The 144,179-nt window shown below is 45.9% G+C and overlaps 4 protein-coding genes across 4 annotated transcripts; all 4 read left to right on the top strand.

The window, feature by feature from the left end:
• Positions 1-1,718: 1,718 nt before the first annotated feature.
• syde1 (synapse defective Rho GTPase homolog 1) lies at positions 1,719-23,776 on the top strand. Its single transcript, XM_079260870.1, has 14 exons — positions 1,719-1,921; positions 10,808-11,076; positions 11,160-11,616; positions 11,684-12,016; positions 12,315-12,510; positions 12,681-12,844; positions 14,009-14,119; positions 14,217-14,305; positions 15,015-15,152; positions 15,228-15,354; positions 16,069-16,235; positions 22,233-22,473; positions 22,570-22,815; positions 22,921-23,776. Exons 1-14 carry the CDS (start codon positions 1,837-1,839, stop codon positions 23,115-23,117), a joined length of 2,820 nt encoding a protein of 939 aa, XP_079116996.1. The 5' UTR covers positions 1,719-1,836; the 3' UTR covers positions 23,118-23,776.
• Positions 23,777-40,095: 16,319 nt separating this feature from the next.
• On the top strand, positions 40,096-57,937 carry LOC306771486 (rac GTPase-activating protein 1; the record flags this gene model as incomplete). The annotated part of the gene is made up of 15 exons (XM_079260652.1): positions 40,096-40,296; positions 45,069-45,208; positions 45,278-45,350; positions 45,424-45,477; positions 45,776-45,874; positions 47,000-47,198; positions 48,984-49,114; positions 51,738-51,902; positions 54,172-54,267; positions 56,049-56,247; positions 56,340-56,445; positions 56,519-56,651; positions 56,758-56,875; positions 57,077-57,170; positions 57,892-57,937. The coding sequence occupies 15 exons, from the start codon at positions 40,096-40,098 to the stop codon at positions 57,935-57,937; spliced, it is 1,854 nt and encodes a 617-aa protein (XP_079116778.1).
• Positions 57,938-62,543: 4,606 nt separating this feature from the next.
• On the top strand, positions 62,544-117,166 carry jakmip3 (Janus kinase and microtubule interacting protein 3; the record flags this gene model as incomplete). Its single annotated transcript, XM_079261234.1, has 23 exons — positions 62,544-62,678; positions 62,754-62,996; positions 63,630-63,869; positions 75,765-75,959; positions 83,110-83,223; positions 88,764-88,919; positions 89,672-89,809; positions 89,902-89,937; positions 90,103-90,174; positions 91,319-91,423; positions 91,647-91,769; positions 96,266-96,349; positions 96,896-96,958; positions 97,206-97,304; positions 97,382-97,480; positions 98,512-98,565; positions 103,355-103,420; positions 103,821-103,889; positions 111,240-111,317; positions 111,446-111,679; positions 112,172-112,237; positions 112,328-112,387; positions 117,037-117,166. 22 exons carry the CDS (start codon positions 62,544-62,546, stop codon positions 112,376-112,378), a joined length of 2,520 nt encoding a protein of 839 aa, XP_079117360.1. The 3' UTR covers positions 112,379-112,387; positions 117,037-117,166.
• Positions 117,167-125,506: 8,340 nt separating this feature from the next.
• dpysl4 (dihydropyrimidinase like 4) lies at positions 125,507-143,358 on the top strand (the record flags this gene model as incomplete). The annotated part of the gene is made up of 15 exons (XM_079260956.1): positions 125,507-125,794; positions 132,275-132,363; positions 132,461-132,645; positions 132,719-132,883; positions 132,964-133,025; positions 133,292-133,372; positions 133,470-133,538; positions 133,725-133,845; positions 137,464-137,620; positions 137,695-137,836; positions 140,559-140,643; positions 140,749-140,834; positions 141,174-141,353; positions 141,977-142,142; positions 143,267-143,358. The coding sequence occupies 15 exons, from the start codon at positions 125,507-125,509 to the stop codon at positions 143,356-143,358; spliced, it is 1,968 nt and encodes a 655-aa protein (XP_079117082.1).
• Positions 143,359-144,179: the final 821 nt, after the last annotated feature.

The raw sequence follows: 144,179 nt of genomic DNA, 5'->3' as shown, positions 1-144,179 counted from the left end.
CAAGAATTACACCTAAATACTTGTGTTGTTCGACTTTTTGAATAGGTTGACCTTCTATCATGACTTTAGGACAATTATGAAGTTTAAAACTTTTTGTAAAATACATAGAAACAGTTTTTTCGACATTTAAAGTTAGGTAAGAATTTTTCAGCCAGTTTGAAACTTTTCTCATTTCTGTTGTAAGTTTTTGAGCCACCTCCTCCACAGTATCACCATGTGTGTACACTACAGTATCATCAGCATACATTATTATTTTGGCATTACAAATGTTTAGAAGATCATTAATATAGAGTGTGAACAGCAGTGGCCCAAGAATAGAGCCCTGCGGTACACCTATACTGCAGGCTTGCAGTGGAGATGTTACATTATTCACTGTGACACACTGTTGTCTGTCACTGAGATAAGATTGAATCCAGTTAATTGTATTTTCATGAAAACAGAATTTTGACAATTTATTTAGTAATACTAAATGATTCACAGTATCAAAAGCCTTATGCAAATCAAGAAAGACAGCTCCTACCACTCCTCCCCCATCAAGTCTGGTTTTGATCTCTTCTGTTAGGTAGCAGCAGGCAGTCTCTGTTGAGTATTGTTTTCTGAACCCAAATTGGAGTGGGTGTAACATCTCCAGAGAATTAAGGTGGTCCATGAGCTGCTCTGCTGCCACTTTTTCCAGGACTTTTGAGATTGAGGGAAGAATGCTTATTGGCTGATAGTTTGAGACCTGGAGCTTGTCTCCTGACTTGTATATAGGCTTGATTATAGCTGTTTTCAATACTGTGGGAAAGGTGCTCTCAGTTATAGATTGGTTAATTATTTTAGTTAAAACTGGTGTAAGAGTTTTTTTTTATGTTCTTTTAAAAAAGACTGTATCTATACCAAAGATATCCTTAGTTTTACTGCTATTAAGCATTGATTAGCATTTTAAAACATTGCTCTCATTGACAGTATGCAGTTTTAAAAAAGACTCATCATATTGAAATTTAGAGACAAAACTTACTTGAGGAAATGAGCCTGCCAAATCCAGTGCACAATTAAGAAAATATCGATTAAAATACAATGCTAACTCTGCATTATTGTTTAGGACTGATCCATTTACTTTAAGTTGTAAAGACTCAAAACTATGATTTTTCCTACCTGATAGATTGTCCATACTCTTCCATAGTAGCTTGGTATTTCCTTTTGCCTCTTTGATCATGTTCAAGTAGAAATTAGCCTTTGCACTTCTAAGTTGCGTAATGACTTTATTTCGTAAAGATTTGTATGTATAATAGTCTGTATTTAACTTAGATTTAAAGAACCTTTTAAGAGCAAGTTCTCTCTGCTTCATAAGGTCCCGGAGAATGCTATTAAACCAAGGAAGTTGCTTTTTATTGTTTTTCTTAAAATTGAGTTGTGTATATTTATCCACAGTCTGTTTTATTATGCATAACATATTTTTACATGAAAAACTCTGCAAACGGCATGATTAAAGCGGCGATATGTGGGTTTGGGCCCACCAGTCACATTCTGGATCTGAAGTCTGATGTTGGGGCAAGCAGACGGAATGAAACTACAGTTCCCGCGTGCCTCTGCTGCTGTGCTCCCCCTGCAAAGGCTGGAAAGTGGGAGGAAGAGCAGGAGGAGGAGCAGGAGGAGGAGCTGAGGGGGGAGTTTGGGAAAGAATGTGTGGAATTTATTTCCTGTCGCGCAGCTCTCAGAATGAAGGAGGACACAAGGAGTCATGGCCAAGTCTGAGGTTCTCCGTAACATGAAGGAGAAGGAGCGTTGACTCCTGCTGATCTTGCTGGTCTACTGTCAGCTTGCTCCTCCCCAGGAAAGAGGAGGAGGTGCAACATGGCTGAGCCTCTGCTGAAGAGGACCTTTTCCAGACTGAGAGGCAAAGACAGAAGACGCAGGAAGACTGACCCCAAACTGAACGGTGAGGAGCCGACACTCACTTTTTCATCACTTTCAAAAAGTCTGTGAACGCATCGTTCATGTGAATGCTGCAGACCCAACATCCTGTTTTCAATCTCAGCTGCTGAATTCAGACCAGGATGTACAGGAACCGCAAGTCTGATCTGAAATCAGCAACTCGTTTTCTGTCAGCAGTTTCTTGCTTCTTCCCGCTGCTGGTTGGATGCAGACCGAAAACCTCCTGCTCGTCCCGTCAGACAGACTAACTGCAAGACCTACTGAGGACTGACTCAGGACCCAATAGAGAATTATTCAGAACTCACTCAGGACTCACTCAGAAATCGGGACCCCTGAAGAACCCAATAAGGACCCAATTGGGACTGACTCAGAACCCACTCAGAACAGAGTTAGAATCCACCCAGTACTGATTCTGAACCCACTTGGAGCCCACTCAAGACAAAATCAGGTCTGATCCACAACTGACTGAGGACTGACTTTGGACACATTCAAGACTGACTTAAGACCCACTTTGCACTGACTCAGGTCCCACCCAGAACTGATTCAGGACACAATCAGGACTAAAGACTAAGTCAGGACTGGCTCGGGCCTGACTGCAGACATCTTCAGAATGGACTTTGGCCTGAGCCGGGACGCAAGTCAGGACCAACTTTGGATGCAGTCAGGACCGACTTTGGACACAGTCAGGAATGACTTTGGACGCAGTCAGGACCGACTTTGGACACAGTCGGGAATGACTTTGGACACAGTCGGGAATGACTTTGGACACAGTCAGGAATGACTTTGGACACAGTCGGGAATGACTTTGGACACAGTCAGGAATGACTTTGGACACAGTCAGGACCGACTTTGGACGCAGTCAGGAATGACTTTGGACACAGTCAGGAATGACTTTGGACACAGTCGGGAATGACTTTGGACACAGTCGGGAATGACTTTGGACACAGTCAGGACCGACTTTGGACGCAGTCAGGAATGACTTTGGACACAGTCAGGACCGACTTTGGACACAGTCAGGAATGACTTTGGACACAGTCAGGACCGACTTTGGACACAGTCGGGAATGACTTTGGACACAGTCGGGAATGACTTTGGACACAGTCAGGACCGACTTTGGACGCAGTCAGGAATGACTTTGGACACAGTCAGGACCGACTTTGGACACAGTCGGGAATGACTTTGGACAGTCGGGAATGACTTTGGACACAGTCAGGACCGACTTTGGACGCAGTCAGGAATGACTTTGGACACAGTCAGGACCGACTTTGGACACAGTCAGGAATGACTTTGGACACAGTCGGGAATGACTTTGGACACAGTCGGGAATGACTTTGGACACAGTCAGGACCGACTTTGGACACAGTCGGGAATGACTTTGGACACAGTCGGGAATGACTTTGGACACAGTCGGGACCGACTTTGGACACAGTCAGGAATGACTTTGGACACAGTCAGGACCGACTTTGGACACAGTCGGGAATGACTTTGGACGCAGTCGGGAATGACTTTGGACACAGTCAGGAATGACTTTGGACACAGTCAGGAATGACTTTGGACACAGTCGGGAATGACTTTGGACACAGTCAGGACCGACTTTGGACACAGTCAGGAATGACTTTGGACACAGTCAGGAATGACTTTGGACGTGGTCAGGACCGACTTTGGAAGCATTCAGGAATGACTTTGGACGCAGTCAGGACTGACTCAGGTCTGTCTTCCTCCAGTCACGGTACCGAGCGACTCAGGACCATGTTCAGCTGCAGCTGACTGAGTCTTGGTTCAGTCCTGAGTGTTCAGGTGCAACCGAACAAGGCAGCTTAGATCAATTTTCAGTGTAAGGTGGGGGGTTGGGGGGGTCCTGGAGGTATACAGTTGGGGGGGCAGGATTGGTTAGTAGACGTGAGGTGTGTTGGGTGGGTGACGGTGAGGGGGGCGCAGGGATGTCATGACAGTACCTTTGCATGAGGGGGACAGAACTTGAGTGTCTGCAGCCTCAGACATGTACTGTATTGTACATGTTGTGTAATGCTCAGTACTGCTTCATGCAGTCGGAACGTGACCCGGACCATTCACAGTGTTGATGCGGGGTTACTGGTTGAAGACTGCACTGGACACACTGGACTGTATAAGAGATGATTGAAAAGGTCTGCTGGTTGTGACTTTCTCTGTGGAGCAGTTTTCTGTCTGCATCTGTCTGGTTTACAGAACTTCATTCTGTACTATTTCACCTTTTACAAAAAGGTTCTGGTAGAACCAGCCAGTCCTCTTTGAGCCAGTTGTCGTTCGATGGTCCAATAGGAACCAGCTGATTCTGTTTGCGCTAGTTTTGCTTTGACCAGCCGGTCATTTTGAGTCAATCGCATTTGGTTCTGGTCAGCAGGTAACAGTTGGGATTGGCCCGATGGCCGTCCATCAACACAATGGAACTGAAGCAGAACTGACCTGGAAGCAGCTTGAAACCTGGTCATGTTGTTTTCTGCAGCAACTGAAGCATCTCCTCAAACCAGACATCAGCTCCTCCTCATGTGGCTCACAAGAAGGTTATTTTTAGACCAGATCTGTTCTGGATCAGGGCTCAGAGTTTTTCCCTGAGTGTTGTTGATCAACTCTTCTATGCTAACTGTTTTCCCCCTGTTTACGGTTGTTACGCTATCATGTTCCCCGTGTTCCCAGTGTTTCTACTAACCTTTGCTAACAGTTTTCACCTGTTTGTAGTTTGTAATAAGCTATGCTATCAGGTTCTCTGTTTCCAGTGTTTATGCTAACATAAGCTAGCAGCTTATCCCTGTTTACAGTTGTTATTCCAAGCTATGCTATCAGGTTCCTTACGCTTACAGTTTTATTACTAACCTACACTAATAGTTATCCTGTTTACAGTTGTTATACTAACAGTTTTCCTGTATTTACAGTATTTATTCTAAGCTGTGCTACTAGTTACTAGCTACTAGTTACTAATAAGTACTAGCTCATGAGTACTTACACCTGTAAAGTAAAACTATCTGTAGATCCGATGTGTTCATCCACACGCTTACTGCTCAGCTTCCTTGAGACAAACTGGGTCAGTTAAGCACTTCCTGTCATTAAACTTCTGTGTGTGTGTGTGTGTGTGTGTGTGTGTGTGTGTGTGTGTGTGTGTGTGTGTGTGTGTGTGTGTGTGTGTGTGTGTATCCATGTATATGCATGTGTGTATACATGTATATATGTGTATATATGTATATGTGTGTAAAATGTGCACATTTGTATTATGTGTATGTGTTGATATATGTGTGTATGTCCGTGTGTGTGCTTCCTGTTTATCTCTTGCTGTGAGTCTCCATTAGAGAACTTTCCAGACTATCAGAGTTTTCATCATAATGAGTACAGATTGTTTTATATTCAGTTTCCAGTTACCTTCCTACTTTTAAAGATGTTGACTGAGTGTTTATGTAGACCAGTATATATGTAGACCAGTAAATATGTAAACCAGTATATATGTAGACCATTATATATGTAGACCAGTATATATGTAGACCAGTAAATATGTAAACCAGTATATATGTAGACCATTATATATGTAGACCAGTATATATGTAGACCAGTAAATATGTAAAACAGTATATATGTAGACCAGTATATATGTAGACCAGTAAATATGTAAACCAGTATATATGTAGACCATTATATATGTAGACCAGTATATATGTAGATCAGTATATATGTAGACCAGTAAATATGTAGATCAGCATTTATGTAGACCGGTACATATGTAGACCGGTATATATGTAGACCAGTATATATGTAGACCAGTATATATGTAGACCGGTGTATATGTAGATCAGTATTCATGAAGACCGGTTTATATGTAGACCGGTATATATGTAGACCAGTATATATGTAGACCGGTATATATGTAGATCAGTATATATGTAGATCAGTATATATGTAGACCAGGATATATGTAGACCAGTATATATGTAGATCAGTATTTATGTAGACCGGTTTGTATGTAGACCGGTATATATGTAGATCAGTATTTATGTAGACCAGTATATATGTAGACCAGTATATATGTAGATCAGTATTTATGTAGACCGGTTTATATGTAGACTGGTATATATGTAGATCAGTATTTATGTAGACCGGTATATATGTAGACCAGTATATATGTAGACCGGTATATATGTAGATCAGTATTTATGTAGACCGGTTTATATGTAGACCAGTATACATGTAGACCAGTATACATGTAGACCAGTATATATGTAGATCAGTATTTATGTAGACCGGTATATATGTAGATCAGTATTTATGTAGACCAGTATATATGTAGACCGGTATATATGTAGACCGGTATATATGTAGATCAGTATTTATGTAGACTGGTATATATGTAGATCAGTATTTATGTAGACCGGTTTATATGTAGACCGGTATATATGTAGACCAGTATACATGTAGACCGGTATATATGTAGATCAGTATTTATGTAGACCGGTTTATATGTAGACCGGTATATATGTAGATCAGTATTTATGTAGACCAGTATATATGTAGACCGGTATATATGTAGATCGGTATATATGTAGATCAGTATATATGTAGACCGGTATATATCTAGATCAGTATATATGTAGATCAGTATTTATGTAGACCAGTATATATGTAGATCAGTATATATGTAGATCAGTATATATGTAGATCAATATATATTTAGACCGGTACATATGTAGACCGGTATATATGTAGATCAGTATATATGTAGACCGGTACATATGTAGACCGGTATATATGTAGACCAGTATATATGTAGACCAATATATATGTAGACCAGTATATATGTAGACCAGTAAATATGTAGACCAATATATACGTAGACCAGTATATGTGTAGACCAGTACATATGTAGACCGGTACAGATGTAGACCGGTACAGATGTAGACCGGTATATATGTAGACCAGTATATATGTAGACCAGTATATATGTAGACCAGTATATATGTAGACCGGTATATATGTAGATCAGTATTTATGTAGACCAGTTTATATGTAGAGCGGTATATATGTAGATCAGTATATATGTAGACCAGTATATATGTAGACCGGTATATATGTAGACAGGTATATATGTAGATCAGTATTTATGTAGACCGGTTTATATGTAGACCGGTATATATGTAGACCGGTATATATGTAGACCGGTATAAATTTAGAACAGTATTTATGTAGACCGGTATATATATGTAGATCAGTATTTATGTAGACCAGTATATATGTAGACCGGTATATATGTAGATAGGTATATATGTAGATCAGTATTTATGTAGACCGGTTTATATGTAGACCGGTATATATGTAGACCAGTATACATGTAGACCGGTATATATGTAGATCAGTATTTATGTAGACCAGTATATATGTAGATCAGTATATATGTAGATCAGTATATATGTAGACCAGTATATATGTAGATCAGTATATATATGTAGACCAGTATATATGTAGATCAGTATATATGTAGACCGGTATATATGTAGATCAGTATATATGTAGACCGGTATATATGTAGACAGGTATATATGTAGATCAGTATTTATGTAGACCGGTTTATATGTAGACCAGTATATATGTAGACCAGTATATATGTAGACCGGTATATATGTAGACCAGTATATATGTAGACCAGTATATATGTAGACCGGTATATATGTAGACAGGTATATATGTAGATCAGTATTTATGTAGACCGGTTTATATGTAGACCGGTATATATGTAGACCAGTATACATGTAGACCGGTATATATGTAGACCAGTATACATGTAGACCGGTATATATGTAGACCAGTATACATGTAGACCAGTATATATGTAGATCAGTATTTATGTAGACCAGTATATATGTAGACCAGTATATATGTAGACCGGTATATATGTAGACCAGTATACATGTAGACCGGTATATATGTAGACCAGTATACATGTAGACCAGTATATATGTAGATCAGTATTTATGTAGACCAGTATATATGTAGACAGGTATATATGTAGATCAGTATTTATGTAGACCGGTTTATATGTAGACCGGTATATATGTAGACCAGTATACATGTAGACCGGTATATATGTAGACCAGTATACATGTAGACCGGTATATATGTAGACCAGTATACATGTAGACCAGTATATATGTAGATCAGTATTTATGTAGACCAGTATATATGTAGACCAGTATATATGTAGATCAGTATTTATGTAGACCGGTTTATATGTAGACCGGTATATATGTAGACCAGTATACATGTAGACCGGTATATATGTAGACCAGTATACATGTAGACCGGTATATATGTAGATCAGTATTTATGTAGACCAGTATATATGTAGACCGGTATATATGTAGATCAGTATTTATGTAGACCAGTATATATGTAGACCGGTATATATGTAGATCAGTATTTATGTAGACCAGTATATATGTAGACCGGTATATATGTAGATCAGTATTTATGTAGACCAGTATATATGTAGACCGGTATATATGTAGATCAGTATTTATGTAGACCAGTATATATGTAGACCGGTATATATGTAGACCAGTATTTATGTAGACCAGTATATATGTAGACCGGTATATATGTAGACCAGTATTTATGTAGACCAGTATATATGTAGACCAGTATACATGTAGACCGGTATATATGTAGATCAGTATTTATGTAGACCGGTTTATATGTAGACCAGTATATATGTAGATCAGTATTTATGTAGACCTGTATATATGTAGACCGGTATATATGTAGATCAGTATTTATGTAGACCAGTATATATGTAGACCGGTATATATGTAGACCAGTATTTATGTAGACCAGTATTTATGTAGACCAGTATATATGTAGATCAGTATATATGTAGATCAGTATATATGTAGACCGGTATATATGTAGATCAGTATTTATGTAGATCAGTATTTATGTAGACCAGTATATATGTAGATCAGTATTTATGTAGACCAGTATATATGTAGACCGGTATATATGTAGATCAGTATTTATGTAGACCAGTATATATGTAGATCAGTATTTATGTAGACCAGTATATATGTAGACCGGTATATATGTAGATCAGTATTTATGTAGACCAGTATATATGTAGATCAGTATTTATGTAGACCAGTATATATGTAGACCGGTATATATGTAGATCAGTATTTATGTAGACCAGTATATATGTAGATCAGTATTTATGTAGACCGGTTTATATGTACACCAGTATATATGTAGATCAGTATTTATGTAGACCAGTATATATGTAGATCAGTATTTATGTAGACCGGTTTATATGTAGACCAGTATATATGTAGATCAGTATTTATGTAGACCAGTATATATGTAGATCATGATGAGAAATGGGGGCTGCGTGCTGGAGGAGTGGTCAGCATTGTGGCCCCCACAGCAAGAGCTTCGTGTGGTTAGGAGTGAGTTGTTTGTCTCTCTGTGTTGACCCTGCGATGGACGGGTGACCTATCCAGGTGTACCTGCCGCTCGCCCAGTGATTGCTGGATGGGCTCCAGTTTCCCGCGACCCTGAATTGGTCTAAGCGGGTAAGAAAATGGATGGATATTGAATAACCTTGTAGACTTCCTGCAGGCGGATCCCACAGATGGATTAATATGTTCTAAGTCAATAAGTTGTCCATCACACTGGATGAGATGTGATGTTGAAGTCCAGTCTGACTGCAGGGTCTCTTCTACACAGAATGAATAGTGAATAGACACCAGTGTGTTTGCTCCTACATACAGAGACTTCTTTCACATCTGCAGTCACAGCTGTTTATTCAAACACCCAGAATCTCTCCCTCCTCCTCCATCCTCTGGGTTTAGTCACAAACTCCAGTTATGTGAATGTTTCTTTTTAGTTTTTAATAATGGTCAGTTTTATGTCTTTACATGTGTAGCTGCTGGTTATTTCTTTTTCCCTGTTTTGACTTAACATCTCTAACTCTGTTGTATCCTTCTCCCTCTTTTTTTCTTTGCTTCACATTCATTTTCTCTCCTGTTTACTTCTTTGTTTCCCTCCCGACCACTCTTGTCAGGTCCAAGCATACTGATTCAGTCATAAAATTAAGAATAATACTGAACATTTTAAGAAAGGCCTGATATCCACAAAGCTCTTCTTTTGGACAAAACATCCAAGCAGCCGGACCACTGTCCTGCAGCGGGGATGCTGGACAGGACAAAAAAAAAAAAAAAAAAGACTGGGACACTAGTCCTGGACTCAGAACCAGACGTATGAGTTGGGCTCAGGTCCATAATGGTCTTTTGACCAGATCAGTGAGAACCAATCGGGACTGAGATGTCTGTTTCACACAGAGAAACCAACGAATGAGGAGACATTCAGCTGAAAACAGAACATTTATTCATCCAGATCAGGCCTGTGTCACAGGATCCCACACACTGAGCACAGTCCGGAGGCTGTAGGACCACCAGCCATCCAGACTTATTATCTCAACCAGGTTCCGACGCAAAAAAACCAATCCACTTTCTCCATCAGTTCTCTTCCTCCACATAAATATGTTGTTTTTCTCCTCCTGATGTCGTTGTCGAGTATATTTCAGAAAGAAAAGCTGAAATAATTAGTTTTTACCCTCAATAGCAAGCAAAGACCTCTGCATCCGACCCCTCACACAGCAAGGTGACATCACACGGTGACATCACGCGGTGTGACATCACACGGTGACATCACGCGGTGTGACATCACACGGTGACATCACGCGGTGTGACATCACACGGTGACATCACGCGGTGTGACATCTGAGTCACGTTATCTAGTGACAATCAGTGTGACTTCACACTGTGACATCTCAGCAAAAAATCCGGTGATGGATCTACTTTTTCTACCCACGTGTTCTTTCCAGATGTTCCGGTCCAGTGCGACACTGTCCAGATGACTCCATCACCATCGATGATGACTACATTGAGAACAGCGGCCATCCCCACCCACCCATCACCTCCTTGTAACCACATCACCGTTGCTAAGAAACAGCAGTGGGCGAGGCAGGGCATGTCTACCTCGCCCTCCAATCTAAGCTCCGCCCCCTGGCCTTTGAACTGGGACCAACCATCTGGGATAACAAGCCATGATTTCATGGGACAAGCCTGGACTCTGAGACCAGGACAGGACAAGGTACAGGATGATGTTCTGTGTGATCTTTCCTCCTGGTTCTGTCTGATGAATTCTCTTGCTTCCATCTGATCCTGTGTCTCTAGAAGCAGCAATACGGTGACCGCACGCCCCCAGATCTGAACAGCTGTATGTCTGTGAGCTCAACAGCACAGCTGGAGGCCTCCCAGACAGATGGGGGCTCCACTGACAACCCCCTCACCGGCACCAAGCTGTCGGGCCAGCGAGCCTACCTTCAAAGTCTAGATCGCAGCAGCCGAGCATGGGTTCTGTCGGGAAAATCCCCGGCTTCAGATGATGTGTGCGGCCCTCTGGATGACAGCAGCGGCAACATCTGGTACAATCCCATCCCTGAGGAGGAGGATGGCGGAGGTCCACGCAGGGAGGAAGAGGTATGGAGGAGAAAAAACCAAACTGTGGAGGAAGGACCAGTAAGGATGGCGGGGTCGGCACACTCCAGAGCGCAGCTTGTTGGTTGTAGCAGCGACTGGCCGCAGAAGGGTACTAAGCCAAGTGTCAGTCACCTGACCGATGACATCACAGGTAAGACTCTACCTGTTGTCATCCACACTCACAGGGTTCTTCTAGTAATCCTTTATATCTCTGCCAGATTCCCCTTCCTCGGACTCTAGCCCTGCCTCCCAGAAGAAAGGGGGTGGGCCTGGTGGTGTGATTGACAGGCTGAGGTCTCCAGGCACAGTGAGGAGGATCTCTCTAAAAATGAAGAAACTTCCAGAGTTGCGTCGAAAACTCAGCCTACGTTCAGCCTCCCGCGCTCATCGCCAGGGCAACAGCAGAGGGGGTGGAGATGAGGCGAAGGATGCGACATCGTTGTCAATGCTGTCAAATCAGAATGTTATTAGCAAATATCATCTGGACAGCTCCACCCCCCCAAACCGACCGCTGCGACGATCGTCCAGAGGACGCAGCACCAGCAAATCAGGTAAAAAGCTCAGTTCATAAGGAAGCAAAACATCCTTTGACCTCAGCCACTGAGATGAAGGTTTCTGATTGGTGCCAGTATGTCAGGCTCTGACTGGGTTCTGATATCTCTAAGTTTAGGGATCCCATAAAGTTAACCTGATGTTAACCTGGAGTTTCACCGGAAAGTTGATCCAGATGTTACCGTGGGAGCTGACTTCCAAAACATTTAGAAATTAACCTGAAAGCTGAAAACCTGAAGTTAACCTGCTCACCTGACTAAATGCAGCCACACAACCAAAGTCTTAAATGCCTTCCAGGGTATCTCAGTGATGGAGACTCTCCTGAGCTGTTGCCAAGGCAACAGATGCCTCTCCATGCCGCTGCCAAAGAAGCACCATGTGATGTCAGTTCGTTCCGGCTGTACGTAGGCTCGGATCCGCCACGGTGCAGCCAGCGGGTGACCGGGTTACTGACGGTCCACCTGCTGGGCCTGGAAGAGATGAAGAATAGCAGGTAAAAGCCCCAGACCACAGCACCACCCAGAGCCCATCAGAGGAACTGCAGTCCGTCTTACACTAACTTCATCATCCCCGTTTAGAAATAATTGATCAAGCATTTGAGAAAAGTGAATTTCTGTTCTGTAGTGGCTCTGGTCCAGTCTCTGTTCATGTCTCTGGTTCCAGGTCAGATGACAGTAAGGAGGTTTTCTTGGCCATCCAGACTGATGGCATAACGAGAGCAAGGACTGCCCTTCTGACTCTGAGAGGCTCTGCCTTGTCCTTAAATCACACCTTTCATCTGGAGCTGGAGAGGGCTCGGCAACTCCGCATTGTGGTCTTAACACCAGGTACCAAGACCCGGTTCGGGCATTACAAACATTACAGGGGACATAAACCTCTGTCTGAACCTCAGTTCTGAACCAGTTCTGCAGCCGAGTTATCCCCAAAAAAAGAACTAGAATCATGGGTATACCTAGCACAGAACCAGAGTTATCCCCAACACACAGCTTTAGTGGGTCTGAAAGATGGCCACCTGCTAACTGAGGTGAGACAGAGTCTCAGCAGGACTTTCATGACCTGGAGACAACTGGTCCGTCATCTGGTCCAGATGGCGGGGATTTTTTTTTAGGTTCTGGAACAAGGTGGGATGTTTTCCGAAACAAAGGAAATACATTTTCTGACTCAGGCTGGTGTTGAAAAGGTCCTGAAAAATCCACCATAGTGGTTCTGAGCAGGTTTTCAGAGCCCTGGAGCTGGAACCATCAACAGGGTCTTGGCTGCAGCCTGGAGAATGAGATGGGGCTGGATATTGGGTGGGGTTGGACGTCCAACCCCGTCCAATCAACATTTTGATTGAATTAACCCAAACCCTAACCCTAACCCCACACCCATCCAACCCTACCCATTGGACATCCAACCACGCCCATTGGACATCCAACCCCGCCCAATATCCAGCCCCGCCTCATTCCCCAGGCTGCAGCCGGGGGTTATCTGAACCATCTGGACCAGCAGACTTTTTGTGGTTCAGTTTTTCTGTTTCTTCATCTAACTGCAGCCCCTTTAGCTTGTTTTTGTCCAAGCATCCTGAACATGAGCCATTTTTCACAAGAAGATCAGACCTCAAATCCTGCAGTCTGGCTGGAACATATTAAAGTTTTATTCATGACTTACAGACCCTGACTGGTGGACGTCCTTTAAAACAGGGGTGCCCAAGTTCAGTCCTCGGGATCTACCATTCTGAGACTTTTAGATGCAACCCTTGTCCAATACCCCTGAATCAAATAGCTAAATTCCCTCCTCTGCATGTTATCAAGCTCTGCAGCAGCCTGGTAACGAGACATTCATTTGATTCAGGTGTGTTGGACAAGGGTTACTTTAAAATTTGCAGGATTTCAGATCTTGAGGACTGAACCCCTGCTTTAAAATAACTAACAGTGATCAGCAGCAGTGGAGTCATTCATAACTGACCGCTGCTGCAGCCAGTGGATGTACAGGTTTCCTCTCTGTTGCAGCCAGCCCACCGGCTTTAGGGATGGACCAGCAGAGTCAGGTGGTTTCAGGACGACCAACCAGAAACAGGGTTTGCTGCCTGGGTGGAGTCTCCATCCCACCACTCTTCAAAGGTTGGTTGCAGCAAACCTTTAGGTATAATTGTTATTAAATATAAACAGAAAAAGTGATGATGATGGAGGGGTCTTACCATGAATGTTTTGGTCTCAGGGAGTCGCAGCCAGCAGCTGTGTGTGAAGCTGGAGCCAAGAGGACTTCTCTATGTCAAACTATCTCTGCAGGAGAAATGGGACACACAGGTATAGCTGCAACAGCACATTTTTCCACTGATGGGAAAGAACAGTCATGTTACGACCCAAGTCTGTTAGGGTAAATGAGCTGAACAAAAGAAAGAACTGTGGCAAGATGTTGAAATATGGACTGATACAGATTTATCATCGCGTAAGGAGATGAGGTTGATAAAAATGGTAATAAAGGAGTTGAGGTTAACGATGCTGCAAGCAAAAGGAAAACAGAAAAACAGGCCGGCAAAGCCAGATTTGGACAAACAAAAGAGAAGTCATAAAGGTATAATTGTTAACAACCATAAAACAAAACTTATCTGTTAAACCTTAGCTCAAAGCCAAGTAGCTTTAATACTACTGGTGACACACAAAACAATCAGACTAAACAACTGCAAACAAAGGAACTAAACTGGGAAAACAAATCTCCACTATAAATCACACCATAGTCAATATCCAAACACATGAGCAAGCTGAAGGCAGACTACTACTGAGCAAGCAGTTGCTGCTGATTGAAGGGTCCAGGTGTCTTTTATATCTGGCGGTTGGTAGAACCAGCAGTGATTGAAGCATCAGTTACCCAGTGAGAAGGGAGGAGATGAAGGTGTGACTGGTCAGACCAATCCCAACCAGAGGAGAGCAAGCAGAGATTTGAATGAGAAATTGATCGCAGGTGTAGACTATCAGAGAATGGGCAGTCAGTTCTGATGTTTGTTTGCATCTGCAGCCCAATGGGGATGCATCATCACCTGCCAATGTGTTTGGGGTTGAACTGCACCACCTGGTGGATAAAGAAGCATCTATGTCTCCAGTCCCCCTGCTGATCCAGAAAACTGTGGCTGAGATTGAGCGACGAGGACTGAAGGTCAGAAATCACACTGGGTTTGCTCTAGTGTCGTGTTGAGCTAAACTAACGTGATCATGCTAACCTGTGTGTCAGGTGGTGGGTCTGTATAGACTGTGTGGTTCTGCTGCAGTGAAGAAGGAGCTGAGGGATTGGTTTGAGAGGAACAGTGCAGCCGTCTGTTTGTCAGAAGACCTCTACCCCGACATCAACGTCATTACAGGTCAGTTACCAAAGCACAGAACTTGCAGTAGAATCTTTCACCTGATCTTGATTTGGGACATGTTCACACTGCTGTTGTTTGGGCCTGTTTAAGCAGACTATGGTCAGCTTTACAGTGGTCCTTGATATCAGACCTTGGTCTGCTTTGTAATGCAGACCAAAGAAGCGGACTCTGGTCTGTCTGAAAGCCCGGAGTCTTGGTTGGCTTGCCAACGGACTATCCAGCAACCAATTAGAAAGTGATGTGTGCCAACCACGATAAAGTATGACGAAGGTGTGATGCAGTTTAGTGATGCAGATTATTGTCTGGGACTAAAAACAAAGCCATCAACATGGGTTAAAAAAACGTGTGTTCTGCACGGCAGGACCAGTCTTTCACACATCCAGTTTTACCCACCAGAACCCATTTGGATGACCAAACCTGGCCTGTGTATGTAGAACCTGCGACCCAACCCGCGCTTTAACTTGTTATCAAGGACTTGTCCCTATCACTCCTGATCTGTCCTGCCTAAACTGACCTGTCAAAATCTGAAAGAAAGAATTGAGGTGTGGATTTGTACTGGACAGTGTGATAATATGACATTGGTGACTTGATTTGGTAGCTGAGATAAAACTGCAGGGACCTGGACTTAATAATATAGACCTGAACCTGACAACTGAACTTGGATGACTGCTTCTCCTCTTGTCCTGGCTATACACTCTCCTGTGTTCTCAGGTATTCTGAAGGACTACCTGCGGGAGCTGCCGTCTCCGCTCATAACCAGGACTTTGTACCAGGTGGTCCGGAACGCCATGACCATGCAGCCTCCACCTGTGACCCCAGACCCTCAACTGGCCCAGAGCACCGTGAAGCTGCTGTCCTGTCTGCCACCTCCAGAGAGGGTAAGAAGACTCTACTTTCAACCCAGCAGCGGACTCGGTTCTGGTTCTTCATGGCAGTTTGGTGTGTGAGAGACTATAGTTATATAACCAGAACAGTGACTTGGACCTTTCTAGAAATGGTCTAAAAACCTTAAAGAAATAAAACTACATTCTGTCATGATGTCCAGCAGGGGGCGACATGTTACCACCATTGTGTGTTTCATGTTGACATTCAGTAACGTCTCAATAATCAGGACCCACAGTGCTTAACTAGGTACTGGCCCAATTCTACACAACTACTGGTTGTTATTGGTTGTTACATGTATCGGTTACACAAAGGTTTTCCGATACTCACTCTTCTCTCACTCCAGGTGCATTATGGCAGTGGCAGTGCAGTCCATTCAGTAAATTAGATTGGATAGCAGGGGAATAAGTCTTACCTTTTGTATGTTGCATCGTGTAATAAAATGTCCTGTATCGTAGTGTTAAGTGAGGCAACTGAAATAAACATATCACATAGGATTCCACATCCCACTGAATCAAGATAATAGTGATAAATTACATGGCATCTGCACAGTTTTAAGTGTAGGTTTTTCAAGCAATGGTATGTTAGTGTGGCTTTGTTTGTGTACCTATGTTAGCATAGCTTTGCTACTATAGTTTTTCTACAATACCTTTGTGAGTGTATCTTTGCTAGTGTAGTTTTCTTAGCATATTAGCATAGTTCTGTTACCACATTTTTTCTAAAATAGCTTTGATAGTGCAGCTTTGCTTGTGTGAGGTTTTGCTAGCATAGCTTTGTTACAGTAGCTATGTTAACATAGCTTTGTTTCCGTAGCTTTGTTAATTTAGCTTTGCTTTGTGAGTGCCATGTTAGTGTAGCTTTGTTACAATAGCTTTGTTAATGTAGATTTGCTATTCTAGCTTTTTTTTAAAACTTTTTATTTGCATTTTTAAACACATAACTAACAGAATGTGTTACCAGAGACAAGTGACCAAAAAGAGAGAGAAAATAAACAAATAGATATTTAAATTAAATTTTTATATATATATATATATATATATATATATATATATATATATATATATATATATATATATATATATATATATATATATACACACATACATACATACATACATACATATACATACACATACACACCTACATATATATACCTACTTACATACATATACCTGCACGTAATAAAATATAATATATATAACATACATTCTCACAATGTATACAGATGCGCAGTATGCGTACTTGTACACACATCTTTATGTGTAGGAGAAGAAAGAGAAGAAAAAAAAAAGCAAAACAAAGGGATTCACCTCTTGTCAGGGCTCATTTTCCACACTGCGAAGTGATATTAACAACCTGTATAGCTTACATCATCAAGTATTCAATAACCATATGGCATCTCCGGTTATAAATGCCCATTTTCATTTGTAGTGATGCCGTCATTCGTTCCATTATACACACCTGTTTCAACTTTTTTTTCCATTCAATTACAGTTGGTGTTTTAACATTCTTCCAATTCAAAGTTATAATTTTCTTAGCTACCAGTATTAATATATGTCGTTTATATCTTTGGTCAGCATTGAAAAGGTCGACCGGCATTACACCAAGAAGGAAAAACAGAGTATTTGAAGGGATTTCTCTTTTTAAAATGTTTTCAATTTCTTCTTTGATTTTTTTTCCAATACTCAATTATCATTGGGCAGTCCCAAAATATATGTGTATGATCCCGTATTTTGTCGCACTGTCTCCAACACGAAGATGCTGACGGGTTTTTAACAAAATTAGAAATGACCATTGGAGTCTGATTTTTAGCTTCAAATCAAATTCTTTCCTCTGCTGACCAGTGACATCTTTATGACTCTCATTACAAATTTTATCCCACAGTTCGTCCTCTATTATATTATTAGATTCTAATTCCCATTTTTCCTTTATGCTGTAGGTATTCATAACAACATCTGATGAAAGTTTTTTATATAAAAACGAGACATATTTGGACCTCGGAGAATGTTTTTCTATAATTGTAATAAAATATTGCTCTATGTTATTTGGGATTTTGAGAAGTCGCTCTTTTTCCTTATGATTTGTAATGTAACTCCTAATTTGAAGGTAAGATGAAATTGTTCTTAAATTTGTGAGAAGGATTTTAAATGTGTTCCTTCAAACAACTGATTCAAAATAGTGAGGCCTTTAGAGGCCCAACTCTTGAAGCCATGATCCCATGTAGAAGGCAAAAAAATCTAAATTACCCACTATTGGCATAGCTCGAGAGATGGACCCTGTGTCTTTGATCCATTTTTTGACATCCACCCATATTTTTAAACTATGTTTTATCCACTCATTTCCAATTTTCATCTTAACCTGTTTTAAGTCCACAAAGGGAAGGACAGATAATGGTACAACTTTAACTTCACCCTGTTCAATTTGGGTCCATTTTGCATCATCGTCTCCACTGATCCATGTCACAATAGCTGATAGTTGAGCTGCCCAGTAATAATGTTTTACATTTGGCAAAGCCAGACCTCCTTTATTTTTAGGTAAATAAAGAGTCTTCAATTTAATTCTGTGTCTCTTGTGTTGCCAGATAAATTGAGAAATCGATTTGTTTAACATATTAAAAGTAGAAATGGGGACTTTAACAGGCAGCGACTGGAATAAAAACAGGAGACGAGGAAGCAGATTCATCCTCTCAGTCTCAACTCTGCTAAAAAGAGATAAGGGTAAAATGTCCCATCGTACTAGATCACTTGTTATTTGTTTAATTAACTTATTGTAATTTAAATCATAGAGTTTAGTGTTATCAGTGGTTATAGTAATTCCCAGATATTTGAATCCTTGTTTTGACCAGTGAAATGACACTATGTCATCAAGTTGGTCAGGCCACTTTCCCGATATCATCATTGCCTCTGATTTATTTTGGTTTATTTTATATCCAGAGATGTTTCCATAATTTTGCAGACATTCAGACAGAAATGAACCCTGTCTGATCTGGTTTTATTAATTTCTTAATATATTTCTGTACTCTGGCTGCTAAAATAGATGTTGATATTTTATAGTCCATGCACAAAAGACTTATAGGACGATAGCTAGAGCACAGTAGTGGATCTTTTCCATCTTTATATCATACAGTGATGATAGCCTCTGACCATGATCCAGGAGGATTCCCTGAATTCAACACATAATTATATATCTTGCATAATACAGGAGTAAGGTCATTAACAAACACTTTGTAATATTCTCCGGCAAACCCATCAATCCCTGGTGATTTATTGTTCTTCAATTTCACAATGGTATTTTTAATCTCTTTTTCTGTAATTGGTTCTACTAGGAAAGAGGCCTTGTCAGCTGTCAATTTATCCAATTTAATATTTTCAAAAAATTCTCGTATTCTGTCTGTTTTTGAGTTTTGGGATTGACTTTTATACAGTTGTTTAAAATATTTAGCAAAGGTGTCTGCTATTGTTTTGGGGCCAGTTTCTACCTCATTTGAATGAAGTTGTTTAATTTTGGGAATTTTCCGACTGGCCTGCGCTTTCTGTCACTGAAAAGACAATAATCTGCTGGCCTTATTTCCGTATTATAATGTTTCCTACCAATGAACCTAAGGGCACCCTCTGCTTTGTATGTCAGTAACTCATCTAGTTGGTTTCTGTGCTCTTTAAGTCTATCCAGTTCTTCTTGTTTTCCATGTTGTTTGTGCTCAGTTTCTAGTCTTTTGATTTCTGTTTCTAATTCCAATTGTTTTTTAAGTTTGTCCTTTTTTTTAACCGTGATCCTATAGAGATTATTTTTCCCCTTATTGTGGCTTTACCTGCGTCCCATAAAACTGAGGGTGAGACCATTCCATTAACATTCAGAGCGTTCCTTATTTCTTCTCTTGTATTAACATCTGTTAGTAATGAGACATTAGGTCTCCAATATTTCATACATGGCTCTGGTCCCAAGTCTAATGACTGAAATGGTCATTGGTTCAATCACACAGTTTTTAACCCGGTATGTATCTTTTTTGGAAATTAAGAAGTGATCCAGCCGTGAGTAACTGCCGTGCACTTGTGACATGAAGGTGAAGTCTCTCTCATTTGGATGAATGTGACGCCACACATCTATTAACCCTAATTCTGTCATTATGTTTGATAAACTTTTGGACATTCTGGTTTGAGGTTTTGAGGATGATGGTAATTTATCTAATCGATTATTCAGCACACAATTGAAGTCCCTGCCCGTAAGAAGAACACATTCCCTGTTGTCCGCTACCAGGTATGCTAGCTTTTTAAAGAAATGTGGACAGTCTTCGTTTGGTGCGTAAGCATTCAAAATAGTAATTTTAAGTCCAGGAATCATCCCTACAACCATAACATAGCGGCCCTCTGAATCCTGAAACACCTTTTCACAGTTAAACTATGTAGATTTACTAAATAATATAGCTACTCCTCTTTTTTTATGTTTCCCATAAGAGCTGCTATAAACCTGATCCACCCATTCTCGCTTTAATTTTTGGTGCTCAGTTTCTGTAAGGTGTGTTTCTTGAAGTAAGGCTACGGAGCAACACATTTTCTTTAACTGTCCCAGTATCTTTTTCCTTTTGATTGGGTTATTGATTCCCTTAATATTGTAGGTAATGAAATTAAGTAATGCCATCACTGTATGTATATTGTTTCAAGTTACAAAGCCCTGTCCATTCCCTAATACATGTCAACCAAACGAAACATAAATAATATAACTCCAAACATGTAACATTTAACAAATCAGAATTCGCCACTTGTCTCTGATAGAACAAAACAAAAACAATAAACAGAACTTCCACATTTCTAGTCAGACACAGGACAACAAGTGTAACTATGTCTGACCCCCGGTGATAATGGGACAGAGAGTGGTGACCTGGCCTCTCTGTAGTAAATAGCACACAACAATGACCAGTGCTACAAAAGAGTCCATCTTGAGCTTCAGCCGTGCTGGATATAGGCATTTTGCCTGTATGCCGTTTTGTTTTAACTGTTGGATGACTGAGTGAACCTTAGCTCGCTTCTTTTGTAACTCAGGAGAATAATCTTGGTCGAAAAAAATACTCTTGTCCTGAAACATCACCTGTCTTTGGCTCCAAGCTTGCTGTAATACGACGTCTTTCACAGCTGCATCAAGAAACCTCACAATGATAGATCTGGGGGGAGCAGCTGGGTTCGTCGGCCTGGATTGGAGCAAGCGGTGTGCTCGTTCGATTTTAATATCTAGGTTGGGCGGCAGTCTAAGCACTTTGGGCAACAGACCTTTCACTAATGCGACCATATTTCCCTTTTCACTCCCCTCTGGTATTTGGAATATACGAAGATTGTTTCGTCTCAGTCTATTCTGCAGGTCATCACACATCGCAGTGAGTTGTTTATCACGTTGGAGCAGGTAGCGCAGCACCCGACGCTGACATGCCTCCGCTTCTTCCACCCCGCTTACTCTTCCCTCCAGCCCACCAATCCTCTGCTGATGTTCACCAAACTGCCCTTTAATGTTGGTCACACGCTGCTTGGCTTTCGTGGCTACTAGCATTCAAGCTAGCACAATCCAACTTCGATATTTTGTCGCTTACTTCTTTCAAATGTCCATGTTTTCCGGGTCCTTTGTTTCTTGAGGATGAGGTAATCTTGTTTTAATTGTTTTCTGATACGGTAGGCCTTAAATATTTGCAGTTGTCACCTTTTTTAAATTTATTTTCTGATGGAGCTTCGTATCTAACCTGGTGTTTCCACCATGACATCACTGGAAGTCTGCTATTCTAGCTTTGATAGTATGTCTTTGCTTGTGTAGCTTTGTTAGTGTAGCTATGCTAGCAGTGCATATAAGAGAACAAGTTGTGATTTTTCTGCCAGTGGAAATGGTAAAATCAATTGACCAGCCATTAAGTCTAACTTTTCCGATGATATCAAGATTGATTAATACACAATCTTAGCATCACTTGGCAGCTCCCGATCCTCCCTCTGACTGTTTCCATTGTCTTCTTTTTCCAGGCCACGCTCTCTCTCCTGCTTGACCACCTCAGTCTGGTGGCCTCCTTCAGTTCCTCCAACAGAATGACCCACCAGAACCTGGCGGTCTGCTTTGGCCCGGTTCTCCTCACTCCAACACAGGAAGCTTGGAGGGCAGAAAGAGGGATGGCAAAGAGCGTTGGTACTGGAGAGGAGATGGCGAGTGCAGTAGACTTCAAACGGCACATCGAGGCATTGCATTACTTACTGCAGCTGTGGCCAGGTGAGACATTTTCAGCATGAAGCTCCACCCATTCTATGGCACTGCTGTTGCTATGGGAACTACCATGTCTTTCACTTACCACATGTCCCTCCTCAGTGCCGACACAAGTCCCAACTGGTCAACACACCAACAACTCTCCTGCATCCCCCACATTTACCTACAATACCCCTGGAGAGGAGGAAGCGGTGGTGTCCAGGCGAGGGCGTGGTGGCATGACGCGGCTGGAGAGTCCGCCGTCCATCACCAACCGGTACGCGGGAGACTGGACTGTCTGTGGACGGGACCTGCTGTCCAGGCAGGAAGCCGACTATGATGAGGTGGCAGGAAGTGAGAGCAATGAAGGTAAAGACAGAACCAGACTAAGGCTGACCTGGTTCAGAACTCCTGCAGAACAAGAGGTGTGTTTTTGAAGATGGTCCTGACTGATGCTGCTGGTTCTTGTTCCAGGCAGCGGGGATGAAGAGGAGGACGAGGAGGAGGAGAGAAGGAAAGAAGTGTGGTCACCTGGAGGAGGATCTCTCTTTGTGGATGATTTTCTGGATTTTGATGCTCCTTTTAACTGTCGACTTAGTCTAAAAGACTTCGACACCCTGATCCATGATCTGGACAGAGAATTGGCAAAACAGATCAATATCTGCCTGTAGAGGAGCAGGAGGAGAAGGAGGAGGAAAATCTGAGTAGGGTTTGATATTCCACCAGAGCAGCTTTCATCAGTTAACTTTAAAACTATGGCTTGTTACTTTTTCTGCTTCATTTCCACGTCGGAAAGTTTCCTCGTCTGAACATTTTTCCACCGTAAAGTTTTCTGCTGGGAAAGTTCATGTTTGGAATGTTAACCAGCTGAAAGTTTCCTCGTCGGAACATTTCTCCACCGTAAAGTTTTCTGCTGGGAAAGTTCATGTTTGGAATGTTAACCAGCTGAAAGTTTCCCCTTCAGAGTTTTGTTCTCATAAATTTTTGCTCACGCGTGACGGAATGTCATCCTGTCAGAAAGTTTCTCCGTCTAAAATTTTACTTGGAAAAGATTTTTGGAAGGAAGCCATGTAGTGCGCCCAAATCAAAATAAGACATTCACAAAACTTGTGCTACTAAAGACCTATTTAAACCAGGATCAGGAACATAGGAGGACCAAGATTTAGGTCTCCAGGACATTTTGAAAGAGGTTGTCTGCCAATAAAGAAACAAAAAAAACAGTTCTTAACTAAAGGTCAGCCAAGTTTTCATGAAGGACTTTTGTGTTGAATTTGTAAGAACCAGAACTTGATTGATTCTCATATTTGCGTGCGGTTGGAATGGAGTCGGCTTGTGGTAGGACCAGTGTCTGCATGTGATCCTACTGGTTTCTGTGTACTGTTGGGACATGTCTCCGTACCGTAGGGACATGTCTGCGTACGGTAGGGACATGTCTGCTTTCTGTAGGGACATGTCTGCGTACCGTAGGGACATGTCTGCTTTCTGTAGGGACATGTCTGCGTACGGTAGGGACATGTCTGCGTACCGTAGGGACATGTCTGCGTACCGTAGGGACATGTCTGCGTACCGTAGGGACATGTCTGTGTACCGTAGGGACATGTCTGTGTACCGTAGGAACATGTCTGCTTACCGTAGGGACATGTCTGCGTACCGTAGGGACATGTCTGCGTACCGTAGGGACATGTCTGCGTACGGTAGGGACATGTCTGCGTACGGTAGGGACATGTCTGCGTACCGTAGGGACATGTCTGCGTACCGTAGGGACATGTCTGTGTACCGTAGGGACATGTCTGCGTACCGTAGGAACATGTCTGCTTACCGTAGGGACATGTCTGCGTACCGTAGGGACATGTCTGCGTACCGTAGGGACATGTCTGCGTACCGTAGGAACATGTCTGCTTTCTGTAGGGACATGTCTGCGTACGGTAGGGACATGTCTGCTTACCGTAGGGACATGTCTGCTTACCGTAGGGACATGTCTGCTTACCGTAGGGACATGTCTGCGTACCGTAGGAACATGTCTGCTTACCGTAGGGACATGTCTGCGTACCGTAGGGACATGTCTGCGTACCGTAGGAACATGTCTGCTTTCTGTAGGGACATGTCTGCGTACGGTAGGGACATGTCTGCTTACCGTAGGGACATGTCTGCTTACCGTAGGGACATGTCTGCGTACCGTAGGGACATGTCTGCTTACCGTAGGGACATGTCTGCGTACCGTAGGGACATGTCTGTGTACCGTAGGGACATGTCTGCGTACCGTAGGAACATGTCTGCTTTCTGTAGGGACATGTCTGCGTACGGTAGGGACATGTCTGCTTACCGTAGGGACATGTCTGCGTACCGTAGGGACATGTCTGCGTACCGTAGGGACATGTCTGCGTACGGTAGGGACATGTCTGCTTACCGTAGGGACATGTCTGCTTACCGTAGGGACATGTCTGTGTACCGTAGGGACATGTCTGCGTACGGTAGGGACATGTCTGCGTACGGTAGGGACATGTCTGCTTACCGTAGGGACATGTCTGCGTACGGTAGGGACATGTCTGCTTACCGTAGGGACATGTCTGCGTACCGTAGGGACATGTCTGCGTACGGTAGGGACATGTCTGCGTACGGTAGGGACATGTCTGCTTACCGTAGGGACATGTCTGCGTACGGTAGGGACATGTCTGCTTACCGTAGGGACATGTCTGCGTACCGTAGGGACATGTCTGCGTACCGTAGGGACATGTCTGCGTACCGTAGGGACATGTCTGCGTACCGTAGGGACATGTCTGCGTACGGTAGGGACATGTCTGCGTACGGTAGGGACATGTCTGCGTACCGTAGGGACATGTCTGCGTACCGTAGGGACATGTCTGCGTACCGTAGGGACATGTCTGCGTACCGTAGGGACATGTCTGCGTACGGTAGGGACATGTCTGCGTACGGTAGGGACATGTCTGCGTACCGTAGGGACATGTCTGCGTACGGTAGGGACATGTCTGCGTACCGTAGGGACATGTCTGCGTACGGTAGGGACATGTCTGCGTACCGTAGGGACATGTCTGCGTACCGTAGGGACATGTCTGCGTACCGTAGGGACATGTCTGCTTACCGTAGGGACATGTCTGCGTACCGTAGGGACATGTCTGCGTACGGTAGGGACATGTCTGCGTACCGTAGGGACATGTCTGCGTACCGTAGGGACATGTCTGCTTACCGTAGGGACATGTCTGCGTACCGTAGGGACATGTCTGTGTACCGTAGGGACATGTCTGCTTACCGTAGGGACATGTCTGCGTACCGTAGGGACATGCCTGCTTACCGTAGGGACATGTCTGCGTACCGTAGGGACATGTCTGTGTACCGTAGGGACATGCCTGCGTACCGTAGGGACATGTCTGCTTACCGTAGGGACATGTCTGTGTACCGTAGGGACATGCCTGCGTACGGTAGGGACATGTCTGCGTACCGTAGGGACATGTCTGCGTACGGTAGGGACATGTCTGCGTACGGTAGGGACATGTCTGCGTACGGTAGGGACATGCCTGCGTACGGTAGGGACATGTCTGCGTACGGTAGGGACATGTCTGCGTACGGTAGGGACATGTCTGCTTACCGTAGGGACATGTCTGCGTACCGTAGGGACATGTCTGCGTACCGTAGGGACATGTCTGCGTACCGTAGGGACATGTCTGCTTACCGTAGGGACATGCCTGCGTACCGTAGGGACATGTCTGCGTACCGTAGGGACATGTCTGCGTACCGTAGGGACATGTCTGCTTACCGTAGGGACATGTCTGCTTACCGTAGGGACATGTCTGCGTACCGTAGGGACATGTCTGCGTACCGTAGGGACATGTCTGTGTACCGTAGGGACATGTCTGCGTACCGTAGGGACATGTCTGCGTACCGTAGGGACATGTCTGCGTACCGTAGGGACATGTCTGCGTACGGTAGGGACATGCCTGCGTACCGTAGGGACATGTCTGCGTACGGTAGGGACATGTCTGCGTACGGTAGGGACATGTCTGCGTACCGTAGGGACATGTCTGCGTACCGTAGGGACATGCCTGCGTACCGTAGGGACATGTCTGCTTACCGTAGGGACATGTCTGAGTACGGTAGGGACATGTCTGCTTACCGTAGGGACATGTCTGCGTACCGTAGGGACATGTCTGCGTACCGTAGGGACATGTCTGCGTACCGTAGGGACATGTCTGCGTACCGTAGGGACATGTCTGCTTACCGTAGGGACATGTCTGCTTACCGTAGGGACATGTCTGCGTACCGTAGGGACATGTCTGCTTACCGTAGGGACATGTCTGCGTACCGTAGGGACATGTCTGCGTACCGTAGGGACATGTCTGTGTACCGTAGGGACATGCCTGCGTACGGTAGGGACATGTCTGCGTACCGTAGGGACATGTCTGCTTACCGTAGGGACATGTCTGCTTACCGTAGGGACATGTCTGCGTACCGTAGGGACATGTCTGCGTACGGTAGGGACATGCCTGCGTACCGTAGGGACATGTCTGCGTACGGTAGGGACATGTCTGCGTACCGTAGGGACATGTCTGCGTACGGTAGGGACATGTCTGCGTACCGTAGGGACATGTCTGCTTACCGTAGGGACATGTCTGCGTACGGTAGGGACATGCCTGCGTACCGTAGGGACATGTCTGCGTACGGTAGGGACATGCCTGCGTACCGTAGGGACATGTCTGCGTACGGTAGGGACATGTCTGCGTACCGTAGGGACATGTCTGCGTACGGTAGGGACATGTCTGCGTACCGTAGGGACATGTCTGCTTACCGTAGGGACATGCCTGCGTACCGTAGGGACATGCCTGCTTACCGTAGGGACATGTCTGCGTACGGTAGGGACATGTCTGCGTACCGTAGGGACATGTCTGCGTACGGTAGGGACATGTCTGCGTACGGTAGGGACATGTCTGCGTACCGTAGGGACATGCCTGCGTACCGTAGGGACATGTCTGCGTACCGTAGGGACATGTCTGCGTACCGTAGGGACATGTCTCCATACTGTACATTTGGAGTCTGTAATCAGGCACTGACCAATCAGAAAGGAAGACTTGTGCACGTTGGTGCTGCAAGCTGGGCTGCATGCCTACATTATCAGGCGGTGATGCCTTAACTGACCCCATGCAGGCTCAGCGCCAGTTTAAATCCAGTTTTACTTCTATGTTGACGTTCCATGTCCCAGTCATTTGCACAATTAAACCATAGCTTTGGCGAAACATGTTGAAATCTGATTCTCATACTAAGACCTGCAGACTCTTCAGAAACCTGTTGGTTCCAGTTTCCCGGTTTTGCAGCTCATCTGGTTCTGAATGAAGGGAGCTGCAGTGTTTTCAGTATTTTTATGGTACAGAATTTCAGACTGTGTTTGTGGACGGGTTCTGTTGGGCCACGAACATTTTTGACTCGTTTTTGTTCAGTATTACTTTATTTTGCACAGCTTCATTGAGCACTTGTGTTTTTGTTAATGATGTTGATACCATGGAGACAATGTAACCAAAGCTTGCCTTTATGTCTGATTACAGCCAACATAAATAAACATTATTATTGATATTATTATCATTATTATTTATTGATTTTTTTTCATTATTATTATTATTATCTTGGTTAACCACTTTGTTTCCTCATCAGAAGACGTGTTAGTAAGTTTGTATGGTCTTCAAAGTATTCCTTCCACCAACCCACAATGTCCCAAGTTGAGGTCAGCAACTCACACTCTGTACACAGTGTTCACAGAGCACTGCTTCCCCATCCTGAGTCACCGGATGGTGGACCACAATCACCTCAAAGCCGTCCAGAAGTCATTCTCCATGACCTCGCTAAACTCCTCGCATACCTAAGTTTTTGCCTTGGCGACAGCCAAAGCTGCATTGCGCTTCGCTTGTTGATACTTTGTGAGACTCTGGAGGCGCTGTAACAGCTGCCTCCAGAGTCTCACAGGCCAAAAAGGCCCAATAGGACTCCTTCTTCAGCTTGACAGCATCCCTCACTGCAGGTGTCCACCAACGAGTCCTGGAATTACTACTATGACAGACACCAATGACCTTCTGGCCACAGCTACGACTGGCCACCACAACAACAGAGGCACGGAACACAGTCTACTCGGACTCAATGTCCCCCGCCTCACTCGGAACATAGTTGAAGATCTGCTGAAGGTGGGAGCTGAAGCTTTCTCTGACAGGAGACTCTGCCAGACATTCCCAGCAGACCCTCAGAGCACATTTGGATCTGTCAGGGGAGGGGAAGGAGGGCATGCCTCCCAATCACTCCCCTCCAGGTCTCACTGTCATTGCCCACATGAGCATTGAAGTCCCCCAGCAGAACAAGGAAGTCCCAGAAGGAGCACCCTCCAAACCCCCCCTCCAAGGACTCCAGAAAGGGTGGGTACTCTGAACTGCTGTTCGGTGCATAAGCACAAACTCACTCGCTCCCATCAGGACCTGTCCCCCCACTCAAAGGTGGAGGAAAGCTACTATTTTATCCACTTGAGTAAACCCCAACATACAGACACCAAGCTGGGGGCTGATGAGAATGCCTCCACCTGCACTGCGCCTCTCACCATGAGCTACTCCCGAGTAGAAGAAGGTCTAGCCCTTAGGTGAGGACTGACATCAATCAAATGAATTACTCTCTTTGCCTTCTGTTGCAACGTTTCAGAGCTTTTTGTCCTTTATCAAGCAAAGGCAGAGTGTGCATATTCTCTATTTAGTTTTTTTTTTAGTTTTTTTTTTTATCTCCCGTGGGCTCACCATCTGCGGGAGGAGCCGTAGGGGTCGGGTGCAATGTGAGCTGGGCGGCAGCAAGGGGCGGGGACCCTGGCGGTCCGATCCCTGGCTGCAGAAGCTGGCTCTAGGGACGTGGAACGTCACCTCTCTGGTGGGGAAGGAGCCTGAGCTTGTGCGCGAGGTTGAGCGGTTCCGACTAGATATAGTTGGACTCACCTCGACGCATGGCTTGGGCTCTGGAACCAGTACCCTCGATAGGGGCTGGACCTTCTTCCACTCTGGAGTTGCTCATGGTGAGAGGCGCCGAGCAGGCGTGGGCATTCTCATCAGCCCCCAGCTTGGTGCCTGCACGTTGGGGTTTACCCCGGTGGATGAAAGGGTAGTTTCCCTCCGCCTCCGGGTGGGGGGACGGGTCCTGACTGTTGTCTGTGCTTATGCACCAAACAGCAGTTCAGAGTACCCACCCTTCCTGGGGTCCTTGGAGGGAGTGCTGGAGGGTGCTCCTTCTGGGGACTCCATTGTTCTGCTGGGGGACTTCAATGCTCACGTGGGCAATGACAGTGAGACCTGGAGGGGAGTGATTGGGAGGCATGGTCCCCCCCCTCTGAACCCAAATGGTGTTTTGTTATTGGACTTCTGTGCTCGTCATGGATTGTCTATAACGAACACAATGTTCCAGCATAAGAGTGTCCATATGTACACCTGGCATCAGGATTCCCTGGGCCGCAGTTCAATGATCGACTTTGTAGTCGTATCGTCGGACCTGCAGCCACATGCCTTGGACACTCTGGTGAAGAGGGGGGCGGAGCTGTCAACTGATCACCACCTGGTGGTGACTTGGCTCAGATGGTGGGGGAGGAAGCCGGTCAGAGCTGGCAGGCCCAAACGTGTTGTGAGGGTCTGCTGGGAACGTCTGGCCCCTGTCAGAGCGAGCTTCAACTCCCACCTTCAGCAGAGCTTCGAACATGTCCCGGGTGAGGCGGGGGACATTGAGTCCGAATGGGCTGTGTTCCGTGCCTCTATTGCTGAGGCGGCCAACCGGAGCTGTGGCTGCAAGGTCGTTGGTGCCTGTCGTGGCGGTAATCCCAGGACTCGTTGGTGGACACCAGCAGTGAGGGATGCCGTCAAGCTGAAGAAGGAGTCCTATCGGGCCTTCTTGGCCTGTGGGACTCTGGAGGCAGCTGATGGGTACCGGCGGGCTAAGCGGCATGCGGCTTCGGCCGTTGCCGAGGCAAAAACTCGGGCATGGGAGGAGTTCGGCGAGGCCATGGAGAAAGACTTCCGGACGGCTTCGAGGAGATTCTGGTCCACCATCCGGCGGCTCAGGGGGGGGAAGCAGTGCTCCATCAATACTGTGTACAGTGGAGGTGGGGTGCTGCTGACCTCAACTCGGGACGTTGTGGGTCGGTGGAGGGAATACTTCGAAGACCTCCTCAATCCTACCAACACGTCTTCCCATGAGGGAGCAGAGCTGGTGGACTCAGGGGTGGACTCTCCTATCTCTGGGGCTGAAGTCGCTGAGGTGGCTAAAAAGCTCCTTGGCGGCAAGGCCCCGGGGGTGGATGAGATCCGCCCGGAGTTCCTTAAGGCTCTGGATGCTGTGGGGCTGTCCTGGCTGACACGCCTCTGCAGCATCGCGTGGACATCGGGGGCAGTACCGCTGGATTGGCAGACTGGGGTGGTGGTCCCCCTTTTTAAGAAGGGGGACCGGAGGGTGTGTTCCAATTACAGGGGAATCACACTCCTCAGCCTCCCTGGTAAGGTCTATTCAGGGGTCCTGGAGAGGAGGGTCCGCCGGATAGTCGAATCCCGGATTGAGGAGGAGCAGTGTGGTTTTCGTCCTGGTCGCGGACCAGCTCTATACCCTCTCTGGGGTCCTGGGGGGGGCATGGGATTTTGCCCAACCAGTCTACATGTGCTTTGTGGACCTGGAGAAGGCATTCGACCGTGTCCCCCGGGGGCTCCTGTGGGGGGTACTCCGGGAGTATGGGGTACCGGACCCCCTTGTACGAGCTGTCCGGTCCCTGTACAACAGGTGTCAGAGCTTGGCCCGCATTGCCGGTAGTAAGTCGGATTCGTTTCCAGTGAGGGTTGGACTCCGCCAAGGCTGCCCTTTATCACCGATTCTGTTCATAACTTATATGGACAGAATTTCTAGGCGCAGCCGAGGGGTTGAGGGGATCCAACTTGGTGGCCTCAGGATTGGGTCCCTGCTTTTTGCGGATGACGTGGTCCTGTTGGCTTCGTCTGGTCGTGATCTCCAGCTCTCGCTTGAGCGATTCGCGGCCAAGTGTGAAGCGGCTGGGATGAGAATCAGCACCTCCAAATCTGAGACCATGGTCCTCAGCTGGAATAGGGTGGATTGCCCTCTCCGGGTCGGGAGTCAGGTCCTGCCTCAAGTGGAGGAGTTTAAATATCTCGGGGTCTTGTTCACGAGTGAGGGAAGGATGGAGCGTGAGATCGACAGACGGATCGGTGCGGCGTCTGCAGTAATGCGGACTCTGCGCCAGTCTGTCGTGGTGAAGAAGGAGCTGAGCCAGAAGGTGAAGCTCTCGATTTACCAGTCGATCTACGTTCCTACCCTCACCTATGGTCATGAGCTGTGGGTCGTGACCGAAAGAACGAGATCTCGTATACAGGCGGCTGAAATGAGTTTCCTCCGCAGGGTGGCCGGGCTCTCCCTTAGAGATAGGGTGAGGAGCTCGGTCATCGGGGAGGGGCTCAGAGTAGAGCCGCTGCTCCTCCGCATCGAGAGGAACCAGTTGAGGTGGCTCGGGCATCTGGTCAGGATGCCTCCTGGACGCCTCCCTGGTGAGGTGTTCCAGGCACGTCCCTCTGGGAGGAGACCCCGGGGAAGACCCAGGACACGCTGGAGGGATTGCATCTCTCGGCTGGCCTGGGAACGCCTCGGGATCCCCCCCGCAGAGTTGGCAAATGTGTCTGGGGAGAGGGAAGTCTGGGCTTCCCTGCTTAGGCTGCTGCCCCCGCGACCCGACCCCGGATAAGCGGCAGAAGATGGATGGATGGATGGATGGATGGATGGAGGTTTTTTTTATCTCCTTTCTTTGTTCTTTTCTTGAGTTTGGCTGTTTTTCCCGCGACTAATTTAAGGGTTAGAGTTAGGAACATGAGAAATTGTACTCTGCTGGCAGAGGCTGAAGGCCAGAGACTTCAGAGTGTGTGCACTGGCCATCCCTCTCCCGTTTCCCCCACCCCTTTTGGGTAACAAACTCTCTGGACAGGATGCCTAAAAGGGGAGCCAGAAGCTTTTTAATGACTGGTAGTTTGTGCAGTCATTCTAATATTATCTAGATATTAAATAATTATTGGCTTAATCTTTTATTTAGGTCCACTACAATGGGGTTTAGTGATGTTTAGGTATAAAAAGACAGGGTTAGGGTATAAGAAATGGAAGGCCCAGTATGCTCTAATGGGACTCTATTGGAGTCCCGGGGAGTAAGAATGAGGATTTAAAGGTCTTGTCACAGGGATAGGCTAAACTAAAATATAGTAATAATAACAATTTAACAGGGCTATAATTCATGGTATGAGGCCGTGGTTCCCAAACTTTTCGGCGGGGCCCCTCTTTCATCAATGACAACAATGTCAAGCGCCCCTGTTCCGTCACATGAACCAAAGAAACATACTAAGATATGTATCATTAGTTTAGTGACTGTTTTGGAGTTAAAACCACGTCAGTTTCAGTATTCACATCAATTCTTATGCTTTAGAGTGAAACGTTTTAAACTTCTTCAGGCAAGCTGAGTTGGAAAACAACTCTGCTATATCTGACAGTTTATTTTATGGTTTATTTCTAAAGTAACCTGCAGGATTTTCTTTGTATTTATGATGAAAAGTCCATAAGTGGTGTTGTAACTTGTTTGGCTTCATACTTCATAATATTAGAATATAATATTTTGATACATGCTAAAGACTGTGGTCTCTTCATTACCTATGATTGATTATTACTATAACTTTACTGTTACCTGGTCAAGCAGGCGCAGATATGCAGCATCATGTTTTCTTATCTTTTTTCAGTACATGAAGTCTCTCTTGTTAATTTATCACCATTCATCATTGGTACTTTCACAAATTTGTCCAGCGCCAAAACTCCCAAGTTTTATTTAGCCTTGCCGTGCCTCCCTTGGGATAACCCTGGGACCGCCCCCCAGTTTGGGAACCACTGGTATGGTGTATGGTTATTTTAAATATTTTTCATTCAGACCAATTTAGTTATCCAAATCATTTCAGCTCTGAGGGGTGGACCATCTGGGCTTACACTGGAAGACTGTGGCGTTGACAGGATCCCATTCATGAGCCAAATAGTGCAGCATGGTGTGCATCTTTTTCAAGAAGTTGTGTCTATGTTGGCTAATTCTCTCTAGCAAGGTGTTACCAGTCTCACCACCATCCTGAAGGCCATACACTGTGCAGGTGGTTTCGTAAAAGCTGCATAACCATTGACGATGGTGACCAAGATTTCAATTTGTCTCATGTAGAGGTTTTACCTTAACTCTGGCAAAGATGATGCTTGAAGTTAAGGTTTCTCCTGAAAGCACCAATCATCTGGTGATCTCTGAGTCCAGTATTCTGGAGCAGGACCTGGAAGTTTTTCCTCAGGTCCCAGACTAAGTGGACTGTGGGGAAGAATATGTAATAACCAGCGGTAGGATGGAGGATACGTCAATGCACTTTGTCTGCAAAAAACCCTTGAGGTTTTTCCTGAAAAAGGAGCGACAGTACTCTCTTGTGGCCAAAGACTGAAACAACATCTATGTTGCTGCAGCAAAGTCCGACTGCTGTGTGCAGATTCTGTGGAAACGTCACCAGGTCAGCAGTTGTGTGTTTATGGTGGAAACTGCTTTGGTGGAGAAGTGCATGGGTGTCTGTGAGCGTAAAACATGTTTTATTTTCAAATTTGTGTCCCTAGAAGAAATTTGATCCTTGATTTTCATGCGATTGTGTTTAGAACAAGGATCCCCAACCCTAGTCCTCAAGGACCGGTGTCCTGCAGGTTTTCCAAGTGTTCCTGTTGGAATACAGAAGTTTACTTTGATTCAGGCTCAGACAAGCTCTGCATATGTATTTGCTAAATACAATAGATTTGAATCAGGTGTGGTGCAGCAGGGACACTTGGAAAACCTGCAGGACACCGATGCTCGAGGACCAGGATTGGGGATCCCTGGTCTAGAAAGTCAAATGATTTAGTGCAGGGGTGTCAGACTCCAGTCCTCGAGGGCCGGTATCCGGCAGGTTTTTGTTGTTTCCGGCGACTGACACAGCTGATTCAAATCAAATGGATCCAGCTGCTTCTTGTCAACCTACTATGAATTTCGGTCAGGCGTGTTGGAGCATGGTAACAACAAAAACCGGCAGGATACCAGCCCTCCAGGACTGGAGTTTGACACCTGTGAGTTAGTGTCTCTGGAAGATTTGAGGAGCTTTAAAGATAAAGGAGCTTTTTTTCCACAGTTCTGAAGGGCTGATGTCTCCCAGTCCACCATAAAAACCTTGGTGCAGGCTGGGGTTGACCACTTCCCCTTCGCTTCGTTTCTTTTACCTGCAGATAAAAATCCTCATCATACTCAAAGTCATTTCTGGTCAAATTAACTTCCAGTAACTGGAGCAACTTCTCTTTTTGTTTGGATATTTTTCAAAAATTCTCTTTATTGCTTTAATTCCTTCTTTTGTGTTTATGTTTTTAATAAAGGTTGTCAATGTCATTTTTTGAATAAAATGGAATGTTTTGGTTTTTCAATTGGTTCAACTATATATATATATTCATTCATTCATTCATTATCCTAACCGCTTAATCCAATGAAGGGTGGCGGGGAAGCTGGAGCCTATCCCAGCAGTCTTTAGGCGAAAGGCAGGGTACACCCTGGAAAGCTCAATCGGCCACTATATATATATATATATATATATATATATATATATATATATATATATATATATATATATATATATATATATATATATATATATATACACACATATGGTTAAAGGAAAGGAAGAATACAGAAGTTTACTTTGTTGTTTACAGTACTATGCTGGCTATTGTGACTTTTTTTACAGTCATGCTTTGACTTCTGTGATTTTCCACTGCAACACTTAACTACTGTGATTTTGTGACTTAGATGAAGTTATACAGGAAATTTTACAACATTCAGCTTCAAAAATCAAAACCAAGTGATGTTAATGCGTTTGACATGATAAATCACTGTAAATTTCACTGCCATTTGTTACAGTATTGCATGTATGTATTTTAATCAGCGGATGGGTTAACACAGTGGCGGTGACCCCGTTTCTGGGGAAGAGTGGTTTAGAGCCAAACATTCTTGATAATTATCAGGTTGTATCCAACTTTCTGTGTTTTAAGCAAAATGATCAAAAAGCTTATTTTTGTCAATCACATACGTTTTTCCAATAAACACAGTGGGCTATTTTAGAAAAAAATTCCATCTGGTTTTGTGACACACCACAGTACAGAGATGGCCGTTTTAAGGAGTAATAATGATTTTAGATTTAATCTGGACTTGAAGAAAGTCTTTTTTTTTCTGGTCTTTCTGGATCTTTGAACTGGATCTCTGAACAAAAACAGCATTTTATCATCTTTAAATCACCACCAGAGTCCGCCCATCTCTCTCAGCCAGCATGGAGGTGCTGATGCTTTTATTTCTACTAAATTAGATTATTATGTCCTGCTCTCTGGCCTTCTATTTCTTAGCTTACATTTACTTCAGATAGTCTTTTTGGTTTATGATAAATATTTAGTCATTTTTTTAATTTAAAAAATAACTTATTTTTTGCTCATAAATATTTAGTTTGCTTTTGTTTTTAATACATTTTCAGTTTTTTGTTTGTTTGTTTGTTTGTTTGTTTATCATAAATATTAAGTTTGTATTTGCTTGTTTATGGTAAATTTTTTGTTTCTTTCTGGTTATAGTAACTAATATGTTCATGTGTGATTTCAGTATCATAAATTAGCTTGCCTTTGATTACAGTAAATGTTTTTTTGTTTATATGACTTTGTTTTTGTTTATAATAATTATTTAATTTATTTCACATTTGAACTTTTTTGTGTGGATTTGTGTGGTTTGTTTATTTTCTAACTTAATTTTTTAATTGTTTGCCTTTTTATTTATTTTAATCTCAACAAACCTTCATTTGACCAAAAAGTGCTTATATCTGATGACGTCATTCACCGGGGAGTCACGTGGACATAGCGCACATCCTCTGTCCGGTGCGTCGACACGTGCGGCGGCTCAAGGTGCGTCCTTGTCTTTCCAGGTAAGTCTTCTGCGTTGACAGAACTTTTCTGGAAACCGAACCAGACCCGGAACGAGCCAAGCGCGCGCGCGGAGACTCAGGATTCAAACTAGCAGATCAGAAGTGATTGACAGGTTGGGTCAGATGTGCGCGAGGGTCTGTTGCGCTGGAATGGTGCCGGTGGTTTCATGAAGATCAGAACCAGGTTCAAGAAAACGACAGAGACATCTCAGACCCAGATCCGACCCACTTCAGAGCCAGATGGGACTCACAGTAGAACCATGTCTGACACAGATCACAACTAGTTACACAAGAACCAGATCATAACCAGGTCAGAACCAGTTCTTACCCAGAACAGAACCAGATCAGAACCAGTTCTTACCCAGAACAGAGCCAGGTCAGAACCAGTTCTTACCCAGAACAGAGCCAGATCAGAACCAGTTCTTACCCAGAACAGAAACAGGTCAGAACCAGTTCTTACCCAGAACAGAGCCAGGTCAGAACCAGTTCTTACCCAGAACAGAGCCAGATCAGAACCAGTTCTTACCCAGAACAGAGCCAGGTCAGAACCAGTTCTTACCCAGAACAGAGCCAGATCAGAACCAGTTCTTACCCAGAACAGAAACAGGTCAGAACCGGTTCTTACCCAGAACAGAGCCAGGTCAGAACCAGTTCTTACCCAGAACAGAACCAGATCAGAACCAGTTCTTACCCAGAACAGAGCCAGATCAGAACCAGTTCTTACCCAGAACAGAACCAGATCAGAACCAGTTCTTACCCAGAACAGAGCCAGATCAGAACCAGTTCTTACCCAGAACAGAGCCAGGTCAGAACCAGTTCTTACCCAGAACAGAGCCAGATCAGAACCAGTTCTTACCCAGAACAGAGCCAGGTCAGAACCAGTTCTTACCCAGAACAGAGCCAGATCAGAACCAGTTCTTACCCAGAACAGAGCCAGGTCAGAACCAGTTCTTACCCAGAACAGAGCCAGATCAGAACCAGTTCTTACCCAGAACAGAAACAGGTCAGAACCAGTTCTTACCCAGAACAGAACCAGATCAGAACCAGTTCTTACCCAGAACAGAAACAGGTCAGAACCAGTTCTTACCCAGAACAGAACCAGATCAGAACCAGTTCTTACCCAGAACAGAGCCAGATCAGAACCAGTTCTTACCCAGAACAGAAACAGGTCAGAACCAGTTCTTACCCAGAACAGAACCAGATCAGAACAAGTTCTTACCCAGAACAGAGCCAGGTCAGAACCAGTTCTTACCCAGAACAGAGCCAGATCAGAACCAGTTCTTACCCAGAACAGAAACAGGTCAGAACCAGTTCTTACCCAGAACAGAGCCAGATCAGAACCGGTTCTTACCCAGAACAGAGCCAGGTCAGAACCGGTTCTTACCCAGAACAGAGCCAGGTCAGAACCGGTTCTTACCCAGAACAGAGCCAGATCAGAACCAGTTCTTACCCAGAACAGAGCCAGATCAGAACCAGTTCTTACCCAGAACAGAGCCAGATCAGAACCAGTTCTTACCCAGAACAGAGCCAGGTCAGAACCAGTTCTTACCCAGAACAGAGCCAGATCAGAACCGGTTCTTACCCAGAACAGAGCCAGGTCAGAACCAGTTCTTACCCAGATCATAACCAGGTCAGAACCAGTTCTTACCCAGAACAGAACCAGATCAGAACCAGTTCTTACCCAGAACAGAGCCAGGTCAGAACCGGTTCTTACCCAGAACAGAGCCAGGTCAGAACCAGTTCTTACCCAGATCATAACCAGGTCAGAACCAGTTCTTACCCAGAACAGAGCCAGGTCAGAACCAGTTCTTACCCAGAACAGAGCCAGGTCAGAACCAGTTCTTACCCAGAACAGAGCCAGGTCAGAACCAGTTCTTACCCAGATCATAACCAGGTCAGAACCAGTTCTTACCCAGAACAGAACCAGATCAGAACCAGTTCTTACCCAGAACAGAGCCAGGTCAGAACCAGTTCTTACCCAGAACAGAGCCAGGTCAGAACCAGTTCTTACCCAGAACAGAGCCAGGTCAGAACCAGTTCTTACCCAGAACAGAGCCAGGTCAGAACCAGTTCTTACCCAGAACAGAGCCAGGTCAGAACCAGTTCTTACCCAGAACAGAACCAGATCAGAACCAGTTCTTACCCAGAACAGAACCAGGTCAGAACCAGTTCTTACCCAGAACAGAGCCAGATCAGAACCAGTTCTTACCCAGAACAGAGCCAGATCAGAACCAGTTCTTACCCAGAACAGAGCCAGGTCAGAACCAGTTCTTACCCAGAACAGAGCCAGGTCAGAACCAGTTCTTACCCAGAACAGAGCCAGGTCAGAACCAGTTCTTACCCAGAACAGAGCCAGGTCAGAACAAGTTCTTACCCAGAACAGAGCCAGGTCAGAACCAGTTCTTACCCAGAACAGAGCCAGGTCAGAACCAGTTCTTACCCAGAACAGAGCCAGGTCAGAACCAGTTCTTACCCAGAACAGAGCCAGGTCAGAACCAGTTCTTACCCAGAACAGAGCCAGATCAGAACCAGTTCTTACCCAGAACAGAGCCAGGTCAGAACCAGTTCTTACCCAGAACAGAGCCAGGTCAGAACCAGTTCTTACCCAGAACAGAGCCAGGTCAGAACCAGTTCTTACCCAGAACAGAGCCAGGTCAGAACCAGTTCTTACCCAGAACAGAGCCAGGTCAGAACCAGTTCTTACCCAGAACAGAGCCAGGTCAGAACCAGTTCTTACCCAGAACAGAGCCAGGTCAGAACCAGTTCTTACCCAGAACAGAGCCAGGTCAGAACCAGTTCTTACCCAGAACAGAGCCAGATCAGAACCAGTTCTTACCCAGAACAGAGCCAGATCAGACCCATATCAGACCCGGTTCCTAGCCAGATCAGAGCCAGATTAAAACCAGATAAGTGCCAGATCAGAACCAGATCAGATCCATCTCAGAACCAGACCCGACCCGGAGCTGAATGTTTCTTACTTGCGTCTCCTCACGTCTCGTCTTCTTCTCCCGCTGACCTGTGACCACCTCCTGCAGGTGGATGGGGTCAGGATGGAGGAGTCCCGGGTCCTCCTGGAGGACTTCCTATCTCTGTACCAGCAGAGGATCAACATGGAGGAAAGCAACATGAGGACTGAGCTGGGTGAGTTTCAGGCAAAGATCTGCTCCAGTTTCTTCCAGATCCATCTTCACTGAGGGAGATGACCTGGATCTTTACCTGCCTCTTTTGGAAACACTGGAGCATTCCTCATGATGAGAACACAACCATTTAAAGGTTTGGACTTTCAAATGGGGACATTTGACTGTAATTCCCAGAGTTCCTTGCAGAGGATGATTCTGGTCCAGTTTGACCAGTCTCGACTAGTCTGGGGACAGCTGGATCAGGTCCTCTGAACGCTTAAAAATCTCATTGATCAGACTGATTTGTAATATCAGCATATCTCAGCTGGGGTCTTGTTCTCCTGGTTTCTGAACCGTGTCCTCCACCAGGTTTTGGTTGACCCTGAGATGTTTCCAGGTTTGGTCGTGACCAGGATCTGGTCCCGCCTTCTTTGTGCAGGAGGTTTGATTCCACCGTTCCAGACTGACTGGCTCCTGTCCTTTCAGAGATGATGGAGGTGGTAAAGAACATGGAGGACGTGAGGAGGAGGTGGATGCAGGCCGAGCTGGAGTTAAAGAAGTTCAAGGAGCAGCTGGTGAAGTCAGACGTGGCCAAAGCGGCTCTGGAGGTCACACTGAAGCACACTCGCTACCAGCTGGACCTGGAGATAAAGAAACGACACAAGGTCGAGGCCGACTACCACTATCTGGTATGACCTGGGTTCTGGTCCGTGTTCTGTAGAGGGAGGTGGTCCTGATCACAGCTGACCAGCAGGTTAACAGCTAACCAGCAGGTTTAACAGGTGACCTGTAGGTTTAACAGCTGACCTGCAGGTTAACAGCTGACCTGCAGGTTTAACAGCTGACCTGCAGGTTAACAGCTGACCTGCAGGTTTAACAGCTGACCAGCAGGTTTAACAACTGACCTGCAGGTTAACAGCTGACCAGCAGGTTAACAACTGACCTGCAGGTTAACAACTGACCAGCAGGTTAACAGCTGACCAGCAGGTTTAACAGCTGACCTGCAGGTTAACAGCTGACCTGCAGGTTTAACAGCTGACCTGTAGGTTTAACAGCTGACCTGCAGGTTAACAACTGACCAGCAGGTTAACAGCTGACCTGCAGGTTAACAGCTGACCTGCAGGTTTAACAGCTGACCAGCAGGTTTAACAACTGACCTGCAGGTTAACAGCTGACCAGCAGGTTAACAACTGACCAGCAGGTTTAACAACTGACCTGCAGGTTAACAGCTGACCAGCAGGTTAACAACTGACCAGCAGGTTAACAGCTGACCTGCAGGTTAACAGCTGACCTGCAGGTTTAACAGCTGACCTGCAAGTTTAACAGCTGACCTGCAGGTTAACAACTGACCAGCAGGTTTAACAGCTGACCAGCAGGTTTAACAGCTGACCAGCAGGTTTAACAGCTGACCTGCAGTTTAACAACTGACCTGCAGGTTTAACAGCTGACCAGCAGGTTTAACAGCTGACCTGCAGGTTAACAGCTGACCTGTAGGTTAACAGCTGACCTGCAGGTTTAACAGCTGACCTGCAGGTTAACAGCTGACCTGCAGGTTTAACAGCTGACCTGCAGGTTTAACAGCTGACCTGCAAGTTTAACAGCTGACCTGCAGGTTAACAACTGACCAGCAGGTTTAACAGCTGACCTGCAGGTTTAACAACTGACCTGCAGGTTAACAGCTGACCAGCAGGTTTAACAGCTGACCTGCAGGTTAACAGCTGACCTGCAGGTTTAACAACTGACCTGCAGGTTAACAGCTGACCAGCAGGTTTAACAGCTGACCTGCAGGTTAACAGCTGACCTGCAGGTTTAACAGCTGACCTGTAGGTTTAACAGCTGACCTGCAGGTTAACAGCTGACCTGTAGGTTTAACAGCTGACCAGCAGGTTTAACAGCTGACCTGCAGGTTAACAGCTGACCTGCAGGTTAACAGCTGACCTGCAGGTTTAACAGCTGACCTGTAGGTTTAACAGCTGACCTGTAGGTTTAACAACTGACCTGTAGGTTTAACAGCTGACCAGCAGGTTTAACAGCTGACCTGCAGGTTAACAGCTGACCTGCAGGTTAACAGCTGACCTGCAGGTTTAACAGCTGACCTGTAGGTTTAACAGCTGACCTGTAGGTTTAACAACTGACCTGCAGGTTTAACAACTGACCTGCAGGTTAACAGCTGACCAGCAGGTTTAACTGCTGACCAGCAGGTTAACAGCTGACCTGTAGGTTTAACAGCTGACCTGCAGGTTAACAGCTGACCAGCAGGTTTAACTGCTGACCAGCAGGTTAACAACTGACCTGTAGGTTTAACAACTGACCAGCAGGTTTAACAACTGACCTGCAGGTTAACAGCTGACCTGCAGGTTAACAGCTGACCTGTAGGTTTAACAGCTGACCAGCAGGTTAACAGCTGACCTGTAGGTTTAACAACTGACCTGTAGGTTTAACAGCTGACCTGCAGGTTTAACAGCTGACCTGCAGGTTTAACAGCTGACCAGCAGGTTTAACAGCTGACCTGCAGGTTTAACAACTGACCTGTAGGTTTAACAACTGACCTGTAGGTTTAACAACTGACCTGTAGGTTTAACAGCTGACCAGCAGGTTTAACAGCTGACCTGCAGGTTTAACAACTGACCTGTAGGTTTAACAACTGACCTGTAGGTTTAACAGCTGACCAGCAGGTTAACAGCTGACCTGTAGGTTTAACAACTGACCTGTAGGTTTAACAACTGACCTGTAGGTTTAACAGCTGACCTGCAGGTTTAACAGCTGACCAGCAGGTTTAACAGCTGACCTGCAGGTTTAACAACTGACCTGTAGGTTTAACAACTGACCTGTAGGTTTAACAGCTGACCTGCAGGTTAACAGCTGACCAGCAGGTTTAACAGCTGACCTGTAGGTTTAACAGCTGACCTGCAGGTTAACAGCTGACCAGCAGGTTTAACAGCTGACCTGCAGGTTAACAGCTGACCAGCAGGTTTAACAGCTGACCTGCAGGTTAACAGCTGACCTGCAGGTTTAACAGCTGACCAGCAGGTTAACAGCTGACCTGCAGGTTTAACAGCTGACCAGCAGGTTTAACAACTGACCTGTAGGTTTAACAACTGACCTGTAGGTTTAACAACTGACCTGTAGGTTTAACAGCTGACCAGCAGGTTTAACAGCTGACCTGCAGGTTAACAGCTGACCAGCAGGTTTAACAGCTGACCTGCAGGTTAACAGCTGACCTGCAGGTTTAACAGCTGACCTGCAGGTTTAACAGCTGACCTGCAGGTTAACAGCTGACCAGCAGGTTTAACAGCTGACCTGCAGGTTAACAGCTGACCAGCAGGTTTAACAGCTGACCTGCAGGTTTAACAGCTGACCTGCAGGTTAACAGCTGACCAGCAGGTTTAACAGCTGACCTGCAGGTTAACAGCTGACCAGCAGGTTTAACAGCTGACCTGTAGGTTTAACAGCTGACCTGTAGGTTAACAGCTGACCAGCAGGTTTAACAGCTGACCAGCAGGTTTAACAGCTGACCAGCAGGTTTAACAGCTGATTATGAAACTCATCAATCATCAGTTTATTCGTTTTTTTTAATGAAATTATGGAATAGAGTAATCCCATCGCCGAACCAGAACCAGAACCAGCCAATCTGAATAAGTCCTCCAGTTTTTTGCAGTCTTAGGTTCTGATGCTCCAGCCACTGCTGAACAGCTGATTGAAGATCTGCAACATTTTGTTTCAGACACTGAAGGATCTGTTTCGTCCAGAAGTAGAGTCTGCTCTGTTCTCTCTTCTGGATGCTTCTGGTTCTGGTTCTGGTCTAGTGTTTCTGGTTCCCCACCCCACCTCCTCTTCTCCCAGGATGGAAACAGTTTTGTTTCCTCCTGAAGTTCCAGTTGTCTGTCCTCAGCTTCATGTCCATCACTGCTGGAGGTGATGAAGGAAAGTCTGTGGTTAATGAAGCGTGTCTGGTCTGATGTATGGAGGAAATATGGAGGAAAACTCACAGTTAACCGTTTTCATGTCCCTTATCTGGATCATCTCCTGTAAATACATGTCCAGACCAACAGTGGTTTAAAAGCTCTGCAGATCTACCTCCCCTTAGCTTTCTGCTGCTGCTGTGTTGTTGTGTAGTGCAGAACCATTAGTGTTCATCCAGCCATGTATTGGTGAAGCACGTATTCGCTGGATGTATTTTTGTGAGACTTTTGCACCTCCATGTTGTTGGCTTGCAATCCGATGTTGCTTCCTGTTCAACTTGTTTGGGATTGCTAGTTATTTCACTGTTTTTGAATAATGTAATCAGTTAATTCCACTGATAAATAACTCTTCTGTTACTATGGAAACTCAATGTAACAGTCCTGAAAGAGTCCAAATTACACTGGAGCAGCACAGCCTCCAGAAATCACAACTGTGGAGTATTATAAAAACAGTCAGGTGACATCATCACGGTCAGGTGACATCATCACGGTCGGTGACATCATCACGGTCAGGTGACATCATCACGGTCGGTGACATCATCACGGTCAGGTGACATCATCACGGTCGGTGACATCATCACGGTCAGGTGACATCGTCACGGTCAGGTGGCATCGTCACGGTCGGTGACATCATCACTGTCGGTGACATCATCACGGTCGGTGACATCATCACTGTCGGTGACATCATCACGGTCGGTGACATCATCACGGTCAGGTGGCATCATCACGGTCAGGTGACATCATCACGGTCAGGTGGCATCATCACGGTCGGGTGACATCATCACGGTCGGGTGACATCATCACGGTCGGGTGACATCATCACGGTCGGTGACATCATCACGGTCGGGTGACATCATCACGGTCGGTGACATCATCACGGTCGGGTGACATCATCACGGTCGGGTGACATCATCACGGTCGGGTGGCATCATCACGGTCGGGTGACATCATCACGGTCGGGTGACATCATCACGGTCGGGTGGCATCATCACGGTCGGGTGGCATCATCACGGTCGGTGACATCATCACGGTCGGGTGGCATCATCACGGTCGGGTGACATCATCACGGTCGGTGACATCATCACGGTCGGTGACATCATCACGGTCGGGTGACATCGTCACGGTCGGGTGACATCGTCACGGTCGGGTGGCATCGTCACGGTCGGGTGGCATCGTCACGGTCGGGTGGCATCACGGTCAGGTGGCATCATCACGGTCAGGTGACATCATCACGGTCAGGTGGCATCGTCACGGTCGGTGACATCATCACGGTCAGGTGACATCATCACGGTCGGTGGCATCATCACGGTCGGTGGCATCATCACGGTCGGTGACATCATCACGGTCAGGTGGCATCATCACGGTCAGGTGACATCATCACGGTCGGTGGCATCATCACGGTCAGGTGGCATCATCACGGTCAGGTGACATCACTGCGGTTCTGGTTGGGGGGTTATGAGGCCCAGTGTCCTGCTGAGGAATCCTTTCTGTTCCTGCAGCAGAAGCAGATGCAGCTCATGTGTGACATCCTGGTCCATGACAGTAAATCCAACGCCTGCCTGAACGACGAGCAGAAATCTCTTTTGGCCACGTTTGATCACAAAGGAACAAACGTGACGCTACAGAGGAGCAGCAAAAGGTGAGATACCAGCCAATCACATGGCAGCTGAAGGATAAAGATGGCTGACTCTCATCTGACCCCTCCCAGGCTGACGGTTATCGATGAGTCGTCCTTCTTGTTTCATTCAGACATCAGCTACGACCGGACGGATGATGATGTGGTAAGAAACAGGACGCGCTCTTTGGTTAAACTGCTGCAACTTGATGTATGACGAACTCTGAATGTTTTTACAGGACTTGGACACGACTAAGATCAAACCTCTGAGGTCTCGAGCCAGAGAGAGGAGGGTGAGTGCTGTTTATAGCTAGATGAATCCAGGAAATCTATCTGGAAAAGTCCACTGACTCAACATAAATGCTGTATCTGCTGCAGGAGTTTGGAGGTTAATGAACTGGTCTCGCATATTTGTTGAGGAAAAATGAATGATGGGTGTGGTTCTACGAGATTATTTTGGCTCCTCTTTATTAACCGACACTCAGATTTTATCAGATGTAAAATGTTAGTTATACTGCTTTTTTCCTCACCTTTCTGCTAGACTGTTTTTATTTTGTTGTTTGATTTTGATGTTGCATTGGCTCTTGGCAGCGCTCTTCAATGGGCCCGGCTGCTGGAAGTCTGGTTGGGAAGCAAAACAGAAGTGGGAATGGCTCTGCAGAGTTGCTGGACAGAAAAATCGTAGAGAAGGTGATAAAAACATCCAGTTTCCTCTGATTTCTGCCATAAAATTATTGGTCCTAAGAAATATTGAATAGTCTTTTAAAGAACCTGATCCCTTAAACTATTAGTTCCGACCCTATTGGACACATACTGTTGGTTCTGGGACTGTAGGACCATTAGACGGTGGGTTCTGGGTCCGTTGGACCATTAGACTGTAGGTTCTGGGTCCGTTGGACCATTAGATTGTGGGTTCTGGGTCCGTTGGACCATTACACAGTGGGTTCTGGGACAGGTGGACCATTAGACTGTGGGTTCTGGGACAGTTGCACCATTAGGCTGGGGGTTTTGGGACACTTGGACCATTAGACTGTGGGTTCTGGGACCGTTGGACCTTTAGACTGTGGGTTCTGGGTCCGTTGGACCATTAGATTGTGGGTTCTGTGTCCGTTGGACCATTAGACAGTGGGTTCTGGGACAGTTGGACCATTAGGCTGGGGGTTCTGGGACCGTTGGACCATTAGACTGTGGGTTCTGGGTCCGTTGGACCATTAGACTGTGGGTTCTGGGACAGTTGGACCATTAGGCTGGGGGTTCTGGGACAGTTGGACCATTAGGCTGGGGGTTCTGGGACCGTTGGACCATTAGGCTGGGGGTTCTGGGACCGTTGGACCATTAGACTGTGGGTTCTGGGACAGTTGGACCATTAGGCTGGGGGTTCTGGGACAGTTGCACCATTAGGCTGGGGGTTCTGGGACCGTTGGACCATTAGACTGTGGGTTCTGGCTCCGTTGGACCATTAAATTGTGGGTTCTGGGTCCGTTGGACCATTAGACTGTGGGTTTTGGGACCGTTGGACCATTAGACTGTGGGTTCTGGGACAGTTGCGCCATTAGGCTGTGGGTTCTGGGACAGTTGGACCATTATGCAGTGGGTTCTGGGACAGTTGCACCATTAGGCTGGGGGTTCTGGGACACTTGGACCATTAGACTGTGGGTTCTGGGACCGTTGGACCATTAGACAGTGGGTTCTGAGACCGTAGGCTAAATGTCCAGCTGAGCTATTCCATGAAGCAGGTGTCAGGTTTGCATTGAACCCAGGTGTTGGGGTTTTGAGGGGTCCAGCAGAGGGAGACTGAGCTATATATTCTCTCAGGAGGTGGAGACCATTGCTAAGGCTGTTGTGACGAGTCCGGACACAAACAGTCAGATTCACATGATGCCGGGAAAAAACCAGAAGGGTCCGGACAAGCCAGCTCAGAACATTACCCAGGAAGGTGAAGCTTCAGTGGGAGGTGCAAATGGAGCAGGAGGAGTGGGAGGAACAGCATCAGCAGGAGGAACTCCAAGAGGAGGTGAGGTGTTGAACAATGCTGTCTTTCCTTTGACTTTGACTTTGCAGTTCTGTTGTTCGTTATTAAGCCCAGACCCCTGGTCCACATTTCCCGAGGCCCCAAAGGGCATGTGACACCCACTCTTCACACACACCCAACCTACTGGTACACTCTCACTCTTACAATAATAATAATTATTAAAGCTGCAAGCGGCATCCATCGGGTCCTCGCCTCATGCCGAACCCTCCACCCGAGTCCTGGTTCTCCTAACGCTACATGTGAAGGACCCGCAGAGACAGTTCATTTTAATAGAGAAATACCATTCACATATTGAGAAAAGAATGTGTGTAAACGCCAAGATGGCGGACAGCCCGTTACCATGGCAACATGTTGTTTAATTGACTTTTTCGCTTTTCTTGGGATGTTACACATGTGTGCCGAATTTCGTAGCCCTACGTCAAAGTAGACGATCGGGCCCCTAGGGGCCCCCCCCCAAAATGTGCCACCCCCACAATACATATAAAAATATGTTAAGGACCTACCAGATATGAATGCTTTCCACTTTGGTGCAGATCGGATGCATTTCTGCGAAGATATGAGTAAACCGTGTTTCATGGCGAGGAGGATTTTTTTTCAAGATGGCGGACACACCGTTGCCATGGTAACAGGTGCTTAATTGAGTTTTATGCTTGTGTAGGGTTGATACACGTGTGCCGAATTTCGTAGCTCTAGGTCAAAGTAGACGATCGGGCCCCTAGGGGCTCCCCCAAAACTCAGACTAGTTCGTTCAAATATGATGCGGCCAAATTGAAAAAACGGGCAAAAATATGGTCGTAAACGCCAAGATGGCAGACAGCCCGTTGCCATGACAACAGGTGTTTCATTGACTTTTCTACTCCTCTTCAGGTGGTAGACGTGTGCCGAATTTCGTCGACCTACGTCAAACTAAACTTTTTTGACCCCATTCTAGGTGCCATTTTTGGCGTTTCTAGGGGGCGCTGTCGAGGCATTTTTGCATTGGCGTGCATACAAACGCCAGATTATTGAAATTTTCGCCGGATGTGAGGTGTGTGCCAAGTTTCGCAACTTTTCACGGGGCCTAAGGGGGTCAGAATTGAGTGAGTTGTGCTTAGAACGAGAATAATATAGAAGAATAAACATTACAATAACAATAGGGCCTTGCCATACTTCGTATGGCTCGGACCCTAATAGTAGTAGTAATGGTATTAATTACTATTAAAAAAATCTAATTATTAATAAATAAAAACAATAATTATCAAAGCTCAACCTAAAAGGGCTGGTGGCCCCCGGGCAATGCAGCCACTTGACCCAAACTGGGCCAGTCCAGTCTCCCAACCCAGACCCCACCAGCAGCTCCCACCCACCACGGCAAGAACGCCCCCCCCCCCCCCCCCCCCCCCCATATATTACAGTGATATTACAGTGTTTAACTCACTGAACTATGTATAGGAAAATAATGCAGCCAGTTGGCAACAGTGTCTGAATGAAAGCAAAGCGGCTGTGGGAGGAGTTTACAGCACAGCGCTGCAACGCCAGAGACGCTCGATTAGCAGCTGAAGACAGCAGGAGAGGAAACTGCAGAGAGACAAATAATCACACCCTTTTATCTTTATCATGGTTGGAAACCCAGATCGTACTGAGATTAAAATCCGATTAATCGCCCAGCCTTAGTTACATACATGATACATGTGTTGTAGTTTGGAACCACAGAGCAGCTGAAGACTAGAGCTGTCCGACGTGTCTTCTTACAGAAAGATTGACATGTTCGTCCCTGTCTGTCCTCAGACCAGACCTCCATCTGGTTTCCCTGTGAAAAAATGGTTGTGGAGCCAGAACCTGGAGCTCCATCGCAGGACGACAATGTTTCCAGCACCAGGATGCAGAAAACCCTGAAACATGTCTTTCTGTCTAAAACGGTGAGCACTGCCAAAAACTTTTTATTTCCTTCCACTTCCTTCATTATGTTCAACATAAAACAGAACTTACTCTGCAAAAACCATCACGTTTACCTGCAGCTGGTAAACATGCTGCTAAACATTCATTCATTTTTTAAACAGTCTAGTCCAATAAACCCTCTCCCTGTAATCGAAGCTCAAGTAAAGAGAAGTTGGTTGGTTGGGGTTTTTTTAAAAATATAATTGTATAAAGTGAATGTTTAGCGACGCCATACAGAGAACATATCAGCGATTTCCCCTCATGTTTACTCTGGACTGACACACCAGGAAACTGCTGCCATCGGCACAGGGTAACACCTTTGACAGAATGGTTGGAATTATGGCACATTGCTAGCGATTCACCGTGCTGAGCGAGCGTGTTGAAAGTAGTGAGCATAGATGCTGCATTGTGAGTGTGTGTGTCTGCAGAGATAAGTGCAAACACAAAATGGGATTGCTGTGTTGAGACTGTTGCGCTTTAGTTCCTTGGCTTTAGTGGTAGGAGGAGTTGTGACTCTCGGCCAGGATCCCACTTAAAAATTTGCAAGGTGTACTGTGATGTCTGACGTTGTCAGTCCAGATATTCTTTCTGCCCGTTTGTCGCTAACATTTCTGTTGTCACGGTTACCAACTGCTGTTTGAGCCAGCACACTGATTTAGAACTATTGGGCTATTTGACGGAACTTTTTTTAACTGGTGTCCATTGTTACTTTTTAAGCTACAACCTGCAGCCAATCAGAATCGAGTATTCACCCAGACCATGGTATAAAATGTATGAATGCACGCGGTGACCATCCCTTACAATATGGTCTCAGTACAGAGGATGTGCTCAAAAGGGAAGTGACATCACTGAGAGTGATTGAACTGTTATGTCATCAACACGTACTTTCATTACATATTCCTGTGTGTGTTTCCAGTTTAATAAATCTCAAGTGGACCGTAGCAACGTTGATTGTTGATTTTAACGCCTTTGTGTTGATGGAAACATCTGTGTCAATGTCTCTGTTAGAGGTCGTCATATAGTGACTTAAGATTTAATGATCATTTATTTTTGATCAAACCAGTTTTTTTTTCTTTTTCCAGCATTTTAAATGGGTCCTATTATGGTATTTAGAGTTTTCTGAGCTTTCTACAGTGCCTAATCCTTCTGTTTATGAGACGTTACAATGACGGTGAAAGCAGGTGCGGTGCGCGCTCCCGATGTAGTGCAGTGGCGGGAGGCGGGGCTTAATGCGGAAGAGTCTCAATCCACTCGTTTTGCCCGCAGGCTGATCTGACAGCCTACGGAGAGGGTCGGTCTGAAGTAAATAAAGCCATTTGTGACAATAACTCCATCAATCCCAGCCTTTCTGGTCTCAGAAATAAGAATAAATTAGCCTGAAATGAACATAATAGTTCCACTTTAATGACCTGCTCTCTCCTAAGAAAAGAAAAGTTGCGCTATCAGTAAACAGAAAGCACTTCACAGGCTGAGAAACATCAGCTGGATGGTTCTATGTAAGATGAAGAGTTCTGGGCCGAGTACATGGCCCTGAGAAGTCCCACTTATATTATTAAGTTCTGATGTCATCATGTCTAACTGGATGTTTTATTTCCTGCCGGCTATGTCGGGTTTAGGGAAACAACCCTCCCATACCAGATTTTACCAGTTATTTAAACAAAATGGTCTGATCAATGGTGTCAAACATGTTTTTTAGGGTCAAAACAGCAACTAACTGTGAAATGATTTTATCTAACCTTCACGTCTTCTGATAATTCAGAGCCACTGATGTGGATGATTCTGTCCAGGATCCATACCCAATGTTTACCCAAAGCATTTTCCCACCTCCTCTCTAACAGCTGTTGAGTTCTTTATGAAACTGGGGGACAAAGCTATTGCCTTATAAAGTATGTTCATCTACATGTTTCTGAAATGGAAGAACTTTCATATAATCAGACAGACAATACATGTAATCGAACGGTTCAATAACCAGATGATCCATTATGTTTTAACTAGTCATGGTACGAGCAGCCCAGCTAGCCATTTATTTACCACTTTGATTCCTTCTTCTATTTCTACTTCAGTAAAAAGATGCTATTAGGATTTTCTTTTGTTGTACATGTTCATCAGTGTTTGTTTTTAGCTGCTCTTTTCCACATTGACACGAACAATCGTTGAACTCATTTACAGTTTGTTTTTTCAAATATCCAGATTTTCCAGACATTTTGACAAAATGATTTTTGCTTAATCATTTCAGCCCATTATTAATTATGCCCTGCCATGTTTTCATATTATGTTTATTTTAACGTAATAATTGACTGTTGTTATTATTATCCATGTTTTTTTATTTTTGTATTTCTTGTACCAAATTTTTGCCCCTTTGGTTGTACACCGCAAGAACAGCATATACACAGTTGTTCTTCTTGCTGTCCTTTATTCGTCTGAGCTTTGCCAGTTTTTCTCCATGAATTTCTATTCAATTTGCTTTTTTTTCGTGCATGTCAGTTGCTATTTTCAGAGATGAATCATAAACTTCAGCATCTTTACATAAACACCATCCAGTTTGCTTTAATCTGTCCTGATGCTTCAGCTGCGGTTCAACATAACTTGTTCGCCTCCTTCCAGGTGATCCGGCCGGAGAAGTGCATGCCCTGCGGGAAGAGGATCCGCTTCGGGAAGGTGGTGGTGAAGTGTAGGAACTGCCGTGTCGTCGCTCATCCGGAGTGCAAACAGAGGCTCCCAAATGGCTGCTCGCCCTGCGGAACTTTAAGTCCAAGTCAGGCGGTCCCGGTGAGACCTGAACCTGTTCTCCATCAGAAACCAGTTTGTTTATTCTAGAAATGAAGAAAATCCAGATTTACCTTCAGAGCCAGGAAGTGATTGTCAGGACAAAGATGTTCTGGATCAGGTTTTCATGTGGACCATGTTCAATCAAGAAGCTAAATGTAACATGCATGTGTTTGGTCCTGATCAGGGTGACTGTTTCCGTACGGTAATCATTTCAGAGTTAGCACTGGTTGACACAGGGTTCATAAAACCTAAATAACCGGAGAGTAAATGAGTTTGGTGATGAGATTAACTCCGGCTGTATCTACACTGAGTTGTTGAAGATTAACAATGGAGTCTCATAAAACTCTGATAAGCTGATTTTACACGCTGCTGTGTCGATGATTTACTCTGCTGCTGTGAGAAAGCAACTCGGTCTCATCCTAACGGACATCAACGCTAAACGGACAAGTATAAAGGTGCCTGCTTGCATCGCTACATAATGACTTTGTTCAGGGACTACTTCTCATTGCCAGCGGTCTGGATGAACGTGAACATGTGGGAAAGCATCTGTAGTCCGATCAGCATGGGTTTTCCAGATGGAATCCAGCTGTTGGTGGATGTTGATTCCTGTCTGAGGAAAAAAAAAACACAAACGAGTGACGAGACTATTAGTAACTAAGGCTGGACGATGAATCAGATTTTAATCTCAGTACGATCTGGGTTTCCATCGATGATAAAACTAAAAGGGTGTGATTATTTTTCTCTCTGCAGTTTCCTCTCCTGCTGTCTTCAGCTGCTAATCGAGCGTCTCTGGCGTTGCAGCGCTGTGCTGTAAACTCCTCCCACAGCCGCTTTGCTTTCATTCAGACACTGTTGCCAACTTGGAGACTTTCTCGCTAAATCTGGAGACTTTTTTGTTAAAAGCGACAAATCTAGCAGCTTTTACTGGAGTTATTAGAGACTTTTCTGGTGTTTTGGCGACTGACTTGAAGGCACATATTGTTCTGCAGTTACTGTAAGGAAGGAGCAGCGGGAGCCTCTCCCGTCCTAAAGCACTCCCAGGCGGCCAGTCTCAGTCGGCTCCGGCTGCAGGTCCATGTAGAATAACTGCAGTAGGTTGTGGAAGTTCACCTAAACATAGTTTATACCATTGTCAGCGACAACTGGCTGCATTATTTTCCTATACATAGTTTGGCCAGTTAAACACTGTAACATCCCTCCGTTACGGGGCGTTACCATAGCAACGCGTTAACCAGCTGGTTCAGATCAGCCGTCTTTTAACAGGTGAATGAGAGAAACGTGCTGCAGCCTGACAGCGGTTGTTTGGCATAAAACGTACATCCAGGCCAACGTAAAATAGTTCCTATATTTCAGCAAATGTTGTAGAAAAGAAATACAAATTTGTTTTTAAATGTTTCCTGTGTGTGTATGAGTGGATTAAACAACTTGGAACCGTGCATTAAACGGTTATAATGCCCGACACGACGCGCAGTGTTGTTTAATCCTCACTTATATTTATTCTGTTTACATCAGTATTTGCACTTTGTCAAGACAACGCCTCATGTTATTTGTTTGTTTTCTAAAATTTGTGGAATCATAAAGACGTTGTTTAAAAGCCACAGTTTAACGTGAACTATATTCATGTTCTTAAAGATAAAAGGATAATCCTGTTAAATAATAGAGATCTCAATTTCCGTCAAAATAATCGTGATTTAATTTTCAAGCAGCTCTATTAGTAACCACACACACCCCGCCTCCATGTGTGTCTTTAGTATTTACCTGTGTTTGTATAAGAATGGTGAAATGTGGAGAACCTCGTCCTCATCCGGGTCATCCTCAGGAGCATCAACTGCAAGGAGATCTTCAAAGCTCACTGGTGGAAGGAAGCTTTCTCATTTCTGGATGAAATCTTTCTTTAATGTGGTTGTCATTTGCTTGGGACATCCTTCTCAAACATGAGGTTCCGTGGGTTCCATGGGTTCTGTGGGTCCTGGGTTTCATAGGTTTTGTGGTGCTGGGTTCTGTAGGACCTGTGGTCCTAGGTTCTATAGATCTTGTGTTCCTGGTTCTATATGTTGTGTGGTCCTGGGTTCTGTGGAGTTTATTCGTGTGCGAATGCGACTCCACAGTATTAAACTCTATTTCAGTTCTCCTGAAATGATTTTTAGAAATAGTGTTTTTGTTCCAACTTTCTGTTCTAACTCTGGTGTCTGTAGAACTCCATCACATAAACCAGAACCTGACTGACCCTCATGTGAGCTAATCTGAACGAGACTCTGCTCCTCTTCAGGACTTCTTGGAAGGTTTTGCTCCACTGACTCATCCCAGAGTTCCTCAGCTGATCGTGAACTGCGTTGCAGAGATCGAGAGGAGGGGTCTGCAGGAGGTGAGTTTGAACTGCTTTGGTTTCCTTCGTACTGTAATTGGATTAGAAGCTTCCAAAGGTGGTACAAATGCCAGATGTTAGTCCAGTGTGTCTCGATTCCAGTCCTCAGGACCCCCTCAAGACCTCCTGCCTTGAATGTTCCACAGGTATCCCTACCTTAACACGCCTGAATGAAACAAATGGCTCGTTAACAGATACTTGATGTTGAATAATCCAACTCGGCTTTTCTGGGGGAGGAACAGGTCTTAAACATTCAGGGCAGGGGGCCGTAGGACCAGAGCTGAGGAACACTGGGTTAGTCCAACATGTTCTGCTGTGAAAAGGGATCGTTTTGATCACTGATCAGTTATTGGATCTGGTCTAATGGGAACATTACTTCAAGTTCTGACAAAGAAAATGGTTTTACGGTAAAATACTAGAATAGGACCTGATCTTGTATGGATGGTGGAGGACCCAACAGTGATCCACCTCTGGTCGTTATTGGTTTTCAGGTAAATCTAAGCACAAGTGGGCCAAAATGTGCCGATACCCTTCAGAGAAATTGGTTCAAGTCCAGGTTCTGAGCTGGTGGCCTCAGACTGAGAACCTGTCCTCATCATGCTCCAGTTGGTGGTCCGACCTGGACTAACATGAGGGAAGTTGCTCCACGTTGTCAAACATTTGTTCTTCTTAAAGTTGAAAAGTCGTCTTAAGGGTTCAACCATAGACCGTATATGAAAGGTGGACGGAGCCTTCAGCGGTAAAGAGTGAAGCCTATGAGAAAGTGTATAACACTGCAGTTCCCCCTTCATCCACTAGGGGCTGCAAAACAGAGCAAATCCCCATAGACTCCCATGTTAAAAAGACCAACTTCACAGCAGGAATAAACATGTTTACAGCAGAAATAAACATGTTTACAGCAGGAATAAACATGTTTACAGCAGGAATAAACATGTTTACAGCAGAAATAAACATGTTTAAAGCCTGGTTCAAAAATCCATTTTAGGTTTAATAGGTCAGGTTTACCTTCATGACAACTGTGGGGGGAGTGAATTTTTTTCTAACTCGCCCGTTTAAAAGTAATTTAATCTCGAAGTTCGGCATATTTAGGGGCGTGTCCTTTTGATTGACAGGTACCCGATCTCCCGCTTCAAGTAAGAAGAACGTAGAACAACCGCGGTTTTTAGCCGGTTAACAACGTGACTTAGCTTTAGCCCGTTCACCTCCGTTAGCTGGTTAGCTCCTGTTATCTCCAGGTTAGCTCGGTTAGCTTTTAGCTACAGAAAGCTCGGAGTTCGCTCGATGTCAATCATCCACCATGATGCTCACAGCCCCCCTCTCAGCTCCACCTCTTTGCCCATATTTGTATTTTCCGGGTGAGACGACACGCATGCCCCTGCCAAGATGGTGATGGTAGGAACCGCCCACCGAGCTTCAATTCAGCTCTTCAGAAACCTACGGGTGATGTCATGGAGGCTCCGCCCATCTCTTTATACAGCCTATGGGTTCAACGCTGCTGGGTGGCAACAACCAATCAGAGTTGTTAAATCCATTTAGTAGGCAGACATTCCTGAAGACCAGGAGAACTTTATGTAACCCTGCGTCCTTGTCAAGACAACGCTTCATGTTATTTGTTTGTTTTCTAAAATTTGTGGAATCATAAAGACGTTGTTCGTCTGTGTTCAACCTTCACCCGGCTGCTGGGCTAGTCTCCTCAGGGCTAGTGTGGACTGTCTGGGTCCTTCCTCAAGCACCAATCAGAGCAGAGAACTGTCTTACCGGTCTATCCCACCTGTTGACAGAGAGGTCTGTACAGAGTTTCTGGAAGCGAGCGCTCTGTGAAGGAGCTCAGAGACCGCTACCTCCAGGGGAATCTGGCTCCGATGCTCAGTAAAGTCCAGGACATCCATGTGGTCTGTGGAGTCCTCAAGGACTTCCTGAGGAAACTGAAGGAACCCCTGATCACCTTCAGACTGCACAGGATCTTCATGGAGGCTTCAGGTACAAACATGGAGCAGAACCACAGTTCTGTAAAAAGACCGAACCGTGGATGATGTCGGACGGACCCGTGATCAGATCTCCGTCTGTTTCAGAGCTGAGCGACGAAGACGAGGGCTTAACCATCATCTGCCGGGCCGTCGCCAAGCTGCCGAAGTCCAACAGAGACACGCTGGCGTTCCTCATGCTCCACTTCCACAAGTAAGAACAGAACCTTGTTCTGACCCATTTGGCTCAGTAGAATCTTTACAGAGAACTGGTCTTCGCTTTTCAGGGTGATGAGGAGCCCACAGTGCCAGATGGATCAGAACAACTTGGCCCGGGTGTTTGGACCGACTGTCGTGGGTCATGGGATGTCCGAGCCGTCACCGACAACCATCATGAGGGACACAAGCACTCAGCCAAAGGTCTTTCTGACAGAATGCCGGTTCTGGTTCGGCTCAGATACCCATGAAAGAAAGGTGCTTTTGGTTCTGGTCTTCTGGAGCTCATGTGGACTGGCTCTGTTCTCAGGTGATGCACCGCCTGTTGTCTATACCTGAAGATTACTGGAAACAGGTCCTTTCCACCCAGATGGGTCCAGTCCTGTCCGGGTCTTCCTCCAATCAGCTGATCCAGGACGAACGCCATGGTGGGTTTCTGGGTCAGAAAGTCCAAAAACCCTAAAACCTATAAATGTTCTAACGCTGTTTACCACTTTTATGTTAACTGTCTCTTCCCTGAGTGGGATGGGTCCCCTCCCGCAGCTGGGACCACTGGGACAGTTCTCCTCCCACTGGGAAACCATACTGCTTTTAACTGGTTTGAAAAAAGTGGTTCTGATTCCTTTTAGGTCGCTTCTTCGAGCCTCTGACATCACCAGAGCTAAAAAGCTTCTACAAACCTCCCAGTCCTGCATCTGTTCTGGGCCGGATCAAAAACCTGGGGTATGCCTCCATCAGCACACAAGACAATAAAACTAGGGCATCATGATACTGTACCTGGTCCGTAAGACCAGCCGAAACCATCCCAGGTCCACATCCACACCACTCGTCAGTTCTAATCGCCATTTCGGGTCCAGATCCAAATCTGTAAATTAAGATCAGTCAGTCAATAAAAAGCCCACAGCAGTGTTGTCTGAAAACACGCGTAGACCAGTTCGCTGGTTTACGAATGTTTACTTCCTGTCCACAACGGTGGAGTTTGCATCATTACCTGGATCAGAACCAGATTATTCCAGTATACCTGTTAATCTACGAAACAAAGCCTCTTCCCTCTAAAAGCAGTAACGTTGGAAAGAAAACTGGTTGGAAGCAGCGCTTGGCTTTCTGTGGATGAAAAGATAAAGTGAGATGTATGCATGAGATAGGCTGTAAATGAACCAATCAGAGATCAGAGTACAGTATAGCAGAAACTTGACTGGACTCAAAGAACTGGTCTCGTCTTGCTGGACCAGCTGAGTGGACTGGGGGAAGGAGGCTAATCTGTATATTCTGATCTATCTAAAAAGTAGAACAGAAATGTGTGAAGTTATTATAAATCAATTTTAAAGTCACTGTGAATCAGTTTCATGCAAACCTGGTGGAGCAGATTAGTTTTTAGGTTTCAGAGGCCCACACCATGCTGAACCAGATCCATCTCATTCTTCAACATGTTTTCTGTCTTCAGAGCTCAACCGGATCTGGCGAGGAGGGTCTTCACGTCCCCCAGCTGATGTTCAGTACGTACCAGCACACTCCTGCTCTGAACCATGTTCCTGCTGCAGGACCAAGCAGCAACCTCTGCTGGTTCAAAGAAAAGTCCATGCAAAAGTGAACTGAGCAAATCCCCATAGACTCCCATGTTAAAAAGACCAACTTCACAGCAGAAATAAACATGTTTACAGCAGGAATAAACATGTTTACAGCAGGAATAAACATGTTTACAGCAGGAATAAACATGTTTACAGCCCGGTTCAAAAGTCCATTTTAGGTCTGATAGGTCAGGTTTACCTTCATGACAACTGTGGGGGGAGTGAATTTTTTTCTCACTCGCCCGTTTAAAAGTAATTTAGTCTCAAAATTCAGCATATTTAGGGGCGTGTCCTTTTGATTGACAGGTACCCAATCTCCCGCTTCAAGTAAGAAGAACGTAGAACAACCGGAATAAAAGAATAAACATGTTTACAGCTGAAATAAATATGTTTACAGCTGAAATAAATATGTTTACATCAGGAATAAACATGTTTACATCAGGAATAAACATGTTTACAGCCTGGTACAAAAAGAAAAAATTAAGTTTAATAGGTCAGGTTTACCTTCATGACAACTGTGGGGGGAGTGAATTTTTTTTATAAACATTTAGTACTTAAATCTTGAAATTTGGCGTGATTGGCGATGAGTCCTTTAGATTGACAGGTATGCGATATCCTGTGACAAGAAGGCAGAGTGTAGCAGAACTGTGGTTTTTAGCTAGCTAACAGCGTGACTTAGCTTTAGCACACCTACCTCTGTTAGCTGCTTAGCTCCTGTTAGCTTGGTTAGCTCTTAGCCACAGGCAGACTCGCAGCTCCACCTCTTTGCCCATTTTTGTCACAAACACATTTTAAACATCAGTATTAATGACATGAATGACTTATTGTCTGCTCATTTCTTATTTCATAGGCCTGGTAGTCCAGAATAGATCTCTAAAAGAGGAAGAGGATTGTCCATGTTGGGACCTTGCCGGTTTAATGCCTCCTGCATGTATCCTGTCAAAAGTCCCTTTTACAGATGAAAAATTTGTAAAGATATTAAAACTCAATAAACTGTAATATTCAATAATTACAATGACGCCATCTGATTTTGTCTGAAACTTTTAAGAGTTTGTGTAAAGACATGAGGTGACTGACTGGCTTGACCTAGAACCATAAACCCTGAACCTAAATCCACGAGCCCTAAAGCCCAAACCCATATTTTATTGTTCCAAGTGTTTTTCCTACATATTTTGTTGCCCAGTTTGGAGGCAGAGCTCAGGTCATCTGTGTTTCTGGTTTGAGAGTTTTTCTTACGTTGTCTGCACTTTGTGTCCAACCTCTCTGGTTGGGTTTTTAGAGCTGGAGCTTTTCAGATTGAAGTCTGCTTCGTGTTCAGATATGTTGTAGATGCCCTGTACAGCCTGAGTGAGGCCGCCCCGACTCCGGCCGCCCCGACTCCGGCCGCCCCGACTCCGGCCGCCCCGACTCCGGCCGCCCCGACTCCGGCCGCCCCGACTCCGGCCGCCCCTACTCCGGCCGCCCCTACTCCGGCCGCCCAGACTCCGGCCGCCCAGACTCCGGCCGCCCAGACTCCGGCCGCCCCGACTCCGGCCGCCCCGACTCCGGCCGCCCAGACTCCGGCCGCCCAGACTCCGGCCGCCCCGACTCCGGCCGCCCCGACTCCGGCCGCCCCGACTCCGGCCGCCCAGACTCCGGCCGCCCAGACTCCGGCCGCCCCGACTCCGGGGTGGATATGATAACTGCTGCTGGGGGAGGATGTGGAGGCTTTCTCCACCACTTTACTGAGGGACTCTTGACGCCACCTCCTGCTGCCTCTGCACATGATTGGTGCCGGTGTGGATGATGATGTGACCCAGGGATCCAAGCCGCTCCTGACAGCAGGTCTGTGGCTTGCCAGGTGTTTGGACACCAGATTTTAGCCACTTTTTGGTTGGAGAAAAGCTTCTGTTTATGAAGGAATTTAGGATTTTTTTTCAGGACGTGTGGATAAGGAGGTGTGGGTATAGGGTCGGTCTCTGGGTTCGATGTGGAGGTGGATGTAGGTTGGATTGACAGAGTGGTGAGTGTTCTCCTGCGCTCCTCTCTGAGCACAGGAGAAGCTGTTCGCTGCTAGCGGCTGCTCTGTGAAGATCAGCTTGCTGATCTGTCCAGCGTTGCAACGATCAGAAAACTGTGTTTCTGGCAGTCTGATTGGTTCCATCAGGAGGACAGAGGAACCGGCCACCAGGCTCTGCTGCGGTTGGACTGCTGCTTTTTCAATTCCTTGCAACAGTTGCAAAAGCACAGAGTTTATAGCTAGCTGTTCTATGCTAGCTAAAGTTTACAACGCTAAATTTCTCAGTCGCATAGAAACGCTTTTGGACTCTTTGGGAGCTTTTGATTCTCAGTGAAAACACTCATCTTCTAGTGTTTATACCAACAATAACTCTGATATCAACAGCCGAGTTTCAGGCAAAAAGGAGTCTTGGTGGGAGGAGCTGGGAATAGCGCCGACTGCTGGTTATAGGAAAAAAAGTTCTACGCCTGATTCACTCTACTTTAGTTTGTCCACAAAAATCACAAGCTCTCTCGGTTTACCCTGATATGTCTGTCTGAGGTAAAATGTGTAAACAATTCCCAGTTTGACCATTTTCACATGTTCATGTTCTGTCCCAGTGTTCCCACCTTCTGGTCTTCAGAACGCTTCGCTCAGCTTATAACACGGTTGTGACTCCTTGCTTTGTTTGGTGCCCCTCAACAACACCTGTCAAACTGCAGACAGTCCGGCCCGTGCCAGGCAGCTGGTTGTCCTGGAGTGGAAACATTCTCATCCACCTCCTCTCAGGAGGTGGCAGAAGGAGGTGCTGCAGTCCATCAGGCTGGAAAAAGTCCTGAAACAACTTGAAGACTCTTCTGCGTCTCGACCGGATTGTGTGACTGAGACACTCCTCATCATCATTCATATATTTATTTTGTTTTCATGTAAAAAGGTTTTTTTCATGTATGATTTATTCACTTACAGTATTTAGTCTTGATAGAGATGATTATTTACTTCTCCGTTTATGTGTTTATTTATATTTTTGTATAAACCTGTTTCTGTTGATACCTGTTTTTTGACCTGCAGGTTCTGGGAATATGATGGGATAAATGAGAGAATGCATGTCCCTTTGGACATTTTGATGTGATGTGTAACTTGCAAATTGCTTCCAATAAACATTTATAAAATTTGATCTGATATTAATCAGAAATGATTTGTCTAGTCTTTTCACTATATTTCCTTTTTCTCTATATTTTCTAGTCTTCAGTTGCTTCCTCCTCTTTGACCTGATGCTTCAGTTGCTGCTTGGACAGATGGGCTAACTGTTAGCTCTGTTGTTTCCCAGTTTATCTCTGTTTTCTGCATTTTTCCCTTCATGGGGTTTTTATTTTTAGGCTTTTCTTTTTCTTTCACTTATTAGAAAGTAGTTTCCATTTTAAAAACATAAAAAAGTATGAACTATTCAGGAAGAGTGCTCCTGAGTGCTCCAGTATTTCTGGACTGAAGTCAGTATGTTGTGTTTTAACCCTTTAAAGCTTGATGTAGGGGCAGCTGGTCAGAAAAGTCCAATTTCTAAAATCTGCAGCCTTTATTTGGCCCAGGAACAAATCTGAAAGAGGTGAAGCAGCGTTTCCATGCAGACATGATGACATCCATCATCTTCCCAAACAAGCTGCGACAATAATCTGCACATTCACCCGCATGCTCAAACTAAATATAACAGGTCACGTGATCCCGAACATGGATGACTTCTGTTGGTTACCATAGCAACACGTCCCTCAGCAACCGAGCGGCTTTTCCTCCGGTCTGCGTGAGCAGTGAGGAGGAAGAAGAGGAAGAGGAGTTCAGGAGGAACCTGATTAAACCCTGATAAAGACCGATCACTGAGGAACGCCATTGATCAGTCACAGTGAGGTGTGATGACAGCAGGTGACCAGCAGAGGGAGACAGAGTCCCGATGGCTCAGCTCGTCATCAGACGGAAGGATGCTGGGAGGAGGAGGAGGAGGAGGAAGAGCAGGAGATGACGGCAGCAGAGGGTGCAGATGCTAAAATACCTTCTGACAGGAGCTAACGGCTAACTGCTGCTTCACACACACACACACAGGCTGAAAGACGACGCAGAGGTGGCGGAGGCAGCGTACACACCGACACACACCATCACACACACCGAGCTGCAGGCAGCTTGCTGTGGAGAGAAGACTAATCACACACAGAGATGTGGAGTCCGAGGCCGCCTACTGGACGGTAAGTGTGTGTGTGTGTGTGTGTGTGTGTGTGTGGGTGGTTAGGTCTGTGAGCTGTCACTTTGTGTGAAGTATTGACAAATGCTGTTTCCATGGAGACATTAACCTCTTTCACCTGCAATGAGCTCCAGGTAAATGTGGAGGAACTTTGACCCCCACTGGTCCTCAGACTGGGGGACCAGTGGGGTCCACAGCACCTGGAGACAGGTGACACACGCGCAGCATTCTGTGTTTGAGTCACCTATCTGCATGTGTGTGGACAGGTCCAAATGTAGTAAGAGTTCAGGTGGGCACTGAGGGGGCGGAGCCCAAAGCTGGTGGTGATGTCAAGGCGAGGGGCAGGAGGGCGGGGCAAAGGAGAGCGACCTGACGCCATGGGAACCCTTCAGGCAGCCAATGAAGAGCTGAGAGCCAAGCTGACGGACATCCAGATCGAACTGCAACATGAAAAGAACAAGGTAAGGTCTCAGACCCCCAGAACTGGAACCGGAACCACCTGGACTCTGACCTGGTCTCTATACTTGCTGATCCAGGTGAGCCGTCTGGAGAGAGAGAAGAGTCAGGAGCTGAAGGCAGAGCATCACCGCACAACCCTTGCCATCACAGAGCTGAAGACCAAACTCCACGAGGAGAAGCAGAAAGAGCTAGCGGTTACCAGGGAGACGTTACTACGGCAACACGAGATGGAGCTCATGCGGGTCATCAAGATCAAAGATGGAGAAATTCAGCAACTCAATGGGCTGGTGCTCACGCTACGGGACGGGTCCACGGACAAGGTGGGACACCATCCACCCAACATCCATCCAACATCCATCCAACATCCACCCAACACATCTACCCAACATCCATCCACACATCCATCCAACATCCACCCAACATCCATCCAACATCCATCCAACATCCACCCAACACATCTACCCAACATCCATCCACACATCCATCCAACATCCACCCAACATCCATCCAACATCCATCCAACACATCTACACAACATCCATCCACACATCCATCCAACATCCATCCAACATCCATCCAACATCCATCCAACATCCACCCAACACATCTACCCAACATCCATCCACACATCCATCCAACATCCACCCAACATCCATCCAACATCCATCCAACATCCATCCAACACATCTACACAACATCCATCCACACATCCATCCAACATCCACCCAACATCCATCCAACATCCACCCAACATCCATCCACACATCTACACAACATCCATCCACACATCCATCCAACATCCACCCAACATCCATCCAACATCCACCCAACATCCATCCACACATCTACACAACATCCATCCAACATCCATCCAACATCCATCCAGCATGAGGTGCTGGACATGATGAGGAGGTGCTGGAAGTGTTAAGGAGGTGTGTGTTTTTGTTGTCCAGGTGAGGAGTGCTCTGCTAGCTGAGGTGGAGGAGGCGAGGCGGAGCTGGGAAGCTGAGCGTTGCCGCCTTCAGCAGGAGAGTCATGAACTGCGAGGAGCAAAGAGGAGTGCAGAGGAGGCTCTGGCATCAGCTCAGCAGGCCTGCCAGGCCCGGGCAACAGAACTCCGGTCAGCTTACCACCAGCACCAGGAGGAGCTGAACAGAACCAAGCGAGACTGTGAGAGGGAGATTCGCCGGCTGGTAGGAACCTCTTTTACTTTGACATGACTGTCCGATGTAAGCAGACCCTGCACCACCAACGGGCCCCAGTGCCTCCCATTGCACCAACTAAACCCCCCGCCCCCATCCAGGAACAAGATTTGTTTTCACTTTTTCTGTTATTTAACAGCTGTTGCATCGTGGTACTGAATCACAATAAATATCCCTTCCTGTTTTTACTCGTTCAGCAATGAGAAACAGATCCTCCAGATGTGTGTAAATAATCTGTGTGTGTAGAATAATCGCCTGTCAACATAAGAGGAAGGATCAGTGTTCAGTTAGTCATACTGATATTTGATTGGCTGGCGTTAAGGAAGTATTAGCAGACTGGTAGCTTCTGACAAACATGTAGACGAAAACACTCTGGTCTCACATGTAGAAAGGAACATGTGTCAGACGTCACATGTAGAAAGGAACATGTGTCAGACGTCACATGTAGAAAGGAACATGTCTCAGATGTCACATGTAGAAAGGAACATGTGTCAGCCGTCACATGTACAGTGGAACATGTGTCAGACGTCACATGTAGAAAGGAACATGTGTCAGATGTCACATGTAGAAAGGAACATGTCTCAGATGTCACATGTAGAAAGGAACATGTGTCAGATGTCACATGTAGAAAGGAACATGTGTCAGACGTCACATGTAGAAAGGAACATGTGTCAGATGTCACATGTAGAAAGGAACATGTGTCAGATGTCACATGTAGAAAGGAACATTTGTCAAACGTCACATGTACAAAGGAACATATCTCAGCCGTCACATGTAGAATGGAACATGTCTCAGGCGTCACATTTTGAAAGGAACATGTGTCAGATGTCACATGTAGAAAGGAACGTGTCAGATTTCACATGTAGAAAGGAACGTGTCAGATTTCACATGTAGAAAGGAACATGTGTCAGATGTCACGTCGAAAGGAACCTGTGTGAGATGTCACATGTAGAAATGAACATGTGTCAGACGTCACATGTAGAAAGGAACATGTCAGATGTCGCATGTAGGAAGGAACATGTGTCAGATGTCACATGTAGAAAGGAACATGTGTCAGATGTCGCATGTAGGAAGGAACATGTGTCAGGGGTAACATGATACATGCAGGCGTCATGTCACACATAACATTTCAAAAGGAACACATGTCGGATATTACATGTAGAAAAGAAGGTGGGTCAACTGTAAAATGTAGGAAAGAACTCGGGTAAGATGCACAATGTTAGAAAGCACATGTGTTCGGTGTAGCATGTTGAAAAGAACATGAGTAACATATAGCAGTGTAACATATAGAGTGTAACATATAGAAAGGAATCTGTCGAGTGTAACGTATAGAAAGGAACGTGTATCTAGTGTAGCATGTTGAAATGAGCGTGTGTCGGTGTAACATGTAGAAAAGAACTCAGGTTAAATTCACAATGTTAGAAAGAACATGTTCGGTGTTGCATGTCAAAGGGTTGGATGTAACATGTAAAAAGGAACGTTTGTCAGGTGTAACATGTGGAAAGGAATGTATGTTCGGTGTAATGCATAGAAAGGATTGTGTGTCGGTGTAACGTGTAGAAAAGAACTTCGGTAAGATACACAATGTTAGAAAGCACATGTGTTCGGTGTAGAAAGGAATGTGTGTCGGGTGTAACATGTAGAAAGCATCATGTGTGTAGGGTGTAACATAGAAAAGATCGTGTCGGGTGTAACATGTAGAAAGCATCATGTGTGTAGGGTGTAACATAGAAAAGATCGTGTCGGGTGTAACATGTAGAAAGCATCATGTGTGTAGGGTGTAACATAGAAAAGATCGTGTCGGGTGTAACATGTAGAAAGCATCATGTGTGTAGGGTGTAACATAGAAAAGATAGTGTCGGGTGTAACATGTAGAAAGCATCATGTGTGTAGGGTGTAACATAGAAAAGATCGTGTCGGGTGTAACATGTAGAAAGGATCATGTGTGTAGGGTGTAACATAGAAAAGATCGTGTCGGGTGTAACATGTAGAAAGCATCATGTGCCAGCTGTAACATACAAATATAAACACGTTTCAACTGTAATATGTAGAAAGGAACATGCATGAGCTGTAATATGTAACAAGTCACTCCTGACATGTCATGGTGTCAGGTGTCATGTGACACTTGCAGTGTGCGGATGTGGAAAAGACTGAACTATGACAGGCTATGAGCTCCTGGACAGTCTTCATGACTCCCTGAGGTGTTCTCTCTCTGCGTTGCCATGGAAACCAACAGAAATGTACTGTTTTTTCCTAAGGGAGGGTGCTGACCTCAGTAGTGTTTACGTAATTCTCGTATTTGAACTGTACTTTCTTCTTCGTGTCATTTTAAACGTGGAGACTTGGGAGTGTTTTCCTGGGTGTGACGTACTGAGTGGTGCGAGCCGGCCGCCGAGCAGCGGAACAAAGAGACTCTGTGACAGGAAACACAGACTGGTACATGCAGCGCTCTGCATCACACTGCTGGACTTCGGTCATATCCAAAGCTACTTACCGGGTTATATGTGTGATTATACACGAGGTCAGACATGTTAGCACTCGGTATCTTTCGTTCTTTCCAGGTTTATTTATCAATCAAAAATCATAAAATGACAACATGACATATTATTTCGTTTTTGTTTTTGAATCTAACACAAAAACAAAAATTGCTAGATTATTAATATTTCAGTTTCAGATTCGGATCAAAAATACGAAATGGAAAAATGGACCACAGGACTGAATTAGATTTTAATATTTAATTGGTTTATATATTTTCCGGAAGTTTTATTATGAGCGTTCACCACCGTTGGTAGCAGCAACAATCTGTCGATCCGACCAGCAGCCAGGACCCATCAGCCCAGTCAGCCATGGAGAGTTACGCGCTGTTTCAGCGAGCGAAGCGTGTCACCCTAAAGCAGGAGGACATAAATGCTGAAAAAACGGGTATGTATTTTCACAAAGAGACTTTTTGTGAACTGTCTCTCTGCTTTTAAGCATAAAACGTAACCTAGCAAACATCTGGCATCTCGCTCCAGCGCCTACATCACTGATGAGGACGTTACGGCCAAATTCCCTGGAAATGAGTCAATCATGAAGTGCATGGAGAGTGTGAGGATGTGGAGGAGCAAGCCAGCCTGGCTGCACCACCACTTCTCCTTTCACCAACCAGAAGAGGAGCTCCTGAACCGCCATGGCTCAACTGCAAGTCATCTCCAGGAGCGCCGATGGCCAGACCTTTCAAAGGTACGCCAAAAACCGTGACACATCACATCGGCTGCTGGCCTGTCCGTCTGTCTGTCGCATTTGCTGTGAACATCATATGTTTTGTCTTTATTATGAATGAACAACAATTTTCAAAATGATCTTCATCTTCAGGACCGTCATCGCTGGTCTTGTTGAGGGCAGATTGGAAACAAGGAAAACTCTGTGAGGTAAATGATGTCCTTTCATCCTTACTGATGGCCAGGGAAACCGGAGGGAAACCAGATGGGATTGATAAATAACATTTACATTTTTAATCCTCTGGTTTTAACAAAACAACCCTTTTTCTGAGAAACTGGATTCTTCGTGCACTGCTAAATACACGATTTTCTCTTCTGGATCGGTTTGTGCTTCAGGTGGGTTTGTGCTGTGAAGGAGGGAGATTTGCAGCAGGCACCATAAGCAGGAGACTGAGGTATGTAAACATGTTTACAGTAATCATCATGATGGCATATTTATATGGATATTTTCATTGGTCAAACCGTGACCAGGACCGTCTTTGTGAGAATTATTGCCCATATGAGCTGGAATTTCCATTGCATGAGAGTTATGATGACTGTGGCTGCATCCGAATGTCCACACTGGTCGCTACATGGTGCCCCACATAGTGCTCACGCCATTTCTTTAGGGGTGTCTGAATGTCCAGAGAGAAAAAAGGAGTGTTCTCAAAATTACCCACAGTGCATCTTGAAAAGTAGTGAGCACGAGACGGGTCAGCATAGACCACAATGCATTGCAGTCAGGAGCTCAAAGAGGCACAAACGTCCAAGCAGGATAGAGGACTATAGATGGTTAATTTTTCTAATCTTTATTTGTTGAATAAATACGCAACAAAGAGAATAAAATGTAACATGAGAAAAAAAATTAATTTGAGTTTGGAACTGTTGCTACGTATAGTGGTTGCCATGGTGACAGTTGACCGTCACATGATTTGCGACAAGGAGAAAATGGCCAGCTGTGTGCATGACCCTATGAGCCCTGTGTAGTACATGAGGGGTTTGGGAATGGCGTGGACGTTGGGACACAGGCCATGGGGACATTAACGGATAGACTTTGATCATTGTGTATGAAAGAGTTTGACTGACCAATGGAAGCCGCAGTCGCTGCATTTAGAAGGCTGGTTGTAAAATAAGACACATCCAGTTATAACGACTGCATTTTCACTGGTTAGGATGAGACCAAGTACGTTATAATGTATCTGTTGACTGTCTTTCAGCTGGCCAGATGATAATGCTCTGGATGTGGTGTTTGTTTGGTCCTGGCAGCTCAGGGTCTTTGGGAGGTCTCAGCTACAGTCGAGGATCTGACAAACCTGGCAACCCAGCTACAGTCGAGGATCTGACAAACCTGGCAACACAGCTACAGTCCAGGATCTGACAAACCTGGCAACCCAGCTACAGTCGAGGATCTGACAAACCTGGCAACCCAGCTACAGTCGAGGATCTGACAAACCTGGCAACCCAACTACAGTCGAGGATCTGACAAACCTGGCAACCCAGCTACAGTCGAGGATCTGACAAACCTGGCAACCCAGCTACAGTCGAGGATCGGACAAACCTGGCAACCCAGCTACAGTCCAGGATCTGACAAACCTGGCAACCCAGCTACAGTCGAGGATCTGACAAACCTGGCAACCCTGCTACAGTCGAGGATCTGACAGACCTGGCAACCCAACTACAGTCGAGGATCTGACAAACCTGGCAACCCAGCTACAGTCGAGGATCTGACAAACCTGGCAACCCTGCTACAGTCGAGGATCTGACAAACCTGGCAACCCAGCTACAGTCGAGGATCTGACAAACCTGGCAACCCAGCTACAGTCGAGGATCTGACAAACCTGGCAACCGAAAAACCACTGTGCTTGAGCTGTACTTGAGGCGCTGCTGTGAAGATGCCTTCACCTGTCTGCATGGGTTCATACAACAAAGTTTTGTCGTCTAGGCAGATGTCCGAGCAGCTCATCATGTAGAACAAGAAGAAGACCCAGACAGCGATGATAATGTAGCTGCTTTTATGTGATTACTGTATTCTTTACTTTGTAATCGTTTTCTGAATGAAATGTGCATGTCTGGTTCGTTGTGTTGCCATGGCAATGCTGGCTGCAGGAGCTGTATTGTAGAACGGCAGAAAAATTCTGACCTCAGTACTCAATGAGTCACCAGTCTGTCTGATGCACTGGCTGCACTGGGAAACATCCAGTAAAACCGCCAGTAAAACCTTACGCCTCCAGTTGTGCTTCAGTCATGTTTTCTGCAATCAAAGCACTTTTTGACTTTTAGAAATGTTTGGACATGATTGTATTTTATTTTAGAAAAATTCCTTTTCAGTGGTGTAAGAGCCGAAGTCTCTGATATTTGCTCTGTTGTATATTTTCAGTTTTTCTCAGAAACATTTTATTAAACTGAATACGAACTATAAGTTGTGTTGCTTCACTTTGTGTTCCAGCTGAGCCTCGAGCTTAACCTTAAACTGACTCAAACTTCACATAAAATGTATACAGCTTTTGTCGTAGTTTTCTGTCTTTGTAAGCTTAGAAAGGTTAAATAAAACTGTTAAAAATAAGTTCAACTTTATTTACAACTTTTTATACCCGACAACCAGCAGACATGGCAGCTTTGAAGCAAAATAACTCCATCCAGGTTTTTCCATGTGTAAGAAACAGACCAAATGGCCAGCTACTGAAGAACATGGAAGGGTTGAGAAAAGCACACCTACAATAACGTTTTACACGTCTTGCAGTCACATTCATCAGTCAGAGTAAGGCCTGACCCCCTGAACCCTAACCCCAACCCTCATTGTTGTTTACTGTATGAACAAAAAGAAACGATAGGTCAGCGTAGTTGTCTCCAAAGCTCTGTTCTGCACGAAATCTACCCTCTTCACATGAAATGTACCAGCTCCAACAGCTGACCCCCAAGTCAGCGAGGATCCCAAGTCCAACGCAGGACAGAAACGTAGGTGTGAAAATACTCACCTCTATACATCTTCATAAATCACAAGGTTGTTTTTCACCAGCATGGGCCAACAGGTTTGCTGCTGTAGCCATCAACAGCCAAAACATGAGGAACACCAAACATCCCAAGCCTTTCTTTCGGGTCTGCATGGAGTTTATGGCCCATGTACTCAGCGTGGGGGAAGTCAGGTTAAACTTCTCAGTCTTAGAGTACATTTTATGTTGTTGGTCCATTTGTCAATTCCACACATGACGAGGTATCCACATGCTTATCATCTTCGGCTTGACTTGCACTTTTTAAAGCAAAAACACCACCTGACGCTGGAATGAATGATGGAGCTCTGTGAGGGCTCCATCAACCCAACCATCACCCGCATGCAGCTGACAGCTAGCTTCTGGTCATATGATGGACCTGTCTGTGATGAGATTACACATTTATTGTTGGTGTCTGCTACATAATATAAAATATGTGCGATTCCATGTGGAAATCTGAATAAAAACTCGCTCTCGCCAGCTCCAGTGGTATGTTTTTTGCTAGCTTCTTTAGTAAAGGGGTGATCAGTAAGCAATTAAGCAAGCTTAAAGATTGAAATGCTTTATTAGCAATGAATACATTCTTTGTTGTGCAACATTGTTGGATATAAAGTGTTGCTAACTAGGCTACATAAAGCTGTGATTACATAGATCTTTACTTACATATGAGTAAAATACATATTAAAGTTCCATATGCACAATACTTAGCTGTTGTGTAATTATTTTACCTAGTTAATACTGTGTGATGAATCCCATGGCAACAACATTAGGGGCATTTAGAGATTGTGCAGACTTGCACAGATTCCACCAAAAAGACATTTTTACTGATTATTGTATTTTCTGTGTTTTATTTTGTTAGCTGTTTTTAGATGTAGTGTTGATATGTGTGACCGACGTGTACGCTGTTGGGAATTTATGAAAATACGGAACAAAGTGCGTTCTGTCCAAACCTCGGCTGCAGAAGCTGGCTCTAGGGACGTGGAACGTCACCTCTCTGGTGGGGAAGGAGCCCGAGCTTGTGTGAGAAGTTGAGCGGTTCCAGATAGACATAGTTGGACTCACCTCGATGCATAGCTTGGGCTCTGGTACCCTCGGGAAAGGCTGGACCTTGTGCTACTCAGGAGTTGCTCCCAGGGTGGGTGTGGGCACTCTCATTGCCCCCCGACTTGGTGCCTGTATGTGGGGGTTTACCCCGGTGGATGAAAGGGTAGTTTCCCTCCGCCTCCGGGTGGGGGGACGGGTCCTGACTGTTGTCTGTGCTTATATACCAAACAGTAGTTCAGAGTACCCACCCTTTCTGGAGTCCTTGGAGGGAGTGTTGGAGGGTGCTCCTTCTGGGGACTCTCTTGTTCTGCTGGGGGACTTCAATGCTCACGTGGGCAATGACAGTGAGACCTGGAGGGGAGTGATTAGGAGTTATGCTCCCCGCCCAATCTTAACCCAAATGGTGTTTTGTTGCTTGCTCCTGCGAGGTGGTACAGTAGCCCAGTATTCTGTTGCGAAACCTGTAAACAAACCAGGATTGTGTGGAGCAGCACCACAACACAGTTGCTTACTGGCGCTATGACTGTTGTTGGGTTTGGTGTGTGTTTGTCACATTGACATCATAGCCTCCAATTGTGCAGTTAGACTGTTAGAAGAGGCACTGTTGACATTTTGTGAAAATGTGTTCAATGTTAAGTTGAAATGTAAGTTTATGATCAATTATGGAACCAAGACACTTTTATGAATGAACTATTTAACTGAGTAAAGGTGTGACGAAGTGGCCGGGTGGAAATAAACGACTAATTCTTTGGTCTCGGATACATTTAAATCCAAGCAGTTCTCCCTACACCATCGTGAAAATAAGTCCAGTTCTGTCTTCAGTTGTCCATCTGTGTTTGTAGTGTCCATGATTACCGTGTCATCTGAGTACTTCATATAAGTTATTCCCGGGATGGAGCTCCATGTAGAAATGATTGAACCTTGCAGAGAACCAGTAGATCTAGTCCTAACAGTGCTGAGGTGACCATACACCCAAACCCTCTGATCTTGCTCTGTAAGAAAGGAGAGACCCAGAGAATAAAATGAGGATTAACCTTCATCTGGAGCAGCTTCCGCCCTGTGAGAAGTGGGTGCATGGTGTGAAAGCCACAAAAACAAGACTCACATGGGACTTGGGCTTCTCCAGGTGAGTGAAGGTCCCATGCAGTAAAGTGAGCATGGCTTCATCCACTCCTTAGTGTGGCCGGTTTGCATACATCAGCCTGCAACTTCACCATGACGAGCCTTTCAAAACTTTTCATGATGTCACGGGTATCATTATTGTTGGAATTATCATTATATAGGCTCTGTATGAATCCCTAACATTATCATAACAGAGGTCACTTGTTTGATCACCCCTAGTGGCACAGGTAACATACTGGTGGTACATGGGGAGAGTCTTTTCCAGTTTGCAGCTGTTAAAATCCCTGAGAATGAGCACAGGAGAGTCAGGAGAGGCCTTCTCCAGTTTGTGGACACACAGCGCATTAGTCGCATTCCCAGATATAAACAAGCACTATCACGAGCTGGCCAAGCTCACAAGGGAGATACTTGGGTGTAAAATGAAGTGCAAGTAGTTCTACATCAGTTTTCCATATAGATTCCGTGACAGTAGTCATCCTGCGTCATGCCTGATTGATATACACACAGACATCACCTCCATGCTTTTTCTAGCAGCTTACTATGTCCCGGTCTAGGCGTACAGGTGTCCCAAAGCCACTGAAGAAGAGCTCCAAGTCCCTGCTGGTTCTGCCAAGCCAGATCTCTGTGAGGCAAATTAGACCTGTGTCCTCATAAGCCTAATGGCCCAAGATGTTGGCATGTAACTCATCCATTTTGTTACGAAGGGACCAGACATTGGTGAGAGGGAGGAAGGGTAGTGGTGGGCTTTTTGATGTACAGAATTGCCTGCCTGGTACCTCATCTCCTTCCCTGCTTTCTCTTCTGACCAGAGCTGTCATTGGCTCCACATTGGTGACCTAGGAACTTGGCCCAATTCTGCAGGCCCACTGGTGCAGGGTACTTTACATTCTGCAATAATAATAAGTCTTCCCGGGCATACTACGGTTTTCCACTACCATGATCAGCTTTATACGCGATCAGAAGTCCCTCCATAAACCAGATGAGAAGTTGCAACATTGGCACCCACTTCCTCATTGTCATTGTGACAGGTAACGCAGATGTTTGCTAAATAAAGTAAAGGTGACTCCTGTTTGAATTACGCACAGATCAGTCTTGAACTAAAGTATTTTGACACCTGTTCTAGATGGTGTTGTTGTGTGACTCTTCACCGATTGTTTTGGGCTGGACCAAGTCAAAGTCAAAAGATGTTTTTAATTACAGACCACCCGCTGCCAGTGTGTCTGTCTCTAACCGGTCCCTAACCTTTCTCTGTCTCTTGCTCGTTTCTGACATACTGTATTTCTAACCTGTTTGTGTGTCAAACTGGTATCCAACCTGTTTGTGTCTCTAACTGGTCTCTAACCAGTCTCTAACCTGTGTGTGTCTCTAACGGGTCTCTAACCAGTCTCTAACCTGTGTGTGTCTCTAACTGGTCTCTAACCAGTCTCTAACCTGTGTGTGTCTCTAACTGGTCTCTAACCAGTCTCTAACCTGTGTGTGTCTCTAACTGGTCTCTAACCAGTCTCTAACCTGTGTGTGTCTCTAACTGGTCTCTAACCATCTCTAACCTGTGTGTGTCTCTACCTGGTCTCTAACCAGTCTCTAACCTGTGTGTGTCTCTAACTGGTCTCTAACCAGTCTCTAACCTGTGTGTGTCTCTAACTGGTCTCTAACCATCTCTAACCTGTGTGTGTCTCTAACTGGTCTCTAACCAGTCTCTAACCTGTGTGTGTCTCTAACTGGTCTCTAACCAGTCTCTAACCTGTGTGTGTCTCTAACTGGTCTCTAACCAGTCTCTAACCTGTGTGTGTCTCTAACTGGTCTCTAACCAGTCTCTAACCTGTGTGTGTCTCTACCTGGTCTCTAACCAGTCTCTAACCTGTGTGTGTCTCTAACTGGTCTCTAACCATCTCTAACCTGTGTGTGTCTCTAACTGGTCTCTAACCAGTCTCTAACCTGTGTGTGTCTCTAACTGGTCTCTAACCAGTCTCTAACCTGTGTGTGTCTCTAACTGGTCTCTAACCAGTCTCTAACCTGTGTGTGTCTCTACCTGGTCTCTAACCAGTCTCTAACCTGTGTGTGTCTCTAACTGGTCTCTAACCAGTCTCTAACCTGTGTGTGTCTCTAACTGGTCTCTAACCATCTCTAACCTGTGTGTGTCTCTAACTGGTCTCTAACCAGTCTCTAACCTGTGTGTGTCTCTAACTGGTCTCTAACCAGTCTCTAACCTGTGTGTGTCTCTAACTGGTCTCTAACCAGTCTCTAACCTGTGTGTGTCTCTACCTGGTCTCTAACCAGTCTCTAACCTGTGTGTGTCTCTAACTGGTCTCTAACCAGTCTCTAACCTGTGTGTGTCTCTAACTGGTCTCTAACCATCTCTAACCTGTGTGTGTCTCTAACTGGTCTCTAACCATCTCTAACCTGTGTGTGTCTCTAACTGGTCTCTAACCAGTCTCTAACCTGTGTGTGTCTCTAACTGGTCTCTAACCATCTCTAACCTGTGTGTGTCTCTAACTGGTCTCTAACCAGTCTCTAACCTGTGTGTGTCTCTAACTGGTCTCTAACCATCTCTAACCTGTGTGTGTCTCTACCTGGTCTCTAACCAGTCTCTAACCTGTGTGTGTCTCTAACTGGTCTCTAACCAGTCTCTAACCTGTGTGTGTCTCTAACTGGTCTCTAACCAGTCTCTAACCTGTGTGTGTCTCTAACTGGTCTCTAACCAGTCTCTAACCTGTGTGTGTCTCTACCTGGTCTCTAACCAGTCTCTAACCTGTGTGTGTCTCTACCTGGTCTCTAACCAGTCTCTAACCTGTGTGTGTCTCTAACTGGTCTCTAACCATCTCTAACCTGTGTGTGTCTCTAACTGGTCTCTAACCAGTCTCTAACCTGTGTGTGTCTCTAACTGGTCTCTAACCAGTCTCTAACCTGTGTGTGTCTCTAACTGGTCTCTAACCAGTCTCTAACCTGTGTGTGTCTCTAACTGGTCTCTAACCAGTCTCTAACCTGTGTGTGTCTCTAACTGGTCTCTAACCAGTCTCTAACCTGTGTGTGTCTCTAACTGGTCTCTAACCATCTCTAACCTGTGTGTGTCTCTAACTGGTCTCTAACCAGTCTCTAACCTGTGTGTGTCTCTAACTGGTCTCTAACCAGTCTCTAACCTGTGTGTGTCTCTAACTGGTCTCTAACCAGTCTCTAACCTGTGTGTGTCTCTAACTGGTCTCTAACCAGTCTCTAACCTGTGTGTGTCTCTAACTGGTCTCTAACCATCTCTAACCTGTGTGTGTCTCTAACTGGTCTCTAACCAGTTTTTAACCTGTGTGTGTCTTTACCTGGTTTCTCTAACCAGTTTTTAACCTGTGTGTGTCTCTAACCAGTTTTTAACCTGTGTGTGTCTCTAACCATCTCTAACCTGTGTGTGTCTCTAACCATCTCTAACCTGTGTGTGTCTACCTGGTCTCTAACCAGTCTCTAACCTGTGTGTGTCTCTAACCAGCCTCTAACCTGTGTGTGTGCAGATGGATGAGATAAAGCTGAAGGACAGAGCTGTCAGTGTTTTGGATAAAGCCTTGGGGCTGCAGGCTGGACACGCCCACCGCCTCCAGCTGCAGACTCAGGCTGCCGAGCAGCAAATCGCAGCGATGAGAGATGCACAGAGGGCGGGGCTAAACCACTCCACCCTTAACCCCACCCCTAACAATGCGCCTCACATTGTAAGCCCCGCCTTTTTGTATTTGCATGAAAAAAAGAAATTCCTATTTGTTTATTGTTGCAGTTTTTCAGTGCATCAGAAGTTATAGGTGGGAATTCTGGATTCTGAAGCTAGCTGTCAGTAATATTAACACTTTGACACAGACGCACCTTTATCACGATGCTTTTTATGGGTGATATTCAGAGGGAGGCCACACATCTTCAGCTTTACTCTGTCACATACTGAGTTGGAGTACTGCTGTCTTCTATAAATGTTGTAAACACAACCTCATGGATGTGCGCTTGCCGTTTAGCTTTCTGAGTTGCGTATTGAAGCTCTTGGGGTCTTCTGCTGGATTACTGTGTTGTTGCTGTCATGGAAACAGTAACAGCTTAACAAATACAGTGGACCCCAGCACCAGCAAAAGTAGTGCAGTATCGTTGGTTAAATGAGATGGCTGCTCAGAACTCAAAGGCTTCTGAAGACACAGAGCACAACAAATCTGCAAGGCGCAGCCAAAAGGGACAAAATTACCACTACTGAGGTTATTGTCAAATCCTATCAGTCTCAACAAAAGGCTGATTTTACCAGATCTGATGCATTGTGTTCATAGGAGGAAACACTGCAGAATTTTGTCCTGGTTCATGTAAAGATGTTTGATTGAGTTTACTCCCGACTAAACCCAACAGCCTGCCTTTTAGACCCCATTCCTGCATTGCTTTTAAAATTATTTTATGGGTTCTTCAGCCTGAGCTTTTAAACATAGTGAACGACGCTCTTCAGATGGGTGCGTTCCTATTTGCCTTTTAATGGCGGTGGTGAGGACCCATCTGAAGAAAAGTGGTTCAGATCCCAACATTCTTGATGGATACTGACCTGTATCCAACTTGCTGTTTTAAGTAAAATTAAAACCGCAAGCGGTGATATAGGCCCTCGCACCATGGCGCCGCTCGGCATAATGCCACCGCCTCCCCTGGCAACATCCTTCCCATACCTCTCTCAATCTAAAGTGCAGTCCGACTGCACTTCAGGCCATTAAGGCCTTATGAACGGTCACTTCCTGTCACCAAGGGGCGGGACTAATTTATAATCTAATTATTGACATACAGGAATGTGAAGGATATGACTGGCATCATCTGTAGTAATTTTGGTGCAGGTTGGTTGTTTTTTGTGGGAGTTATGTCAGTTTTCCTTTTCATTGCATCACATCTGCTTTGCTGCCCCGCCTCTCCTAAACGATATCCCCTATTAAAAGAAATAGCACAACTTTTAATCACACATGCCTCTTGAGCATCCTGACTCATTTGGGTTAAAGTTGGACAAAATTCTTAGGAGAAGTTCCTCAAAATGCATGGCAAAGAAAATGACAGAAATGACCCCAAAAATGGCACCCTTTTCAAAATGGCCGACTTCCTGTTGGATTTAGCCCATATGTCCAAGAGACTTTTTTGAAGGTACTGGGAGGGTCTATAAGTTTCCCGAATCATATCCATGTCAGTCAATGTAGTGGGCGGGGCTGATTAATTAAAATATTGTAGGGGGCGCTATGGAGCCATTTACGATCTTTTCCACTATATTTTAATTTTACTCTATTAAGGGCATAACTGTCATGACTCATGGCAAGTATGGTGAAGATCAACAATTTCATGGCTTTGTTACAGGTACTTCCTGGTTCATGATATCAGACACTTGTTGTCTTTTTTGTTTGTCCTGTCATGTAGATCATGTGTATGAATTTTCATAAAGATTAACGACATGTAGTGGCGGGGCACCTAAAATAGGTGGCGCTCTCATTCAGTTTCGCCCAAACATTCTGGAGCACCTCAAAATATCAAATTTTTCGCATTCCATTGGGGGGGTACGCAAAATTTGGTGAGTTTTTGAGCACGTTCAGGCCTCCAAAAAAGCAATTCATTTATTAGGAGAATAATAATAATAATAATAATAATAATAATAATAATAATAATAAACGCTGCAATTACAATAGGCCTTCGCACCGCCAAGGTGCTCGGGCCTAATGATTGGAAAAAGTTGTTTCTATTCAACTGGGCTACATAAATATTTGAATAAACAGTATTTTAGATGAATATCAGATTGTTAATGACCTTAAATTTAACTTGAACTCACAGAAGCGTTTTGTTCTGGTTCCACTGGATCTTGGTGCCACATTTCATAGAATAGATCACCAGATTCTATTAAACGGACTCAGAAGTCTACTGGGTCTGTCAGGTACTGCTCTTAAATGAGTTTACTCATGTCTCACAGATCAACTATTTTTTTGTAAGTATGGATACCTGGATACCCAATACTTGTACATGTTGCTTCTTAGGAACATCAGCAGGAGACTCAGCATTGATGTCCACAGCTATGCTGATGATGCACAGCTTTACATTGTCGTGTCTCCGATGACTTAGATCTGCTAACATCCTTTTAAACAGTATTTCAGATATAAAGCCACATATGTCATTGAGGACAAACTGAAGTTTTAATTATCGGTCCTGAACAGGTCATTTCATTCAAACTCCAGAGTTTCAGTCCTTCTCAGTGTCAGAGAAATCTAGCTGTTCTTGTCGACTCTGATCTGCATTTTATTCCACACTGCTCTCTGGTCCCACAAAGTCTATTTGAAGCTTACTATGACTTTAGAAGTCATCGGCATGTGTTCTGATAAGTACCAGAGGGCGGGAAAACACTACACCAGTTTTAAAATCGCTGCATTGGCTCCCCGAGTGTTTTAGGGTTTACTTTAAGATTCATTAGTTGTTTATAAATGTCTTAACAGTCTTGTCCTTCTCAAGTATCTGACCTTCTTTTGAATTATGAGTGCTCACGGACCCTGAGGTCCTTTGGTCCTTCTATTTGTTCTGAAGGTTAGAACTAAAACATACGGTGAGGCTTCTTTCCATTACTGTGGCCCCTGACTGTGGAACAGCCAACCAGTGAACCTCTGGGCTGCAGCGACCGTCTTTCTAGCTTTTGGTGTGTGAAGGCTTCATTTTAAAATGCATGACTTGGTTATGTCATGTAAAACACTTTGTGTTGCCTCAGGCATGAAAAATGCTTTAGAAATAAAGTTTGATCTGATTAAATGTATCTGAGCTTTTAATGTGTTTTACTTGGTTTTACTGTTAAACATTGGGATTATTATTATCTGTAGTAGTAGTATTAGTAGTCGCAGTAGCAGTCAGAGCTGGCCTTAGCCATTACTTCCCACATAGAAACAAATACTTGGACCAAATTCGGTCCACAGTTCTGGTTTCGCCCACATTTAGCCTTGACTGACGCTTTGCAACCAAGGCTGCCAACACTCAGTCACGTCACCACCAGATGTGGGCCACATGTACCCACCCAGCACAAGTCCAGTGAAAAGATGTTAATATAAAAACTTCTTCCACCGTCTAGACCTTCCAATTCCAGTGCAGTAAACCAGTAAACCCAGAGAGAACCCACATATTACTAGAACATGTCTGTATAGTTAACCTAACCAATACTAACCAGCAACTCTTAACGATGAAACAAAACTGCTAATCATTGCATCATGTCACCTGGTTAAAATGTGATGGTTAGGACATGTTTTTCACAGTAAAGAAATGATGTCCTCCAAAGGACATCAAGGTTTCAGCTAAAAAAAAAAAAAAAGCTTTTATTTAATGGATTTTAGTGAGTGACTAAATCAATCAATAGAGAGATGCTAACATTTTCAACTCAACACTATTAATGGCTCTAAAATGCACTTAAAATAGAAAATATCCCTGGTCCAAACTGACCAGACTTAGGGTGATTCTCCCCCTTCCCCCTTCCACTTAGCCCTATCCCTCTATTTTGCAAGTTCATGTGGGGGGAAGAGGTATCCCAATTCTCCTTTGGACAAAGGCCAAGGGGGAAGGGTGAGGACTACACACCCCTTAAAGTGAAGATTTTCCAGGACCACACTTCATTGAAGAAGGGATAGAAGCGTACGGCTGCCAAATACTAGTTCCTGTACAGCGCGTTCACCGGCAACATGTCTGCCAACGCTGAAAAAGAGATTTACAAATTTAAGTATTTTCAGCATGAAAATACGATTTAATAACAAGACTGAAATTACGGCGTTTTATTTTACGATCGTATGTTCTACTCTGTGAAAGTTTGCTACAGTTAGCACAAGAGGCTAGCATTTGCTGACTGCTGGTTTGATATATGAATACATAAAACCACTGTTGCTGTTTGCATTTCCTTTACTTTTGTGCACAGTGCTAAATTGTATGACATGTTTTAACCAGGAACACCAGAACACACGAGGGCACTTATCCGCTACAGAACAGAAAAATAGGAGTTTATTGTTTACGTTCCTGTTCTTGGACTAATTTCTGTTAAAAAGCCTCTATGAAGTTATAATTACATAAAGAAGTTACACGTGCACTTCCCACGTTGTGAATACAATGTCTGCAAAACAACGTTCAATGGACAGTAGTTCCCGTTTATGCAGTTTACACAGCTTTAACATTTTTATACAATTACTACTACAGTCTGTAGTTATATTTACTTTTTTTTTTTTTTTTTTTAAATCAAGCTATGCATATGTATCTCATAGACAACTTATATCTGACCCTTGTAATGGAACGCATTGGGCTGATGAAAACAAACAAAAAATTTCTACTTTCGATACCGAGCATTCATAAAAGAGGTGTGGTTGGAAGGAAAGGTGACTGGCCAACAAGCAAACAAGAAATGGGAGATATACCGATTGCCCAGACAACAGAAAGTAGCACGACTGACGACAACGGCATCTTGGAAAACAATCACTCGTCGCCTCTGTTTACGTAGCCGCTAGAGTGCCACAGCTTGATGACGTCGTCACAGTGAAGTGGTGTCCCATTTCTTAGGGGAACATTTTCACCACTTGACACTTACCCCTCCACGGCGGGGCCGAGGGATAGGGCTAGGGATAGGGCTAGGGCTAGGGCTAGGGCTAGGGATAGGGCTAGGGATAGGGCTAGGGATAGGGCTAGGGATAGGGATAGGGATAGGGATAGGGATAGGGCTAGGGCTAGGGATAGGGCTAGGGATAGGGCTAGGGCTAGGGCTAGGGATAGGGATAGGGCTAGGGCTAGGGTTAGGGCTAGGGCTAGGGCTAGGGATAGGGATAGGGCTAGGGATAGGGCTAGGGCTAGGGATAGGGATAGGGCTAGGGATAGGGCTAGGGCTAGGGATAGGGAAAGGGGTAGGGATAGGGCTAGGGCTAGGGATAGGGATAGGGATAGGGCTAGGGATAGGGCTAGGGCTAGGGATAGGGCTAGGGATAGGGCTAGGGCTAGGGATAGGGAAAGGGGTAGGGATAGGGCTAGGGCTAGGGATAGGGCTAGGGCTAGGGATAGGGATAGGGAAAGGGGTAAAAGATAGAATTGAGACTTAAAGTTCGTGTCATTCTGTCTACACCATGTTACAGTACTTTCTACATTTCTGTCCACACTCTTTATTAATATCTGATGGTAACGCGGGATGGGATCAGTCAGTGGCAACTTCAGTGTGGTCCTGCAGCAGAGGTGATCATCTCCTGCTCAGCTTGAAGCTGGATGCTGCGTGAAGACCGAGCTTCTAGTTTGTTCTACTGGACGGGGGAGGGGCTTACAAAGAAGCAGCCGCTGCAAATAGAGAGTACCGTATTTTTCGGGCCTCAAGGAGCAGTACATTCTAAGACGAAGCCTGAATTACAGAGGCTATTTTTGTCTTTGGGTCTCACATAAGGCGCACTGCACTATTGGGCGCATGCTAAAACAAAAGTAAAACAACGTAACGAAAGAAAAACTGTGAGTTTGGTTGAACTTTATTCTACAACAGTACCGGTACTTATTTTAAAATACACATTTTTATATCGGTCTGTTGTAACAAATCTGTCAAAAGTCCTCATCTTCTGTGTTGGAATTAAACAGCTGGGAAATTTTGCCATCAAGCACAGCGCTTTCTCTGTCTTCATTGTCAGAGTCCGTGTCGTTGATAGGTGGATGTTCAGCAGTGATAACGGCTTTTGTGAAAGCTGGGACAACAATCCATGGAGACACATTCGCCCAGGCGTCCACAATCCACTCACATATGGTGGCGAAACTCGCCTGACTGCTAGTCTTCATGTGCTCGGCGTCTCTCATCCAACTTCACTTTAAACTCACTGTTCACACCAATATCCAGCGATTGTAGTTCTTTCCTTAGTCTGATGCCAAGCTCAGAATTAATTTGCTTTCCTAATTTTTTACCGTAGCGGCGATATGGGCGCGCATGGAGTTGCGGATCAACAGAGACGATGATGCATGAAAAAAACCATCCCGTCTTTTTCACATACACCTCTTTCAGCCACTCTTTCATTTTCTCCTCTATTACGTCCCTACGACGGCGGTAAATGGTCTTACAGTCAACCAAGAAGAGCGCTTACTAAAATCACAACACAATTTTAGAGATTTTGGGATTCAGCACAGACGTAATGATCACCGGGTTAAAAGGCACAAATATGGTAAATTACACGTGCTTTGACGTTAGTCACCAAAAGTCTCCAATATCATATGTTGATAGTTGCTTTTTCTTTAAATTCAGTCCCTAGAGGGGTCTTGAGGAATTTTGACATATAGCGCCAAAGTTACTAAATATTTAGCGTAAGTATGCAGTGTTCTTCAGTGTTACTGGTGTACCGGGAGTCTGTGCACTGTTGCATGTTTACGATTTATAAATTGCGATATATGATTAAATACATACTTTTTTGTAATGCGGTAAATTTTTCTGTAATTATTAAATCCTAATTAACGTGTTAAAATCCCACCCTTAATCTATGTTTTATGCCAACTTCATCACAGTTTTTGAGGTTTGGACAACACAACATTCAGAGAGACACTTTGGACCCGCACTGTCCCACTTCAGTTAGAAAACAGAGAATAAGAAGTTCAGTGCACAATAAACCCACTGATTCTAGAGCAGTCTTTTAATTTTGTCCCTTTTGGTGCACCATACGTCCTCCTATGTGGCATCCTCCCTACAAACTGGCACGCAGACCCTTTGATCCTCAATACCCACGATGCACTGCTTGCTCTTCTCTTTGACATCTCGTCGCTGAAACCCTGACTAGCCGGACCGACTCTGGCCTGTGATGTAGACTCGTCTCCTGGTTCTGTAGCGGTTTAATTGTTTATTATTTGTCTTGTCTCCAGTCTCAGGAGGATCGAGACACTCGAAGATTTCACCTGAAGATCGCTGAGCTCAGCGCCATGGTGAGGAAGCTGGAAGATCGAAACGCTCTGCTCTCTGAGGAACGCAATGAACTGGTAGGAAATCCCATTTCCAAGATCAACCTCATTTTACGTGGTCTTTAAGAACAAGGTGACTGGTGTTGACCGCCAAGTAGAAGATGCTTGGGAGTGTTTCCTGTGTGTAGGATGTCTGTGTAAGCCTCTGCCAGCTGCTGCCAGCTACAGGTCCTCAGGACTATTGGCGCTACATGGTTTTACCATCTCAGAGCACTGAGGACCTACATATGTGTCGCTTGGAGTTGGGTTTTCTCTGGGCTACAAGAGGATGGTAGTAGGCTTAACACACCAGTAATTTCCTAAAGAAGTTGTGCGATTTGGTGAGAATTGCTGCTTCCTTCCAGACAAGCTACAGGCGACAGTCTTCCATCTGAAGTTTTGGGTTCGTTCATGTAGAAGTGCGACACAAGTTAAAGAATGTTCAGTTTTTCTCCTCGTCAACGTGGAAAACAGCAAGAGTTTCACTGACTGATGAGGTTGGCCCTGAATTCTTCTGGATCCGTCTTGAGGTCTGATATTAAGAGTTATGTGTCAAACTGGAACAACCGGGGTTTTCTTTTTCTGTTCTAAAGCAAACAGCAGGATTTCTGGCAGTTTATCCAAAATACCCCCAACCTTGAAGCTTACTGTGGCACAACCTGCGTTGAAAATATCAAAATTCCCTTCAATATCATGAACAATCACATTTCGTAGAGACAAGTGATCCAAGGGGCGCGGTCCGACAGCGGTCCAACAGCGGTCCGACGGCTGTCCGAGGGCGCGGTCCGACAGCGGTCCGACAGCGGTCCGACAGCGGTCCGACGGCTGTCCGAGGGCGCGGTCCGACAGCGGTCCGACAGCGGTCCGACGGCGGTCCGAGGACGCGGTCCGACAGCGGTCCGAGGACGCGGTCCGACAGCGGTCCGACAGCGGTCCGAGGGCGCGGTCCGACAGCGGTCCGAGGGCGCGGTCCGACAGCGGTCCGACAGCGGTCCGAGGACGCGGTCCGACAGCGGTCCGAGGACGCGGTCCGACAGCGGTCCGACAGCGGTCCGACAGCTGTCCGAGGGCGCGGTCCGACAGCGGTCCGACAGCGGTCCGACAGCTGTCCGAGGGCGCGGTCCGACAGCGGTCCGACAGCGGTCCGAGGGCGCGGTCCGACAGCGGTCCAACAGCGGTCCGACAGCGGTCCGAGGGCGCGGTCCGACAGCGGTCCGACAGCGGTCCGAGGGCGCGGTCCGACAGCGGTCCGAGGACGCGGTCCGACAGCGGTCCGAGGACGCGGTCCGACAGCGGTCCGAGGGCGCGGTCCGACAGCGGTCCGAGGGCGCGGTCCGACAGCTGTCCGAGGGCGCGGTCCGACAGCTGTCCGAGGGCGCGGTCCGACAGCGGTCCGACAGCGGTCCGACAGCGGTCCGAGGGCGCGGTCCGACAGCGGTCCGACAGCGGTCCGACAGCGGTCCGAGGGCGCGGTCCGACAGCGGTCCGACAGCGGTCCGAGGGCGCGGTCCGACAGCGGTCCGAGGGCGCGGTCCGACAGCGGTCCGAGGACGCGGTCCGAGGGCGCGGTCCGACAGCGGTCCGACAGCGGTCCGAGGACGCGGTCCGACAGCGGTCCGAGGACGCGGTCCGACAGCGGTCCGACAGCGGTCCGAGGACGCGGTCCGACAGCGGTCCGAGGACGCGGTCCGAGGACGCGGTCCGACAGCGGTCCGACAGCGGTCCGAGGACGCGGTCCGAGGACGCGGTCCGACAGCGGTCCGAGGACGCGGTCCGACAGCGGTCCGAGGACGCGGTCCGAGGGCGCGGTCCGACAGCGGTCCGACAGCGGTCCGAGGACGCGGTCCGACAGCGGTCCGAGGACGCGGTCCGACAGCGGTCCGAGGACGCGGTCCGAGGACGCGGTCCGACAGCGGTCCGACAGCGGTCCGACAGCGGTCCGACAGCGGTCCGACAGCGGTCCGAGGGCGCGGTCCGACAGCGGTCCGAGGGCGCGGTCCGACAGCGGTCCGACAGCGGTCCGAGGGCGCGGTCCGACAGCGGTCCGAGGGCGCGGTCCGACAGCGGTCCGAGGGCGCGGTCCGACAGCGGTCCGACAGCGGTCCGAGGGCGCGGTCCGACAGCGGTCCGACAGCGGTCCGAGGACGCGGTCCGACAGCGGTCCGAGGGCGCGGTCCGACAGCGGTCCGAGGACGCGGTCCGACAGCGGTCCGACAGCGGTCCGAGGGCGCGGTCCGAGGGCGGTCCGACAGCGGTCCGAGGGCGCGGTCCGACAGCGGTCCGAGGACGCGGTCCGACAGCGGTCCGACAGCGGTCCGACAGCGGTCCGAGGACGCGGTCCGAGGACGCGGTCCGACAGCGGTCCGAGGACGCGGTCCGACAGCGGTCCGACAGCGGTCCGAGGGCGCGGTCCAAGGGCGCGGTCCGACAGCGGTCCGAGGGCGCGGTCCGACAGCGGTCCGAGGGTGCGGTCCGACAGCGGTCCGACAGCGGTCCGAGGACGCGGTCCGAGGACGCGGTCCGACAGCGGTCCGACAGCGGTCCGACAGCGGTCCGAGGGCGCGGTCCAAGGGCGCGGTCCGACAGCGGTCCGAGGGCGCGGTCCGACAGCGGTCCGAGGGCGCGGTCCGACAGCGGTCCGACAGCGGTCCGAGGGCGCGGTCCGACAGCGGTCCGACAGCGGTCCAAGGGCGCGGTCCGACAGCGGTCCGAGGGCGCGGTCCGACAGCGGTCCGAGGGCGCGGTCCGACAGCGGTCCGACAGCGGTCCGAGGGCGCGGTCCGACAGCGGTCCGAGGGCGCGGTCCGACAGCGGTCCGAGGGCGCGGTGTTGCTGCTCCCTTTCCAGTATTACAAAAGTATCTGATACTGTCCTGCAGAAAGCATGGCTTTGTAGTTAATTTATTAAAAGTACTTTGTTATTGTTTACTGTATGTGATGCATCGCCACAGAGGGGTGTGAGTAACGTGTCCTTACTGGATCCTTGCACCAGATACTGGTGTTTTACTGGCAACGGCTGCAGCTTTTAACTGTGTTTCGGGATGTAAGAGGTGGGGAACTGACCGGACAGACATCCTGCTGGGATCCTTTTAGCTGTGGTTCTTCCTGATCTTCACCTTCTGCATCGAACATGTAGGCTGGATCGGAGCTGATGTTGTGCTTGGTTGATCTTCAGCTTTCAGCGACCAGTTGGGAAAAGTGAAGCATGTCAACTGGAAAACTGATTGTCTGTTTGGGATATAAAGCAACGAACAAAGTTATAACTGATGAGGTTTGATGTGGAGAGCTAAGCAGAAAACATTTCAACTTCCCTCTTCTTGGATGGAGTGAATGCACCATGATGCGGCTGAAGTTAGATGCAGCTGCAGGAGCCTGAAAAGGGTTTGACTTGACTTCAAACAGACTCGGCCGACACGACGGTCCAGTTTCCCTTCATGTCTGGAGGGTTTTGTCTTCTCTCAGTCACCTGGCTTTCTTCTGGCTATAAGTCTGACAGCCACCAGAGGGCGCTGTAATACACCCGATCCTCACACACTGTTCGTCTTCATCCAGCTGTTACTAACCTCATCTTCAACCAGGCAGAGGATCTTTGGTTAAATAAAGTCGTGTTCTGAAGCTGAATCAATGTAAACAAAGATGATGATGATGATGATGATGATGATGATTATGATTATTATTATTAATAATCATAATAATAATAATAATAATAATAATAGTAATAATAATAATGTGAATGCCCATGGGGTACACATACAAAGCACGGGTTCAAATGCAGCATTTAACATACAGCTCCGTTGTCCTTTGTTTGCTGTTGCTTGTGTGATGGCGTCCAGTCCTGCAGGCTGCTCGATGTGAGCCACTGGTCTCAGCTGCACACTTCAAGGAGCAAAGAAATTTTTTTGCAAATGTTACAGTTAAATATGAAGGATATGTTCTAACAATGCTCTCTGCAACATTTCAACATTTTGATAAATCTTAAACACATAAAAAAAAAAGGTTTTCCCATTGAACAAAGTCTGTCACATCTTCACTGAAGTTTAGCTTAACCTTGCACATGTTTTTGCAATCCCGCTAATTACACCCTGCTGGGAGTGGAAAAAAAAGACATTCCCATACCAATTGGAAAAAATGTCAACGCTTTTTCCAAGGTGCAACTAAGTGCATTAGTGGCGTAGTGAGTAAGTCAGTGTGCGTCCATACAGAAGTTCATGGGTTCAATCCCGATGTGGGACAATTAGAAAAAATGTCAGTTGGGCTTTTTTTCAATTTCTTATTCTTATGCAGTTTAATTTCAATCATTCATCATAGTTCAATAAATGGGCATTCACATTTGCTATTATTTCAATAATAGCTGTTTCTAGTTATTATATATTATTCTGCCAAATTTTGCCATGGTACTACTCCTGCACCGTTCAAGTCACTTCAATCAGTCAGATCTTAAACTGTGCAGCTCCTTCAGGACATGTGTGCCATGATTTTTATTTTATTTTACATCTTTGTAGTTTTTGAGATATGTAGCATTTTTGTAAAAATAAGTTCAGGATGAAATTTCTGATTGGATGAAAGTCCTTTAAACCCAATCCGGATTGGACGTTGAAAAAATTCAGTTTGGGGATTGGTAGGTTTTTGCATAATGAGCTGAAAACAGCTTCAACGGGGTTCAGAGCTCTGCACCGGTTTGCAGGGTCTGGTTTGTCTTGGTCCCGGTCTCCATTGTCTTTCTTGCAAAATATTTGAAACGCTATTCCTCCTACACCTTTTGTCTCACTTCAACCATTTAAGTATCAAACTATTCAGCCATTCTGTTGATATGTGCTATGACTTTTGATCTTTGTAACATTTAAACTTTTTAAGTTATTCAAGTTTTGTCAATATATCATAAGATGGTTGTACTTCTCCTTATTCTGATCTATATTTAATAGATCGTGTGTGCTACTTTACACATTTAAGCTCTTTTGTTGATTCCACACTGCAGGAAGTGTAAAAAAAATTTCCCATTCCAATGATAAAAAATGTTGATAATTCTGCCACAGTGCAGAGGAGAGCTGTGCCGGTGTAGTGGACAAAGAAATGGGCTCTTGTTCAGATGTCAAGTTGTTTAGTTGTGCTGCTTCTCCAAATGGCTATGCAATTGCATATCAATCATTCAGCATAGAAGGGCATTCACATTTGCTCTTCTGCAAGAAGAGCACTTTTCTAGTTATTATTATTGTTGTTAGACAACAGATCAGGTCAACTGATCTGATCTGATCTGGTTCCAGGGCCAGTTTCCGTCCTGGCTCCATCACGTCATGCTTTGCAGGGGGTTTTTGTCGTTTTACTTCTTCTAAAGAATTAATCTATGTTAGGAGCCATTTTTATTTGTTAGCGTTCCACCCAGTTGATGTGATTTGTTTCTGTTAGCTTTACTCAGTTCCTCTAAGTCCTGCTCAGTAAACCCAGTCTGAAAATAAAATGGACTCATGCAGAACAAAGATGGCACAAACTTTTCATTCAACTCAGATATTTTCTGGCTACATATTTGCTTCATTTCCTGATTCCAGTCAGTTTGTTTTGATGCTGTTTGTTTGTTTTCTGTAGCTGAAGCGTCTGAGAGAGACAGAGAGTCAGTTTCTTCCTCTTCTGGACAAGAACAAACGTCTCAGCAGGAAAAATGAAGACCTGGCTCTGGCACTTCGTCGCCTCGATAACAAGCTTCGGTTTGTTACCCAAGAGAACCTGGAGATGGTAACTATGGTAACGCCTGACACTAACATGTCACACGGTTCATCGACGACTTTACAGATTGTGATGAGTGAAACTGTCAGAACTTCTGTCAAGTTCAACAACACTTTCACACAAAGGAAACGACCTGTAAGTAGTGTGTTCCCCGCTAGCAGCTGTTCCCACATGGCTGCTTCCAGGGCCAGTTTCAGTCCTGGCTCCAGAACTTTTTCCAGTTCTGGTTCTGTGACTGGTTCTGGGGCTGGTTCCAGAGCTGGTCCAGAACTTTTTCCAGGAGTGGTTCCAGTGCTAATTTCAGGGCTTGTTCCAGGTCTGGTTCTGGTTGTGGTTCCGGTGCTGATTTCGGGGCTTGTTCTAGGTCTGGTTGTGGTTCCGGTGCTGATTTCGGGGCTTGTTCTAGGTCTGGTTGTGGTTCCGGTGCTGATTTCGGGGCTTGTTCCAGGGCTTGTTCTGGTTGTGGTTCCAGAGCTGGTTCGGAACCGCAGCCTGACCTAGCACTGGTCCTTTGGCCCTTAAAACAACAAAGCCATAGACTAAAAACAAAGTTGGTCTGAAGGGTGAACCAGCCTTTTCCCACCGATCACATCACAGTTCAGAGAAGAACCACTGTTCTGGTTCCGGTTGAGATCTGACTTTTCAGCTTCTGAACTACCTTTGTCTTCCTGCGGACGCTCCGACAGGTCGAAGATCAGCTCCAGGAACTGGCACAGTTCCCCACCAGTGTGAGTTTCTACCGTAACATTGTTGTTTCTCATGTTCCTCAGAGGAGGCCGAGTTCATTAAATGACCTGGACCGCAGCCACTCCACTAGTTACCATGGTTACAGCCAAGATGAAAGAGAGATGGAGTTTCTACGGTTACAAGTGGTGGAGCAGCAGCACATCATCGATGACCTATCTAAGGTACTCCCACTACCTGCTTTTCTGCCTCCACTGCGAGCATCGCCGACGTCCACGCCGCTCCTCATAGATCATGTGACATTCTGTGTTTTCAGGCTCTGGAGACGGCAGGTTATGTCAAGAATGTTATTGTGAGTATTACAACAAACCTTTACTGAAACTTCCTGTCAGATCAAACCAGTCATTTTATGATGGGAATTAGAACCATTTTCCTGCTGAACTTGAAGCCTGAGATTCTCCCTCAGCAGCTGGAGTAAGCAGACCAGTTTAAACTGGTCGGCTGTGTTTGTTTTCAGGAAAGGGACATGTTACTACGGTATCGCCGCCAGGAGCCGGGGAGGAGGAGGAGGACCTTCAGAGCCTGCAGGGTGAGACTGAACAGATGTTATTCTCTGTGGAACATCAGAGCTCTTCCACTGAACCAGTCACACTTTCTCTCTGGTTCTGCTGGGATTGATGGTGAACTTCTGTGTTTTCCCAGTACCACTGGTTTTACCAAATCATACCGTAATCAGACCACATAACATTCCAGGAGACTCGACGACCAGCCAGTCAGGGGTCCAGAGTCAGAGAGGAGCTTTATTTTGGGTCCAGCTGGAATTGTTGTGAATTTACCGCTTTGAATCCTCTGAGCTGACAGAATCTCCACGTTGTTTCCCACCGAGCTCTGGAACCAACTGGCCGCCAGTCTGGGAAGACTGGTTTCCCACTTACGGCTCCGCTCAATCAACGCTCGAGTCTGCTGACAGCGCAGCGCTAGTCATCACACATCTACCGGAACCTGTCAGTTTAACACACAGAAACCACACACACAGGAAGCTACACACACACACACACACACACACACACACACAATGCAGAGCTGAACATCATCTTTCCAGTCTCATGTTTGGTCCGAGTCAGTGGGAGCAGGTAGAGGTTGACCAATCAGGATCCAACATGGAGCCTCGGGGACTCCACATGTCCATGCTGGGTCTGTAGTCACCGTCTGACACAAAGTCGTTCCTGTGGTTCTGATCAGTTCCGAGCTGGACCAGATGTCGACGTTCTGGTCGACTGAGATGAAACATAACAGAACAGAACTTCTTCTGTTTACATGAATAAAGTGTAGGGCTGTGACCAGGACAGTCGCTGCGCTGGGATCCAGATCCGAAAGTCATCAGAACCGTTAGAATTCACCAAACTGGGTCAAACTTTTAGTTATTTTCCATGGAAACGGAGGTTTGAGACGGAGGACCTGTCGTTGTTTATCAGAGATGTTTGTTCTGCCTCAGCACTGGTTCCATCTCTGCAGTTTTCAGGGTTTGTGGGAAACAACCAGGTAAAAGGAGTTCTCCTACTGTGGAAGGTCAGCGGACACCACAGTCCCTCTTACCGACATGTTCATCGTGTTCATCTTTCACAGCGTCCGGTCTGGTTGCTTTCTGCGGTTCTTAGTTGGAAACACAGTTCTGAAAGCGTCCCTCAGAGCGTTAGCTGTGAAAGTAAGAGGCTGACTGCGTGTGTGTGCAGGTTGTAGAGACATTTTACGGCTACGACGAAGAAGGATCCGCAGATTCCGACGGATCATCTTTGTCCTTTCATACGGACAGAACTCCAGATACGGAACCAGAAGAGGTAAACACCGACACACACTCAGAAAACAAACTTTGGGGTTCTAGAGATGGATCCGGTTCCTGTCCCTGACAGAGACCCAAGAATCCAGAACTGCTTGATGTTTCAGACCTTATATTCATCCTTCATCTTACAGAAACCAAAACTACAACAGAATGTGAATTAAAGCAATCCCATGGAGGTTCTTACTGGTCTGACTGGTTCCCCGTGTGTTTTTAAGGTGTGTGTTCGGGAGGAAGCGGAGCTTCGTTACCGTCAGCTGACCCAGGAGTATCAGGCGCTTCAGCGAGCCTACGCCCTGCTGGCGGAGACTAGTGGAGGAAACTTCGATGCCGAGAAGGAAATCAAGGTGATGCAGACTAAGATCAGCAGCAGAGTGAAAATAAAAACAGGTTATTGGTCTCTAACAACAAAATAATCATGAAACTCTTCCATTTTCTGACAAAATGTTAGAAAACGGCACAGTGGCCTGAACAGGGAGGCAGGGAGGAAGTAAAGACGTAGTCTCTCCTCCTGGGTCATCCCTCCTCTCGGTGGGATATGTTCTGATCTCCTCCTCAGGGAGGCATCCAGGACCCGACGTCTGATCCACCTCATCTGGCTCCTTTGGATGTGGAGGAGCGCAGTTCTACCCTGATCTCCTCCTGGATGATGGAGCTTCTAACTGAGGAGGAAACATCTCAGCTGCTTGTATTAATGAGGGGAAGAACATAGATAGCTTCTCCTTTCAGATCAGCTCCGTCTTCACCAGGACAGACTGATCAAGTCCACATGCTGCATTGAACCACATGTAGATGTTCCTCACTTATCAACAAGAGCCTTGAACTCCTTCACTCGGATCAGAACTTCATTCCTGACCTGGAGATGATGCCAAACCCTTTTCCAGCTGAGGACCATGTTCTTGGATTTGGAAGTGCTGATTCTCATCACTTCTTTGTCTTCTGACTTTCCAGATGGAAGAATGAACCAGAACCTCCTCAGTAGGCCTGGCCCCCTGGCCTCCTGGCCCCCTGGCCTCCTGGCCTCCTGGCCCCCTGGCCTCCTGGCCTCCTGGCCCCCTGGCCTCCTGGCCCCCTGGCCTCCTGGCCTCCTGGCCTCCTGGCCCCCTGGCCTCCTGGCCTCCTGGCCCCCTGGCCTCCTGGCCTCCTGGCCCCCTGGCCTCCTGGCCCCCTGGCCTCCTGGCCTCCTGGCCTCCTGGCCCCCTGGCCTCCTGGCCCCCTGGCCCCCTGGCCTCCTGGCCCCCTGGCCGCTTGGCCCCTGGCCTCCTGGTCTCCTGGCCTCCTGGCCCCCTGGCCTCCTGGCCCCCTGGCCCCCTGGCCTCCTGGCCCCCTGGCCCCCTGGCCCCCTGGCCTCCTGGCCCCCTGGCCGCTTGGCCCCCTGGCCTCCTGGCCCCCTGGCCGCTTGGCCCCCTGGCCTCCTGGCCCCCTGGCCTCCTGGCCCCCTGGCCTCCTGGCCTCCTGGCGTCCTGGCTGCTTGGCCCCCTGGCCTCCTGGCCCCCTGGCCCCCTGGCCCCCTGGCCCCCTGGCCTCCTGGCCTCCTGGTTGCCTGGCTGGCTGGCCTCCTGGCCCCCTGGCCGCTTGGCCCCTGGCCTCCTGGTCTCCTGGCCTCCTGGCCCTCTGGCCACCTGGCCTCCTGGCCCCCTGGCCGCTTGGCCCCTGGCCTCCTGGTCTCCTGGCCTCCTGGCCCCCTGGCCACCTGGCCTCCTGGCCCCCTGGCCTCCTGGCCCCCTGGCGCCCTGGCCTCCTGGCCCCCTGGCCCCTGGCCTCCTGGTCTCCTGGCCTCCTGGCCCCCTGGCCTCCTGGCCTCCTGGCCACCTGGCCTCCTGGCGTCCTGGCTGCTTGGCCCCCTGGCCTCCTGGCCGCTTGTCCCCCTGGCCTCCTGGTTGCCTGGCCCCCTGGCCTCCTGGCCTCCTGGCCGCTTGGCCCCCTGGCCCCTTGGCCCCCTGGCTTCCTGGCCGCTTGGCCCCTGGCCTCCTGGCCTCCTGGCCCCCTGGCCCCCTGGCCTCCTGGCCCCCTGGCCTCCTGGTGTCGTGGCCTCCTGGCCCCCTGGCCTCCTGGCCCCCTGACCTCCTGGCCTCCTGGCCCCCTGGCCTCCTGGCCTCCTGGTTGCCTGGCCCCCTGGCCTCCTGGCCTCCTGGCCCCCTGGCCCCCTGGCCTCCTGGCCCCCTGGCCTCCTGGTTTCCTGGCCTCCTGGCCCCCTGGCCTCCTGGCCCCCTGGCCTCCTGGTTTCCTGACCTCCTGGCCTCCTGGTTGCCTGGCCTCCTGGTTGCCTGGCCCCCTGGCCTCCTGGTTTCCTGGCCCCCTGGCCTCCTGGCCTCCTGGCCCCCTGGCCTCCTGGTTTCCTGACCTCCTGGCCTCCTGGCCCCCTGGCCTCCTGGCCTCATGGTTGCCTGGCCTCCTGGCCCCCTGGCCTCCTGGCCCCCTGGCCTCCTGGCCCCCTGGCCTCCTGGTTTCCTGGCCTCCTGGCCCCCTGGCCTCCTGGTTTCCTGACCTCCTGGCCTCCTGGTTTCCTGGCCTCCTGGCCCCCTGGCCTCCTGGCCTCCTGGCCCCCTGGCCTCCTGGCCTCCTGGCCCCCTGGCCTCCTGGTTTCCTGACCTCCTGGCCTCCTGGTTGCCTGGCCTCCTGGTTGCCTGGCCTCCTGGTTGCCTGGCTGGCTGGCCAGCTGGCCGCTTGGCTCGCCCTCGTCTCCCAACGTTGTTTGTCATCATGGGGCTTTTCTGAGCTCTACTTTGTCTGGTCCTTCCCTCAGTTTGCCTTGGGTTACAGTACCAGGGGCATGACGCCTCCAACAACATGCCTCCTCAGTCACTGTCACTGGGACACACAAAGCCATTCACTGTACTCTATTTACTTTGCTTTTCTTTACTTTACTGTGCTTCTCTTTGCTTTTCTTACTTTAAATTTTTCTTTACTGTGCTTTGCTTTTCTTTTTGCCTTACTTTACCCTTCTTTACTTTATTGTGCTTTTCTTACTTCTATTTTCTATTCTTTAATTTACTTTTCATTTTTCTATACTTCTCTTTACTTTTATTTTATTTACTGTGCTTTACTTTAATTTGCTTTACTTTGTTATTCTTTACTGTGCTTTTCTTGCTTTACTTAACTTTTCTTTAATTTACCTTAATTTTCTTACTTTACTGTATTGTGCTTTTCTTTGCTTTTTTTTTTTTTTTTTTTTACTTTACTTTTGTTTTCTTTACTCCACTGTGCTTTTCTTACTTTACTTTTCTTTTATTTACTCGACTATGCTTTACTTTGTTTTTCTTTTTTCTTTACTTTGCTTTTCTTAACTTTACTTTACTAAAACCGTAAATAAAAATTGTAGACTTTACATAAAAAACATAGATAAAGACAAAGTTCACATACAACAAGACAGTATAAAATAGAACTATACAATTAAAACAGTAATAAAATAATGTGTTATAAATATGAAATCTTTACAAAGCATAAATATAAATAATATTAAGATATCTTCTGTAATTTAAACAACAATCTTTTAAAGCCCAAAGCACAATTTTAAGCGGTAATAATGGTTCAAACCCCAAGGTTTTACAGATAATGCTGATTGTCCTGCGTAGTTCTCTTTAACTTTGGATTCCAATCTCCCCTTGAGGATGCTCGGGCCCCACTTGCACAGTTCTACCACTGTCAGGTGAAGTCCATGCACAATCCTCAACATCATTACATGTGTTTAAAATGTCACAGTCATCCTTTTTCATGGATTGTTTTGAAAACTTATTTGTAAAAAGAATAAACAGGTTTGAGTGTAGTCACCCCTGGTTGGCACCAAGTTCAATATGAGATTTGAGGTGGTTCCATCGTATGTAAGAAACGTTTGCGGAAGATGTGGACCTTTGATGCTTGATATTCTTAAAATAGCTCAAATTGAACTTCACTTTTGTCATCATTGTGCTGAAACACTGTTGAAATGAAAAATTACTGTCCGTGATGAGAACCAAGTATTTAAAGTGCTTTAACTGCTCCATCAAACAAAATGTTGGGGTTGTCTGTTTTGTAGATTACAGTAAAAAAATTTTATGTTGAGAATTAAATCAGATTTTATGAGCCAATCAGACACCTTATGTAAAGCATCTGTCAGTTAACCTGCAGCTTGCTCTTTGGACCTTGCATGTGTAGAACAACCGTATCATCAGCATACATTTGGATGTTAACATCTAGACAAGCTTGCAGAAGGTCATGTATGTAATAAGTAGAATTGGTCCTGATATTGACCTTTGGGGGACCCCTGTAAAACATTGTAAATTTGCTGACTTCACCTGACAGGTGAACTGTGTAGATCTGTGCGAATACACTGCTGGCTGTTCTATAAGATACCATCCAATTTAAAGCATCAGAAAAAAAATTAATGAGATTTTGACAGTAGAACCTCTTGATTAATGGTGTCGAAGGTCTTTGTGCACACTAGAAGACCTGATCCTCAAAATAACAAGTAGCGCTTTCTGTGGAGTGATTTTTCCTGGAGCCATGGCGCTTTGGTGTTGATTGGACCTTTATGGAGGTGTGTGACCACGTGGTTACACACAACCTTTTCTGACATTTTAGTTGCTACGGATAAGATACTCATAGGTCTATAACTTGATGGGGCAGTACTATCTCCGGCTTCCTCCCACCATCCAAAGACATGCATGTTACTGACTAGTTACTCTCCCTGGGAGTGAGTGTGATTGGTTGTTTTTCTCTCTGTGTGGTCCGGTGATGGACTGGCGACCTGTCCAGGTGCCTCTCGCCTGATGATTGCTGGGATGGACTCCAGCTATCTGCGACCCTTAATTCAGCTAAGCGGGTCGGAAAATGGACGAATAAATAAGTTGATGATGTGTTTCAGACCAGAGAGCAGCTGCTGGCTGAAATCGGTCGATATGAAAGCAGAGTGGCAGATCTGGAGTCAGCGCTGAAACAACAGGGACTGGTAAGCACACACACACACCCACACACACACACACAGGTGACATCTGATTGGTTAAGAAGACAGGTGAGGGTTTTATCTGCACTCTGATTGGTTCCATGTTGGACTATTGAAAGGAAAAATGTGTTGCTGCAGATAAAGAGCCGGTCAGATGTGGAGCAAACTACAGAACACATCACATGTAGAATGAATAAACCAGATGTGTCAGCTGCTGTTCATCCAATCAGTCTCCAGTTTTTAGATATGGGGAGGGGCTTATCGGTGACATCATCAGAGTATATGTGAGCACATGCACAGTGAAACTGGATCCAGGCAGAGTTCTGCATGTCTGTAATGAAGCTGGCATCACAGCGTGTGGGTGGATCTCCCACTGGAGATCGTTCCATGTATGCACTGCCACATTTTACCAACCATCATCACCATCAGCAGAGACCAGACACACATGATGGGGATGATGACAGTAGAAATGTTTTCCTGCACCTTCAGGTGTTGTGATGCTGATCTGCTTGGTTCAAACCTCTGATGGAGCTTTCTGTGTGTTACTGCCAGGATGTGAAGTGGGTGGAGGAGAAGCAGGCACTGTTTCTGAGGAACCAGGAGCTGCTGGAGAAGGTGAGACAGAACGTATGACTGATGACGAGCATTCATGGTGGTTAAATCATGCAGTTTGATCCAGCATTAGTCCATTAGTCCCGCAGCCTCCCAGCAAGACGTTTGTTGGTTCCAGCCTCGGCGAGGGAAGCAGTTTCCATGTCCTCTCATGATTTCTTGTTTATGTGTTTAACATTGTAGACGTACCTGATATCTAGTAGGTTTGTGGATTTGTGGTTGTCTGACTGGATGCTGTTGGTGCTTTTAGGTGCGACAGATGGAAGTCGAAGAGTTTAGGCTGAAAAATGAAATCCAGGATGTCAAAGATCAGAACGAGCTTCTGGAGTTTAGGATCTTGGAGCTGGAGGTAAAACACTCATATTTAATCACTGATCAATGAAATAAAAACAGACAGTTTGACAAGCTGCTTCTCTTTGTCTAAAGGAAAGGGAGCGACGCTCACCTGCCATCAACTTCACACAGCTGCACTTCCCCGAAGGTCTGAGTCCTCTTCAGATCTACTGTGAAGCAGAAGGAATTACTGTGAGTCATATTTCCTCACCTTCAGAGACGACAGAACAGAGACATGAACTCACCTGTCAGACCTGAACTCACCTGTCACACCTGAACTCACCTGTCAGACCTAAACTCACCTGTCAGACCTGAACTCACCGGTCACACCTGAACTCACCTGTCACACCTGAACTCACCTGTCAGACCTAAACTCACCTGTCAGACCTGAACTCACCTGTCAGACCTAAACTCACCTGTCAGACCTGAACTCACCGGTCACACCTGAACTCACCTGTCACACCTGAACTCACCTGTCAGACCTAAACTCACCTGTCAGACCTGAACTCACCGGTCACACCTGAACTCACCTGTCACACCTGAACTCACCTGTCAGACCTAAACTCACCTGTCAGACCTAAACTCACCTGTCAGACCTGAACTCACCTGTCAGACCTGAACTCACCTGTCAGACCTAAACTCACCTGTCAGACCTAAACTCACCTGTCACACCTGAACTCACCTGTCAGACCTAAACTCACCTGTCAGACCTAAACTCACCTGTCACACCTGAACTCACCTGTCAGACCTAAACTCACCTGTCAGACCTAAACTCACCTGTCACACCTGAACTCACCTGTCAGACCTAAACTCACCTGTCAGACCTAAACTCACCTGTCACACCTGAACTCACCTGTCACACCTGAACTCACCTGTCAGACCTAAACTCACCTGTCAGACCTAAACTCACCTGTCACACCTGAACTCACCTGTCAGACCTAAACTCACCTGTCAGACCTAAACTCACCTGTCAGACCTAAACTCACCTGTTACACCTTAGCTTACCTGTCCCTCCTGCAGATAAAACAGTATATCTGAACACACTTGTCACACCTGAATGCAAGATGTCACACATGAAGTCACCTTTCACACCTGAACTCACCTGTCAGACCTAAACTCACCTGTCAGACCTAAACTCACCTGTCAGACCTGAACTCACCTGTCAGACCTGAACTCACCTGTCAGAACTGAACTCACCTGAATGGTGATTTGTTTACCAACAGGACATCGTGATCAGCGAGTTGATGAAGAAACTGGACATCCTGGGAGATAACGCCGTAAGTGTATGTTGAATTTATTATGTACATGCGTGTTTGTACAGCTTCTCACCTGAATATGACCTGAATGAGAACTTGTGATGATGATGATGATGATGTTACCATGCCTTCATGATGTTACCATGCCTTCATGATGTTACCATGTCTTTATGATGTTACCATGTCTTTATGATGTTACCATGTCTTTATGATGTTACCATGTCTTCATGATGTTACCATGTCTTTATGATGTTACCATGTCTTCATGATGTTACCATGTCTTTATGATGTTACCATGTCTTCATGATGTTACCATGTCTTTATGATGTTACCATGTCTTTATGATGTTACCATGTCTTTATGATGTTACCATGCCTTCATGATGTTACCATGCCTTCATGATGTTACCATGTCTTTATGATGTTACCATGTCTTCATGATGTTACCATGTCTTTATGATGTTACCATGTCTTCATGATGTCACCATGTCTTTATGATGTTACCATGTCTTTATGATGTCACCATGTCCTCATGATGTCACCATGTCTTCATGATGTTACCATGCCTTCATGATGTCACCATGTCTTCATGATGTTACCATGCCTTCATGATGTTACCATGCCTTCATGATGTTACCATGTCTTCATGATGTTACCATGCCTTCATGATGTTACCATGCCTTCATGATGTTACCATGCCTTCATGATGTTACCATGTCTTTATGATGTTACCATGTCTTCATGATGTTACCATGTCTTTATGATGTTACCATGTCTTTATGATGTTACCATGTCCTCATGATGTCACCATGTCTTTATGATGTAACCATATCTTCATGATGTTGCCATGTCCTCATGATGTTACCATGTCTTTATGATGTTACCATGTCATGATGTCACCATGCCTTCATGATGTTGCCATGTCCTCATGATGTTACCATGTCCTCATGATGTTACCATATCTTCATGATGTTGCCATGTCTTTATGATGTTGCCATGTCCTCATGATGTCACCATGTCCTCATGATGTTACCATATCTTCATGATGTTGCCATGTCCTCATGATGTTACCATGTCTTTATGATGTAACCATATCTTCATGATGTTGCCATGTCCTCATGATGTTACCATGTCTTTATGATGTTACCATGTCTTTATGATGTCACCATATCCTCATGATGTTACCATGTCCTCATGATGTCACCATGTCTTCATGATGTTGCCATGTCCTCATGATGTTACCATGTCCTCATGATGTTACCATATCTTCATGATGTTGCCATGTCCTCATGATGTTACCATGTCCTCATGATGTTACCATATCTTCATGATGTTGCCATGTCCTCATGATGTTACCATGTCCTCATGATGTTAGCATATCTTCATGATGTTGCCATGTCCTCATGATGTTACCATGTCTTTATGATGTTACCATGTCATGATGTCACCATGCCTTCATGATGTTGCCATGTCCTCATGATGTTACCATGTCTTTATGATGTTACCATGTCATGATGTCACCATGCCTTCATGATGTTGCCATGTCCTCATGATGTTACCATGTCCTCATGATGTTACCATATCTTCATGATGTTGCCATGTCTTTATGATGTTGCCATGTCCTCATGATGTTACCATGTCCTCATGATGTTACCATATCTTCATGATGTTGCCATGTCCTCATGATGTTACCATGTCTTTATGATGTAACCATATCTTCATGATGTTGCCATGTCCTCATGATGTTACCATGTCTTTATGATGTTACCATGTCATGATGTCACCATGCCTTCATGATGTTGCCATGTCCTCATGATGGTACCATGTCCTCATGATGTTACCATATCTTCATGATGTTACCATGTCTTTATGATGTTACCATGTCATGATGTCACCATGCCTTCATGATGTTGCCATGTCCTCATGATGTTACCATGTCCTCATGATGTTACCATGTCTTTATGATGTTACCATGTCTTCATGATGTTACCATGTCATGATGTCATCATGTCTTCATGATGTTGCCATGTCCTCATGATGTTACCATGTCTTCATGATGTTACCATATCTTCATGATGTTACCATGTCTTTATGATGTTACCATGTCATGATGTCACCATGCCTTCATGATGTTGCCATGTCCTCATGATGTTACCATGTCCTCATGATGTTGCCATGTCTTTATGATGTTACCATGTCTTTATGATGTTACCATGTCATGATGTCACCATGCCTTCATGATGTTGCCATGTCCTCATGATGTTACCATGTCCTCATGATGTTACCATATCTTCATGATGTTACCATGTCTTTATGATGTTACCATGTCATGATGTCACCATGCCTTCATGATGTTGCCATGTCCTCATGATGTTACCATGTCCTCATGATGTTACCATATCTTCATGATGTTGCCATGTCCTCATGATGTTACCATGTCTTTATGATGTTACCATGTCTTCATGATGTCACCATGTCATGATGTTACCATGTCCTCATGATGTTACCATGTCATGATGTCACCATGTCTTTATGATATTACTATGTCTTCATGATGTTACCATGTCCTCATGATGTTACCCTGTCTTCATGATGTTACCATGTCCTCATGATGTCACCATGTCTTCATGATGTTACCATGTCCTCATGATGTTACCATGTCTCCATGATGTTACCATGTCCTCATGATGTCACCATGTCTTCATGATGTTACCATGTCCTCATGATGTTACCATGTCATGATGTTACCATGTCTTCATGATGTTACCATGTCCCCATGATGTTACCATGTCATGATGTCACCATGTCCTCATGATGTTACCATGTCCCCATGATGTTACCATGTCATGATGTCACCATGTCTTCATGATGTTACCATGTCCCCATGATGTTACCATGTCATGATGTCACCATGTCCTCATGATGTTACCATGCCTTCATGATGTTACCATACCTTCATGATGTCACCATGTCCTCATGATGTTGCCATGTCTTCATGATGTTACCATGTCCCCATGATGTTACCATGTCATGATGTCACCATGTCTTCATGATGTTACCATGTCTTCATGATGTTACCATACCTTCATGATGTCACCATGTCCTCATGATGTTACCATGTCTTCATGATGTTACCATACCTTCATGATGTCACCATGTCTTCATGATGTTACCATGTCTTCATGATGTTACCATACCTTCATGATGTCACCATGTCCTCATGATGTTACCATGTCTTCATGATGTTACCATGTCATGATGTCACCATGTCCTCATGATGTTACCATGTCTCCATTATGTTACCATGTCTTCATGATGTTACCATGTCTCCATGATGTTACCATGTCTCCAGGATGTTACCATGTCTCCATGATGTTACCATGTCTTCATGATGTTACCATGTCATGATGTCACCATGTCCTCATGATGTTACCATGTCTCCATTATGTTACCATGTCATGATGTCACCATGTCTCCATGATGTTACCATGTCCTCATGATGTTACCATGTCTTCATGATGTTACCATGTCATGATGTCACCATGTCCTCATGATGTTGCCATGTCTTCATGATGTTACCATGTCATGATGTCACCATGTCCTCATGATGTTACCATGTCTCCATTATGTTACCATGTCATGATGTCACCATGTCTTCATGATGTTACCATGTCATGATGTCACCATGTCCTCATGATGTTACCATGTCTCCATGATGTTACCATGTCTCCAGGATGTTACCATGTCTCCATGATGTTACCATGTCTTCATGATGTTACCATGTCATGATGTCACCATGTCCTCATGATGTTACCATGTCTCCATTATGTTACCATGTCTTCATGATGTTACCATGTCCTCATGATGTTACCATGTCATGATGTCACCATGTCCTCATGATGTTACCATGTCTCCATGATGTTACCATGTCTTCATGATGTTACCATGTCATGATGTCACCATGTCCTCATGATGTTACCATGTCTCCATGATGTTACCATGTCCTCATGATGTTACCATGTCTTCATGATGTTACCATGTCTTCATGATGTTACCATGTCCCCATGATGTTACCATGTCATGATGTCACCATGTCTTTATGATGTTACCATGTCTTCATGATGTTACCATGTCCCCATGATGTTACCATGTCATGATGTCACCATGTCTTTATGATGTTACCATGTCTTCATGATGTTACCATGTCTTCATGATGTTACCATGTCTCCATGATGTTATCACGTCGTCATGATGTTCTCGTCCTCGTGGTGTTATGTTGTGATATTCATTTCTTTGTAATGTTTATGACCTCAGAATTTTTATCATGTCCTGTCTGTGTGATGTTACCATGTTCTCATGATGTTACCATGTCCTCATGATATCAGTACGTCCCCTTAATGTTATGATGTTCTTAATCAAACTGTTGTAAATAAAATTTCTTCCAAATTACATTTGTGTATTAAAATTATCTGGACACGTTTAGTTACTTCTATCATATTATGTTGTTGTTATTGTGACATTATCCTGCGATCACCTTATCATGTTTGCTTTATATTATCATGAAATATTTTTACATCATCTTCTTATTTTATGATGTTATCATGTTTTCAGTCACCATGATTTTATGTTTTGTTATGCTTTAATTTTAACATGCAATCATGATGTTTCTCTATTAAATGAGTGACCTTATCAAGAAACCAGGATGTTTTTATGTCCTTATCATCATTTTATACGATAAAAAAAACACACAACTTGTTTATATGATGTTTTTATGATACGTTTTAATCCATTTGAAATGTTTTTTACTGTAGAATCTGGCCAATGAAGAGCAAGTGGTGGTTATTCATGCAAGGACTGTTCTGACTCTTGCAGAAAAGGTATGTTACTTTCATTCATTCATTTTCTTAACTGCTCAATTCAGTTTAGGGTTGCAGGGAAGCTGGAGCGTGTCCCTGCAATCCTCAGATATGTGTGTTACACCTGAGAGAAATACAAAGGTGGTTAACTTTGATCAGTGCGTTTTATTAGAGATCCTGAAGGAGCTGACTAGTCTGGATCAGACATGAATATAGTTTAGCTCTGCAGGACATAGCTGTAAGCTTAGCTTAGCGGTTAGCTTAGCTTCCTATTCTGGACAGGAATAGGAAGCCAAGCCAAGCCAAGCCAAGCCATGCCATGCCAGACATGAGGGAATGCACATTGGTTTCATGTAGATGGTTGCTAAGCAACAATGAAGACATGATTAAACTCTTTCCCTTCTTGTCTCCACCTGTCTAGTGGTTGGAGTCCATCGAAGTGACCAAGTCAGCTCTGCAGCAGAAGATGTTGGACATTGAAAATGAGAAGGTAAAATCAAAATGGCTGCTGAGTGAAATGTTCCACACCTTCACTGTACTCAGCTGACAGATAAAGTCCTCTTAATCATAATTTTACTTCATTCTTCCTGATTTAATAACAAGATCTGCAGCAGACCTGATGAGCAACCATGATGGGAGTAACACATGTAAAATAAACAGCATTAAATTTAGTTTGTTTGGTTGGTTTTTCATATCAAATAGGTGATAATAGCAAAAGAAAAAAAAGAAATCGTATTGAACTTTATTTTTTTCAAAGTGTTATCTGAATACAATTTCTATCTCTACAGAGGTACATAAGGAGGCTAAAACGTTAGTGACGAAGATAAAACATTTGCAAGGAGGATAAAGACTTTAGTAAAGCGCAGAACTGCTTTGGTTTTACACAACTTTCACCATGTTGGAACTATTGGTACATTTCAGCTTTCACTGCACTCAAAGGGCTCATTCAACTTTGGCTTTGTGCAGCGCAGTTCGTCTGCAAGCAAAGCATTGTGGTCCAGAAGTTTTGCCGATTGAAAGTAGAGTCAGACGGAGGCAGATGGAAGCAAATAGATGCAGACCGAGGCAAGCAGAGTAAATAGAGACAGGTAGAGGCAGATTGATGCAGGTGGAGACAGATGGAGGAAGGGAAAGACAGACAGGTAGAGGGCAGAGGCGGGCGTTAGAAGATGGAGGCAGATAAAGACAAGTGAAGACTGGATGAGGCAGTAGGAGGTAAACACACCTCCCTGAGCTACCACCTTACTGTGGTGGAGGGCTTTGTGTGTCCTGAGTTGTCTGGAGCTTTGCACCCTGCTAGACTCACCTGTGGCAAACATGTCTGTAGGGGAGGAACCAGACCGAGTTTGGTTCAAAGACCTCTATGATGCTTTAAAACATTCAAGCCAAGTTTCCAACGAGTCTAAATGTGTTCTGTGGACTTAGAGAAGATGTTCTTTGTCTTCCAGGGACTCCTGTGGGGGTTCTCCAGGAGTATGGTGTACTAGAGCTTGGTACTGTGTAATGAGTTACCCTGAGGATCCTTAATACAGCCACACACAGGGAGTTCTGGACAAATGACCAGTTTATTGGTGGAGGAGTATGAACAGAAGATCAGTCCGGGGGAATGGTCTGCAGAAGAAAACCAGGCAACAGCTGGGAGGTAAACAGGATGGCAAAATACTCGTCCAGGCAACGACAAGGCTCAGAGATCCAAAGACAAGCAGGGTCGGTAACCAGAAGATCCGAAAAGTTGCGGTGTCCGTCGAGGGCAAGGCAAGGAGGGTAATCCAGGGGCATAAAGCAGAAGGTCGGCAACTGAGGATCAATCCGTAGAACGCTGGAACAAAACTAGACATAGGTCTGATTATTATCTGGCAGAAAAGGAGGGATTGGAGGGAGCTTAAGTAGGCAGTGAGAGAAAAGGAAACCAGGTGAACTGAATGAGGTAGCAGAGGCAATTAGGAAGCCAGCAGGTGGATCGAGTAATCAATGATGAGCGCCAGGAGATCAGGGTGGCAAAAACATGACAGTACCCCCCCCCTCAAGGTCCGGCACCAGACGGACCACCAGGCATGTCAGGATGGTGGAGATGAAAATCCCGAACAAGGGACCCATCCAAAATAAAACAAGCAGGAACCCAAGAGCGCTCCTCCGGCCCATAACCCTCCCAGTCAACCAGGTACTGCAACCCACGGCCCCGCCGCCGGGAGCGGAGTAGACGATGAACAGTGTAGGCAGGCCCCCCATCAATGAACCGGGCGGGAGGAGGGGGCCCGGAGGGGGGTGCAAACTGGGAAGAGAACACAGGTTTGATACGGGAGACATGGAAAGTGGGGCAAACCTGCAGGGTCCTAGGCAGTCGAAGACGTACAGCCATGGGGTTAACCACCCTGGTTATAGGGAAAGGGCCAATGAAGCGAGGGGCCAACTTGCGATTCTCAACCCGAAGGGGAAGGTCCTTGGTTGACAACCACACCTCCTGCCCCACTTGATACTCCGGTGCAGCAATCCGCCGACGATTAGCAGCCCGTGAATACACCGCAGACGTCTTCAACAGGGCACAACGAGCCCTCCGCCATACACGCTGACATCTCAGTGCTGCTGAGTGAGCCGAGGGGACTGTGATGGCAAGCTCCTGTAAATCAAAGACTGCCGGCTGGTATCCATAAACAGTGTAGAACGGAGAGAGCCCTGTAGAGCTGGAGGGGAGCGAGTTAAGGGAATATTCCACCCAAGGAATGTTCTGTGACCACATGGAGGGATCCCGTTCACACAACATACGTAGCTTAGTCTCCACCTCCTGGTTGACCCGCTCTGTCTGTCCATCTGTCTGTGGATGATACCCAGAGGAGAGACTCACTTGGATCCCAAGAAGGTTGCAAAACTCCTTCCAAAATCGAGACACAAATTGGGGACCTCTGTCAGAGACGATGTCATCCGGAAGTCCATGTAAACGAAATACCTCCCTGGCAAGGATCTCCCCTAATTCCTTAGAAGACGGCAACTTGGCAAGAGGAATCAAATGAGTCATTTTGGAGAAACGGTCAACTATGGTAAGTAGTACTGAATGATTCTTGGAGTTGGGCAGACCTGTGATGAAATCCATTGACAAATGAGACCAAGGACGACGTGGAATTGGGAGCGGCCGCAGAAAACCAGCTGGCGGTCGATGAGAAGACTTAGCTTGGGAACAGACACGGCAAGCAGCGATAAATTCCTTGACGTCCTGGACCAAGGTCTCCCACCAGAAGCGACTCTGTACCACTGACAGAGTCTTGGTCACACCTGGGTGACAAAATAAACGAGAACAATGACAAAATGACAGTACCTCTGGGACAAGGTGCACTGGAACAAAGAGGCGACGCTGGGGACAGTTCTCAGGAATCTGGTGTTGTTGTTGGGCCTCCCTTATCTCTCTCTTCAAACCGAGTCTGATGACCCCCAGCCGGACAGAATGGGGAAGGATGTAGTCATTCTGACCATCGGACTGTCCCTCCTCCGGAACCTCGTGAAGCCTTGAGAGAGAATCCGGCTTGGTGTTCTTAGTTCCTGGTCTGTAGGATAGGGAGAAGTTAAATCTGCTGAAGAACAGGGACCATCTAGCCTGTCTGGGATTGAGCCTCTTAGCAGATCGTAGGTACTCAAGGTTCTTATGATCCGTCCACACAATGAATGGGTGCTTAGCTCCCTCCAGCCAGTGCCTCCACTCCTCGAGTGCCAGTTTAACCGCCAGGAGCTCGCGATCTCCCACATCATAATTCCTCTCGGTTGTGGAGAGACCTCTTGAAAAGAAGGCACATGGATGAGTCTTGCCATCAGAAAACCTTTGACTTAGAATAGCACCCACTCCTGAGTCAGAGGCATCCACTTCAACAATAAACTGCCGATCAGAATCCGGTGCATGGAGGACAGGTGCCGAGGTGAACAAGTCCTTTAGGCGAGAGAAGGCACGGTCCGCCGCTGTGTTCCAAATAAACCTGTTCTTAGATGACGTAAGAGCATGCAAAGGTGAGGCGATGGAACTGTAATGAGTTACCCTGAGGATCCTTAACACAGCCACACACAGGGAGTTCTGGACAAATGACCAGTTTATTGGTGGAGGAGTATGAACAGAAGATCAGTCCGGGGGAATGGTCTGCAGAAGAAACCAGGCAACAGCTGGGAGGTAAACAGGATGGCAAAATACTCGTCCAGGCAACGACAAGGCTCAGAGATTCAAAGACAGGCAGGGTCGGTAACCAGAAGATCCGAAAAGTTGCGGTGTCCGTCGAGGGCAAGGCAAGGAGGGTAATCCAGGGGCATAAAGCAGAAGGTCGGCAACTGAGGATCAATCCGTAGAACGCTGGAACAAAACTAGACATAGGTCTGATTATTATCTGGCAGAAAAGGAGGGATTGGAGGGAGCTTAAGTAGGCAGTGAGAGAAAAGGAAACCAGGTGAACTGAATGAGGTAGCAGAGGCAATTAGGAAGCCAGCAGGTGGATCGAGTAATCAATGATGAGCGCCAGGAGATCAGGGTGGCAAAAACATGACATACTGGTCCTACAGGGGGTCTGGCTGCTTAGGCAGCTGCCCCCCCTCTCAGCCTGACCCTGGTAGAAAATGGAACGATGAATAATCTCACGTTTATTTATGACATTATCTGGTAAATATTCATTTTATTCACACACTGCTATGATTTAATCTGAAAATCAGGTTTATGAATGAAGCTTTTGTTTGTAACATCTGTAATAACACCATAGCAACCTGTTTTCTGCTGATCATGTTTGCCTCTCTACCGTCACTCCAAACTGGCCTCTTACATAATCCCCATTACGTAAGATCCTGCTCGTCCAGCTTCCAGCTGCAGTCAGAGCAGGAGCTGATCACCTCCTCCTGTCCTTAACACACTCTGTTTACATATTAATGCCTGTTAAGGGATGAAAACGTTTAAAAAATAAATAAATAGTACATGTTGTAAACTGGAGCTGTTAATTAAATGACTTAAAATGACATTTTAATTTCAGGTCTGTTCCGACTTGCCCAGAGATAATTACAGACAGGTCCTCCTAAACATCACTTAATAAAAATCCATTCATCCATTTTTTAAACATTTCTTTCCAGTCAAAGCTGGCGGGGGAGCTGGAGTCTATCCCAGCAGTCACTGGGTCAGAGGCAGGTACACCTGGACAGGTCACCAGTCCATTGGACAGGTCACCAGTCCATCACAGGACAACACAGAGAGACACACAGCCATTCACACACACTCCTAGAGACAATTTCGAGTAACCAGTTAACCTGACATACATGTCTTTGGACTGGCATGTCTAACTAGCATACTAACTAGCATGACACTTGTCACGATGATGAACTTGACATATATCTGACCCAGTACACTCCATTCAATCACCTCTTACCAGATGTTCAGATTCTCCACCACTGGTACCGGGGGCCGCCTCCCCTTACCCCCCTCCACCTGCTGAGGATGCTGCTGAGACTCCGCCTCTGTCTCTTTTTGTCAAAGTTTTTTTGGCGCCTCCTTTCCGTTTTTTTTGTTCTCCGTCTTGATCTCCTGTCTCTCTCTCTCTCTCTCTCTGATGACTGATTGGCTGACATGACACCAGTTGGCCAGGAAGGAGGTGTCATCGGCCTTTGGCTGTAATTGGTCCAGCCCAGGATCAATCAGGACTATTCGCTCTGTGTACCATCCTTGCTAATGCCTTTATGTTAGTACCATTAGTTAATAGAAAAAAAAAAGCCACAGCATGGTCTAAAAGTACTGTAGGCCCACCAGGCGAGTGCCCAGTATGCCCAGTGACCAGTCCAGCCATGGTTAGTGGGTCATGTGATCTAAGTGACATTTTGGCTTTCGGTATTTAGCAGCAATCCTTACGCCTCGCAACCTGATCTGCAGCAACACGGCCGTAGACCTGGGTGTGTTACCCTACTGTTTATACTGTCTCCTCGGGTTCAAGCGCCCCCTACAGCTGCAAGTGTGACTTCAAGCCATGCCATGCCATGCCATGGCATGGCAAGCCAAGCCAAGCCAAGCCAAGCCAAGCCAAGCCAAGCCAAGCCAAGACAAGCCAAGACAAGCCAAGACAAGCCAAGGGATTTAAAACAGGATAGTGATGAAGCCTGTCCGACCTGCTGTGGGGGTGAGTTCCACGGAGCTGGTCCCCTCTGAGCCTTCTCCGCGGTCTCTGGGACCTCCAGGAACAGCTGATCTGGTGAGGGGGGGTTCATGTGTAGCAGCTCAGAGAGGTGGGGCGGGGCAGGGTCATCTAAAGACTTAAAAACAGATAAAAAGGATTTTAAAATGAATCCTAAAAAGAACAGGCAGCCAGTGCAGTGTGGCTAAAACAGGGAAAATGGGTTCTTTTACGTGTTCCTGTCAGCAGACGTGCTGCAGCCTTTTTTACCAGCTGCAGACGGGACAAACATTTCTGGGTGAGGCCAAAGTAAAGAGTGTTGCAGTGATCGAGCCGTGTTGCTATAAAAGGAATTACTGTTTCAATATCCTGCCTCAGAAGAAAGTGTTTGGCTTCTGCCAGTTGCCTCAGCTGGAAAAAAACTGATTCAACGACTGCACTACTCTGCATGTCCAGATTCTATTCACCGTCCAGTTTTACACCCAGTTTGGACTTCATTTGGAGTGACACTACGTAGTGAAGGGGTTGTGTGAAGGGATCATGTCTCTGACTCAGACTCTGAAGCAGGAAGTCCACTTGGTAGTTCGATCCTCCCTGAGACCTCCAGTTTTTAGACAACCTGGCGTTACCTTCTCTGGTCAGGGTAGATGAGCATTCGCTAGTCCAGAGGTTCCCAAACTTTTTCTGCAGGCCCCCCTTTTCATCAACGACAATAATGTGAAGCCCCCCCACCCGTCACATGGACCACAGAAACATACTAAGAAATGCCTCTTTAGTTTTAGTGGCTGTATTGCAGGTATCTATAATTAAAACCGTGTCAGTACTATTATCCATTCTGCGGCAATATAAACCAGGAATCTCTGCAAACGACTTCAGGTGAGTGAAGTTTACTATGAGACGATGCTTTTGTAGTAAAACAACTTTTCTATATATGATAGTTTATTTCTAAAGTAACCTTTTAAAAGTAAGCTTTTCTTTGTGTTCAGGATCAAAAGTCCCAAAGTGGTGTTGTAGCTTGTTTGGCTTCGTACTTCATTGTATTAGATGATAATATTTTGGTACATGCAAAAGACTGCATTCTCATTATTACCCACCATTGATTATAATTATTATTACAGGTCAAGCAGGGACAGATATGTTCCACCATGGTTTGTTCTCTTTTTTTTACTACTTAAAGTCTCTCTTGTTGATTTATCATTATTTCCTATGAGTACTTTTACAAATTTCTCCAGTGTAAAAACTCCCAAGTTTTATTTAGCCTTGCCGCGCCCCCCCCCCCCCTGTGATAACTCTGGGCCCGCCCCCCAGTTTGGGAACCACTGCGCTAGTCCAGCCTGATGGTGTGATCAGGCCATGGTTTGTTTAAACGGACTGGATGGTCTCAGTGGAAAAGCATTGGAGGATTAAACACCTGATGAAAACAGTGCCACCTGCAGGTGTGTCCGAGAACACCTTCAGCAACGGAACGTTTGGCATTGAGCCCTCTTTGGTCGGTCCTTGCAGGGTTTTGCTAACGGGGAAACAGGGATCGCAGAGACTGATCCGAGTTCGGAGCTCCAGCTAGAGAAATAACCGCTTTTCTTCACAATCAGGTCATCCTCACTAACACAGAGGTTTTTACCCAGCATGCATTGCTGCATGTCGGCAGGTTGTAGCCGTGCAGATTTCCTGGAATCCTGCTGGAATCCTCTGACCTGAAGATTTGTCTAAACATTGCTGCTTTCTAGGATTTGTTCCGGAAACAAAAGGGTTACCTGGATGAAGAGCTGGACTTCAGGAAGCAGTCGATGGATCAGGCTCACAAGGTCAGTGTGGGATGGCACATACGCGTTCAGCTGTTAGCCGACAACTGAGAGCCCATCACACAAGTGTCGTCCACTAACTCTGATCACACACATTTATTTTCCTTTTTAAATGTTTGTCTTTGACTCAGAGGATCCTGGAGTTGGAGGCCATGCTGTTTGAAGCTCTGCAGCAGGAGGAGGAGTCCAGGATGGTGGGAATGAAGATGAAGGAAGGTGGACTCTCTGAGACTCTGGCGGAAGAAGAGAAGGAGGAGCTCAAGAGAGCCATGGACCAGTGGAAACGGACTGTGATGTGTGAGCTGAGAGAAAGAGACGCCCAGATCCTTCGAGAGAGGATGGAACTCCTGCAGCTTACACAGCAGGTGAACATTTCAGTGTCCTGATCCCTGGTCCAGTTCTGCAACCTGCTGGTTATCCTGTCCCCACCTGTTCCACCTGTGTCCTGTAATCTCCTCCCCACTATTACTGTAGCCCAGTCATTGTACGAGTAAGCCAGTAACCTTAACAGCGTTCCCGCCTCCCAGAATCACAGCATCTCAGAGGTCACGATGTGGACACCCTCACTGGGAACCATCAAGGCCACCCACACATTTACATTTTAAACCTCAGACCAGTAAACGTTCATAATCTGATCTATTTTAATTGGGAAAAACAGAAAATGCCCCAAAACTTCCACTATCCAAGCTAAACTTCCAAAGCCGTGAAAATGATCTTTCTGGATTCCTAACACAAGTCGTTCATCCTGCCAGGTGGTCTTTGACAGGACTGGTAAACTCTGTGATGCAGCGTAACCAGAACCAGAACCAGAACCATGCATAATCTCATAACATCCATGTCTTTGGTGTGTTTGACAGAGGAACAAGGAGCTGGAGGAGTTTATAGAAGCACAGAAACGTCAGATCAAAGAGCTGGAAGAAAAGGTAAACACCTGCACACACAAGATTTCCTGGTTTTACCTGATCAGCTTTAAGACTCGTCCTCATGGAGGAATTCTACTGGTTCTTTTCCAGTTTCTCTTCCTGTTTCTGTTCTTCTCTTTGGCCTTCATTCTCTGGTCCTAACAGCAGCAGGTGAGTCAAACAGTTCTACATTCCATTCCATACCATTCATTCATTCATTATCCCAACTGCTTAGTCCGATGAAGGGTCGCGGGGAAGCTGGAACCTATCCCAGCAGTCTTTGGGTGAAAGGCAGAGTACACCCTGGACAGCTCGCCAGTCCATCGCAGGGCCATTCCATAACAAATACTCAGTAATTGTTTTACCATCTATATTTGCACTAAAACACAATTGTATGCAGGTATAGGATATGAAATATGTTCATATCGATTGAATCCCTGCTTCATACAACAGAGGATGACTGTGCCAACATCGGTCAACATTTACAAGTAAAATATGTGCATGCCCTCCTAAAGACCCAGCATCACTTCAAGAAATCAACATTACCAATGAGCGGACCCGTCCTCCCTCAGGAACAGCTCCGTCTTCCAGGCCAAGGTGGCTCCTGGTTCCTGGATGGGGACTTTGCCAGGAGTCTTTGTGATCTACACTCCTTTCGGAGACTGTATACCATCATTTCAGATTATTGGGCACACCTCAATATAAGAATCACTCTGTCACATACTTTCCCAGTTTCTCTTTCGTTGTCGTCCCTTATTGTCCCTTTTGTCTCGAGGCAAATTCGCCCTTGAGCTCGTGCTGTTTTCTTCATCATGCAGCTCATTCAGATGTTACCCTAAAAAGTCAATAAATTAGCTGCATCGTTGTTGAAGCCGCTTATAGTCTGGAGATTACAGTGGTTTCCTGCGTGTAAGCTTTCGTGCACAGACCTGCTCCAAGCAGTCATCACCAAGAGGACCAGTCTTCCCAGTCCCAGGACATCTACATGGACTTCGAGTTGGCAGCCAGTCACTTTCTTCTGAGCTGGGCCCACAAAAAGAAACACAGGGCAGCTTTTTCCTATGTCTGCCAGAGCACATGGAGGAAGATCCAGGACCTCAGGTGCAAAGAAAAAGTACAAGGCATGGAGTATTTCCACCACTATGTGCCAGGCACATTCCACCACAGTTCCCCTTTGCCATCTGGAAGGTCCATCATGCAGCCCGGTAGGGAAGAGACAGCATTAACAATGCCTGCAAGGGCTGGAATATCTCATTTTCCCAACTCATTAGGCATAACCATCCTCTATTCTGGATGCCAGTTGGGCGTCAGGACAAGATCCTAGCGGTTGCGAGCACACAGTTTGCAGAGCACCACAGCCGGCAGCTGCTGAAGACGTCTGCTGAGAGCCCAGAAGGAACTGCAGAAGCAGCTGTGTAATCTCAGGACAGACCCTGTAGAGGATTTTCTCATTGCAGCTGGACACTGCAACCGAGTGGAATACTCTGATTTATTTTTTTTTGTAAGAAATATAGGTTGTAACAATTTGTAAGAATTTGTCTATTTTTTACCCAAATGCCCCGGCTCCTTCCAGGTGTTTGGGGTTCCTTCAGGTGTTTGGCGTTTATCCAGGTCTTCAAGGTTCACCCAGGATTTCAGGGTTCCTCCAGGTGTTCAAGGTCTATCCAGGTGTGAAAGTGGAAATGAAACAGTCAAGCAAACTAACATTATTTACTAGACTCAGTCATCAATAATAATATTCCAAAAGTGTATAATATTAACATTTACAAGAAAACCGTAGTTTAGTTTAAGCTTTTGTGGCAAAAGATAAAACTAAACTACGGTTTTCTTGTAAATGTTAATATTTGTCACGTTTGAAATATTATTATTGATGAAACTATGACTGGGTCTAGTAAATAATGTTAGTTTGCTTGACTGTTTCATTTCCACTTTAAGGGTTCCTCCAGGGGTTCAGGGTTCCTCCAGGTGTTTAGGGTTCCTCCAGGTGTTCAGGGTTCCTCCAGGTGTTCAGGGTTCCTCCAGGTGTTTAGGGTTCCTCCAGGTGTTCAGGGTTCCTCCAGGTGTTTAGGGTTCCTCCAGGTGTTCAGGTTCCTCCAGGTGTTCAGGGTTCCTCCAGGTGTTCAGGGTTCCTCCAGGTGTTTAGGGTTCCTCCAGGTGTTCAGGTTCCTCCAGGTGTTTAGGGTTCCTCCAGGTGTTCAGGGTTCCTCCAGGTGTTTAGGGTTCCTCCAGGTGTTTAGGGTTCCTCCAGGTGTTCAGGGTTCCTCCAGGTGTTCAGGTTCCTCCAGGTGTTTAGGGTTCCTCCAGGTGTTTAGGGTTCCTCCAGGTGTTCAGGGTTCCTCCATGTGTTCAGGTTCCTCCAGGTGTTTAGGGTTCCTCCAGGTATTCAGGTTCCTCCAGGTGTTCAGGGTTCCTCCAGGTGTTTAGGGTTCCTCCAGGTATTCAGGTTCCTCCAGGTGTTCAGGGTTCCTCCAGGTGTTCAAGTTCCTCCAGGTGTTTAGGGTTCCTCCAGGTGTTTAGGGTTCCTCCAGGTGTTTAGGGTTCCTCCAGGTATTCAGGTTCCTCCAGGTGTTCAGGGTTCCTCCAGGTGTTTAGGGTTCCTCCAGGTGTTCAGGTTCCTCCAGGTGTTCAGGGTTCCTCCAAGTGTTTAGGGTTCCTCCAGGTGTTCAGGTTCCTCCATGTGTTCAGGTTCCTCCAGGTGTTCAGGGTTCCTCCAGGTGTTCAGGTTCCTCCAGGTGTTCAGGTTCCTCCATGTGTTCAGGTTCCTCCAGGTATTCAGGGTTCCTCCAGGTGTTCAGGGTTCCTCCAGGTGTTCAGGTTCCTCCAGGTGTTCAGGGTTCCTCCAGGTGTTTAGGGTTCCTCCAGGTGTTCAGGTTCCTCCAGGTGTTTAGGGTTCCTCCAGGTGTTCAGGGTTCCTCCAGGTGTTTAGGGTTCCTCCAGGTGTTCAGGGTTCCTCCAGGTGTTCAGGTTCCTCCAGGTGTTCAGGGTTCCTCCAGGTGTTCAGGGTTCCTCCAGGTGTTCAGGGTTCCTCCAGGTGTTTAGGGTTCCCCCAAGTGTTCAGGTTCCTCCAGGTGTTCAGGGTTCCTCCATGTGTTCAGGTTCCTCCAGGTGTTCAGGTTCCTCCATGTGTTCAGGTTCCTCCAGGTGTTCAGGGTTCCTCCAGGTGTTTAGGGTTCCTCCAGGTATTCAGGTTCCTCCAGGTGTTCAGGGTTCCTCCAGGTGTTCAAGTTCCTCCAGGTGTTTAGGGTTCCTCCAGGTGTTCAGGGTTCCTCCAGGTATTCAGGTTCCTCCAGGTATTCAGGTTCCTCCAGGTGTTCAGGGTTCCTCCAGGTGTTCAGGGTTCCTCCAGGTGTTCAGGTTCCTCCAGGTGTTCAGGGTTCCTCCAGGTGTTTAGGGTTCCTCCAGGTGTTCAGGTTCCTCCAGGTGTTCAGGGTTCCTCCAGGTGTTCAGGGTTCCTCCAGGTGTTTAGGGTTCCTCCAGGTGTTCAGGTTCCTCCAGGTGTTCAGGGTTCCTCCAGGTGTTCAGGGTTCCTCCAGGTGTTCAGGTTCCTCCAGGTGTTCAGGGTTCCTCCAGGTGTTCAGGGTTCCTCCAGGTGTTCAGGGTTCCTCCAAGTGTTCAGGGTTCCTCCAGGTGTTCAGGGTTCCTCCAGGTGTTCAGGTTCCTCCAGGTGTTCAGGGTTCCTCCAGGTGTTCAGGGTTCCTCCAGGTGTTCAGGGTTCCTCCAGGTGTTTAGGGTTCCTCCAGGTGTTCAGGTTCCTCCAGGTGTTTAGGGTTCCTCCAGGTGTTCAGGGTTCCTCCAGGTGTTCAGGGTTCCTCCAGGTGTTTAGGGTTCCTCCAGGTGTTCAGGTTCCTCCAGGTGTTCAGGGTTCCTCCAGGTGTTCAGGGTTCCTCCAAGTGTTCAGGGTTCCTCCAGGTGTTCAGGGTTCCTCCAGGTGTTCAGGGTTCCTCCAGGTGTTCAGGTTCCTCCAGGTGTTTAGGGTTCCTCCAGGTGTTCAGGGTTCCTCCAGGTGTTCAGGTTCCTCCAGGTGTTTAGGGTTCCTCCAGGTGTTTAGGGTTCCTCCAGGTGTTCAGGGTTCCTCCAGGTGTTCAGGGTTCCTCCAAGTGTTCAGTGTTCCTCCAGGTGTTTAGGGTTCCTCCAGGTGTTTAGGGTTCCTCCAGGTGTTCAGGGTTCCTCCAGGTGTTCAGTGTTCCTCCAGGTGTTCAGGTTCCTCCAGGTGTTCAGTGTTCCTCCAGGTGTTCAGGGTTCCTCCAGGTGTTCAGGGTTCCTCCAGGTGTTCAGGTTCCTCCAGGTGTTTAGGGTTCCTCCAGGTGTTTAGGGTTCCTCCAGGTGTTCAGGGTTCCTCCAGGTGTTCAGGGTTCCTCCAGGTGTTCAGGTTCCTCCAGGTGTTTAGGGTTCCTCCAGGTATTCAGGTTCCTCCAGGTGTTCAGGGTTCCTCCAGGTGTTCAGGTTCCTCCAGGTGTTTAGGGTTCCTCCAGGTATTCAGGTTCCTCCAGGTGTTCAGGTTCCTCCAGGTGTTCAGGGTTCCTCCAGGTGTTCAGGGTTCCTCCAGGTGTTCAGGTTCCTCCAGGTGTTCAGGGTTCCTCCAGGTGTTCAGGTTCCTCCAGGTGTTTAGGGTTCCTCCAGGTATTCAGGTTCCTCCAGGTGTTCAGGGTTCCTCCAAGTGTTTAGGGTTCCTCCAGGTGTTTAGGGTTCCTCCAGGTGTTCAGGGTTCCTCCAGGTGTTCAGGGTTCCTCCAGGTGTTCAGGGTTCCTCCAGGTGTTTAGGGTTTAGTCATTATATCATCACAACAGCAGTACTAATCTGAAGTCTTCCTGTTTCCGCAGCGTCCAGAGTCCAGCAGCTGAACACTCTGAGGGATCAGCTCAGTCGGGCTCAGAACACATCCCTGGAGGATTCTGAGGGTTTGGAGCCAGGAGGAGTCGGAGGCTGCTGTCAGCCAATCAGAGCACAGCCTACCTTCTCAGACTGTCCTGTGCTTCCTCAGAGATGAAGGATGGATGAGACACGTGACATTAAGCTGATCAACAGATTCTGGACCAGACTGGTGCTGGACATGTCTAACTAGCTGACTGAGTGGTTGGTTGTCTGAATTCATTCAGCCGGCTCAGCTGGTGGGCAGCACAGCACCGCAGGAGCTTAAAGGGGTCTTGCACTGTGGCTTCTTTGTGGAGCTAGGGTTACTACTGATCCATTTCTGGATCAGATTCTCAAGGATGAAACATCCTCAAAGCAAGTGAAGTTCTGAGGTTGGAGCGGCAAGAACTGAGGGGAACTCCCGAAACTACAGAACAAAATGAAGAACACATGAAGCACAACACAACAAAAACCCATTTCAGTCCCAACGCCTTGCTCTCCAGATCCAGACCACACATGTTTACGGGATCCAGCTCAAACAGGTTCAGAAAGTCCAGATCAAACCAGTCCAGGAGATCCAGATCAAACCAGTTTAGAACATCCAGATCAAAAGAGTTCAGAAGATCCAGATCAAACAGAATCAGAAGATCCACATCAGAGAGGTTCAAAACATCCAGATCAAACATGGTCAGGAGATTCAATGGAAACTGGTTCAGAAGATGATTAAAAGAGAGGTTCAGAAAGTCCAGATTGAACCAGTCCAGGAGATCCAGATCAAACAGGCTTGCGAGATCCAGATGAAACTGGTTCAGGACATCTTTATGAGAGGTTCAAAACATCCAGATCAAACAGGGTCAGGAGATCCAACAGAAACTGGTTCAGAAGATGATTAAAAGAGAGGTTGAGAAAGTCCAGATCAAACCAGTTCATTAGATCTACATCAAACAGATTTTGGAAATCCAGATGAAAGTAGTTCAGAACATCCAGATTAAACCAGTTCAAGAGGTCCAGGTCAAACAGGATCAGGAAATCCAGATCAAACGGGTTTGGGAGACTCAGATCAAACCAGTTCAGAAGATCCATTTCAAAGAGGTTGAGAAAATCCAGATCCCACCAGTTCAGAAGATCCAAATAAAGCTCGTTCGTTCGATCAAGGAGATTCAGATAATATACATCAAACGAGATCATAGGATCCAAATGAAACTGGATCTGAAGAACCAGATCAAACACGTTTAGAGGATCCAGAGCAAACCGGCTGGAAGGATCCAGAGGATCCTGAGTGCTTTCCTGCAGAGCAGGTGGAGCGTATCCAGGATTTTTGTGGTTCGGGTCCGCATGGTTCTGGTTCACTTTACTCCAGCGATGGTACTAAGCGGTGCTGGTTATAACCTCAGTGAGTCAATCCAGGTTTAAATGTGCATGTAAATGTAAAGAGAGATCAGATTTAATATTTATAAGAGACTGAAATGATGCTGAAAATGAACATTTTACTAAATAAAAGGAATTAATGAATGAAAATGCAGAAGGGTGAAAATATATAAATAAAAAGAATTTTATAGAACTTGTTTCTTCTTTTATTTATTGTTCCTTAAATTGTTTCTTTATTTGCATAAGTTATTGACAGTTTTGATTTCCATGATTCAATTTTCTAGTTTTTTACTCGAACCTGAACACAGAGTTCACAAGCGACATCAAATCAAACTTTATTTAAAAATAACCCAGCTTCCCCCAGGAAGATTTCAGAATAAAGTTATCTGCAGCTGTTAACACAACCCCACTCTGAGCTTTGACTAACATTTAAATTTAAACCTCAGATCAGCAAACCTTTGTAATCTGGTCTATTTTATTTGGGAAAAACACGAAATGCCCCAAAAACGTCCAGTGACTGAGCTAAACTTCCAAATTATTATTTTATTATTAATGTTATATTTATTATTATCATAATTATTATTAATATTATTAATTTTATTATTATTAGGTCTAAATTTAATTGATCAGCATTGGGATGACATTGGGTGTATTTCAAATAGAAAATATCACATTTAAGTCATCTTGTATTTATCAATCAGTTAAATCCAGTTAAAATCTATTCATATATGGAATTTTGGTCATTATTTTAGATGAATTATTAGAAAAACCATCTATGCTTGAATGTCTTAATGATGTCAAGGTCTGAAAATTGTCTAAACCTGAATGAGACCAAGACTGATGTTTGGGCCCAGTGTCGGTACCAGCTCTTTGTCAGGACTGGGTCCTCCCAGTAGGGCAGACCCATGGACACCAACCTGGGCGACGTGGACTCCGTTTTAAACTTAACACACAAGTTAACGCGGTTCTGAAAAGTAGTTTTTATCATCTTCGCCTTTTGGCTAAAATTTAGTCTTTTTTATCTTTCTCTGATTTAAACATGCATGCTTTTATTTTGTCGCGTCTGGACACTGCAACGCACTTTATTCTGGAATTAATCTAAACGCACTTTATCTCAGCAGTTAGTGCTAAATGCTGCTGCGCGCCTCTTAACAGGGAAAACATGAACACATCTCCATCTATGTCTGCACGGCTTCCTGTTTGTTTTAGAGTTGATTTCAGGATTTTATTGATTTTAAGGCGTTGAATGGACTGGCCCATGTACACGTCTCTGACCTCATCCACATCTCCACCCCGCCGCACGCTCTGAGGTCAGAGGGTCAGCTCCAGCCCACCATGTCTAAACAGCCCCACCCTGGAGTGTTTAAGCCTCGTCACTTTTATTCCCTGGCTTTTAATGCTGCCTGAGTTGTGTGGTCCTCTGTGTCTTTTTATTTAATCTTATTAAAACAGTGATTTTTTTTTTACCTATTTATTGTGATTGATTTTAAGCTTATTAATCTGTATTAATTGCTACTTTTGTATAGTTCATGTTTTAGTATTGTAACATTGTTTTTCTTTTTCATTCTTTCTTTATTTGTGCGGCACTTTGGAAACTGTTTATGGATTGTCGTCAACTTTTGAGATAAAATGTATATTTTGGGCTTCTTTGCAGCAACTCCAGTCTCTGAAAAAGGGACAAATAAGCCACTCCACATAAAGGAAAAGCCAATTCCTGAAGATGCTCAATCTGTAGTACGAGCCAGATGTCTGCCTTACATCACCAAAGAGTAAATAATTTACTTTTCAAATGATTATGAAATATAACCCTGAAAACATGGCTGAGGTTTAGGTGTACTTTTCTCTCATTGATCAGAAAATCAACAGTTCCGATCAAATACACTGTTAGCATGTTTGTTTGTTTTTTAAATATTTGGTTAAATCCTAATATTTGGAGCAGTTTTATTGTAAGTGAGGTTTCTTTAGAAACAGCTTGTCTAAAAACAGCCAAATTCAGTCGTTCTGAATGCTGAGAAGGTGGCCTTGCCTGCAGGATCAGACTTCTCCTTCTGGTGGTAATCGTGCTCGGAGAAGCAAAGTGACGTAAAGATCAGTTTGACTACATGGAAAATACTGGATGAAGGCTTTCATTCCTTGCCACATAACATGTTACATGTTTGCTGTGTTGGCAGGACTGTATTTTACCAAGCATGATGTAGGTGAAGAGGCAGGTAGAGCCCAGTGCATCATGGGACGTCTGTCAGCAGTCTGCTGCGGGTAGCGAGGGTAGCCCAGAGACCAGGGATGGACATGAAAATGATCAGAAAGGGAGGTTTTAACTCCAATCTTAAACTAAACTCCAAGCTTTGTTGATTTAATCTGAAGCTTCATGTCGACTCCACAAGCTGAGGTGATGGAAGTAAATCTGACAGGCCAAGAAATTCAGTTCAGGCTGCGGGAAGTGATGAGCATCAGCAGCAATGACCACTGACCTGAGGATGAATGTGTGTTTGTTCACTTTCCCTGGACTTATGGGGACCACTGGCTCCACATCAGGGGCGTAGCCATCATTTTAGAGGGGAGGGGGACAGATTGGTCAGAGGTCTGTTGAATGATTCATCATCCTCTCACCATCATCCTTAGCAGCTAAACAACCACCCAACCACAAACAGCACAGCACCAGGGAACCATTGGCAAACTATCAACATCTGCAGTTAAAGTCTAAGATCTAAAGCTGCCAAACTGGTTGGATTGATAAAGAAAGACCCTGGAGCGTCTACACGGTGAGTAGTCCGATTATTAAGTGCCAAATGATAACACTGAAAACAAAATGTTCTGTGAAACACGTTCCTGTTTACATCTACCAGCAACGACGAGGAAGGGACCCAGGAACCGGGTAATAAGCCACATCATTTAATGTAACGGCAAAAAGTGACCCAACAATAAACACATCAACATTAAGCTGTTTTATCTGATCAATGAAGACAGCAGAAATGTGCAAAATCCATCAGTTAGTCCACCACTGCCTGCTGCCGGATACAGCAGTCAGGTTATAGTAAATACATGAAAAATAAGCAGATCTTCTTTTTGTAATGGCAGATAAACCACATCTGTGTAAGCATTTCCTTTTTTAACTCAGGGAATCAAAGACAACAGGCGCTCCTAAAATCTACATTACAAAATATCATCAGCCTTAAATTCCATTTAAACTCAAGCAGAAACAGTAATATAAGCAAAATAAATAACAGTTTATGTTCATGTTTTTGTGGGAGCTGAAACCAAATTAGTTTTTAAAATGAATGAAGTAAAAACGCAGCAGTTTAAGTGAAATTGTTGAATTTAATCTCGAAATCCCTTTTAATGCTGTAAATATTTCCTCCCAGTCCATCCTAAAACAGAGACATTCTGAGGACTTTTGTTATAATTTCTCCTGCTGTGAAGACCACCAAGTCAATCCCTGCTGCTGGTCTCTGGACCACTGTCTCCTCACCCGGATCCGCCGTTTGTATTAAGATAAAAATATGTCCGTAACAACAGTAAGCACAGCTCCTGCAGAAGTTCAGAGGAAATTAGTTCATTCCTGGGAGGTAAAGTAGTAAAAATTCAACCAACGGTATTGTTTCTTTAGAAAATGTTACTTGCGTAGAAGTTAAAAGTATTCACCTAAAAGATTACTAGAATAAGAGTAAAAAAAGTATCTGGTAAAAAAAAACTACTGAAGTGCTGTGTAGCCTAACATCTAATTTTATTCATCAAATAACATTGTTACAATCAATTATTAAAAATAATGATTAGCAAACATAAAACTTGTGTACTTTAAGCTTCACCACAAAAAATGAAATCTTTACAAATATAACAGTCAAAGCAACATAAATACATTTATATTCTTAATTTTGATATATTTTATATGTTTTTATTTTTTACCCAGAAGTGAGTAATACAGAAAAGCCAAACTTGTCAGGGGGTGTGGGTTCTTTGGGACATTTTTCAGGTTCCACCAGAGAGAGCCAGAGGAACCATTTTCTGGAGGGTGTTTTCACTACAGGTGTGCAGACCTGCACACCTGTAGAGAATTAGAGATCATCTACCAGCACTATATCTGCAGCTGACTGCCAGTCCTTCGTCGCTTGAGCGTTGAGCCTCTGTGGTAAAACCTAAGCCCTCCAGCGAATTCCTGTGTCCTCTAACCCTTGAGAAACTTTAAGAATTCTTGTTTTATTTCCCCCAGAGACACTCCTTTGTGGACTCTCCCGAGCGCCCTGCGATTTCCCTCCCAGCAGCCAATCATCTCCAGCAACCACTCCCTACCAATAACCTGGCATTCTCTCCACTGGCTATCCTCCGGATCCGATCAGCTTGTCGCTGCCTATCTGCCCTCCACCGAAAGGACCCTCACTGGCACCCACTGCCAACATCAATCCTCTCAGACCTCCTGACACCAGCCGAATTCACGGCAACTCCGAGACAAGTAGGACACCTTCACTTCCCTGAGAATTATTCCATCATTTCCATTAGTCATACATCTATCTTTGCAGAAAACCCCGCCTTCGGGTCTTTCCGGAATCATCCCCTCAGTTCACAAAATAAACTATTTTCATTCTCCAGATTGCTTGATCGTGCATGTAGGTCCAACATCTTCACACCATGACAAAACTTTACTTATTGTTACTTTGGAATAAAATTACTCAAGTAAAAACATTTTTGTAACAAAACACTCCCAAGGTACAATTTATCCAGAAAGTTATTCAGGTAAAAGTAACAGAGTAGATATTAATGCCTCTACCTTAAAGCGCCAGTAAGTAACGTCTCTCAGAGACATGTTCCTCTGGGTGAAGTGGTTCCTCGTCCTGATAGTAGTCTATACATTCTGTAATCATGAACAATAAGAAATATAGTTCGACCCCTCAGTTTACTGTAAATCTGTAAAAACTCTGACCAATCCAAACGTTCCGACCCAAATGGAGTTGTTCGTTTCTTATATTACGTAGCTTCTTCTCCCGGCTCCCCTCCTCCCCCTCCAGCAGCGCATACCTGATAGCCACACCCTGCATATAAACAGCGTGTTAGGATGAAAATACAAAGTAGTGAAGAAGAAACTCCGTAGGCAAACATGGCTGAGAAAATGCAGGAAGGATTTCCCGACCCGGCTCGGTTTATTTGCCTCCTCCTGCTAAACAGCCGAGCAAGAGAAAATTGTTGCTGCGAATAAAAAGCCTCGGATCACGCAAGGAGCAGAACCAGAGGGGGAGGAGCCAAGACAGGGGGAGGGGCCAAGACAGGGGAGGAGCTAAGACAGGGGGAGGGGCCAAGACAGGGCACCACTTTCACATCTCGCTAGCTCCCCAACATTACCTAGCCCAGCATTAACTAGCTAGCTTAGCTAATTAAAGTGACAGAGGACAGAGATGTGGGAAGTGCAGGGAACATGTCCGGCATCCGCTACGCCCATGCTCCGTATAGTAGACTGATGGGGACCACTGTCTTTATAGTGGACTGATGGGGTCCCCTGTCTCTATAGTAGACTGATGGGGTCCCCTGTCTCTATAGTAGACTGATGGGGTCCCCTGTCTCTATAGTGGACTGATGGGGTCCCCTGTCTCTATAGTGGACTTATGGGGACCACTGTCTCTATAGTGGACTTATGGGGACCACTGTCTCTATAGTGGACTTATGGGGACCACTGTCTCTATAGCGGACTGATGGGGACCACTGTCTCTATAGCGGACTGATGGGGACCACTGTCTCTATAGCGGACTTATGGGGACCACTGTCTCTATAGTGGACTTATGGGGACCACTGTCTCTATAGCGGACTGATGGGGACCACTGTCTCTATAGCGGACTGATGGGGTCCCCTGTCTCTATAGCGGACTTATGGGGACCACTGTCTCTATAGTGGACTTATGGGGACCACTGTCTCTATAGTGGACTTATGGGGACCACTGTCTCTATAGTGGACTTATGGGGACCACTGTCTCTATAGTGGACTTATGGGGACCACTGTCTCTATAGCGGACTGATGGGGACCACTGTCTCTATAGCGGACTTATGGGGACCACTGTCTCTATAGTGGACTTATGGGGTCCCCTGTCTCTATAGTGGACTTATGGGGTCCCCTGTCTCTATAGCGGACTGATGGGGACCACTGTCTCTATAGCGGACTTATGGGGACCACTGTCTCTATAGTGGACTTATGGGGACCACTGTCTCTATAGTGGACTTATGGGGACCACTGTCTCTATAGTGGACTTATGGGGACCACTGTCTCTATAGCGGACTTATGGGGACCACTGTCTCTATAGTGGACTTATGGGGACCACTGTCTCTATAGTGGACTTATGGGGACCACTGTCTCTATAGTGGACTGATGGGGTCCCCTGTCTCTATAGTGGACTGATGGGGTCCCCTGTCTCTATAGTGGACTTATGGGGACCACTGTCTCTATAGTGGACTTATCGGGTCCCCTGTCTCTATAGTGGACTTATGGGGTCCCCTGTCTCTATAGTGGACTTATGGGGACCACTGTCTCTATAGTGGACTTATGGGGTCTCCTGTCTCTATAGTGGACTTATGGGGACCACTGTCTCTATAGTGGACTGATGGGGTCCCCTGTCTCTATAGTGGACTGATGTGGACCACTGTCTCTATAGTGGACTTATGGGGTCTCCTGTCTCTATAGTGGACTTATGGGGACCACTGTCTCTATAGTAGACTGATGGGGTCTTTTCCTCCTCTTCATCATCATGTTTTTTCTCTTCTTCTGTCCTATGGTCATCTCCCCTCAGTGTCAGGTTTAGGTCACATTTCCTCGCCTCCTTGGCCTCCTTTTCATCTCCTCCTCTTCCTCCTTTCCCTTCATTTATTGCCTGAGATCTCTCGCCAACCCAGGCCCTTCCTCCTCTCCTCTTCCTCCCCTCTTGTTTTCTCATTTATTGCCTGAGATCTCTAGCCAAACCAGACTTGTCTTCCTCCTCCTCTTCCTCCCCCTCTTCGTCTTGTCTTCACATTCATTGCCCCAGATCTCTAGCCACGCAGACTCTTTCTCCTCCTCATCTTCTTGTCCTCACCTCCAGTCAGATCACATCTTTCTAGGATGTCTGAGAGAGGGTTTTGTAAGGAGGATGACTGCTCCTCTCTCCTCTCCCGGCTGGGTTCTGACTCCCCCCGTCCTCGGATGAAGTATGGAGGGATGTTCTGCAACATCGAGGGAGCTTTCGAGAACAAAACGCTGAACTTTGAGTCGTTCAGTCCACAGATGCAGCAACGCAGAGTGATTCAACCCAGAACCGAACGCCAAGATGTGGGAAATGCAACAAGAGAAGGAGGCCAGATGCTGGTGTTTCCCTCTGGACACGCCCTGGAAACCTACGGCAAGAGAGAGGTCCAAATAGCAGATTTCTACCTGTGACAGAAACATGTTTGTGTATAAATTTAACAGAATGTTTGGTGGCGTTGTTGACCCAGAAGGGTTAAGGTAAGGGGGGTTGTCACTGAGATAGGGGATGTCGGATTTCATGGGTCATCCTGCTGGTTACTGCTGTTTTACTTTCATCATGCTGTTGCTGGGGGTTTTCGCTGTAGGTGCTCCTGATGGTTGTCTGCTTTGTCTTCATACAGAGACAAGAGATGTTTTCTGTTTTGTTTTGGGTGAAACTGGTGGAGGTCTGGTTTTCTGAGGCGAAAGATGGAGGTCTGGTTTTCTGAGGTGAAAGATGGAGGTCTGGTTTTCTGAGGTGAAAGATGGAGGTCTGGTTTTCTGAGGCGAAAGATGGAGGTCTGGTTTTCTGGGGCGAAAGATGGAGGTCTGGTTTTCTGGGGCGAAAGATGGAGGTCTGGTTTTCTGGGGCGAAAGATGGAGGTCTGGTTTTCTGGGGCGAAAGATGGAGGTCTGGTTTTCTGGGGCGAAAGATGGAGGTCTGGTTTTCTGGGGCGAAGCAGATGGAGGTCTGGTTTTCTGGGGCGAAAGATGGAGGTCTGGTTTTCTGGGGCGAAAGATGGAGGTCTGGTTTTCTGGGGCGAAAGATGGAGGTCTGGTTTTCTGGGGCGAAAGATGGAGGTCTGGTTTTCTGGGGCGAAAGATGGAGGTCTGGTTTTCTGGGGCGAAGCAGATGGAGGTCTGGTTTTCTGGGGCGAAAGATGGAGGTCTGGTTTTCTGGGGCGAAAGATGGAGGTCTGGTTTTCTGGGGCGAAAGATGGAGGTCTGGTTTTCTGGGGCGAAAGATGGAGGTCTGGTTTTCTGGGGCGAAAGATGGAGGTCTGGTTTTCTGGGGCGAAAGATGGAGGTCTGGTTTTCTGGGGCGAAGCAGATGGAGGTCTGGTTTTCTGGGGCGAAAGATGGAGGTCTGGTTTTCTGGGGCGAAGCAGATGGAGGTCTGGTTTTCTGGGGCGAAAGATGGAGGTCTGGTTTTCTGGGGCGAAGCAGATGGAGGTCTGGTTTTCTGGGGCGAAAGATGGAGGTCTGGTTTTCTGGGGCGAAGCAGATGGAGGTCTGGTTTTCTGGGGCGAAAGATGGAGGTCTGGTTTTCTGGGGCGAAAGATGGAGGTCTGGTTTTCTGAGGTGAAGCAGGTGGAGGTCTGGTTTTCTGAGGCGAAGCAGATGGAGGTCTGGTTTTCTGAGGTGAAGCAGGTGGAGGTCTGGTTTTCTGAGGCGAAGCAGATGGAGGTCTGGTTTTCTGAGATGAAAGATGGAGGTCTGGTTTTCTGAGGCGAAGCAGGTGGAGGTCTGGTTTTCTGAGGCGAAAGATGGAGGTCTGGTTTTCTGGGGCGAAAGATGGAGGTCTGGTTTTCTGGGGCGAAAGATGGAGGTCTGGTTTTCTGGGGCGAAAGATGGAGGTCTGGTTTTCTGGGGCGAAAGATGGAGGTCTGGTTTTCTGGGGCGAAGCAGATGGAGGTCTGGTTTTCTGGGGCGAAAGATGGAGGTCTGGTTTTCTGGGGCGAAAGATGGAGGTCTGGTTTTCTGGGGCGAAAGATGGAGGTCTGGTTTTCTGGGGCGAAGCAGATGGAGGTCTGGTTTTCTGGGGCGAAAGATGGAGGTCTGGTTTTCTGGGGCGAAGCAGATGGAGGTCTGGTTTTCTGGGGCGAAAGATGGAGGTCTGGTTTTCTGGGGCGAAGCAGATGGAGGTCTGGTTTTCTGGGGCGAAAGATGGAGGTCTGGTTTTCTGGGGCGAAAGATGGAGGTCTGGTTTTCTGAGGTGAAGCAGGTGGAGGTCTGGTTTTCTGAGGCGAAGCAGATGGAGGTCTGGTTTTCTGAGGTGAAGCAGGTGGAGGTCTGGTTTTCTGAGGCGAAGCAGATGGAGGTCTGGTTTTCTGAGATGAAAGATGGAGGTCTGGTTTTCTGAGGCGAAGCAGGTGGAGGTCTGGTTTTCTGAGGCGAAGCAGATGGAGGTCTGGTTTTCTGAGGCGAAGCAGATGGAGGTCTGGTTTTCTGAGATGAAAGATGGAGGTCTGGTTTTCTGAGATGAAAGATGGAGGTCTGGTTTTCTGAGATGAAAGATGGAGGTCTGGTTTTCTGAGGTGAAGCAGGTGGAGGTCTGGTTTTCTGAGGTGAAGCAGGTGGAGGTCTGGTTTTCTGAGGTGAAGCAGATGGAGGTCTGGTTTTCTGAGATGAAAGATGGAGGTCTGGTTTTCTGAGATGAAAGATGGAGGTCTGGTTTTCTGAGGCGAAGCAGATGGAGGTCTGGTTTTCTGAGGCGAAGCAGATGGAGGTCTGGTTTTCTGAGATGAAAGATGGAGGTCTGGTTTTCTGAGATGAAAGATGGAGGTCTGGTTTTCTGAGGTGAAAGATGGAGGTCTGGTTTTCTGAGGTGAAAGATGGAGGTCTGGTTTTCTGAGATGAAAGATGGAGGTCTGGTTTTCTGAGATGAAAGATGGAGGTCTGGTTTTCTGAGGTGAAGCAGGTGGAGGTCTGGTTTTCTGAGGCGAAGCAGGTGGAGGTCTGGTTTTCTGAGGCGAAGCAGGTGGAGGTCTGGTTTTCTGAGGCGAAGCAGGTGGAGGTCTGGTTTTCTGAGATGAAAGATGGAGGTCTGGTTTTCTGAGGCGAAGCAGATGGAGGTCTGGTTTTCTGAGGCGAAGCAGATGGAGGTCTGGTTTTCTGAGGCGAAGCAGGTGGAGGTCTGGTTTTCTGAGGCGAAGCAGATGGAGGTCTGGTTTTCTGAGGCGAAGCAGGTGGAGGTCTGGTTTTCTGAGGCGAAGCAGGTGGAGGTCTGGTTTTCTGTTTTGGTAGACTATAGAATTGGTGACTGGGGTAAGCGTCAGACGTCCTGTGGTCAGTGAATGCAGCATGTAATGTACTTTTAGATGGTGTAAATTATCTCCACCATCCTCCAGGTTTTAATGTTTCCTGTGACATCACACCTCTTACCTCCATCAACATGCCAACTTCTGCAAACAAACCAGTATGAGTCAGGTGTGTTGCAGCAGGGAAACACTAAAACCTGCAGGATGGAGGATCTCAAAGACCACAGTTGATGACCACTGACCTGGATCATAATCCAGAACTATTCCGGCATAATCTTACCAACCGTTTCCATGGTGATAACATTTGTCATAAAAAGCAGCAGATGTGACGACTGATGATATTGATGAAGAAGCTTTGATAAAACTGATGATCTGGACAAAAACATGTTTCATTTTATCATGGAAATAGAAGTCCTGCAGCAACATAACTCAAAGTATATAAAAAAACAGTAAACAACACCAAGACTAAAGAAAACAACAACAGTAAACAACTGAAGATTAAACATATCATCAACTGATTTTTTCTTTATATTTCTACATTATTGTTACCTTCACATGATGATAAAATGATTGACACACATCAGTTTGATTCACATTAGGCTGATTCATTTGGCTCTGATTCACATGGAACTGATTCATTTGGCTCTGATTCACGAGTCTGATCCACATGAAACTGGTAGACAAGACTGATTCACATGAGTCGAGTTGCATGGGACAGATTCATGAGACACATAACTGTAGCTTCTTCAAATATGATCACTAAAAAGCTGAGTGAATGCTGGTTTCCTTCTTAGCTGATCCTGGTGCTGATCGAATCTTAGCTGATCGATTAACACACAGAACAGAGAGAAACACTCAGATGATCGCTGAGAGGTGGATTGATTCACCACAATATTAGAAGAGTAGAAGAGAAGAAGGAAGTGAAGGATGAGGAAACAGTTAAAAAATAATATCACAGCAGCAAGACAGCAATATATCTTTCCAATTTTAAACAAACTAATCAATAAGAACGTTTCTCCCTGATCTGCTGCCTTGGTCCGATCACAGATTCACCTTCAATCAACAATCTGGACCAATCTGGTCCTACTGTGGTGACATCGTGCACGTGCTGCCTTGTTACAGACTCTTAAGTTAAAACAAACAAACAAACAAACAAAAAAAGCTTGTTTGCCAGGCTTTTAATTTGAAGTTTAACACAGGAAATTGTGACGTCACAAGTGATGGAGCAACAATAGCCGAGTAGAAGTGTGAGTGCGCGTGCGTGCGTGCATGTGTGTGAACGGATCAATTGGCTGACGAGATCGATCAGGATGTCCTTCCAGAACAAGAAAAGCAGCGCGAGACCTGCGGTAGGTCCAAGCCGAACCGAACTGAACCAAGCGGGCCGAGAGACCCGGTGTGAGCCGGCCGGGAGGCAGGATGCTGCAGCTCCACCTGTCAATCACCGCTGTGGCGCTGCCCGCTGAGGCAGAGGCCCAGAACACCGAGCCGAACCGAGAAGCGTTCCTCATGTCGGTCTGACCTGTGGTGCTGAGATCGGTTCGGTTCGGTTCGGTTCGGTTGTGGCTTGAGTGGTGGTGGTTTGGCTGGTTCTGCAGCTGTGGTTACTCCAGTAGGGTTGTGTTCAGGGGACAGTGGGACAATTAGTGTTCAAATATTAACGACCCAGTTTACTGGCGTCACGTCACGGATCAGAACCAGCAGGTGTGGCTGTCGCCGTGGTTCCAGGTGGAAACTTGAGTTCTCAGCTCCTGAAAACCAAAGTTTATTCATATAAAAACAAATAAATTACTGAAAAGGAGGGAATGAATGAAAAGAAACAGACATAAATAACATGATCAGGTAAAGAAGAATGATGGATGGATGGGTGGATGGATGATAGATGGATGGATGGATGGATGGGTGGATGGGTGGATGGATGGATGGATGGATGGATGATGATAGATGGATGGATGGGTGGATGGATGATGATAGATGGATGGATGGGTGGATGGATGATTGGTTGGATGATGGATGGATGGATGATGGGCGGATGGATGGATGGATGGATGATGATGGATGGATGGATGGAGTGATGTGTGGGTTATGGATGGATGGATGGATGATGATAGATGATGGGTGGATGGATGGATGGAGGATGGATGGATGGATGAATGATGGATGGATGGATGGATGATGGATGTATGGATGGATGATGGATGGAAGATGATAGATGGATGGATGGATGGATGGATGATGGATGGATGGAGTGATGTGTGGGTTATGGATGGATGGATGGATGATGATAGATGATGGGTGGATGGATGGATGGAGGATGATAGATGGATGGAGGATGGATGGATGATAGATGGATGGATGGATGGATGATGGATGTATGGATGGATGGATGGATGATGATAGATGGATGGATGGATGGATGATGGATGGATGGATGATGATAGATGATGGGCGGATGGATGGATGGAGGATGGATGGATGGATGGATGACGATAGATGGATGGATGATGGATGATAGATGGATGTGTGGGTGATGGATGGATGGATGGATGGATGATAGATGATGGGTGGATGGATGGATGGAGGATGGATGGATGTGTGGGTGATGGATGGATGGATGATGATGGATGGATGGAGTGATGTGTGGGTTATGGATGGATGGATGGATGATGATAGATGATGGGCGGATGGATGGATGGAGGATGGATGGATGGATGGATGATGATAGATGATGGGCGGATGGATGGATGGAGGATGGATGGATGGATGGATGGAGGATGGATGGATGGATGGATGATGATAGATGGATGGATGGATGGATGGAGTGATGTGTGGGTTATGGATGGATGGATGGATGATGATAGATGATGGGTGGATGGATGGATGGATGGAGGATGATAGATGGATGGAGGATGGATGGATGGATGATAGATGGATGGATGGATGGATGATGGATGGATGATGGATGTATGGATGTATGGATGGATGGATGGATGATGGATGGATGGATGGATGATGATAGATGATGGGCGGATGGATGGATGGAGGATGGATGGATGATGATAGATGGATGGATGATGGATGATAGATGGATGGATGGATGGATGTGTGGGTGATGGATGGATGGATGATGATAGATGGATGGATGATGGATGATAGATGGATGGATGGATGGATGTGTGGGTGATGGATGGATGGATGGATGATGATAGATGATGGGCGGATGGATGGATGGAGGATGGATGGATGGATGTGTGGGTGATGGATGGATGGATGATGATGGATGGATGGAGTGATGTGTGGGTTATGGATGGATGGATGGATGATGATAGATGATGGGTGGATGGATGGATGGAGGATGGATGGATGGATGGATGTGTGGGTGATGGATGGATGGATGATGATGGATGGATGGAGTGATGTGTGGGTTATGGATGGATGGATGGATGATGATAGATGATGGGCGGATGGATGGATGGAGGATGGATGGATGATGATAGATGGATGGATGGATTAAGGATGGATGGTAACATGGTTAACTACCCTCATTTAACTGGTAGTATTTTTAGCAGGTCAAACACAACTTCAATGCTTGTGTGGACTTGCTCAGCATCCTTTCTGTCTCCAGGGTGACCGTCTGATCATCAAAGGAGGAAAGGTTGTCAACGACGACCAATCTTTTTACGCGGATGTCTTCATTGAGGACGGAACCATCAAGTACGTTTGTCGTGATGGATCAGGTTTGACATTCTGCACACCAGGCGTATTCTGAGAACACCAGGTGATCTTCTCTGACATCTTCATGTCCCATCAGACAGATCGGAGAAAACTTGATCGTCCCTCCTGGTGTGAAAACGATCGATGCGTATGGTCAGCTGGTGATTCCTGGAGGAATCGATGCCAACACCAACCTGCTCGCTCCACAGAAAGGTCTGAACCCGGCCGACGACTTCTACCATGGAACAAGAGCCGCTTTGTCTGGAGGAACCACCACCATCAGTCAGTGATCAGTCAATAAACACTGACCGTCTGGGTTCTGGACAGGTTAACATTTACCTGGTTGTGTCTGCAGTCGACCATGTTCTGGTGGAACCGGGAACTAGTTTACTGTCAGCATTTGATCATTGGAAGGAGACGGCAGAGCAGATGGTGTGCTGTGACTTCTCCCTCCACCTGGACATCACGCGCTGGCATGATGGACTGTATGAGGAGCTGGAGACGCTCATCAAGGACAAAGGTCTGGCCTGATCATCAATAACTGATGAAGACAAAGGTTTAGTCGGTTATTTGGCTGATTTATTGATCACTGTTTTTCAGGTGTGAATTCCTTCCTCTTCTTCATGGCCTACAAAGATAAATATCAGAGTTCTGACTCTCAGGTGGATCTCACAGTCTGTTTGTTATTGTTATTGTTTCGTGTTACTGTTTGTTGTTGTTGTTCTTTTGAATGTTTGTCGTTGTCAGTTGTTATTGTTTGTTGTTTTCAATGTTTGGTATAGTTTCTTGTAGTTATTGTTTATTGCTGTTTTTATTGTTTAGATTTTGTTGTTCATGTTTGTTGTTATTGTGTGTTTATTGTTGTTCATGTTGTTGTTATTGTGTGTTGGTCCATCTGGTGAAACACTTCCTGCTCTTTTGTCCTCAGCTCTACGAGGCCTTTGGGGTCCTTCGGGATCTTGGTGCTATCGCTCAGATCCACGCTGAGAATGGTGACATCATTGATGAGGTAATTCAGCCTGAAAAATGGACCCAGCCATGTGTAAACTGGTTCCATTTGATTTAGATGGGGAAACAGAACCTGTGTGAACTGGTTTGTGTTTCAGGAGCAGAACAAGATTCTGAGTCTGGGCATCACTGGACCTGAAGGACACGTCTTATCTCACCCTGAAGAGGTAAGCGCACCTGAACACACCTGAGCCCTGCTGGACACGGTAGGTGCTACAGGACCTTCTGGACCATGACTGGAGATGTTGCAGTGCAGGTGTGAAGCGGTGGACAGAATCCTTGTCAGAGCAGAACAGTGAACACCTGATGGTCTGCAGTGTCATGCTGGGTTTGACAGGTGTGCATATGTCCAGGTGGAGACGGAGGCGGTGTACCGAGCCATCACCATTGCCAAACAGGTCAACTGCCCGCTGTATGTTACCAAGGTGATGAGCAAGTCAGCTGCTGATGTCATCGCCAAAGCCAGGAAGAGAGGTGGTACATCTTCATTTTTAATAGACCATAACAGACAGTTTGTCTTTCGCAACCAGCACCAGCCTCAAGTTCTAGAAAGGCTTCTAGACATAGTTGTAGACGTCGTTCTAGACACGATATTACAGTTTCTTAACATAGTTCTAGATATGGTTCTATCAATGATTCCAAACATGTTTTAAACATTATCCGAGACACGATTGTGGTTGGAGGCATGGGATATGGATATGGTGGGAGAAATGGTTTTACATGTAGTAGACATTTATCTAGACATAGTATTAGACACGACTTTAGACCTGGTTCCAAACATGATTCTGGACTCTTTTACAGACAGTTTTCGAAATTGGTCTTGGCCACAGTGAAAACGTGATTCTAGATGTAATATTACACGAAGGAGTCTCGACACTTTTGGGCATGGTTTGTGTGTCCACAAACCAGTTCTAGACTGTTTCTGACAAGTTCTAGACTTAGTTCTAAACATGGTTTAGATACATAGTTTTAGACAGATTCTAGACATGGTTGAACTTTTAGGCATGATTGTAGACATAGTTCAAGACAATACATAGTTTTACACACCATTCTAGACATGGTTTAGAGATAGTTCTCAACGTGGCTGTAAATCAATCAATCAATCAATCAATCAGTATTTATTTCTATTGAACTTTTCATACAAAAGCAGCACAAATTGCTTTTCAGAATAAAAAGCTAAACTAAAACAAAGTTAAAAACAAGTCTTCACAATAACTCACCCAAAGTCGAACATATCCACTCATGTTTTCACACACACCCACATAGATAAAACATATAACACTCACGTCCTCCCCTCAGGCAAACCGTAGACCCCTACACCAGACTTAGTGCACTATGAGGAAGCAATATCTCGGGGATCCATCCATAAATGTGGTTCCAGACATGGTTTTTGACACGGTTCAACACAGTTTTAGACATTTTTCTAGACATGGTTTTTGAGATGATTGTAGACATGTTTCTAGACGTGTTTCCAGACACTTGTAGACATTGTTTTACACGTGGTTGTATTCATGGTTTTAGACATATTGTAGATGTGGTTTCAGACAGGATTTTTAAACATGGTTGTTGACATGGTCCTAGAAATCTACCATTTCTCATTTAGTGACTTTTCAAGACAGTACAACAGCTATGAGGTTGTGTTTTGTTCGGCACCACACCACTCTGACCACGGTCATTAATGACATATCTTTGCAAACAGATGGGGTAAAACTGTCTCTGGGTTTGAACTGACCTCAGTACTACATTTGAAACAGTTGATCAAAATGTATTGTTTAAATGACTGAGGAGCAGGGTGGGCCTCTCTGGTACCGTACTTAACTGATTCAAAAAGTACTTAGAGAGCAGGAGGTACTTTTACTCATTAGGTAACTTTAAATCTGAGCAGAGAACATGTGGAGCTCCCCAAGGTTCTTTCCTGGGATCTTTTCTGTTTAATATCTACATGCTTCCTCTGGCACGGGTCATAAAGATCAACAAATTACTTACCACAGCTATGCAGATCTATATTACAGTGTCACCAGGAGACCCCAGCCCTGCACAGGCTCTTGCTAAATGCATTGAGCAGATTAATAACTGCATGTGTCCAAATTTTCTGCACGTGAATAAAACAAAACTAAAAAAAAAATCTGTTAGACAGCTGCAGCTCATTCAGACCTCTCCTGTCCTCACCAAAACCAAACAAGGGACCACATCAGTCCAGTTCTGAAGTCTTTACACTGGCTGGCTGTCCATCAGAAGATACACATTCAAGTTTGGTTGCTGGTCTCTAAAGCTCTGAATGGTTCGGCACCAACATACATGACCTCTTGACCCAGTATGAACCTACCAGACCCCTCAGGTCACCTGGAGCGGTCTTGTATCTGTACCCAGTCGACAGTAAAGATGGACAAGCTGGAAGAAACTCCCAGACAGGCTCCCATCAGCTGAAACACTTTGTATTTAACTCCAGATGACCCACCTGTATGACCAGATCCCCACTCACCGCTCCCACTCACATGGGACAAAGATGTTTTCATGTGGGACAATGTGAGAATCACATGTATTAGGATAGTGTCTAAAATAGGTTTAAAGTGTTTTTTCTTTTTTTTCTTTTTAAATGTTCCTTTCCACATATAGGACGTGCTTTTATTTTCTGTTCTGCCATTTAGTTCTAAAGTTAATATTAAAACATAAATGTCTTATATACATTCTATATTTTTATTTAAAAGTAACTTTCTCTCGATCCTTGATCCTTGACTTTTGTAAAGTCTCGGCTCTGGTGTCCAACAACTCGGAGATCATAGGGACAGTTTAGTTGTCTCATGATTAGATGCATCTGAAGCCACTGAAAAAAGGGTCACATGGGCTTTTTGTCTCTTGGGAGATCTTGAACCAACAATGTTTTTAATTCATCTAAACGGATGTCTGCAGAGACAGGTGAAGCACATCTGTCACTATGGATGCTGCCTTTGTACAACTTGACATTTTGTTTGCTATCAGAATCTGGAAACATGACTGATGTTATTTCATTCCCACACCGGGAGTGGTGCACAGTGTGGTAAACACTTGCTAGTTCAGCAGCTCTTACCTTGTGTGGGAGAATCAGCAGGAACCATTCTTTGTGAGTCAGATTTTCTGTGTTGTTTCACATTGTAAAGGCACTTTTCTTGCCGCAGTCATCTCCCTGCTTCTTGTTGCTTTTAGTTCGTGGGGGAATTCTGGACCTCCAATAAAGTCACGCCTCCTAATTTGATTGACATTCATGTCAATCAAAGCAGCTGGACAGGCTGTGTCATGCCAGATTAAACACAGAAAAGTAAGCATTGGTACCAATGTGGGCAAGCGTGTTCATTCTCGGGACGCGTGAAAAGTAATGGAAATGCGGGTCGTCTCGCCAACTTACCTGTATTTAAAAGTCCAGCTAAGCTAAGCCTAAAGTTATTAAACTTGATCACGTGTTTATCTAATGATTACCGATGTCTTTCATTTTCTTTTGTTTTTAAGTTTTAATTTAGCTTCATATCTTCAAATGTTTTTATGTTTCTGTAAAGCACTATAAATCCTCCTTTTGTTGAATTGTGATATAAAAACAAACTTGGACTTTGTTGTCGACATCATACTGTTTGTGGTTCTAGACAAGGCAGGACATGGTTCTACTAATGGTTCTTAAAGTCCCCTTCTAGCAATTTTCATCAGATTCTGTGTCTGTTCGCCGAAAATTTAAGAAGTTTTTTAAGCTCGACGAGCGTTCTGTGCGGAACGCCAATGCTCAAAACGTTAAAAGCGCGACGCGAGAAAACTCGACGCCCCCTTGCCGCGCCTCCACATAGACTTTACATGGCAACTTGCCGCTCTTGATGCTCAAAACGCGTTTGGTCTGAACACACCGTTACAGCCGGGTTCTTTAGTTAAGCTGGGCCCTGTTGTGGGTTCTGGTTCTGGTCCTGCCATCACAGACTCCAAATGATTACCTAAGTCCCTGAGTTACATCCGATGGGAGGAGTCAGCATGAGCTCAGATTCTGGCCCGTTATTTCCAAACTTCTCCATCAATCAAGGTTTTTTTTTTTTTAACGAGAAATTAACCTAAATTTTCCTATTATACTGTTTCCAGGCATGGTGGTTTATGGGGAGCCAATCACCGCTGGTCTTGCTAGTGATGGCTCCCATTATTGGTCCAAAGATTGGGCTGTGGCTGCTGCCTTTGTCATGAGCCCACCTCTCAACCCAGATCCTTCCACCCCGCAGTACCTGACCTCTCTGTTAGCATGGTGAGTAAACAACCCCGCCTCCTTGTCTACTTCAAACCATCCAGGTGAATCTCACAGGTGCTTGTGTTTCCCAGTGGAGACCTCCAGGTGACATCCAGTGCTCAAGCCGGCTTCTCCACCGCTCAGAAAGCTGTTGGGAAAGACGACTTCACTTTGATCCCAGAGGGAACCAACGGCATCGAGGAGAGGATGTCGGTGGTCTGGGACAGAGCCGTGGTGAGATGATGTCAGGTGACGTCACCTGGTCCCACTCTGTCTGGGCTCCATGGATCAGACATCTTATGTGTCTGCTGGAAGTGGTTGTCACAGAGGTGACCTCAACTCGGGACGTTGTGGGCTGTTGGAGGAATATTTCAAACATGTCCTAAATCCACGTCCGACGGGAAGCCGGGTGGGGTGGGAGTGAGGGTTGGGGAGGGCTCTCCTATCTTTGAGGTTGCTGAAGTGGTTAAAAAGTTCCACCTGGAGGTTCTTAGAGCCCTGAATGCTGTGGGGCTGTCCTGGCTGACACGCCTCTCCAGCATTGCGGGGACATTGCATGGACATCACGTGGACATCAGGGACATTTTCTGGACATTACATGGACATCAGGGACAGTGCCTTTGGACTGGCAGACTGGGTTGGATCCCACTCCTCAAGAAAAAGGACAAGAAGGTGTGCTCCAACCACAGGGGGATCACACAAGGAGGCTGATGACCCCTCAGGACCTCAAGACCTTCTCAGGACCCCTGAATAAAAAGTCTATTTTAGAGATGGACAAAAGTAAAGGGATTGGGATCAGTCCATCCGATACCAGCGAAACAGCATCATATTTTTTTTTTCCCAAGTGCACCATGCATGAAGTCATGCAGTCTTGTGTGGCAATTGTTTTGAGTTGGTAGTAAAAAAAAAAAAAAAAGCAGCTACACGTAAGTCACTGTTGGCCATTCGGCACAATTCCTCATTAGAAAATGGAGTGTTGAAGTGTCAGAAAGCGACATGAATGCTGCCAGATCTGCATTTGGGCTGCCATTGCATAAAGGAAAGGAGTACGAGAAGCTTCCTTAAAGGAAAAGCGAATCAAATTAAGACATTTTTTCTTTCTTTTTAACAAACATGAGGAAAGAAAGCCAGAAAGCCAACATAATAACGGCAAAGTTATAGAAAGTATTGTTGTGGATGATCAGCTCCTGCCCACTGTGGAAAACATTCACTATATATCCAATTCCAAGGACTTATCTATTGGAATTTCTTTAGTCTGAGTGTATTCACTTAATAATCAATCAATGTTTTCATGTGTTAAACATGTTATAATACATCATTCATATTTTATTATGTATACATCATAAAATGTGAATGATGACCAGGAACGGGAATCAGTATCAGATGGAAAAAGAACAGCATCAGAACATCCTTTGTCTATTTAGGGGTCCCGAAGACAAGGGTCCGTTGGATAGTTGAACCTCAGATTGAGGAGGAGCACTGTGGTTTTTGTCCTGGGTGTGGAACAGTGGACCAGTTTTAGATCCTCTTCGGGATCTTGGAGGGGGCCGGGAGTTTGCCCAAGCACTCCACTGGTGGTTGTGGGAGAAGAAGAATGAACCATGTCTGTTGGGGACTCCTGTAGGGGTTGCTGTTGGAGTACTGGTTCCTCTTGAATGGGCTGTCCGGTCCCTGTACGACAGGTGTCAGACCTTGGTCCACATTGTCGGCAGTAAGTTGGATTAGTTTCCAATGAGGGTTGGGACTCCACCAAGGCTGCCCTTTATCACAGATTCTGTTCATAATTTTTATGGACAGAATTTCTAGGATCAGCCAGGGTGTGGAGGATATCTGGTTTGGTGACCTCAGGATCAGGTCTCTGCTCTTTGCAGATGATGTGGTTCCGTTGGCTTCATTGGGGTGTGATATCCAGTGAGAGTGATTCCCAGCCAAATATGAACCAATTGAGATGAGAATCGGTACATCCTGATCCGACAGCTTTATCCTCAGCTGGTAAAGGGTGGGATGTACTGCCCTAACTGGAGGGGGTCTTGTATTTCAGGGTCTTGTACATGAGTGAAGGAAGGATAGTGTGCAAGTTTGACAGGTGGATGGGTGTTTGCAGTGATGTGGACTCTACATCGGTCTGTCCTGGTGAAAAGGAGCTGAGCTGAAAGGAGACGATCTGGATTCACCGTTCATAAGTTCCTCTGATCTACCTGTGATCACCTGCTGCAGAGACCCAAAGAACCACATCTTGTATACAAGCGTCTGGACTCTCCCTTAGAGATGGAAGCGCCGTCATCCAGGAGGAGGTCAGAGTAGAACTGCTGCTCCTCCACATCCAGAGGAAACCGATGAGGTGGATCAGACATCTGGTCAGGATGTCTCCCAGAGGAGTTGTTCTGGACATGTCCCACCAAGAGGAGACCCCTGACATCTCTTAGCTGGACTGGGAATGTCTCAAGATCCTCCTGGACAAGCTGGCTGGGGCGAGCAAAGTCTGGGCTTCCCTGCTAAGGCAGCAACCCCCTAGACCCAACCTGGATAAGGGGTAGAAAATGGATGGACGGACGGACAGACGGATGGATGGACGGATGGATGGATGGATGGATGGATGCACAAATGAATGGATGAAGGGATGGTTGGATGGACGGATGGATGGATGGATGCATGGATGGATGGACAGACGGACAGATGGATGAATGAACAAATGAATGGATGAAGGGATGGTTGGATGGACGGATGGATGGACGGATGGATGAATGGATGGATGGATAGATGGATGGCAGAAAAACTTCCAGCAGATGCAGAAACATTGACTGATTCATGGAAACCCTTTTTATGAGTAAAATCTGCTGTTCACGTCAAGAGAATATTTTCTTGTTAGATTTATTTTTATTCATACTGTGTGTTTGTGTGTGTGTGTGTGTGTGTGTGTGTGTGTGTGTGTGTGTGTGTGTGTGTGTGTGGGCAGTCTACAGGGAAAATGGATGAGAATGAGTTTGTGGCAGTAACGAGCACCAATGCTGCTAAACTCTTCAACATTTACCCACGTAAAGGTATGAGATCATGAAGGAAAGTCCTCTGAAACATCTGAACTCTGATCACGTTCAGAGCTGATTTCTGTAACCGTGAGGAATCTGAGCCAACTCATGTGTGTTCAGGACGGATCGCTGTTGGATCTGATGCTGATGTTGTCATCTGGAACCCAAAGGAGACGCGAACCATTTCTGCGAAGTCTCATAACCTGGTAAGTTAGTAATCATGTAAATGAGCAGCCTTTATTTACACAGAGCTGTTTATAGATAAAACCAGAAAACGCTTTTCAATAAAAAAAAACACCAAAAAGGTAGAAACATTAAAAACACAAGCAATAAAGTGATAAAGAGACAATTGAGCATTAATAATAATAATAATAATAATAATAATAATAAAAACTGCAACCAGTCTAGCAAATACAACAAATAAAACTAAAGAAACAAGACTTCTTACCAGTCTGAGTCTGGTAGGGAGACACCAGTAACTTGCTTTATGTATCAGTCAAACCGCATCTTTCTTATCAGAAACAGATGCTTTCTCCTCTGTGCAGACCGTGGAAGTGAACATCTTTGAAGGTCTGGAGTTTCGAGGCATTCCATCTGTGGTCATCAGTGGTGGTCGGGTTGTTTTGGAGGAAGGAAAACTCAGCGTGACCGAAGGTTCAGGTCGCTTCATCCCGAGGAAGGCTTTCCCCGACACCGTGTACAAGAGGATAAAAGCCCGTAGCAAGGTAACTCCACAAGACGCTGCTTAGCCAGGTAACCACAGATAACTAGCTGCTGATTAAACAGATAACCACAGATAACTAGCTGCTAATTAAACAGATAGCCACAGATAACTAGCTGCTGATTAAACAGATAACCACAATTAACTAGCTGCTAATTAAACAGATAACCACAATTAACTAGCAGTGGCATCACTGCATAACCACAGATAACTAGCAGCTGATTAAACAGATAACCACAGATAACTAGCAGCTGATTAAACAGATAGCCACAGATAACTAGCAGCTGATTAAACAGATAACCACAGATAACTAGCAGCTGATTAAACAGATAGCCACAGATAACTAGCTGCTGATGAAACAAGTTGAGGAGATGACTGGAGTCCATCAGAAGGATTCCCACCACATTCTGGTCTGTTCTGTGGTAATCTAATCACCAGCTAACCACCGACAACGAGCTCAGCTAGGAAATGTAGCAGCGGCTTCATCACAGGTAACGACAAAGTCCAGCTGTAGTTTTACCGTTAACCTCTAACAAGGATCCGTTTTCAGATGATAGACTGATTGATGAGCCCACTGATCAGCTGATTTCGCTGATAGTTACTGACAGCTTTGTGTTTCTGTGTCAGATGGCGGAGGCTCGCGGTGTCCCCCGAGGAAACTATGACGGTCCGGTCCATGATGTCATCAGCATGACAAAGTCTGTCCCACCTACTCCAACCACCAGGGGGCCCTCCTGTCCCAAAGTGCCAACCGGCCCACGAAACCTTCACCAGTCGGGATTCACTCTGGCAGGTAAGATGACTGCAGTTCACCGATCACTCATCGTTATGGCCTGAGTGAGGTCATTTTATCGTCCCTAAAGGGAGTCTTATGGCCCTTTTCCGTCAGTATCAGCTTGTCTGAACTTAACTCGCCTCCACTCCGTTTGGTGGGTTTTCCACTCGGCTTTTGGACCCGTTTACCGCTACTTTTTCTGTAACTCCTCAGCCCAGGTTCTCAGCGAGCTGAGTCGGGTTGTGTGTGACGTTGCAGCATGCAGCTATTGGTCAGGGGCGCGGCCAATCAGAGGTCAGGGAGTGACATCACTGGAAGAGCGACTCCAATTCAAAAGTTGTTTACATTACATGACAAGCAATGGCGCAACAAAAGTCTGTTCCGTGGTCCAACACTGAGGTGGAGACGTTTCTTTGTTTGGTTGCTGAGGAAACGATTTAGAGGGAACTAGATGGAGCGACACAAAATGAAAAAAATCTATCAAAAGCTTCCAAACTCAGTGGCAGCTCATGTCGAGAGAAACTGAAAAAGCTCAGAAGTGACTTTGGGCAGGTCAAGGACCACAATGGTCGGGGTGGATCAAACAGACTGGAAGTGGTTCCAACAAATGGATGCTATTTATGGTCAGTGACCGGCGAGCAATGGGAGGACGATTGGTGTTGGCTCAGCCAATGACTTGTTGGAGTGTTTATATGTAGATGGTGAGTATAACTACACTGATGTCACAGCGATTTCACATAAACCCCGCCCATTTGAGACCTGGTACTAAATGTAATAGAAAAGAAACGGGGCCAGGCTGAGACGAGGCGAGTTGAGTTGAGACAAGCTGATACTAATGGAAAAGAGGCCTTAGAGTACAAAAAGGTCCTCACAACATCCCAACATCAAACAGTAAAACTCAGTCACACACACATCAAACATGATGGTCCACTGAAACTACAAAGTGATATTCAGTAATTCCCCGGTGAAATGCCATCTTCCACATCCACACAAAAAGCTGGGTATTACCAAAAACCAGCAACACACAGCACAGTGCTACACACTCCTGTTACCGGTCAGTCAACATGCTCAGTTGACAGGAGGAAGAAAACTCATGACACTCTGGAATTTATGTTCTTCTCGCTTCTTCCCTATCTGTCCAGGGGCTCAAATTGACGACCACATTCCCCGTCGATCTGCTCAGAGGATTGTGGCGCCTCCAGGAGGACGATCCAACATTACATCATTGTCTTAAAACAAAAGAGTTCGACTGTCTCATCGACGTATTGAAGAGTCTCTGTTACTGCAAGATACAGCCACATCCCATCATAACTACATATAACACTACTTCCTTTAACTTCAGCTGGTACAACCTTATATAACTCTCAGCTGTATGTCTTTAGCTTCCCTTAACCCCTCAACGCTCCAACTTCAGTGCTTCAACAAGAAACCCTTCTGCAACACATAAACCCGATAACAATAGTACTTAAATTACAATGGAACGCCACAGTAAACCTTGCAGCTGCTTCCTAAATCTCCAGGAAGTGCTCAGTCCTAATACAAAACCACTTGACCTTCTACATCCATACAGCTAGTACTGAGTCATAGTTTATATTTGAAAAAAAAGCCTGAACAATGCTGTTAACTGAAACCAGATACCACTGCAACCTGTTTGCAAGGTCCTGCTTTGCTCTGACCTTTCTACTGTCACTCTATTCTATTCCATTCTATTCTACAGTCATTTAGCATTTCTCCAAAGGGACCTATATACTGCCGTAAACTACAACTACAAACTCCAAAACCATTCATAAAACTTTCATTAATGATTTCACGTGTACTAAAAATCCTGAAAATGCTTATAAGGCCTTTATTATTATATTAGTATGTCTGACATCTTTACTTCTTTAACACCAGATGAAAATGATGTCCTCTAATGGTTCCAAACACCAAAACATAATGTATGTCTGTCCTACGTCGTCTAGTTTTACACTGTTCCTTTTAATCAGAATGCAAACAATAACATCTGCTGTTCATTTCCCTTATGGAAGTACTCCAGTTAGGAGTAGGAGAACAACA

This window comes from Telmatherina bonti, assembly GCF_933228915.1.
Source record: "Telmatherina bonti genome assembly, chromosome: 21".
Taxonomy (NCBI): Eukaryota; Metazoa; Chordata; class Actinopteri; order Atheriniformes; family Telmatherinidae; genus Telmatherina; species Telmatherina bonti.
The sequence above is the reverse complement of the archived record's forward strand: the minus strand, read 5'-3'. Positions and strand labels throughout refer to the sequence as shown.

Coding starts and splice junctions, on each gene's coding strand:
- syde1 (XM_079260870.1), top strand. CDS start 1,837: ATGGCTGAGCCTCTGCTGAAGAGGACCTTTTCCAGACTGAGAGGCAAA. Junction 11,617..11,683: donor CCTGACCGATGACATCACAG/GTAAGACTCTAC, acceptor TATCTCTGCCAG/ATTCCCCTTCCTCGGACTCT. Junction 15,355..16,068: donor CGACATCAACGTCATTACAG/GTCAGTTACCAA, acceptor CTGTGTTCTCAG/GTATTCTGAAGGACTACCTG.